This window comes from Anopheles marshallii, chromosome 2 (assembly GCF_943734725.1).
Source record: "Anopheles marshallii chromosome 2, idAnoMarsDA_429_01, whole genome shotgun sequence".
Classification (NCBI taxonomy): Eukaryota; Metazoa; Arthropoda; class Insecta; order Diptera; family Culicidae; genus Anopheles; species Anopheles marshallii.
In genome coordinates, this window is record NC_071326.1 from 49,238,740 (window position 1) to 49,377,849 (window position 139,110).

General features: G+C 42.2%; 22 protein-coding genes across 22 annotated transcripts in view; 12 read left to right on the forward strand and 10 right to left on the reverse strand.

Moving 5' to 3' along the window:
* Positions 1-255: 255 nt before the first annotated feature.
* LOC128709817 (serine protease 7-like) lies at positions 256-2,656 on the reverse strand. Its single transcript, XM_053804836.1, has 5 exons — positions 2,423-2,656; positions 1,707-2,349; positions 1,338-1,540; positions 891-1,231; positions 256-814 (listed from the first exon to the last, which is right to left on the reverse strand). Exons 1-5 carry the CDS (start codon positions 2,654-2,656, stop codon positions 256-258), a joined length of 1,980 nt encoding a protein of 659 aa, XP_053660811.1.
* Positions 2,657-4,064: 1,408 nt separating this feature from the next.
* Positions 4,065-5,801, forward strand: LOC128718082 (uncharacterized). The gene has a single exon (XM_053811756.1). It carries the CDS (start codon positions 4,065-4,067, stop codon positions 5,799-5,801), a length of 1,737 nt encoding a protein of 578 aa, XP_053667731.1.
* A 798-nt stretch (positions 5,802-6,599) lies between these two features.
* Positions 6,600-15,509, reverse strand: LOC128709812 (glycerol-3-phosphate acyltransferase 1, mitochondrial). The gene is made up of 8 exons (XM_053804831.1): positions 15,445-15,509; positions 10,956-11,145; positions 10,370-10,480; positions 8,910-9,257; positions 8,365-8,835; positions 7,959-8,254; positions 6,847-7,874; positions 6,600-6,775 (listed from the first exon to the last, which is right to left on the reverse strand). Exons 1-8 carry the CDS (start codon positions 15,507-15,509, stop codon positions 6,600-6,602), a joined length of 2,685 nt encoding a protein of 894 aa, XP_053660806.1.
* A 4,322-nt stretch (positions 15,510-19,831) lies between these two features.
* Positions 19,832-22,219, reverse strand: LOC128709820 (uncharacterized). The gene is made up of 3 exons (XM_053804839.1): positions 21,973-22,219; positions 20,344-20,806; positions 19,832-20,279 (listed from the first exon to the last, which is right to left on the reverse strand). The coding sequence occupies exons 1-3, from the start codon at positions 22,217-22,219 to the stop codon at positions 19,832-19,834; spliced, it is 1,158 nt and encodes a 385-aa protein (XP_053660814.1).
* Positions 22,220-23,298: 1,079 nt separating this feature from the next.
* Positions 23,299-25,535, forward strand: LOC128709818 (uncharacterized). Its single transcript, XM_053804837.1, has 7 exons — positions 23,299-23,416; positions 23,476-23,559; positions 23,621-23,897; positions 23,980-24,068; positions 24,128-24,225; positions 24,326-24,885; positions 24,956-25,535. The coding sequence occupies exons 1-7, from the start codon at positions 23,299-23,301 to the stop codon at positions 25,533-25,535; spliced, it is 1,806 nt and encodes a 601-aa protein (XP_053660812.1).
* A 1,022-nt stretch (positions 25,536-26,557) lies between these two features.
* LOC128709815 (uncharacterized) lies at positions 26,558-29,982 on the forward strand. Its single transcript, XM_053804833.1, has 10 exons — positions 26,558-26,624; positions 26,732-26,815; positions 27,004-27,304; positions 27,393-27,475; positions 27,548-27,781; positions 27,870-28,107; positions 28,173-28,340; positions 28,416-28,816; positions 28,896-29,227; positions 29,299-29,982. The coding sequence occupies exons 1-10, from the start codon at positions 26,558-26,560 to the stop codon at positions 29,980-29,982; spliced, it is 2,592 nt and encodes an 863-aa protein (XP_053660808.1).
* Positions 29,983-30,124: 142 nt separating this feature from the next.
* Positions 30,125-33,470, reverse strand: LOC128718083 (aminopeptidase N-like). The gene is made up of 6 exons (XM_053811757.1): positions 32,986-33,470; positions 32,650-32,800; positions 32,456-32,584; positions 32,038-32,388; positions 30,474-31,961; positions 30,125-30,391 (listed from the first exon to the last, which is right to left on the reverse strand). The coding sequence occupies exons 1-6, from the start codon at positions 33,468-33,470 to the stop codon at positions 30,125-30,127; spliced, it is 2,871 nt and encodes a 956-aa protein (XP_053667732.1).
* Positions 33,471-34,640: 1,170 nt separating this feature from the next.
* Positions 34,641-37,280, reverse strand: LOC128718085 (aminopeptidase N-like). Its single transcript, XM_053811758.1, has 6 exons — positions 36,862-37,280; positions 36,396-36,542; positions 36,188-36,320; positions 35,727-36,100; positions 34,753-35,608; positions 34,641-34,646 (listed from the first exon to the last, which is right to left on the reverse strand). Exons 1-6 carry the CDS (start codon positions 37,278-37,280, stop codon positions 34,641-34,643), a joined length of 1,935 nt encoding a protein of 644 aa, XP_053667733.1.
* A 2,675-nt stretch (positions 37,281-39,955) lies between these two features.
* Positions 39,956-43,110, forward strand: LOC128718086 (membrane alanyl aminopeptidase-like). Its single transcript, XM_053811759.1, has 6 exons — positions 39,956-40,638; positions 40,715-42,047; positions 42,116-42,306; positions 42,368-42,533; positions 42,604-42,743; positions 42,810-43,110. Exons 1-6 carry the CDS (start codon positions 39,956-39,958, stop codon positions 43,108-43,110), a joined length of 2,814 nt encoding a protein of 937 aa, XP_053667734.1.
* A 1,641-nt stretch (positions 43,111-44,751) lies between these two features.
* On the forward strand, positions 44,752-47,943 carry LOC128709811 (membrane alanyl aminopeptidase-like). Its single transcript, XM_053804830.1, has 6 exons — positions 44,752-45,428; positions 45,508-46,840; positions 46,907-47,097; positions 47,172-47,337; positions 47,420-47,559; positions 47,640-47,943. The coding sequence occupies exons 1-6, from the start codon at positions 44,752-44,754 to the stop codon at positions 47,941-47,943; spliced, it is 2,811 nt and encodes a 936-aa protein (XP_053660805.1).
* A 2,290-nt stretch (positions 47,944-50,233) lies between these two features.
* LOC128709809 (aminopeptidase N-like) lies at positions 50,234-54,287 on the reverse strand. Its single transcript, XM_053804828.1, has 10 exons — positions 53,368-54,287; positions 53,125-53,283; positions 52,677-53,056; positions 52,273-52,612; positions 51,804-52,204; positions 51,284-51,564; positions 51,018-51,217; positions 50,628-50,939; positions 50,463-50,544; positions 50,234-50,377 (listed from the first exon to the last, which is right to left on the reverse strand). Exons 1-10 carry the CDS (start codon positions 54,285-54,287, stop codon positions 50,243-50,245), a joined length of 3,210 nt encoding a protein of 1,069 aa, XP_053660803.1. The 3' UTR covers positions 50,234-50,242.
* A 9,729-nt stretch (positions 54,288-64,016) lies between these two features.
* LOC128709822 (UDP-N-acetylglucosamine transferase subunit ALG13 homolog) lies at positions 64,017-64,532 on the forward strand. Its single transcript, XM_053804841.1, has one exon. The coding sequence runs from the start codon at positions 64,017-64,019 to the stop codon at positions 64,530-64,532; it is 516 nt and encodes a 171-aa protein (XP_053660816.1).
* A 531-nt stretch (positions 64,533-65,063) lies between these two features.
* LOC128709821 (methionine aminopeptidase 1) lies at positions 65,064-66,389 on the forward strand. The gene is made up of 4 exons (XM_053804840.1): positions 65,064-65,229; positions 65,301-65,886; positions 65,954-66,093; positions 66,157-66,389. The coding sequence occupies exons 1-4, from the start codon at positions 65,064-65,066 to the stop codon at positions 66,387-66,389; spliced, it is 1,125 nt and encodes a 374-aa protein (XP_053660815.1).
* Positions 66,390-66,539: 150 nt separating this feature from the next.
* LOC128709823 (zinc finger protein 593 homolog) lies at positions 66,540-67,028 on the reverse strand. Its single transcript, XM_053804842.1, has one exon. The coding sequence runs from the start codon at positions 67,026-67,028 to the stop codon at positions 66,540-66,542; it is 489 nt and encodes a 162-aa protein (XP_053660817.1).
* A 5,204-nt stretch (positions 67,029-72,232) lies between these two features.
* On the forward strand, positions 72,233-90,058 carry LOC128709808 (tolloid-like protein 1). The gene is made up of 11 exons (XM_053804827.1): positions 72,233-72,530; positions 81,201-82,695; positions 83,726-83,977; positions 84,097-84,506; positions 86,048-86,193; positions 86,441-86,642; positions 87,473-87,734; positions 87,855-88,060; positions 88,292-88,938; positions 89,027-89,461; positions 89,634-90,058. The coding sequence occupies exons 1-11, from the start codon at positions 72,233-72,235 to the stop codon at positions 89,961-89,963; spliced, it is 4,683 nt and encodes a 1,560-aa protein (XP_053660802.1). The 3' UTR covers positions 89,964-90,058.
* A 1,657-nt stretch (positions 90,059-91,715) lies between these two features.
* Positions 91,716-98,691, forward strand: LOC128709807 (protein abnormal spindle). The gene is made up of 6 exons (XM_053804826.1): positions 91,716-91,730; positions 91,805-91,975; positions 92,044-93,816; positions 93,901-98,139; positions 98,216-98,335; positions 98,431-98,691. The coding sequence occupies exons 1-6, from the start codon at positions 91,716-91,718 to the stop codon at positions 98,689-98,691; spliced, it is 6,579 nt and encodes a 2,192-aa protein (XP_053660801.1).
* Positions 98,692-100,416: 1,725 nt separating this feature from the next.
* Positions 100,417-106,759, reverse strand: LOC128709816 (alpha-protein kinase 1). Its single transcript, XM_053804834.1, has 7 exons — positions 106,739-106,759; positions 103,055-103,275; positions 102,743-102,917; positions 102,455-102,655; positions 101,968-102,369; positions 100,735-101,796; positions 100,417-100,662 (listed from the first exon to the last, which is right to left on the reverse strand). Exons 1-7 carry the CDS (start codon positions 106,757-106,759, stop codon positions 100,417-100,419), a joined length of 2,328 nt encoding a protein of 775 aa, XP_053660809.1.
* Positions 106,760-112,471: 5,712 nt separating this feature from the next.
* Positions 112,472-113,911, reverse strand: LOC128718087 (protoporphyrinogen oxidase). Its single transcript, XM_053811760.1, has one exon. It carries the CDS (start codon positions 113,909-113,911, stop codon positions 112,472-112,474), a length of 1,440 nt encoding a protein of 479 aa, XP_053667735.1.
* An 839-nt stretch (positions 113,912-114,750) lies between these two features.
* On the forward strand, positions 114,751-117,201 carry LOC128709819 (set1/Ash2 histone methyltransferase complex subunit ASH2). The gene is made up of 5 exons (XM_053804838.1): positions 114,751-114,821; positions 114,906-115,393; positions 116,034-116,423; positions 116,495-117,033; positions 117,097-117,201. Exons 1-5 carry the CDS (start codon positions 114,751-114,753, stop codon positions 117,199-117,201), a joined length of 1,593 nt encoding a protein of 530 aa, XP_053660813.1.
* Positions 117,202-117,326: 125 nt separating this feature from the next.
* Positions 117,327-117,806, reverse strand: LOC128709825 (bolA-like protein DDB_G0274169). Its single transcript, XM_053804843.1, has 2 exons — positions 117,561-117,806; positions 117,327-117,476 (listed from the first exon to the last, which is right to left on the reverse strand). The coding sequence occupies exons 1-2, from the start codon at positions 117,804-117,806 to the stop codon at positions 117,327-117,329; spliced, it is 396 nt and encodes a 131-aa protein (XP_053660818.1).
* A 559-nt stretch (positions 117,807-118,365) lies between these two features.
* LOC128709826 (transcription elongation factor 1 homolog) lies at positions 118,366-118,618 on the forward strand. The gene has a single exon (XM_053804844.1). It carries the CDS (start codon positions 118,366-118,368, stop codon positions 118,612-118,614), a length of 249 nt encoding a protein of 82 aa, XP_053660819.1. The 3' UTR covers positions 118,615-118,618.
* Positions 118,619-124,397: 5,779 nt separating this feature from the next.
* The window catches only part of LOC128709814 (calcium-activated potassium channel slowpoke), a 54,555-nt gene continuing 39,842 nt past the window's right edge, over positions 124,398-139,110 (forward strand). The window contains exons 1-5 of the mRNA XM_053804832.1: positions 124,398-124,478; positions 128,619-128,777; positions 128,906-129,017; positions 129,177-129,328; positions 132,257-132,424. Coding sequence (XP_053660807.1) covers positions 124,413-124,478; positions 128,619-128,777; positions 128,906-129,017; positions 129,177-129,328; positions 132,257-132,424 — 657 coding nt within the window. The 5' untranslated portion in view covers positions 124,398-124,412. The remainder of the gene's footprint in view (positions 124,479-128,618; positions 128,778-128,905; positions 129,018-129,176; positions 129,329-132,256; positions 132,425-139,110) is intronic.

Consider the following 139,110-nt stretch of genomic DNA (forward strand, 5'->3'; position numbering starts at 1 on the left):
ATGGGCTGTACGGCGAATTTCCTGTCGTACAGCGGATAAGGCTCCTGCAGCAGGCGAAGATTTAGTAAGTAAGTAATTACGCATGACACCTCAAAACATAGTGCCTAATTTGAGTACTTACCTTAATTGAGCAATCAAACCAATTAATACTCAACTACTCTCGACTCCATATAACTTTGAGGAATAATTTATGAATAAAAAGATTATAATTGACGAACCTTGGGACGTGAAAACGCAATACGCTACAAACTTAATTTAAGCCTTTATATTGTCCAAAATCCATTGCATAAAGAATGAAACTCTCGAGCTTATCCCCGGAACACCTTGCGTACCACAACGCGGTCCTGCAGAAATCACACCGTACTGCACAAATCGGAAATTATACTCCGGTACTTGCGCCTTCATCGGACCACCCGAATCACCCTCACAGTGTAGGGTGGCATTGCCAAATCCGGCACAAATGGCATAGCTGCTTAGACTGCAGGACACGGGAGGAATACGCGCCTGCAACAGTACTGGACTAACTTCCAGTCGCTCGGTTAACCCCCAGCCGGTAATCCAATACAACGTAGGATCGAACCCCATCAGACCGCTAGTGAACGGAAGGCATACGGGCGAGACGTCACCAGAGCTAAAGTCGATCGTTCTGTTTAACCGCAACAGACCAACGTCATGCCCGGAACGTACTATGCGCGTGAAGTTGGGATGAAAGACAGCATCTTCGACCCCGTACCGTTGGATCGGTGCGGCACAAGTGTCCTCTTCACAGTCTGGGTCGGTGCGCGTATCAAACTCACCGATTCGTACATATCGTCTGAAAGGACACGGCAACAACACAGTGAGAGAGGTACAGCCTTTCGTAGAGGGTTTTAGCTGTGATTACGACTTACATTCGCTCCATCTGGCCATCGATACAGTGTGCCGCTGTGAGAATATAGCGAACGTTGATGATCGTACCGGCACATTCTGCGCTTTCCGTGCCGGTCGTGCTGGACATGTACACGATCATTGCCATCCAGGGATACTGAAACAAACGGGCCTGCTGACCAAAGGCGATCTTATTGTTTGTGCCCGGAAGACCACAGTTGGAACGATCGAAGAGCGGTGTGTTTCGATGGTTGAGCAGACTCGCAGTGGTTGGAGCGACAGTAGTAGGTGCTATAGTGACCGGGGCAGCTGTGGTCGTGGTTTGAACAGCAGTTACATCACAGCAGACATGATATCCAGTAGCCTAAAAATAAAGAATGGAATTTCGTTGCTCGTTTAAGTCTTATACGACACATATTTGAATGGAACGCTTGTTTCCTTAGTGCACAATCACACTCGTTTTTACTTACCCCTTCCGGTGTAGTACAAATTGATCCTCTTAAAAAGCGTGCCTCGTCCGGAGTTGCCGAGGTACCACGTGTAGATATTAGACGCAATAACCTTGCTACTGGCCCACACTGGGCCAGTGGAACACAATACCCGGCCCGATTGACGATCGTTGTGCACGCGGGCAGCTCCTCTCCTGCCCGTATGCCGAACTCAATCTGTGGCGCTGCAAACACAAACAGCGATTTTGATTGTATTGCACACGCGTTCTGCAGCACACATGTTGATAAGCCAAAATGTCACCCAAAGGTCACTGGCGGTGCTTTTTCATTCTGGCATTAACATTTGGGGCTTGCCTCATTTCGTTAGCATGAAGGTGAAAGATTACTTACCCTCCTTGATGCGGGTCTGAGCGCAGCACAAATAGTCCACCTGCTGCAGATTCGTGTAGCACCAATTTCGCCGAACGTACACATCCTTTTCATCAGACTCGATGAAGTCTAAACAGCGTTCCGATTCCGTACACATGCCCTCTAATCCCTCCTTTGTTTCGCATTCTTTGCCTGCTTCCTGGTCGAAGATCAGCAACGATTCGGTGCAGCATAGCTGCGACTGATTGCCCACTGGATTGCAACCAATCGTGAATGCTTCCAGCTCGGAGGCAATCGTATCCGGGTTGTCTACCATGGCACAGCGGGCCGGCGGTACACATTTGCCATCATCTCCGAACGGCGTTACGCAGGATTGCCAGCTGACGCGCTTTGCCAGCTCCCGGGTGCCGGCGGTTATAGAGCTAGGGTAACGTTCCGGGTCACAGCACACAAATAGCTGTCCCGACTTTTCGTAGCAAAAGTTTTCGCGCAACAGTTTGTGCAGGCGACGATCGTAGCGCTTCTGCAGTACCATGCTCCGACCGTAAACCGCTGGACAATCCTCAAGGGCGGCACATTCTTCGGGGCACTGGTGAGCGTCATTCGCGGCCAGCTCAGCGCGTCGCTCGGAGGCTATCTTCCCCGTACAACACACATGCAACGTCTAAAGAGTATAGCAAACTAATAAATACAATACTTCACAAAACCACACAAAATAGCTGCTGAATCGTACTTACACCGTCCTTTCCATAGCTGCAGGCACGCTCGCTCAGGAATGCTTCAAACATTTCGGCTGGAGAAAATTGCAACCGGAGAAGGTGTTGTTTGATTGCCGGACATTTGGACACCGGAACGCACCGTCCTTGCTGCGGTTTTGCCGAACGTGTCTGACATGGCCGATCACCGGCAGTTACCGTCTCACATCCGAGCACCACTACCACTAAAAACACCTTCCAAAGAAGCGCCAACATCTTCTTGTACGTAAATGCTCGCATCAGTCCTAAGTTGTACGCAGCTCGGCAACGACGCTGCGACTAACGCCGGCTAAAGCGCGACACCGTGGACAGCGTACATAACCCATAACCTTCAAGAACGCTGCGGATTATCGCTCAACGGGCATCGCCGAATGATTGCGCACCAAGTCCACCGCTTACAATCTCTCTCACTCGCCCGGGGTGACACACGCTCGAGGAGGAAAGAAGATCGAATTTCAAGATGAACGACATTCCTCTACTCTCTATTCACCTTCCCCCATTGTCTGGTCGAATCGCTACAACCCCGGAACGGAGGAGCTCAACCGGATCGGCTTCCTCTCTGACATTCGACTTTTTTTATTATTCTTTGTGACGTCACCCGGTGCCGAACGAGTTGAAGGGGTTTGGATTTCCCAGACACCCCTAGCGACGGCCATACGCCCCAATACCGATAGCAGTTTCCGATGTTCACGGTCGTATATTTACGATCTCTGGTTGGTATTCTCTCGGAACAAGTTTCACGAGCCAACCAAACCGGAACCCTTTACCGAAGATTGGTCTTAAAACGGAGGAACCTGTCGAGAACAGCAGGTTGAAGATTTCTTTTGGGAGAACAAAGGAACACTACAGGTTCAACACAGGTTCAAGTTGAAGATCTCATGTTAATGTGTATATTACAAACACCACTCTGACTGAGAGGAACGAATTAATGTTTCGAAAAGGTTTAAGAATTAGTTGTCTTATCTATCTAGCGATAAGATTTATCTGCAAGATAAATACCATCAGGTTGTAACCTAAAACATAGATTCAGAATTATTCTAATCTCGTTTACGAAATGATAAATGTGATTGCGGAATGTTATTTACCGGTTGGAAATGATTAATGATTCCGCATGAATATTTTATTTAATTGAACCTTTTTCTGAGAAATGCACGGTACGAATATATATAGTGCAACACGATTAATTACTGACAACGAGTTTTATTTACTCAAATTCCCATTATAAAAGCCTGTACGTTTGTCCTTTCAATCATTTTGAATGTTCATAATGAAGCAAAAGGAATTTGGCCGCCTGTTAGTGTTGTTGTATTTTGGAGTTTTTGGGTCAAACGCATCGCTCGATGCATTACGCCACAGTGACTGTCACGCCAGGTCGGTATTAATGGAAACACAAATTCTAGAGAACTATCTCACAAACCAGCACACCGTCACCGTGATAGAATCGAGTGCTGAAATTCCGATCGTGTCGCCATACTGTCTACGGAATCCGGTACCCTTGAATGCCTTCACACTACATCGGTAAGCAAAGTTCGCTCTTCTCATGCAGTCCCTTCCGAGTGTGTTGTTTTCCTGATAACGAACACTGGTGTGTTTTGTCAGTTTCCAGCTATTTGTCCACCAATCGATGGAAAAGAACACGCAACAGTTGGAGTACCGTACGAACGAATGCTTCGTGGGTTCCGGTCATGTTGAGGAACTGTTAACGGAGCTGATTCCGTACCTGTCGCAGTATAATCCACGCGCAAAAGTGCTACTCATAACACAGGATTTGGATGATCAAGAGCTAGCAGAACTTTTTCATGTCGCCTGGTATAAGTATCGATTGTTGCAGATGATTGTACTGAACCATGGTAACGAGACTATAGAAAGCTGCGTATTCAATCCCTTCCAGAAGGGTCTTTCGTTGGATCTACAAAACTTACCAACGATTAAATCCGATCTATACTGCAGCTTGCTGCGGGATGTGGCAGAACTGGAGGCATACAATCGAAATTTGACTCGTTTCATTGACGATCGCGTAAACCATCTGCACGGATATCCTTTGAACATTGCGATGCACGTGAGCAACGGTTCGACTTCGGCGTACGACTGCATTTTGGGTACGGTTAGTTTCACTGATATCGATCAGGAAATTCTTTCCATTATGCAAAAACTCATGAACTTCAGTATGATTTTACACAAAAACGAGCTCGAGCTATCGATCGGATATATCCATCAGAACGGAACACCTGTCGGCACGCTTGGATTAATTGAGAATAATCTGGTCGATTTAGCAGCTAACTCACGCATCATTCACAATTACAATACGAAAAATTTACTGTACTTGCATTACATCTCCACGGACAAACTAGTCTTCATAACACCGCGCAACTTTTTCAAGTATCGAGACAAAACACAAGTGTTTATTAATCCATTCAGCGTGGCCTACATGCTCACAAACGTGCTACTATCGTTCGGTGTTCCGATGATTATATTTTTACTTGAGTACGCCGCCTATAAACTCGACGTACCCAGAGAAAAAAGCAACTATTCGTTCGGTACCAAAGTGCTGAACCTCGTGGGTATTATCTACAACGTCTCGGTGAAATTGCCCCGTGCAGCCCGCAAGCGCTGGATTATAGTTGGACTACTGGTTTACAACATCGTATCGTATCCGATCTGGCAAGGTGTCACTATCCGCTACCTGCATCCCAGCAACCAGCAAGTGAATAATATCAACAGTTTAGAAGAGTTGATTGAAACGAACCTTGAGCTGAAGGTGTCGCACTACCATGAGCATATCGTGCGTCACGAGGGACCACACTTTCAAAACCCATTGTACAATGCACTTTCGAATCGATTGTCTACTAAAAATACTTCCTCCCTGCGCGATTCCATTGAGCAGATCATAATCCACCGCAATTCTGCACTACTTATCGCCGATGAATACGTGCCGCTCGTTTTGGCAGGAAATTACAAGTGGATACCAGGTAAGCCGGATGCCATATGGCCTATTCAGAAACCGGTCTATGAGTTCTACAAATCGATGGCCGTTCCAAAAACGTCCCCATTTGCTGGTTCGTTCAATGGGATTGTTTTGCACTGCGTCGAGGCCGGTTTGAACGATCGGTTCATGCATCAGCTCGAGACGGTGGTGCAGTTGATGAAAATTAGACGCATCCGGGAGCATCCTTCGGTTCCCGATTATATTGTGTTCAATATGGAACATTTGCAGCCATTGTTTATTTTCTACTTCGCGATGCTATTGCTATCGAGTGGGATTTTCCTGATCGAACTAATAGTTAAGCGAATAGAACGGGCACGTTCATCGCAAATGATACAACCTGTGCAAAAATATGTACCTTTTGAATTTATCCTTTGAATTTATATTACTATAAGAAACCTTTGGCTTTGATGTCTGCGTTCATTTGACTTAAATACACGTGTGTCGAGATAGTCATTCCTGCGTTAAGACCGGTGTGGCTACTAACTACTCCACAAACCCACCCGTGCTTAAACCGAACAATAATATCATATTGTTTTCGGACCTATGGAGACATGATCACGCATAATCGACTATGCACTTCATATAAGAATCATTTTATATATTTCATGCAGTTCATTTCTAATCAGTTTTAGTTCATCATCTACAATAGTGACACATACAAATCGTATAAACTTCTCACATTACCCGCATGTGATTTGTACCGTGTGAACAAAAATTCTCATGATTCAACCTGATATGAATTGTATGTTGTTCATTTTTAATACAAATCCACGAATAATAAGAAACAACTCATCTTCACTGGAAATTATGATGTCCGTACGCAGTTGATTGAGCAATTATGACGTATGTGTTCCTAGGCTAAAAACAAAAACAACAATATTCTTTGTCATAACTATCATATATCGTACAGGCCCGTCGCATCCTATGCCCGCCTGTTACATTTTGGACTGCAATTTTCTTTTGTGCTTTCAGCATAAATTTCGGAGGAGTACAAACAGTCTTTTCAGGTTTCAAAATCAAATCACAAACCTTGCTTATCGTTTTTCCTCCTAGCTTTGTTTGTCATAGTCTTACGCGCATTACATGTATGATGCAACCACTTGTTTCACTAAACGATTGTAGGTTTGGTATCGTCAGGATAATTCTAACGTAACGATCACTTCCCGTCGGTTGCTAAACCGGTACGAAAATGTGCACCTGTTGCACTATGTTCTGCAGCTCCGCCATTGTATCGAAGGGTGCTTGTAGCGAAACCAATCTTACACCGCTGTTGTTTGTAATCTCGATATACGATCGCTTCTCGAACACCTTTAGGCAGTTTCGCACAGTGTCCGTGGATATGCTTTCACCTGCAATGATATGAATAAACATAATTTTAAGAAACATGCCATACCTCCAGCATTGCTCAACTAATACAAACCGTATTTACAGTCTCCTAGCTCAACGCGTGTGCTAATTTCTTTGATGCACAGGCGAATAAATTCCGATTCCACTATAGAATTACCATCAAGCAACAGATGCAATGATGATGCCACTGCCGAGTATGTATTACTAAATGGAGCCAGGACCGATTGCAGTACAAGCCGATCGCAATGCTTTTCTGCAGGGAAGTGTATTCGTGTGTCATCATCGTCTGTTCCCAATTTTCCGCCCGAGATGGAAATATGTTGCTCATCGAAATAATCATCCAGCTCTTCATCATCAACATCCAATCCATCGCATTCCAAATTATGTGCCAGTTTCCGAGCCATCGTTTGTTCCTCAGTGAACTCCACTTCCGGTTGCAACAGAATCTCCCGTAGGCAAAGATCCTGCAGTGTGTTCTCAATAACTGTTTCCAGCTTTTGACACGGTTTGCATAGGATAAACTCGTACATCAGCAGCTCGGCAAATTCCATACACATTTCTAGCAACGCGCGTCTTCCGATCGTCACCTCTTCCACATGATCGTGTCGATCAATGTTCGCTTTACGTTCAGTTTCACGCTTCAGTAAACTTGCACACGTAACCACGATCGATTCTAGCGCAAAGTGAGGTAGAAGGCAGTTCGAATAGTAAGACAGTTCGATCACGTTAGGAATCATAACAACCGGTTTGATAAACAATTGCCCATTGCGAATTTCCTTCGTCACTAGGCCGGGTCCGAGTAAATCTGTCGCGTAGCGTATTACGTCTTCCGAGGAACCCGTGAAACCGAGATCGCGTACCCCGTTCAACACGGCACGTAATTCATCAAGAGCCTCTATCAGCATCGAAACCGGTGCTCCATCTCGAAAACGGTTCAAAAGAAGGAATGCTAAAGCATTTGTTGTCATGACGGATGTGGCACGAGCACTGTCGTATACCACATGCCGTGCAATGTTGTCGATCAGTTGACGTTGGTCCTGCTCTTCCTGCACCACATCCGTACCGAACAGAGAGGAGGAAGATGGTTTGTGCTGCAGTCGTCTGAAGACAAATAAAATTCCAAAATATCAATATTAATAAATCTCAGATGAAATTCTCGATTTCGATTATTCCAATAATACTTACCGCATCTCTGGTGTGTAATTGTGCGCAGTGTCGGATTTACGTAACGATTTTACCAACTCGCTTAGCGAGAACGGCTCATTGAAATCGATCCTCATCAGCCCGTACCGGGCATTTAGTACCTTCATGATAGCAGACGCAGCCGAAGCAAAGCTTTCCGGAATTTTCTTTTGCCCTAGCTGCTCGCGCACAAAATTGCCATCGACCAGCTTTTCGTAATTGATCGATACTGGAACAAGTAATGCGTCCGAGATACTTTTATCATTGAATGCATCAACAATCACTGACAGAATGCCGCTCTACGTACGAAAAGTTAGTAAATAAACAAATATCATTCAATTAGTGAAACAATTCATTGTACTGAAATAATTCCGAACCAAAAACGATCAGCAATCATCATTAAGCTTACCTTTGGCATACAAGGTTTGCCCGTACGGGTCCGACCACCTTCGATGAAGAATTCTACATTATGACCAGCCGTCAAACACTTCTGCAAGTAGGTGTGCAAAATTGCTCGGTACACGTGATCCTTTTTACCAGTTAATGGGTCGATCTTGCGCTTTATGAAGAACGCTCCATCATATCGAAGAATGCTACCGAACACGGGAATGCGAAGGTTGTCCCCACCGGCTACCAGCGGACATTTAATGTCGTTGTTCAGCAGAATGAAACTAACCATAATATAGTCTAGATGACTGCGATGAAGTGGTAAGAAGATGAGCGGCACGTCCGGATGTTTCTCGATGGCGCGTTTTATCATGTCCACCTGCGCTGGATGGGCAACCACACCGGACATAAAGCATGGCAGTATTTTATACAGCACCCACGAGGTAATGCGCAACACTAAGTTTGATATCTTCGACCGCATACCGATCAAGATCTGTTGAAAGTGTAAAATGAAAACAATAAAATTAAAAATACTATTATAATTTAGGTAGTGTCGGTAGTAGTTACCTTTTTCGCTCTCAGTTCATGAATTTGAAGCATCTTGCTGTAAAAGCTATCTTCGTCGAAGCTTTCATCATTTTCCGGAAGACCCAGCTCTGCTCGTTTGTCATTAATGGATTCTTTTGCGGCCATATCCAGGGCCTCCTGCACTCGTTCATCGGGCAAAACGGTATCAGCTAGCTGCGGGTAGGAAAAACGGCGGACACGCGTCGCCTGAGCCAGATGCGGACACCAAACTCCCCAGTCGAAGGCTCCTGGATTGTTGACACGAGCATACTGCTCACCAGCGTGTGTGGTTACGCGCAGAATATCTATCGCATGACGTCGCCGATCGTCCGCAGTAAGCTGAGGACGCTGCAAAGATAATCCGTCATGTCGGTAACAGGATCAAAGAAAACAAAACGATACACAGATTAGAATCAGTTCAAACGGTTGCATAGCATGATCAGCATGATGATAACATCGTTGCGCACCCAAACGTGATCGAGTTGATAGATGCGATGTTGGCATCCGCTACCAACACTTGCGTTGGTTCCAGAACGGTTAGATAACGAGAACCAGCCTCCCGCTGCCCGCATTGTGCATATTTACACCAAGTTGTACACCTCGATTCCAACGAGTTACCAACTTATGACGAAATAACTAAAAACCACACAACATGTACAGCCAAACAGTTTTGCATTATGACAAGCGTTAGGTGATCTACAACTGAATAAGTTTGACAACCTAGGGTTACACTCCCATATTTCAAGAGGGTAAAAATAGAATTTCAACCCGTGACAATCGCGAGCAAAGCGTTGACTGGCAAAGTAAACGTTCCGGAGTTCTCTCAGTTTCTTGGATGATGACTACCTTCATCATCATCGTCATGAGATTGTGAGATGGTGCGAGAGAAACGAGATCATGTAATGCGCGTGTATTATTGCATGCGAGCGAAAACCGTCGCGTGAGCAAATGATATGCAAATCATTTTTACATACAAAAATTGTACGTGACAAGCATCTACTCGATCATTTTGTTTACATATCGCGAGCAGTAACATCAGTAGCAGTAAATGATTAGAGTTAATATTTGCTTTCCCACTTTTATTCATTCATGTTTAATTTTAAGTTACAGTTCTTCTGCATTCAGAGTATTGCAAATTTGGCCAGATATTAGTTATTTCATCACGGGAAGTGCGACTATAGCTAAACCAAATACGATTCTTCCACCACATACCAGTAAGTAGAAGTGGATAATAAAGCATTACGCAATTGATGACAGATAAATACTATTAGAATGAAGCATTAATCAAATCTGCTGAGTTAGTGAAGTCAATAAGTCACACATAGTACATTTACTGTGCAAGGTTATTAAACAAACAGATAAAAAGAAGTTCATTGGTAACAATTGACCGGAAGATCAGTGCGTATGATTGTATGTGGTTCGGAAATGTGAGCTGATGATATTTACGCTAACAAACTTACGCTTTCTGTCGGCGAGCAGTGTGGACATGCCATGCCTGGAATTGGTTTTAATTCCGGTTGTACGTGCGTTATCGGTATTTCCTTTATGTGGAAGAGACTTTGCTGTCGCACCTGCGGCGTCGAACGTTGAGACGAAACATAAATACGTCCATTTTGCAAAATTAATCCAGCATACCGGGATCGAAAATGGTCGTAATACGTTTTGCAGCAGGTTGAGTATCGATGAATTACATGTTTTTTTGTGAGGACGTGTATTGTGCATGATGTAATGTGCATATAGATGGAGAGTGTGTTTTGACAATAATTCCGTAGGTACAACGAAGGATTGGATTTCAGAACAAAAAAATAATATCGTAAATAATAAAAAAAAAGAAACAAAACCAATATATTAGAATAATAAGCATAAATTCCAGCACCATAGATGGTTCACGCGGAAAAGAAACAAATCATAATAAAGTTATTTACAAACCCAAAATTCCATCAGGTACATAAAGCAGCACACTGATAGATCTTATCAGATTAGTTACACTGAGTGTGTCAGTTCAGCAGCTTCGTTGCATGTTTTTTTTTTTGTTCTTTTACATACCTGTCGATCAATGTCTGCATTTAACTCACGCTGTCGTCTTCCAGCCTCGCCGAAACGCTTAAGCATTGAATAGGTCGAAAAACCACCATTTTGTTGGGTTTCCGTTCCCGGTCCGAACATGCTCGGTAACCGGAACGACCCATATGCTTCCTGAACGCGGTTCGATATGATATCAACCATATCGATTGCTCTGTAAAAAAAAATTAAAAATAATGTACATAGTTGCTTCAAATATTGAGTTCAAAACATATTTTATAAAAATTCTACCAAGGGCGTGGCATACAGTTTCTGTTTCCAATAGATAGTAGAATCTGTGTAAATGCGTAAAATATGAAGTCGAAAAATGTCTAAAAGTAAATAGTGTCCCAAACCAATATTTTGGAATATTCCTAGTTGGAATATAAAATTCCATGCTATTTGGAAAAAGATTTCCTAACTTTTACGAGAACAATAGCAATCCAAAGAACGCAATAACCAGTGTATAATTCATACAACCCTATCTGTAATTTGTAGCCACTTACAAACAAATAATCGCTATCATTTCTGACAAATAATAATAGCCTGAAGCGCAAGTAATAAACCGATAAAAAACAATTTACCCACTCCAAACAACAGTTGCACCAAGTACTGATAATCCTCACCACTTGCCATGTGGACTCAATGGGGATGGGAAATAAGTATTCTGTGATCCTTTTATTTATATACTCCTGGCTAATCTGAAACAACATGAACTTTGTACAACAGTCGCCAACCGCTCCAAGTATTGAACAGTCGATCCCACACAATCCGCTTTTGCGCCTCGTTTCTCATCAGCCAATTCCGATAAACATCGGAAAATAAGTCATCTAATCAAAGGTCCAAAGTCGACCAAATCGTTCCATCAAGCTGCTTTAGGCTAATGACCTGTAGCAAATACTTAGTCGCCATGGCGATACAACCAGCAACGTAAACCAAAGATAAATGCAACTCATTACAGTAAATCCTCTACCAAACATGTTTGATTAACAAACAAATTGATAATATTCCCAGGAAGTGTCAAGGTCGAAGGGATAAGATCAGATCAGACCAACACGAAGAAATGGACATTTGACGCAGACAATTCAATAGCAGATAACGAACATGTTTTGTTTTACAATAATAATTACGAGATAAATACCCTTTGCTGTATGGATCAATATTTGTAACAATGAGGGACTGAGCGGATGGAAGCAACAGGCAAATATTCACATTTATAGTTATCGTTCACACAATAAGAATCCGTTGCAGTACATATATCAGACTCACAGGAGGTATATTAGAAAAGGGAGATCTTACTAAAAGTACTCAAACATTTACAAAAATGTTCCTCTGTCTCTTCACCTTACTCTCCTTTACTATACTGCCCACGGAAATGATTCTCTCCCTTGTCTCCAATTGTTTACAGAGTGAATAGGGAAAGAGGCGTGCAGTCGTTAGGGGTTGCAATGCAATCAACTACCAATCAATCGATTTTCCCATACGTATCAAAATTGCTTTACACAAAGCGTTGTTTCGCTGCAATGGTAAGTACCAGTCGGTACCAGTAGTCGATCAACAACAATGTTAAAACCGCACGCTAAACGTCGCTAATAAATAAAACATCCAGTTATGTTCGTATATGCTTAAATTTCCCTAAACACATTTTTCACCGTACATGTAACAGATTGAACGTAACGTTATCAACCAAACTCGCGTCTTTGCGTTCAATTAGCTCACCGGTTCAACCTGGTTTTTCCCTCGGAGCATGAGGTAATTTGACCCTACATGACGGGAAGAAAAAGCCCAACCAATTGTGGGTTGTCTCAGTTGCGTTTTATATTGCCACCGGCGTCTTTGACACTCTGTAACGCAATGGCTTCAGTGTGCAACGACATGTTACAAACGAAAAAGGTTTACAAACAACACAAGCTTTGCAAAAGGACATCGACATATCAGCGAGCAAACGAGCGTACGTGTCAGTAAGATAAGTAAGCTCAACCATAGTACATCTTTCATTGTTTGCATTTATGAACTTGTTACAACACAATCGTACGGGTGTCGATAATTTAGATTTTGCACTAACAACACCCGCTAATACATTTGCGCAGTAGAAGATTTCATTTGTTCTGATTCTGACCACTCACTTCCCAGTTTTGAAATAGTAGTGCATCAAATGTAAATCGTGGCCATTTCAAACTTCATTAATGAAATCAAATTTATAAAAGCATCACACTACTCGAACAACCTACAGCAAAGCGGCTACACAGTTTCATTGTTACGTAATGTGCATAAATAATATTTGGCCACTATAACTACCATGGTGGCCATTTCTTAACGCAACACATTTTTATTAAAGAAACATTGTCAGTAGTAATACAACTTTCAACGGCAGCCATACTAATATTGTGACATATTTCACCACTGTTCAGCACTAAGGGAAATGCAAACTACACTATTGAACAAACAGTATTGAGTATGTATGAAGTATGTGTGAACGAAATTAGAAAAAAAAGATATTGCAAACAATATCAACAAAGAACGCTAAATGCAAAAGTAACAATGCACATAGAAAGTTTCTTCAGGTCGTTTTGACGCAGCTGTGACAACTGGGGTAATACGCACACCATTTGCACACAGTAGCGACACACCATACCGTCAGCGGTAAATCCGTGTTTTTAAGACGTACATTGAAAGTAGAAAAGAATCACATTGAACAAAGCTGAAGGGTTTGCGCGTTCTGATATTCTAAAATTTATTATCTCCTTAAACCGTTTTTAAAAGTCTATAAAGTATACTATACAATCCAACTGACAGTTTATAAGGGCAAATAACATTCAAAACATTGACTGGTCAATTTTGTTGTAATAATATTGTTTAGGACAGATAGAACGCCCAAACGGTAACCAATAAACGAACCAAATAACCAATAAACCGAGATGGTTAGCACCACCTAGGCATGAGAAAAAGCGCTTCGTTATGAAATAGGACAGGATTATTTGTTGGTAACTGGGCAAAATAGCGGATTCAAAAACTGTAAATCACTAATGTCTAAACATCGCTAATGCAACATGTTGTTTCAATGAACCAGTCAGTCAATAGCAAGATTTTGGAGTTTCGTATTTCAGCTCAGCCACTCAGCTGTCAGCTCTTTTGCGAGTCCTGGTAACGTGTAGTGGACAATAGATACCTGGCAACGTTTTTCGGTGTGTTAAATATCAATATCATTTAATGAATTGAATGATCTAGACCAGACGGCACATCCTCGGCAGGCGGCCAGGAAACGTTGATGAGTTTGATTCTACGGTTAGTGTTGGATGTGTTATTGACAAATCGGTTCAATGTCATCCCGCTACTGCCCGTTATTCCAACTTCTTGATTTACAACTGCTGGACGATATGGACGATCATTGCAATATAACAAAAACGAAAAAAAAATCCTATTATTCTATCCTATTAGCGCCTCAATACATCACGCCTAATAAAAATGTCTTTGAAGGTTCCTTGTATACACATACATGCCAACATATGGCATCATTATGCCCTTTACAATTGAAGCACTTCAGTGTTTAAATTTTTGCACTCTTTCACACAAACCACGTTTTCAAATTGAAACCCATTTCGTGACGCGATTAAGTGAATTATTCAAATTCATACACAATGTCTGGTCCCTCCTTCCAGTGCAGAAGAGCTCCGATTAATCACAACCGAACCACCTATCGCAGCTTGAGGATCCAACGTGAGTAATATCAATGAAACGAGCAATCTGAAATTCCATGGCAAAGCTAGAAGCCAAACAGATTGGCCGGAACAGCGACAGCACGCACGTAACAGCAGTCGCTTGACTGAAACCAATGTCACCTCGCAGGGCACCGGAATGCACGTCTATTCATTGGTGTTACCTTCGGGTGTGTCGAAGGAACGCGCACATCGCTTCCAAACACTGCGTTCGACGTTTAAACGTACTCCCATAAAACGAAGATTTGAACTTGACACGTTTCAACTCACTCGTACTTCCGGAATTCGATCACCCACAACCGGCGGTCGACTGGGTATTTCTACAACCAGCTGCGAATCATCCGTTGCCATATGAAAATCTGTTTTACAGGATCTGCAAGGTTTGCAATCGATCAATTAGACTGCCGGGATCGCTATAAAACCAATCGATCGATTGATCACTTTTGGGATAAGCAAACCCATGGAGCGCGAAAACTCGTAGTAAGAAAAAAAGCAAGCGGACAACCGCACATACATACACACCGCTAAGACTCACAAGCGAACGGAAGAGGTACAATGAAAGGTCAATTCACACTATCAGAACAACTGTTGATAACGAAGATCAGTACCGCTGACTCGTTCCGCCGATCTGGAGCGTGATCAATGCACAAAATAACAACAGCAATGCTCCCAATACATTGATTTCGTGATCAATGTTCAACGCATGATCGCACCATCCAATGTCTGGTTACATGTATTCATTCGGGACATATCCTTACCGTTCTTTATTGAAGAAGTATCCAATGATGCAAAGGAATAGCAGCACCTCCAAAATTCCCAGCATTTTGATGTGCTTTTAAGGTTTACCGCATCCAACAAGATGAATAGCACTGTTCTTTCTTCTTATCAACTGATAGTAAGTAAGGACGGTTACGTGCAACGCTTATTGACAGCCCAAGGACCAATGTCCTGTATTACCCTTTCACGCTCTCCGAATAAGCTTTACAGTATGCACTTTTAAGCTTACAAATAATTATAAATCATCACTTTTCATTTATAAAAAAAAAACAACAACACTATAACGTTGCATGTCCTGCGACAGGACAGGGACAGTCTGTGAGGCCTTAGGGAAAACACTATCACTGCCACAGTTTAACGCGAACAGCGTTTCCTTTCACTTTTTAGCCGCTACCATCAGTGCATGACGTTATTGTCGAAATGCTTGCTAATACAATGGCAACGAAGATAGTACAGAATCGTTTTTGGCACCGGTTCAAAACCGAAAACCAAATGAAACAAAAAACCCCGTATACAGAAATAACACAATTCCGAGTCTTTGATACCCCGTGGCTACTGAACGCCTCGCGTGATCAATGCTGGCCCATCAATGGATGTACTTCGTCGAAATGATCAACCTTCGATACACGAACATCCAATCGGCTACACTTAGCACATTCGACAAATTGTATCAATGGTACAAATGGTGGATGCTACTATATTCTTTACACCAAGTGTATGCATCTAACTGGGACAAAGATGCTACCAGCTCCACTTTCACCACGTCCAGCACTGTGAGTTCGTAGCCAAGAACGCTGTTAAGTCGCACGCACTTGCACGAACGTCGACTCTTGCAGTCGGAAACGTAATCACTAATCAAGAAACCAACTATCTCTCCCCGGTCGCGCACGCTGATGCCATTCGTCTGACCATATCCGACGACGATAGAGAAGCTATCGAGTGACTGCCGGCACCGAGCACCGTTCGCGATGATTTTGTTCGTCCACAATCGCATTCGCACGCTCCCAACCCCGTTACCCTCACCTACCGTGAGCCCCTTTCAGAAGGTTTTGATTCTGAGGCTTTCAGACGGAAGATTACACGCCATCGCACGCACACTCGCGAAGTACCCTGCTGCACTGCAGCATTCACAACATTCCCCCATTCTTCCCTCTGGCGCGGATGGCAAAGGTTTGCGAGTCGCGCAATTCATTCGCAGTTGGCCAACAACAACACTCTACACACAATATGCTCGAACGCCGATCGGTGTGCGTTCCGGCGTTGTATTAGCAGCAGGTTGACTGATAACCCCGTGCGCACATTGGATCTGTCGACGGCACTACCCCTGCTGACACAACGATCAGCTTTCGGTAGAACATCGGTAGAAACGGGGGGGGGGAGGAAATAGGGGAAGCAAATTGTTCGGTGTGGGACAATGTACTCTAAGTACACCAAGTACTAATGCCACAGTACATTCAGCATCGCCTAGGAACGTCTTCGTTATCGTCTTTGTTCGCATTTGTCGCACATAAAAAATCCAACAGCACAACTACCCTGATAAGAACATATGAAGAGCGTCGAATACCCTTTCCAAATGGAAGCAGAAATTTCTACTTGAAGTGGTAAGTACTACCAGAATATGTAACAAAAAAAGTGCAAAAAATGATCAACCAAAATCCCTGCACACTACAGCAATTGGATCATATTCATGTAAATCAGTACGTTACGTATTTACATGCATCTGTATCGTATCGCGAAAACAGTCAAGAAATAAACCACTTCGTCACTATTGGACGCTAGTGTCAATATGCATTTTAAAGAAATAAAGAAACCTGGCGAAACCCGGATAGGAAGTGAAGAGTTCAGTCAGAAGAAAATAACATCGTAAACATTACTGTTATGTCTTTGTGTGCACCATACTACAATCTCATCAGCGATGCATGAACTGGCAACCCTTTCATCTTGCGATCGTAACGCTGACCAGCCTCAATAGTCGGTATCGTGTCCTAGAGAACCATTTGAAAGTGCGACAACAAACAAAAAAAACAAACAACTTAACTTAACCATTATAAATGTAATAAACAAAATGAATAACCATGCACATTGGAAAAATACTTATTTAATATTAGAGTTATCAGTTCATTAAAAAAGATCTACAATGTTAAATGGTTGGCTAATGGTTTATGTGGTTCTGCTAAACAATATGGCCTAGCCGTTTATGAGAAGATTTATAAAAAATCTAATGCTGAAATACATAAAAATATAGTGACAAAAATATGCATCTTCTTATTGGAAAAGTCCAAACGATTTCAGCCAATCGTCCATGTACTGGACGTGACAAAAAAAATTGATAAAAAAAAATAATTTGCCAAGCAACAGACGCAATCATGACTGATACACATCCACAAATGATAGATTTAATTCTCTCGAAATCCTCTAAATTCCGCCACACTCAACTGAATCTAGGGTTTTCTTATCACCATCCCAAACGCGCACACTCCCGATGGATGTTCGAAGTCCAGTTTGCCCTTTTGCAATGGCACCAGGAGTTCAATATGTCAGGGCACATGGGGGTTAGCAGGGGTTAGTAGTAACCCATCAACACGTTACAAATCCCAACATCGTCAAAGCTGCTTTATCAAACAATTTGATTAGATAAGAATCGGGAGTTGAGCGACTCAAAAGACACGCGTAGGTGTTTAACGTTCAAATAAAAGCTAACCAAAAATTGAATGGAATCACCTAGATCAAACCATCGACATGCGAAAGCGCTTTGCTTCACCGCACCTACGGATTGACCTCCAGTCCGACCAGATAAGGTTTCCGCAGCCGCATGCGGACTGATACGTGACGTAAATGGGATGCTACTATCTCCATCCTATAGATGGAACGGAGTAAACCGAAGGCTCGATCCAACGAACGCGATCAATTGTATGTTTGCCGGTTGGTCGTACCACGAATGGAGAACGGTTCGACGCGTGCTTGCGCACTGATACGCCATCGCAACGACTTTCTCGGTGGCGTGATGCTAGAACACATGCATAATGTCTGCTTGAGCATGGTTTAGTGTGAATGCGCACCGTTTGGCATTTGCTATGTAAACAGTTACAGCTTCATTTCGAGCCGAAATTGATGACGATGCCGACCCGGTCGGTTTTCACCGGAACGACAACCACCGGTCAGTAGTAAGTTGAACGTCATATAGGTGTGTGGGAAAAGCTAGCTAATGGTACTATTTGAGCATTCACGGACGATCATCCAAATTAGGTACACCTAGAATGAAAACAGGCTAGCGTTTTTGAGCGCAATAAGTAATGCTTAATAATTATGCAACTCACTTGTGTTACTGATTCATCCTCAACGCACATGGTTAATTGCTATATGTGTAAGCAAAATTGAACTATCGAGTGCTCTGGATATGTATCCTGTTTTTATTTATAAATTATTTTTTAATTTTCAAGTGTTTATATACCTCGACTAAACGGAAGTAAATTTTCTCTTTTGTATATTGTTAAACAAGCGAACCGAAAGGCACCGGGGAACAAATCTCAACGCCGTCTTTACCGCTTGATAAGGCTTGTTTACATCTTTCGCTTGGTAAAGTATATCAATACACCGGCGTAGTGAGTTACAGTTTATAATGTGTTTAAACCAAAATCATACTTAGTTCAATAATACATTGCTTTCACGGAAACATTTCGAATTTATAAAACAATAAAAGCTTACCTATCAACAAAGTTTTGCGTAAAACTGAAACACAGCCACTGAACTATGAACACTTGTTTTGTTGATGAAATTGTTGCTTTAGCTGCTGATCCTAAATAAACTGCACTGCTGTAAACCACAGCAAACGACGTGAAATTTCACCGAATATAATTTACTAATGAATTCATTCGAATTTCTTTTAATTTGCCACGTTTTAGGTGCTGATGAGCGGATATGTTTTCACCGAAATAATTAGAAACAATTTTTAACGAAACTGTCAAAATCTTCCGTTTTTGAACGAAGCAAACGTCAAACGCGTATGAGTCTTTTGACGAATGTTGTCAAAAGACTGTGTTCATGGGTGAGTTGAAATGTACCTAGCCCGTTAATATTTGGACTCGCAGCAAGTTTGGGAATAATGGTATTCTTCCAGAAATCAATGAACATTTTCAAAAATAATACCCTTAGCTGTTCGTATTGTTGTAAAGTCATGTAAAATCGCTATTTGAGGGCTTCAAATTAAAGTTCCCAACGTTTATGGAGTTATAAAGCAATATAAAGACAGTTCTTTCAATTCATGGGACCATTATTCACTCCAATGAAATAGATTTCAATATTGCACCAAAAATTTATTCCTTTCTACAACCCAAGAACGATTTTCCCGTTGTACATACAAAGGCATCTTTATAAATCTTTCTCGTATTCTGCTATAACATACCGAATCTTTTTTATAGCCAACTCAACTTCTTCATCGGTAATGTTAGTGTAGATTACAATTCGTGCGAATGTCCAATCGCGAGCACTCACCTTCACTGCTATGCCCTTGCCTTCCGCGTCAACTACGCCCGCCTTAATTTCGCCTGGTGTGACAGTAGTCAAACGATGAGCCAAATCACTCGAATGAATCTGCTTACTGTTGATCTGCACCATTAAAATATTGGAGTGCAGATTAGCCAAATCTACTTTGAAGATTGGACTTGCATGCTGATCAATGGCTTCAGCAATCCTTCTCGTACGAATATGATCATCTTTCAGCTTCGGAACGATTTCATTCAACGCACACAGTCCGGCGGCTGCGAGAAATCCAACCTGCCGCATTCCACCTCCTAAAGCTTTGCGCAAACGATGTGCCCTGAAACGTTATAAAAATGTATTAGCTATAGCATGCTGTTTGCTGCCCAGAATACCATACGCACTCTTTAATAAATTCCTGCGTTCCGAGCAGAATGGATCCAACCGGGCAGGCAAGTCCTTTGCTCAAACAAAAACACACCGAATCCACGTCGCGAACAACGCGCGAAACAGGCAGGTCCAGGTAAGCAGCCGCATTGAACACACGGGCACCATCCATATGCACCTTAACACCTTTCTCACAACATATCGTAGCTAGCTTCTCGAGCCAATCCAATGGGATCACTTTACCGCCGCACATGTTGTGCGTGTTCTCCACCATGACAAGCACCGTGTTTGGTTCGTGGACGTCAAAGCCTCGAAATTTGCGTACCAGCTCGTTCAAACAGAACGTCCCATCCGGGTTGTTTTTAATCGTGTTAAGCAGCACCCCTGCGATCTGAGCGGCTCCACCCTGCTCATAGAGAAATCCATGCGCCATATCCCCCACGATGGCTTCCGTGCCGCGTCGCGAGCAGTGGACCATCACTGTACAAAGGGAGGAAAGAATTAAATTGTATATTTTATGTATGACGGCCTAAACGAAATATAGTGTGTTTGATGGTCATTTTGCTTAAGTCGATCATATAAAAAATGATTAGTAATTTACCATGACTATTTATCATTTACCAAAGAGAAAGCTCTTTGATTTTAACGATTGATCTGCGCTGTGGTGCGGGTTACTTGTACTTTTAGGTCTGATTAACGGCGTTTGTTGTATTCTTAACAAGTTTAATGATTGCTTAGTCAAAATGCTCATAAAGTTTGCAGCATAACTTTTTAAAACAAAACTGTTTGTCTAGTGAGGTTCTCCCATGCTTAATAGTTGGTTGTTTATGATTTAAATTAGCAATGCAAAATAGATCGCAATAATGATTTTCCAGCTAAGAATATATAAAATACAGGAAAGCTGGCGGCACAAAACCTCTTGAGTGTCATAAAAGACAAACAGAGATTTGTTCCAATCGAGTCTCAAAACTCTGAGCGGATTATTGATTCGTGCACGACATCAAATGAATGATATCAAATTAACGTCTAATTGATCACAATGAATAGATTGCTTCTACGCACAGATTATCAACTCTTGGAAACGAAACGAAAAGTGTCTAAACAATCGTATCAGAAAGCTGCTCATTCATCATTGTTGACTAAAGTCTATTTTCTACGGTTCCTTATCTAACGTTATATAAAATAGATGAAGTGCTTTGCCTTTTTATGACCTATTTTTTGCCCGTTATTATTTAACAGGTTTATAGGCACGTTCCATTGACATTTCTTATGTGGATGATAAATTTTTAATTTCTTCTCTTATCGGCATATCGACATACTTAATCATGTCTGCACATATAGCTTACGACAACTAATAACACGTGGCCGAATAATATAGCGGAACCTTACAACAGCGGATTGGTTTTGATACCACCTTTGTATTAACGTAGAGCTGTGCCACACTTCAAGTTTCTGAATAGTTTAATTGTGTTACTTGAATTATTTTTTTTTGTACATTTTGTATCGTATCCCTCTTTAATTTAAATGAACCGTAACTACCACGAATCCTGTAGTCAGTATTGAGATAGTTTTGACCGAACAGTTGTTCTAATTTGTCAACTCCTTATGCCAATTCACTTGTGTACAATTTAAACAATTTAACTCACTTGCCAATAGATTGGCCATCGTGCCGGAGGGCACAAACAGGGCCGCTTCTTTGCCGAACATCGTTGCCGATCTTTCCTCCAGCTCGCGTACGGTCGGATCTTCACCGTACACATCGTCGCCTACCACGGCGGTGAACATTGCTTGGCGCATGCTCGGCGTTGGCACGCTAATCGTATCAGAACGAAAGTCGACCACACGCACATGGTCCGCGGCACCATTATCATTCGTTGCAGACAGAGAGTACATGATGAGAGCGCACTTTACACCGACACGACGTTCACCGCGACTGGCACTTGCTAGACTGTGACCGTGTTGATGGAAACCAAATGCCGGTATTTGCGATATGCGATGAACGTACACAAAAAGCACTACGCGAATGCGAAATTTGTTCGGTAAACTGTGCTGATAAGTTACAACCACCTCTGGCGGGGTGCTGTTTATCTGTGTGTGTTTTCTACATTCGATCGCTGTTTGCTATACTCTTTCAACACAGTTTGAAGTTTTCAGCTGCGAGTAGTAAACAGACCGGTAAACAGACCGGATCAATCGTATGGTGGTGGATCGTTGTTCATAAAATGTATCATGTAGAATGTATTCAAAGGATAAATGGAGAATAATTGAACTGAGTTTATCAACATTATAGTTAACTTTATCATGACTTTTAAACGAATTTTCATCTGATTCAGTATACACCGCAACGCTTTAGATGCTTTCGTTAAAAAAATTACTTCATCTCACAAGCTCTTCTATCTACAGAATTGCACCGTGCTAGACAACGTATTGTTAAATATCTGCTCTCATATCATCAATAAAAACACGACCCTGAGCATAAAGTATTATTCAAGACTTGAATGATGACTGCGACAACACGTAGAAGGGATCACCTTTTTGGGGGAAACCCAATAAGCATATTTGGTTTTTCCAAATCGCACCCGTGAACAAGCATAGAAAGTTTCGATTATTTAAATATCGCTACAATTTTATTGTTCTGTTTCAATAAGGAAGGCCTGGCCATATTGGTGGTACAATAATAAGAATTATATTTACATTATTTATCATTATCATCACACATAATTAAACCAAACGTTCTATACATAAATGCTAATTATCAACACCCATGCGGGAATCTTTGCTTCGTTATAAGTTTTTTTTGTGTTGTTTATTATTCGGTTAGATTCTGCCTCTTCTTGCTCAACGGTTAGTCTTCGACGGTGGGGTTCACACGAAACAGAATCAATTTTTTGTGGAAGGGATGTACCGGGATACACCGGCGAAGCGATAAGTTGTTCTGATGGAAGGCAAGGTGGTCTGGAGCACAAAAATCGATGCTAAGCAGTCTGATCGTGCTACTCGGAGAAGAAACAAGTTTTGAAATGAACAGCATGTATCGGTGGGGTTTCCTTGGTTTGGTTGTAATGCTGATCGTTGGCACATCTGGTAAGTTGATCATACTGTTAAATAAATACAATATTATTTATCATTTTCTTATTATGGCCACACAGCTAATCCCCAGGACTATGATGGACGATCAATGCTGCAAGATTTCCGAAACCATTTTATAACTTACGAGCACATTGAGCTAGACGGTTAGTTGGTTACGCGATACGTAAATCCGTATATATTTTACATTTTGTTTCGTGTTTTTAGAATGTCCCTTGAAATATCTTCGAACGGTGTACACTGACTATTGTCATATAGCACTGATTAAGAAAAATACGTCCATCTGTCTCGGAGTGCTCGTAAACGATTATTACATACTGTCGACCGCCGAATGCGTGCCGGAAGATTGGAAGTCGGTTCATGTGCAATTGCAAAACAATTTCGATCTTCCCATTGCTGATCGTGTAGTGTACCCAAACTACAAGTCGCTCAACGTAAGCAGCAATAAGTCACCGATTCTGTTGCGCATAAACGGGACGATCGAGTAAGTATAGCTGGCGAGATCTGTTGAACCGTGCGATCGCGCAGTGTAATCATTTCGATAAATGAAGTCGGTATGATGCAAGTTTCAGACTACCCTACGAAAATACGGCTGCATGTCTCTGGCCAACGGATAACGTTATCTCCTACTCCAAAGTGCAGGATATAGCATACGGTAAGACGAAATACGGGATTAGCTCAGTTTTAAGCTAACTATATAAATGTTTATTTCAGATTCCTCCTTGAACTACCTCATCCAAAACACGACCGTTTGTTCAGCATCGATGCAGGGAGTTTGTTTGAATAAAACCTTCGCACAGTGGTGTGAAAGGGTAAGTTATGAGCCAACCCATACTTGGTCATTGACTGATCCACTGTAAACGATATCCCGGTAAGCAAAACACAATTTACATTGATGTTTATCCATTTCAGAAACCTGTCGGTAGTATACTGCAAATACGAGATTTGGACAAGTATTCTATGCACCCGATGGTGGTGGGACTATTTTGCGATGATCATCAACAGCTGGTGCCGGTAACGCGGTACGCCGACTGGATTCGCGATGTTATTGCTCGCGACCGAATTTTATTCGCGATCCCGGACGCAGGACTAGGTGAAAAGTGTATCACCAAAGATGATAAGGAAGGTGTCTGTTTGCGCATCGAAGCATGCCCAAGAGTTTTCAAGCAGCTGAAAAGTATGGCACGCCAGTTAACCTCACTGGAACAGTGCGGCTTCGATGGCGACCACGTTTTGCACTGTTGTACAGCAGAAGATATGTCGAAGGGCGAAGACAAACAAGAGAAACTGCAAAGCATTATTCATGAAATCGAACATTGCCATGAGCTGTACGACGTGCACCGAAGGACTACGAAGGAACAGCAGCTCCATTCGCAGCTAGCTCTGATACGCAATGAAGACAACAAGGTGGAGTGCGTCGGTACGCTCATTGCGAAACAGTTCGTTCTGACTGCAGCGCAGTGCGTACTACGGTGAGTTAGAGGTGTAAAAATGATTTCCACAGTTATTTTGCAGTACAGCCACCATTTCTTTTCATTAAAGCATAAAGTCAAAATCAAGCACCGTGAAGCTGGGAGTTAACGCGTTTGATGAAAAGGCATTCCAAATACGCAATGTCGCGTCGACCGTGATTCACCCCATGTTTGATCATCAATCAAACCATTTTAACATCGCCATTTTGACACTGGATGCACCTATTACCATCAGCGAATATAGTGTACCGGCTTGTATGTGGCCGGAAAAAGATCGTATGCCGGTCAAGCTCATATCAACGGGGTATGACACTGCAGCAAATGCCGTTACCGTCAACACGGTGAACCCACTGTACTACATCGACTGCCGGCTTAAATACTATTCCAACTTAACGCTGACGGAGGCGTGCGTATTGCCGAACATGGACGATGTTCACTGCGACGAAGGACCAACGGCTTGTGCCGAATCTGGCACTGGATTGTACGGTACCGTGTACATGAGCTCGGACTGGAGACCTGTTAACTACGTAGTCGCGATCTACAGTATCGGTGCACAGTGCGCTCAAAATAAACCGGCCATATACACGCGTGTCAGCGAGTATTATCCGTGGATAAAGGCCCAACTATACCTGATGGCTCAAGATTTATGAAGACTTCAGTGAAGCTCTCCTGTGAAGCGATGGAATCGATTTGATTATATTTGTTATGTAAACATTTGGAACTCAGAAATATAGTACATAATAAGCAACTTCAATCAAGATTCTAATATTTATTGTTCTGATATTTTATGTGCATATCCCACAATAATTTCTTGACAATATTGATTCTTCTTTGGTATTACCTATAAAAACGTTCATAACATTTTTAAAAATACATCATCAAAATTTATACTCAAACGTTCACTCTTACATGCGTGAGAGGCCCACACATCTCAAATAAATGGTTTGTAAGCAATTGATTAGAAATGTTCTTTATTCAAGTACAACACCTTAGATCCTTCGACGACTTTGTTCAATGACTTTGTTTGCAGCTAAGATTTGACCGCAGATCGGATATGTGTTACCAACTAAACCATGGGAAATACCCTTTAATTGTACGTACAACGTTTATAGCTACCATGAATAGCTGTTAATATTGATACTTCTTTTGGGATATGCTGCAAAATGGTTCTGTTTCTTTCAATATCATCGCGATCAGCTAAGCTTAAGGCCGTCCGTGCCAGTCGAGGCAGAAGTCAGTTCTCGTAACTTGTTTGTTTTGATTTTGCTTCCTCTCTCGCATTACAATCTCCAGCATCACGAATACCAGCAAACAAAGCAGGCCTACACACCATAAAAGATTCAATCACGATGCGTTATGTTTACCGTTTCGCCGATTAATAGCCGCCATTCCCAGAGAACATGCCTGGCGTGACTCTTGCTGTCCCCAAATGAACGAGATGATAGTGTTCGCTTGGTTTGTGTGTGTGAAATACCGGGTGCGATCAGGGCAAAACCCCTAGCACTAGGTATTTCCAAGATCAGCTGCCAAAGCAACACAACCGGCTGCAGTGAAATTTCATAAAAGCTTACGACGGCGTTGGGGCCATAATTAGAACGATTCAGACCGTCGATCGACAACCGTCGTTATAGTTCATTGTTGTTGACTGTTTCTTCAATTCTGGTGCGTTAAAATGGTTGGAATACGTTTGCTGTATACAGTGTTTTGTGTTACAGCAGTGGTGTGTTGTATTCAGACAGGTATGAAATATTTGGCGATAGTTTTTTTTTCGAGAAAACGAGTTTTTATTAACGAATAGTCGTACAAAGTGATGTTCTAATTGATTTTGATTTCGTATTCCAAACAGCTTCTGCAACACTTTTCCCAACACACACTCCGGAACTGGATTCTTTGGTGGAGCTGATGCCAAATGTAGAACGTAGCGTTAAAGGTGAAATACACTCGCCACACAACCGTGGAGGCTAATTAGATTCATTATTGACACTAGAACTGGTTTGCATAGATATGGAAATTCCACACATTGTCTAGAATACGATGCACTTGATTTTACCATTGCATTTACGCATCGTGTGATGATCTGCTTATTAGCTCTTTTCTAATATTTTTTCTTCCTTTCAGATTGTCCCTTCAATATTTACAACCATGGAGGAATAGCATTGGCTAGCTCCATATTTGTTGACCGATACGTTGATAAAACGTTCAGTCATACAGTAAGAGTACTGAAGGAAGGTTTGACTTGTGTTGGGCTGATCGTAGACGAAAATCATGTGCTAACTACGACGGACTGTGCTTTCTCTGAAGATGATAGTCTACCGGAAATCAAACTTGCCAATGAAACACTAGACGCTATCAACGTAGGGGAAATGTTTTCTCATCCCGAGTACAATGTTAGTCTGCTTCGCCTCAGCTCACCCATCTCGTAAGTAATGGTTTAACATGCGTTTCCTTTTTCACATTGGCATAAATAATTAATTAATGTGATGCTCTTGCTTTATACATCTAACCAGGATTACGAAATTAGCACTCCCTGCATGTTTCTGGGATGCTTCATTTGAGGATGGATTTGATAAAATACAATCAATTGTCGTTGGTATGATATGCGGTGAAGGTATGGTTTAATGAAGCGTTTGTAATTGACCTTTTTACATTTTTCAATCACTAGCACCAAACGGCAGTCTTGTACTGGAGGAAACTAAATGTACGTACAAAAATCGCAACGAATGTTTGACGGATCTTCTGAAAACGAGCACCTTACTACAAACTAGAGCCATCGCCAATTATCGCATGTATCCATTCGTATTCACTTTTGGTACCGACGATATGGGTTTAGCATTGCCAGTGATGAAATATATCGTTTGGATGGAAAGTGTCACCGAGCAAAAAATTAAATCGTCTGGTAAGAACATGCGATAGACAATGTATATTACATGTTCTCCGTTTGCTAATGACCTGTTTTATTTACTTACCTTGTACTTATTTTACAGAATGTGTCGCTACGTATAGCGATTATCGAGATTACGAAGATTCAATGGCTTCTAGAAGTGATAATTTCGAACAAGTGCAGTATTCCAAAAGTCGATTAACGAGCACAAGCGTCAACCAGTACAAAGTACGTATCGTTCCAAATACGACGGAAACTGGATCCAAACGCCACTGCTATGGATCACTTATAGCGCCGAAATTTATTCTCACCGCTGCCAACTGCTTGCATCAGTTTGATGTGTAAGTTTATATAGCAGTTCATCACAATACGTTCTATTGCTATCTACTACCCTCTCTTATATTAGTGCTAGCTACAAGGTGGAAATGGGTCAGCGCAATGAGTACTACCCAAAGCAAGACAACACAATTGAGGTGCGTACAGTAGCAAAAAAGGTGCATTATCATCCAGAGTTCGATGCAACAACGCTTGCCAATGACATAGCAGTGCTTGAACTTGTGAACCCCTTTTTTGAGTACGTATGTTATAATAAGCAGTGTTGAACTATTTTAAAAAATAAGCAATGCCAACATAATATTTACTGTTGCAGGTTTAACGTAAACGTCCTACCGGCGTGCATCTGGACGCGGGAGAAGTTCCCGGTAGAACAATTCCAAACAAATGGATACGTGCCGTTCAATGAAGGACATGATGATGAAACTGTGCGAACGAAACAATTCTATGCTACAGCTGATGTTTATGAAGAATGTGTAGATGAAGTGTCCCCAAATCAGTTTTGTGCCGGATTCCCAACCGCGCTGGCACCCAACAGTTGTCACAATAATATTGGTTCTGCCATGTCGCACTCTCTGTACACCTTCAATCGGTACTTCGAGTATATTTTCGCGATCAACAGTAAAGGAGAAAATTGTGGGTTCAATATGCCGACCGTGTACACTAAAATAGCGCTATACGTCAATTGGATCGATAGTATAATTTTTGCACCAAAAGGTAATAGGGTTTAGAATCATATTTTTTGCATGTTGATAATGCACTAAAGTAAATACTGTTTATTACTGTCTGGTTCTAGTCCGCTACGAGGATAACACCAAATACTATGGAGATCGATGCCAGGATGCAAACGGAATCGAGGGTACCTGTGTTAGTCTGCGATACTGTCCGAAACTCGATCAGGAAGCAAAACAAGGGAAAGCAGTAAATCCTTCATCTTCTTGTTCGTTCGGTAAGCATGAGGAAATGGTAGTATGCTGCTCGGACGAGAATGTGTTACGCGATGAAACACATCGTGAGCAACTAGCACAGACAGTAGAGGAGATAGACAATTGCCAGAACCTTTATCATGAGTTCAGAAAAAATAAATCTCCCTACAAAATCGATAACTTTCCTACCTATCCGTTCTTGGTAAGTCATGATTAAAATTAATTACAACGATGCAAAAACAAAGCATAATTTATACAACTTACAATCCACAGGCTCGCATTCATGGCAGCGGCGATCGTTCGTGCAATGGTACATTGATCAGCAAACAATTTGTTTTAACTACCGCTGCTTGCTTTGAACGCATAGCCCAAGATGAAATCTCGGTCGAGTTGGGTAATACCACTCGACAAACACTGGGCGTGCAGCATACATTTACACACCCGGAGTATAATAACGAATCAACGGAGTTCAACTTGTTACTGCTGAAATTAGCAAACGCGGTTACGATTGACAATGACACTATTCCCGCATGCCTGTGGCGCAATCAGACGCATACGCCATTGCGTTTGCAGGAAGTATACGCAAATCCAAACTTTACGCATCAGTACACTTCTCCAATGTTTAACGCGGATTGCTCGAGGAAATATCCCGGTTCTAATGTTACCAATCTGCAGCTCTGCATACAAGAAGATAATATGTTCTATTACCGTTATGCAATGTTGAATGATGACGGAGGAAATGCGCTGGTAAGCCATTTCGCGCAAGGTGTCAATGAATATCAGGTCACATACCTTGTTGGGCTCTATGGTTCAGGGCGCGTGGTACCGAAAAATGTCGATGCACATAGCACCGGAAAACCCGTATCAAAGGAATATTATAGTGTTTACCAGCGGGTCAGTGAGTACTACAATTGGATTAAAAATGTGATCTCTGTGGAAATGCAGAAGAGAAAGTGATTTTACGATTTAGTGATAATAAAAATTGTAAAGCGGTAGATACAATCATTCAAACATTGTACGTATGACAGTTTATTTTTTACATCAATAAAAAAACCTTTGTGCTACAACTAGGGCTGCTCTTTGCGAAAGGACGCAAATTTTAACGCAGCAATGCTGTTGACATCAACAAAATTATGGCACTTCCGAAAGCAGTCAGCATACCGACGGAATGGATCACCCCGGCTCCACCGCCGGGTGGTTTCACGGTAGTTCCCTCATATGCATTCTCAATCAACCAAGCAGATATGGCTTCTGTATGCTTTTCAATCCATTGAATGTTCTGGTCCGCCTGTACTAGAGCAGCATCTGCTGCTGCTTTTGCTGTACTCAACAAAGTGTTGCCGTACTGGTCCACGATGTTTTGAAGCTGCAATGTAGTTAACGACAAATAAATAACATCCCTCTACATACATCTACGGGACTAGGTTGAGATGTGCATGAAAACCTACCAGTTCGTATTGTGATCGAGAATTGATGCGATTACCCAATTCTGTGAAGATCGGGGTTACTGAGGTCAGTAAGTAACTGACGGTGGAAAAATGTTCGTGCATATAGCGCAAAGCAGCCAATCGCGTTGAGGGACTTCCGTTGATTAGCCCGAGATAGATTTGATTCCTTTGCTCAGCAGTTACGGGAAGCCCTGGGTAGTTGTACGTGGTGAGTGCTAGATAGTATTCCAACGTGGTTTCATTTCGTGCGCACCCAATGCTAGCCAGAAGCCGGTTAACCATCTCTAATTGCTGAGGACTCTTGGCGGTTTGTATATATTTTTCGAATAAGTCGCTCTGCGCGTTGAATGTTGCAGCTGGATACTTATGCAATACACAAAAGACTGCCGATTGAACTTCCTCGGGGATAATGAACGCAGTATCGTCGATGGCTTTCGTGATTAGCGTGTTCGCATCATCCACACATTTCTGCACCCCAGAGTAGCACGCTAGATAAACTGTATTTCCACGATGAAGTCTACTAACATGATCCATTGGTCCAGTTAGTAGTACGTTTTCATACATACATCCAGTAATAGAACGCAAATAGTTTTCAAACCTACCATACTGTCCGACTGCAGAGTACATTCTGTCCATGTGCAACAAGGCGTTGTAAGCTGTACTCCAGGGTATGTATTCCGTTTCCCGCTCCAGATATTGTATCAGGGACAATGCCACATCGTACCCGACTTGACCCGCGCGGGCTAGATTTGCTACATCGTCTACAAGTTGTGCTCGATTTATGACGGGAAGAAGTTCCTCAAAACGATCGCTATTCAGTACCTCGATCAATTTGCGCCAGCTCTCGACATCGTAGTTCACCCGATAGTATCCTGTCTGCTGCTTGTTCACTACAAGCCACTCGACACCCGTATCTAGTGCAATGGTCGTGGAAGGGTCTTCCGGAGTCAACCAGAATGTAGGAGCTGTATCTTGGAAATCGTTTGACGACGGTACATTTGAAGCATAATTCAGCGGAATATAGAACAGCTTATTTTCCGGTGGTGAATCTACTTCGTTTGGCATCCAAAAGCGCTTCTGGGAAGCCGTTAACGTACGCTGGGTACGGTCGACCGTAACCGTTACGACAGGATAGCCCGGTGCATTAGCCCAGCTCTCGAAGATGGATTCTACACTAGCCGGAAGATCGACTGTGCGGAACTTTTCGATGCTTGCATAAAGATACTCCGGTTTGGTCGTGAGATAACTCCGTGATCGTAAATAGTCGTTGATAGCCTGCTTGAAGGTTTCAAGCCCAATAACATTTTGCATCATCCGTATAACCGAAGCACTCTTTGCATACACAACGTAGTCAAATAGATCATTTAGAATAACAGGATCTGTTGCGTAGTAGCTCATCATTCGATTGTGTGTGTGGCAGTCTTGAGAAAGGGCCGAATGTACATTATTCACGATAAACTGCTCCCAAAGCTTCCAGCTGGGTTCAAGCTACCAATAGCAAGGTAAAAGTAGTACATTGAAACATGCAAAAAATATTGTGATTATTGTAATAGTGCACCCATACCTGTGATGTAATGTAGTATTCGAAGTACCTAGCAAAGCCTTCACTTAACCACAAGTAGGTCCACCAATCCGGAGTAACCTCGTTGCCAAACCACATATGAGTTAGCTCATGTGTGATCAGGTCAGCAATGTTTTGTTTCGTCCTGGCCGTTGTTACGCCTTCTTCATAAATTAAGTACTGCTCTCGGAACGTTATCAGACCCCAATTCTCCATTGCACCCATCGCGAAATCTGGTATAGCTATAAGATCCACTTTCGGTAACTGATATTGGTGTCCAAAAAATGTTTCCAAGGTTCGTAAAGACTTGGCAAGAAACTCCAACGCGTACTCCGTGTGGGCGAACTTATCTTCCTATGTTGATAAAGTAATCACATTATTTGCTGCGATTTGTACATATTCCCTAAAGCACATTTCTTACCGCAGCAAATACCCTGAAGCGATCCGTTTCTTGCGATATAGTTTTAAAATCGGATATGACAAACGCTAACAAATATGTCGACATTAGAGGCGTCGTGTCGAATGTTGTTTCCGTGTAATCGCCAACGGTCTCACTGGAGGAAAATAATGATCATGCAGTAGTAAATTATTTTTCTCTTATCAACTTCGCTTTGCATACCTCTTAATGGCTGGCATGTTGGATAATGCAGTATACTCTGGACGGTGGCGTATTCGTACATTGAATGTAGCCTTGTACGCGGGTTCATCATAGCAGGGAAATACACTCCGGGCGTATGTGGATTCAAAATGAGTTGTAGCCAGATACCTAATTTCAAATAGATCAGTTAAAGGATATCAAAATAATTACGTATAAACTTTTCCTATTGAAATATTGTTTACAAGATCTTTTGAAAACTGAATCTCTTGTCACAAACTTACTCTGAGCACTGCTCATCAAGTTTTGTTGAAGAATTTTGAACCAATGTATCAATAATAAAAACTGCAACTCACCTCGTTGTATTGCGAATGACGTAACTGCTTCTGTACAGCCCTTTAAGCTCGGTACCAATATTGTTGAGGAAGCTCATTCGAATCTTATAATGTTCTCCTGTTAGCAGGGGCTCCGCAAATCCGAAATAGACTTGCTCAAACTGTTCCATATAGATTACGTTTCCAACTGGCAGATTGGTTCCATCGGGCCGCGTTACCGTAATACTGCTTTCATCTATCACTAATCCGTCACTGTGCAGATAAAAATGATTCTGATCACCTGTGTAGCGAAACTCTATTTCAACGGTTCCGGAATACGAATAGAAATAGTAATTGGTAATGTCCAGGAATAGCTCATATGAGACAGGTTCCGAGACTTTTTGCAGCAGGTAGCGACTGTCGTCATGGGAATCACGAGTTGTTGGAAACTTTTCCAATTCCAATGGAGCTGATGCGAGGATTAATGGTAGCCAAACGGCTGCTACGATCAATGTTGGACGGTACATCTTTATGGGTCCGAACCGAATTAAAGACTGCATGTTTCTACCGGCAAAAATACTTCTCGGTTTATTTGACGTTTTTTTATTGACACAATATAGCTCTCGTATCTTCATAGATTAATCGACTAGCAATCAGGATCACAATGCAATCATCTGATACGCCTCTACCGGTGAAGTATCTCCAGATAGCATGTTATCATCTGGTGGTGATACGCTCATCGATAACACTATTGTTCAGCGAACACAAGTCCGGCCATGTATTCCCATAAAACACTTCCACTCGTTGATTGTTTGTTTGCCACTTGTAACACAAAATAAAAAGCAAAACAGTGCTTTCGAGCATCATGTCATTGTTAATTTTTAAGCGGTAAAGCGTACTCATTGGTGCAATAGAGTGACATCATTCAATACGCCACAATGAAACCGAGATAATCCCCACCGCTGCAAATAAACCAACTGAAGGAGACGCAACTTCTGCGCCATTATCGTCTGGGATTCCACCTTCAAAGTTTTCCTCTATAAGCCATTTGGCAACAGCCGCCGTATGCTTATCTATCCAGTTCAAGTTTTGTTCTGCCTGCACAAGAGCACGATTGGCAGCATCTAACGATGACGGAACCAGCGAAGACTGGTAGGTTTGCATGATTTCCTTCAGCTATTAAAAGAAACAATGTAGTTTGTTATGTATCTTCCCACTAGAGGCTAGATGCGCGAACTTATTGCCTAAAGTACGTACCATATTGTATTCCGCGGGCGTATTTACACTTGTACCAAAAGCATTAAACATTGGTACCAATTGGTGGTCCAGCATTTCCGAGACCACGGTAAACCGGGACCTAATGTACTGGAATGCGGCATTTCGCGTAATGGGACCTCCTTCAATCATGCTTGTTAATATATTGCTTTTCATGTCGTTTGTAACCGGAAGTGCTGGTGTATCTATTTCAATCATTTGCAGGTAGAACTCAGTCATTGCCCGATTACGCGAACATCCTAAACTGTTGATGAACATATCCATCAGGGGCTTATATTCATCCGTTGCTTGCCAGAACTTTAAGAAAAGCTCTATCCCGTAGTCTCCTTCAATGGACAAGTTATGCTTGTGTAATGCACAAAACACAGTAGATAGCATCTCTTTGGGCATGTCTAACGATTCCTCGTGAAGTGCAGCTTTTACTATCGCTGTGGCCATGTTCAAACATGCCGGTACACCAAAATAGCACGCTAAATAAATAGATTTACCCCGGTGTAACCGATCCAGATGGGCTCCTTCAGCAAGGTTAGTTACATTGAAAACGTGCGAGGTTATAGTTCGCCCATAGCTTTCGAATCGCACATATTCCTTGTTACCTGAAAACATTCGATCAAGGTGCAACAATGCATCGTAAGCTGTACTCCAGGGTATGTACTCCGTTTCCCGCTCCAGATATTGTATCAGGGACAATGCCACATCGTACCCGACTTGACCCGCGCGGGCTAGATTTGCTACATCGTCTACAAGTTGTGCTCGATTTATGACGGGAAGAAGTTCCTCAAAACGATCGCTATTCAGTACCTCGATCAGTTTGCGCCAGCTCTCGACATCGTAGTTCACGCGATAGTATCCTGTCTGCTGCTTGTTCACTACAAGCCACTCGACACCCGTCTCTAGTGCAATGGTCGTGGAAGGGTTTTCTGGAGTCAACCAGAATGTAGGAGCTGTATCTTGGAAATCGTTTGACGACGGTACATTTGAAGCATAATTCAGCGGAATATAGAACAGCTTATTTTCCGGTGGTGAATCTACTTCGTTTGGCATCCAAAAGCGCTTCTGGGAAGCCGTTAACGTACGCTGGGTACGATCGACCGTAACCGTTACGACAGGATAGCCCGGTGCATTAGCCCAGCTCTCGAAGATGGATTCTACACTAGCCGGAAGATCGACTGTACGGAACTTTTCGATGCTTGCGTAAAGATACTCCGGTTTGGTCGTGAGATAACTCCGTGATCGTAAATAGTCGTTGATAGCCTGCTTGAAGGTTTCAAGCCCAATAACATTCTGCATCATCCGTATAACCGAAGCACTCTTTGCATACACTACATAGTCGTACAGCTCATTCAGAATTGCCGGATCTGTTGCATAGTAATTCATTGGTCGGGCTGAACTATGGCAATCTTTTGAAAGGGCCGAGTGTACATTGCTCACGATAAACTGATCCCAGAATTTCCATGCAGGCTCCAGCTGGAACATAATAAACCATATTAGACACATTCAAATATTACCACGATTGACTGGGTTCTACCTGTGACGTAATGTAATACTCGAAATAGGTGGCAAAACCCTCATTCAACCAAACGTAGGTCCACCATTCAGGAGTAATTTCGTTGCCGAACCACATGTGCGCCAACTCATGCGTCACCACAGAGGCTATCCTTTGTTTAGATTGGGCCGTTGTTTCTTCCTCATCTTCGTAGATCAAATAATCCTCTCGGAACGTTATCAGACCCCAGTTCTCCATGGCACCCATCGCAAAGTCAGGAATGCCTACGAGATCTATTTTTGGTATTTGGTTCTGTCGACCAAAATGTGTTTCCAGTGCACGTACTGCTCGGACGGCAAAGTCATGCGCATAAATGGTATAATTTACCTTGTTTTCCTGCATGATTTCATTAAGGATGGAACAATTTATGGAATGAATAATTTCACGATTCTATGAGCCTTGTGCTTTGGTTTGTAAGCATACCGGGGCAAAAACTCGGAAAAGCTCCTTGTCCGAAGAAAGTGTTGTCATCTCCGACACGACTAATGCCACCAAGTAGGTAGACATGAGAGGAGTGGTATCAAAAGTGGTTTCACTGTACCCATCAAAGTGCGTGCTGCAATCAAACAGTTAGATTTACCATTTGTACTACTCATCAAACGTTTCGAAGTATCTGGTGGGCCAACTCTACCTGACCGTTACAGGCATATTTGACAAAGCCGTATGATGAGACAGATGTCGAATTTTGATGTTGAATCTTGCCTTATAGGATGGTTCGTCGTAACAGGGAAACACGGTTCGGGCGTAAGTTGCGGCCAAAAAAGTCGTTGCTAGGTATCTGAAGCGATTAAATGAATAGTTGACCACGTTAACAACAACATAGAGTTAATACTCAATAATGCTAAATGTGATGATCGTCGATAGAAATCATGCATAATGCGAAATTTACCAGTTGAGTAAAAAACAATACTTATGACAACATAAACCTTCAAATGCTTCCCAACAATTTCTACACGAAGACTTAAGATGAATTTATTACGCCTTACTTAAAACAGTAGATATAAAGCACGGAGTTTTCCTATGTATGATTTCGTTTACCAGTCGAGTAACTATTATTGATGAATAACTTGTTAAGCCTTTGTGTAATGCTTACTCACTTGATATCATTTCCTACTCCATAACTGCTACGGTAAATACCTTTGAAAAAATCTGTCTTTATCAGACCTTGAAAGTCTAAGTGAATCTTATAGGATGAACCTGTTTCCAACAGGTCATCAAAGGTAAAATGCAGTTGCTCGAATTGGTGTGAAATGACAAACGATTTCAATGGCACTACTGTTCCATCGGTGCGCAAAACACGAACACTCGTTTCATTTATCGTTAAATCCAAACTATTTAACGAAAAACTTGACTCGTTGCCAGTGTACTTAATCGTAATGTCAACCATGCCAGTATAACTAGAGAAACTGTTATCCGTCAGATCAAGATACAAATCGTATGAGAGCGGCTCAGATACGGCAGGCAATCGATAACTGCCGGAACCTGTATCATCATCATCATTTTGCATTGAACCCATGTGCTTATGTTCACTTAATTCACTGACTGTGTGCCCTCCGCAACATAGCTTCACAATAGTAACCAAAAGAAAGACAATTCTAATTTGCGAACCACCCATATTGTAACACTTGATGTGGCGATGTGTTCGAATCCACTGGTTAACCTACAGTGCTTTCCACACATCGATCGTACTATTGCTATTGCAACTGGGCTTTCGTTTATCTGCCATAATTGCTGTGAATTGTGATAGCAACTCACTTATCAACACGGTAGACTACACTACTTCTCCCCATGTAGATTATCACCGGTACGTTCCGAATGCCTCGTGCAATCGCCAGCAAGATGAGATGAAGCAAACGAATGAATTGTTATAGCATCTGATAGCGCGTGCCATTGACCATGATAAATCAGTTGTATATGTTGTTCCAGTGGGTAATAAGACCAAGATAAAACAAACTGTCTTATTTGGTATATTATGATTGGACATATAATGTAATCAAATGAATTTCAACGTGAAATAAAAATATGTGATTTATTTTTCTTGATTAACAGTGATTTAAACAAAATGGCCTACACGTTCTGAATGAATTAAAAAAAAGAAACGAATTAATAAAGTCATTAATCGGTTTGAACACTTACGATATTAATTTCCTACAAAATCACGGCATTTGTCGTATTATCAACATAGTATTGAATTTTTCTACAATTCTTACAAGGCATTTCTTCCTTGCCGATTGCCTTATCCCGGGCATACTCGGTTACTTTACTGATATTGATTTACTGATTTACTTTACTGATATTCTATTTGAAATTTGTAATTGATTTATTTTTCTCTCCTTTACTGTTCATAACAAAAATCTATATATCTACCGTTGTTAGACGATTGTTTTGAACTCATAACATCTCACAAGATTCAGCTATACATCACACAAAGAACCGTAAATGTCATAATCTGGACGGTTAAATATCAGACAGTCAAGCGTGGGGCCACGTGAATGATGCCTCCATGCATCCTGCCAGTAAACGCACCGTCATATTAAATATGAACTGTCGAACGCCGCCTACGGTTACGATATTTACTGCAGCTAATTACCATTTAGTGTTTAACCATACCATGACACTCGCGGCAATAACTTCCCAGTGTCGGAGATGGATGCCTTTGCCTAACGTTTAACCTACTTCATGTGCTGAGATAAGCGCAGCACACTTTCAACGACATTTGAAAAGCTTCGAACAAGTTCCGTGAGTTGCAGCATCTCCAGTTGTGACCGATCATGTGTGCAAGACACACAAGTTGCTGGTGTTTTTTCATCATCGTGTATTGAGCCTTTTATTCATGAATTGGTCCTATTGCACATTTTGTGAGTATAAAAATCGCCCAAGAAAATAAAACATTTTTGCTGGTCACCGCCCTTAATGTTCACGATTTTCATGTAGAAAGGTAAGGATGGTGTTATGTAAGGCGATTTAATTTAGTAGCGATTTATAACGGAAGAAAATAAGATTTTCACCATATTCGTGCCACAATTTTCGGCGTGGTGTTATACAAGAGTGGTCATACACGCGAAAAAAAAACGGTTATTAATGAATCATTTTGTTTCGTCAACCGCTAAATTAAGCAAGTCACTATCTCTTCATTTAAATCAATTTTGTATCGGGGATTTCCAAGTGTGTTTGATTCACAAATCATCAATCAACTGAATACTCAAATGATTGACTTTACAAGGTGCTTGCGTGTGAACGATGCTGAACAAGTGCCTTTTATCACTTACGTAGGAGATTTTGTTAAATCCTTTCTCACCCTTCAACATCATCTACAACTGATGCTACCAAGCGATACAAATAAGCATTCCTAATAGCGTGTGTTCAACTGATAAGACATAGTCATTTACTATCTTGTCTAGGCAGTACCGGCCAGATCAGTTCGGTTTTGTGCTCTTTAAAAAAAAAAGATCATTTATGATGACACTGTTGACCCTTATGCCTTAATACTACAATAATTTGGTCTAGTTTCACACACTGGTGAATCACAATCTGCAACTGTTGACTGATAAGAGATAACGTTCGAAATTCCTTTTTACGCGCATAACTGCTACATAAATGATAAAAACTAACAAACCGATAGCTGCATATATGAAACGATAGCATCAATGGTGTTGTATACATTAAAAAGATAAAAGAATAGGATGTGCATACGTCGCTAGCAGGCCCACTATTCACTCGAACTCGTTACCAATGGTTGTAGCCATTGCACAGCAAGAGAAGTAAGCACTTTAATACATTTATAGCGCTGATAAAGACAAACTGCACTAAAGATCCGTTCTTCACATTCTTGCCATTACTGCGTGTCCTCCTGTAGTCAGTACTTGTGGTACAGAAAGCTCTATAAATATTGACACATTTGCCAAAGAACTTGCCAGTAGAACAACGGTTGGGTTTCAGCGAGTTTCACCAAGTGTGCACAGGTAGTGTGTGTTGGCAAACTAACAGGTAACGTTGTGATTTGTGTACAGTGTAAAAAGACCGCTTGGAAATTTATGTTTTTGTCTTGCTGCTTAAAATATGGCTAAAACAATTGAAACAACTTCACCGTTTTCAGTCATTTATTAGAATTTAAAGCGTAATAATACGGAATTGTATTCAACACAACCCAACTTCCATTTATCGCACTAGATTCGAGAATTTTTGACCAGAATGAACGTGCGTGTGGAAACCGCCGCCTTGGTGGTTAGCCTGGTGAGCTTTCTCAGTCTTAACGTTTCCTGTACACCCCTGCACCCGAAACTGTTCGATGAAGTTGAGGTCGAACCACGCGTCCAACTGGAACAGTACCGGCTAAACGATGACGTGCTGCCTTCTCACTATGACATCGAAATTAAGCCGTATTTTGAAGCTGAAAACGAAAAGAAAGCATTTACATTCGATGGTCACACTGTCATCAGTGTTACCGCGTCGAAGGAAAACGTTGCGCAGATCAGACTGCATAAGGCAAACATGAACATTACGTCCTGGAGCGTGATGCGCAAAAGCAACAGTAGGTTGGTGCGCAGCGAAAACGAAACGTACGACGAGGAAACGCAAATTCTGACGCTACATCTTAACGAAACATTGCTGAAAAATGTCGAGTACCTTATGGTGTTTAACTACGTTGGCGTGATGGAAGAAAATATGCGTGGATTCTACCGAAGTTACTTCTACGAGAATGGAATGAAAGTGTGGCTTGGATCGACACAGTTTGAGCAAACAGAGGCACGTCGGGCGTTTCCGTGCTTTGATGAGCCCAAGTTCAAGGCGACATTTCAGCTGAAGCTAAGCTACAAACCTCTCCAATACGAAATATTCTCCAACACGCGGATCACCAAAAGCGATGTCATTGGGTAAGCAACAATAGCTGCTGGGATAGCTTTTTGGTTCTTTTGATGTTGTATCTTCTATTATGGTGTAATCTTTTAGCAACAATCGCACATTGGCAACGTTTGGCATCACACCGAAAATGTCCACGTATCTGCTTGCGTTCATCGTTGCACCGTACAGTACGAGCGGAGACGGTATTTTACAAATTCTATCACGTCCAGAAGCCTCCAACCAGACAGCGTACGGTATTGACCAGGGTCTGCGGCTGCTGCAAGCATTGGGCGATTGGATACAGTATCCATTCAACAATGTGACGGAGATTCAACGCATGTATATGGCGGCAGTGCCCGACTTTGCCGCAGGAGCAATGGAAAACTGGGGTTTAATCACGTACCGCGAGTCAAGCTTACTATACGTGCCGGAAGACGCTACCAGTCTGCAGCAGCAGCGCATCGCAACGATCATCTCGCACGAGCTGGCTCACCAGTGGTTTGGAAATTTGATCACCTGCGAATGGTGGGATGTAACCTGGTTAAATGAAGGGTTCGCTACATATTTCGAGTATTTCGGTACCGCCCTCGTTGAACCGACTTGGGAGCTAGAGCAACAGTTTGTGGTCGAGAAGCTGCACACTGCCATGCAAACGGACGGTGCCTTGTCGACCCACCCAATGACACATCCGGTCTACACACAGGCCCAGGCAGCCGCTATATTCGATACCATTTCCTACAACAAGGGTGGCGTTGTGTTGCGAATGTTGGAACACCACATGACGAAAGAGGTATTTAAGAACGCTATTGTAGAGTATGTGAAAGAGCGGCAATTTAGCGCGTCGCGTCCGGAGCATCTTTTTGCTGTGCTGGATAAACACAATTACAGTGCGAGTGCTTTCATGAAACCCTGGACAACTCAGCCAGGATTCCCCCTTGTGACCGTTACCGCCAATGCAAATGGATTCACCATCATCCAGCAACGGTTCCTTGCTAATCACACCGATCATGAAGATGAACTGCTCTGGCCGTTACCGATTACGTTTGCTACCAATGGGGATGAATTCGCAAACACTAAACCAACGGTTGTTACTTCAGAGTCGTACAATATTTACATGAAAAATGCTACCGACGTGAAATACTTCATCCTCAACAACCAGCAGGTGGGTTACTATCGCGTACATTACGCGGACGAGTTGTGGGATAAGATCAGTACGGCACTGCGCACCAGAGGCTTCGAGGGCATCCATGTGCTCAACCGTGCACAGATTGTTGACGATTTGTTCAATCTGGCCAAAGCGGACGTCATGGGATATCGCAAAGCGTTAGATATATTGGAGTACCTCAAAGAGGAAACCGAGTACGCGCCATGGTTTGCCGCTGCCAACGGATTGGCCGCACTGTCGCTAAGGATTCATTCGGAGGATGAGAAGTTATTTGCGGTAAGTATTTATTGCACGCTTGGCCAATGGTCGACACGTGTGCATAACGATTATGATTTCAATTACAGCAACACGTCATGGACATTTTTGCCAAAGTCTACGAGTATGTCCAATTTCAAGCACCTCCACACTCGGAGCATCGATTACACACTTACCTGCGACGTTTGGTACTCGACTGGACCTGTCGCTACGGGCATGAAGGCTGCAGTACGAGTGCTTTGAAGGAATTTGAATCATTCCGTGCCAATTCGAGTGCAAAGTAAGTTTAGTAAAAGGAAATTCCATGCAAAACTCCTAGCCTGTGTTTTTCCATCATAAAGAGTTCATCCCGACCTGCGCCAGGTGGTGTACTGTGAAGGTATGCGCAGAGGATCGCACGAGCAGTTTGATTTCCTCTTAAATCTATACCTCACGACAAATGTGGCTACGGAGCAACAGCTCGCGTTGCAGGGCATGAGTTGTGCAACAGAGAAAGCAGTTATTCATGTAAGAGAACTCCCAATCGCCTCACATGGTACGTTCACCGTGTCAATAACGACATGTTTTCATTCGACAGAAATATTTGAACTTCACAAGCTCACCAGACGTTCGTAGACAGGATAAGGGAGCCGCGCTAACACTGCTGCTAAACAATCAGAACGCACTGGAATCGGCTGCATCCTACCTAATAGAAAACAGTGGCCACTGGGCTGAAGCGTAAGTAGAGGGATGCTAATGATCGCTTGCGACGAATGTTACTACATACCCGATTTCCCATTGCAGTCATGGAGGCTACGAAAAGGTTGCGATGGCCCTCGGTGGTATCCTTACACGAGTGAAGGATGTGACTGTGCGGGAAACTATTGCACAATTCGCCGAAGCTAGTAAAGATGTACTGGGAACGGATGCGTACGAACTCATCAGCAAGGGACTGGAGGAATATGACAACAATCAACAGTTTACCATGAATCACCGCGATGAGATACTCGGATTCCTTTCTCTGAAAACTGCCAGCGGTTCGTCACGGACTGTTATCGCCAACGTTGTTGTAGCGCTGTGCTTGGTACTGTTAGCGGTGTGGTAGGGTGTGAAAGAAATAAGTAATGTTCGGCGGTTGCACATCGATAAGCATTTATTACTTCCTTTTCTTCTTCTCCCGTTATCTATGATTAGTAATGTAAAGGCCATTAAAGCATTCGTTCAAAATAATTGTCAATTTACGCTCAGAAAATAAAAAGCCATTTGCTCAGAATACCAGGCGCCTCCTTAGTTAAATTGGTATGCTAAAAACACCATGCGGCTCCTTCAACAGTGTAGCGCAGTACAACGAGTTTAGGTGACCATAGTTGAAATTGCCCTGCTTTATCAAAGTGTTCGTTTACGTACCCTTTCTTCTCATTCACTCTTCAATCTTACTGAATCCAATCAGTAAAGTTGTTAGAAGTCAATCATAGCGAATGCTCAAACTTGACTAAGGCATACTTGTCGGACCAACCAGCGATCGTCGATGTATGTACCTGAGATGTACCATCAAGTGAAAAAAAAACTGATATAGTAGCAAACCCTGCACTGTTTTGAGCTGGATCGCTTACCGCGGGCACAAGACTTTTGCACCTAGCGCATTTCCATTGAACTGAAGAGGTATGTTGGGTAGCTTAACTGTTTTATTGTGGGGAACAGCCGCAAACGCGTTGTTTCGCTCTGACAACAGGTATCGATGCCTCACTATCATATAATGCTGATAAAGCCTGTCATCTTGATTCGATTTTCTACCTTTTATGAGTTTGTTTTTTTTTCTGCCCCCTATTGATGATTCGCACATGTTCGGTACGGTTTCAGTGGGTCCTTTCTTTCTATATAAATTGCAACAGATCTGTGTTCTGTTCAGTTGCTGCGGAGCATTTGAAGCAACCTGTTTCAGGTAACAGACAGGTGGAGAAACATTTAAACGTGTAATGAAACCCCATTTTGTGAGCTTGTAATGTTAAGCATACGGGGGATTAGTGTGCAATTATGCTGTCACAGTAAATGTGTCGTGTATATCAGTATATCTTGCCAGTAGAGTGTGACAGAGCCAGATCATACGAAATTGTGAAAAATAGTAGTGAAATTCTTGCATTACTGTGGGGAGGGTGGTTTTGATTGGATTAAAATCAGTGATACAAGTAGTGTCATATGATCATTGATCATGTGAGATAAAATAATGTTATGATTAGTGCAAGTTTTTATTGACAGTGGCCCCTTGCTGTTTGGATCATTACCTTCAGCCTAATCGGACTAATCTTTTGTTATAGTTTATTGATTTATCGTATTTATCGAAAAAATGCAATAATTAAATTCGTACCATCTTAACTTATTAGACTATTTCAGTGTTTTAAGGTTTCATAACACAAACACAACTAAAACGTAACCACAATCCAGAAACATTTAAACAACCAGATTATAAAAGCTCTTACAAAGATACTTGTGCGAGTACAAGTATAAATAAAGTTTTTTCGTATTTAGTTTAAGAGGACGATTCATTCGGTTGACATACATGGCATGTGATAAGATATTTAAAACGTTCTACTATCGGCCGTATTATCTCCAAAGCATTTTTAACTGAAACCATTCTAACACGTAGTTATCAATCGACTGTCTTTATTGCCCATTCATAGAGATTAATGTATCATCGTAAATTGTAAAACATCGCGCTCTTATCTGTATGATGATGTATCGTTACAGAATGACATTGGCGGAAAAACTAGCACTGGTGGCAATTGTCACCTATGCGTGCGTTGTGACATCAAGGGCTAGTCCACTAGAACCGGAACGGTACTTTTTGGTTGAGGCCGAACCACGTGCCCAGCAGGAAGATTTTCGGCTGAACGATGACGTGTGGCCTTCACACTATGATGTCGAGATTAAACCATACCTGGAACCGGAAGGAAACAAGGCACAGTTCACTTTCGACGGTAGCGCAAAGGTAACGGTGACCACCCAGAAACAGGATGTTATGCAAATCAAGCTGCACAAATCACGGATGGAGATCAGTGCTTGGAGCATTACCCGTAAATCGGATAACGCCGATATCCCGAGACAGCAGGAAATGTACGATGCTGAAACGGAAATTTTGACGCTTCCATTGAGCACGGCCCTTCAGGCCAACGCGGAATATGTGCTATCGTTTACATACGTCGGTAACATGGATGACGATATGCATGGATTCTACCGTAGCTATTATTGGTCCAACGGTGAGAAGGTGTGGATGGGATCAACACAGTTCCAGCAGACCCATGCACGTCGTGCCTTTCCATGCTTCGACGAACCTAAATTTAAGGCCACATTCCAGCTAAAGATCAACCACAAAACGCAGTACAATGCGTACTCCAATACACCGATCACGAGCACTACGACTCCTGAGTATGTTATGAAGAATGTCATTTCATTGTTGAGTGCAATTTAGATTAAATATGTTTCCTTTATGTTTGCTAACCTACAGAGTTGGTCGCAGCTTAACAACGTTCGGCATTACTCCGACTATGTCGTCCTATCTACTAGCCTTCATTGTGGCACCGTATGATGTGAACGAACGCAATGGTATGGGCATTCTAGCTCGACCCCAGGCCAGAAACCAGACAGATTACAGTTTGAACGTAGGAATCGATCTACTGAAAGCTCTTGGAGACTGGATTGACTATCCTTACAGCAATGTTCCCGCAATGACACGCATGTACATGGCTGCCGTGCCAGATTTTTCGGCCGGTGCCATGGAAAACTGGGGACTGCTTACGTATCGCGAAACGAATATTCTTTATCGTTCGGATGATTCGACCAGCATGCAGCAGCAGCGTATTGCAGCCGTTATTTCACATGAGATATCCCACCAGTGGTTCGGCGATCTTGTCACTTGCGAATGGTGGGACGTAACTTGGCTGAACGAGGGTTTCGCTCGCTACTTCCAATTCTATGGTACGGCACTCGTCGAGACGGCTTGGGATCTGGATCATCAGTTCGTGGTAGAACAACTTCAGGGTGTGATGCAGATGGACAGCTTGACGTCCACCCATCCCATGACACATCCCGTGTACACACAGTCTCAGGTTAGCGGCATCTTTGATAACATTTCCTACAACAAGGGAGCGGTCACGCTGCGTATGATGGAGCACTACCTCGGTACGGAAAAGTTCCAGACCGCGCTGAGAGCGTACATCAAAGATCGGGCATTTAAAACCACACGTCCATCAGACCTATTCAACGTTCTGAATCGCTACGATCCCAATGCCCGCGCTTTCATGGAACCATGGACGGTGCAGTCCGGTTATCCACTGGTCACCGTCACCAGTCATGAGAGTGGTTTTACCCTCACGCAGAAACGCTTCCTCGTCAACGAACCGAATCACTCAGATCAGACAACCTGGCCATTGCCAATTACCTATGCTACTGACGCGAATGGATTTTCCAACACGACACCCGCTATTCACACCGGAAGGACGATGGAAATTCAAATGTCGGGTGCCTCCGACGTTAAATACTTCATTCTCAACAACCAGCAGCTCGGGTATTATCGCGTAAACTATGATGCCATCCTGTGGGGTAAGATTAGTAAGGCGCTTCACAGCGAAGGATTCGGCGGAATTCATGTGCTCAACCGTGCGCAGATTGTTGACGATCTCTTCAATCTGGCACGTGGAGATGTTGTACCCTACGGAACAGCGTTGGAGATTTTGGAGTACCTAAAGGAAGAAACCGAATATGCACCATGGTTGGCAGCAGTCAATGGTCTCACCACACTGTCTCGCAGAATTCACGCTGAAGACGAAAAATTATTCGCGGTAAGGAATTTGTGTACGCGCGTTTATATGCAAATATGATGTGGTAAATTTCCTGTTCCTCTCTAGGCACACATCTTGGACATCTTTTCCAAGGCATACGACACCGTCAAATTCCAAGCACCGGGTGTATCCGAACGTCGGGTGTTTACGTACATGCGTCAGAATGTACTTCAATGGGCTTGCAATTATGGTCATGACGAGTGCAGCAAAGCTGCGGTAGCCGAATTCGATAGATACCACAAGAACCCGAACATCAAGTATGATATCAGATTCTCAGATAAATCTAACAAGCCACGCTTACAATGTCCATTTCATTCATTTTTTCCGACAGAGTTCACCCTGACTTGCGCCAGGTTGTATATTGTGAGGGAATTCGTAAAGGTTCTATGGAGCACTTTGAATTTTTGTGGAACCAGTATTTGACCACAAACATGGCAACGGAGCAAATTCTTATTCTGCAAGGATTGGGCTGCGCTTCAACGAGTGAACTGATTAATGTAAGTATATGTGTACTATAAACGGATGTGCATAGTATAAACTTATTCCCATAATTGGTTTGCGCATTCAACACACTTGCAGATTATGATGGATGCCATCACATCACCACACGTTCGGTCGCAAGATAAAAGCAACGCTTTTACCTACGTCATCAATAACCCATATACGCTACCGCATGTTTCGCGCTACCTTCAACAAAATCACGCCATTTGGGCTACAGCGTAAGTACAACCTTCAAAGAGCAGACATGATTTCAGGTATTTAATTGTCATTACACTTTTCGCTTCTCTATCTCAAACAGCCACGGCAGTTACATGAATGTTGCTTCTGCATTTAACAACGTTCTCGCCCGATTGAAGAGCGACAGTGAGCGCGATATTATCAGCAGCTTCATTGAGACGAACAAGAACACACTAGGCCAGGCTGCCTATGATTCGATCAAGAATGGATTGGGGGATTATGAAAGCAATAAGCAGTTTACCATGAGAAACCGTGGAGAAATCAGTGAGTTCCTGGACAAGAAAATCAATGGGGGTGCAGCCACCATTTTTGCCAATTTGACGATGATTGTTGGATTGGTCATGCTAGTACTAGCACGTTGGTGATTTGTTAATTTTGCTTGATGTCAGGTGGAAGCGGTTCGGTCATATGATCGATGATCACAAATATATTTGAATGTTTGAATGTTATTTTGTTTTTGAATTTTGTTTGTATTAAACTGGAAGTATTACTTACTTACTTACTTACTTACTTACTTACTTACTTACTTACTTACTTACTTACTTACTTACTTACTTACTTACTTACTTACTTACTTACTTACTTACTTACTTACTTACTTACTTACTTACTTACTTACTTACTTACTTACTTACTTACTTACTTACTTACTTACTTACTTACTTACTTACTTACTTACTTACTTACTTACTTACTTACTTACTTACTTACTTACTTACTTACTTACTTACTTACTTACTTACTGCTGTCTTCTGTCATCGCACAGAGAACCTAAAAAATATCCATTTTTTCTATGTATTGCTATGTGATCAACCCTTTTGTAAACTCTCTCCCTCCCTTTTGGTACTTTTATTCTGTTGCATCATTCGATTTGGAAATCGTTCAGACTTCATAGATATTCGTAGAACAACACATGATTTCGCTAAGCATGTTATTTCTTTTTGTACATTCTACGTTTTTTTTTGGCTTGCACCCCTTACATCAACAACTGGCTTCCTGTATTGACAATTTCATAAATACAGTTTCTGTTTATTTTCCTGTCCTACAACATTTTCCTTCTGAAGCAATCAGCAAGCAAATGTAGCAGTGTAGGCCAAACATTATTCATGGAAGCATTTTGTTTTACGAAATTATTTTATAGCAGCAATCAAATTGAGTAGTAAACTGCAATGAAGTTGCATATTATTATTGTGAAACTATTTATTTTCCATCAAGAATGCTCATAAAAACCTTTCACCCCGTCATTTCCATTTCTGCTTGCGTTATAATCGTCCATTCCTAATAAAATTTAATATTTAATCTTTTTTTCGTTAAAACGGCCGGATATTCAGTCCATATAACGGGGGATCGTTCCGGATGGGATTTTCTCCCGGTCCTGTCGTGTGGGACCAGCGTCGCTACAAAATATATCTCCAATACGTGCATTTGACTAATACAATTGTTTAGTTCATATTAGGTTTTTCGTCTTTGTTTTTCTTACAAATTAGTCTTATGCGATAATTTAAGTGTTGTGAAATTCTCAGATCGTTACCGATTTTTTGGTGTTCACACGATACTCGATAGTACCGGTCTAGTATTGCATCCGGACCAGTCCCCCGTTCGCAGGATTGATCATCCACCTACGGCTAAATAAAGTCAAATAAAACAAAATGGCCTAGACCTCTTGAGGTTGTTGTGCCGCTAAGAAAGGAAGAAGATTTCGGAAAAAACACAAAATGTGTTTCATTTCAGCATTTTTTTTTCCTTCTCCACGACATCACATCAACGACAACATCAGTTCAAATGTTTGTCAAATTCCAGCACGACGAACAAAATAAATAGATGCAGCCTTTTTTAAATTATAAACTAAACTTTTTTTCAGTATGAAAACCATCTATCGCAGTTATATATGATTTCAAAACAATCTGAAGTCCAAATTAAAAGATATGAGCTTTACAATATGAGAAATACAAACTCCCATACAAAATTAATGGGTTACACGAGCGGTTGTCAATTTGTATGCAATAGTATCTGCATCTTTCAGAAGATCCAAGGTAATAATTGAAACCAACGGTTGCTTGGGCCACTCTTGGACGTGAGCGTTGCCCAGATGTGTTTGATATGTGATGCCTTGGCGGTGTTGTTCAACGTATCCATCGAAATGATCATGTGACTTTCCACCTGTAACTTTTATCGAAACTTACAAACCTCGTACCGGGCGCTTTTCATCCACTGCTTTTTTCCAGGTTTCTAGTTCACTTTTACCATTGCCATTACACATATCCTTGGGGGTAGTAAGTAGCGTTGAAATACATTAAATTACAATAGCACGATAATTAAAAAAAATGATGATCAAAAAATTAACAAATTATATCAATGCTGTACCACTATTTGCTGATTTGATGTAAGACGTTTTTTAATATCATTTTGACTTACATGTAATGCCAATGTTACATGCAAGTATTCCTTCCACCCAAGCAATCACTGGAATTATTTCTTTTTACTAATCCACTAACCGTGCAACAGTTCCAAGAAAACAGTTATAGACGATATCGTTTCATTTTATTTTATCTTAAGTACGATTATTAAAACTGCTTGCCACTAATTGAGTTACTAGCTTTCTCACTAGCGCGTTTGCTGACGCTGTTCAATCGAGTTTGGTAATGGGACCAAAGGGATGGTATTTTAAAATTCATTCAACCAATTAACAATCGGCTGCGCGTTGCGGTTTAACCAAGCGATGTTCGACTCCGTCCATTCGATTGCTTGCTGTATTGTACGACCGCTGTCTTTTAAATGAATTTCGGCAAACTCCTTCAGCTGCAGAAGTGAACAAGGGTGAGGATACAAAGCGAATGTCGTTAATTAAGCGATGAAAAATAATAGAGCAATATTATGTGCTTACTTCCAACAGCTCCGACTCGGTATTGAACCGCTTGGTACAATATTTTAGAATTATGTTCAAATTCGACATCGAAGCACCGAAGCTGTAATAAGAAATCATAATTAAAAGAGCTAGATAACGAATCTAGTCCAGTGGGCTTCCTTCGGACCGAATGCCAATACTTACTAGCTCTTCATTTTCGCCCAGTTGTTACGCATGTAATCAAACGCAATGGGCTGACCGATGACGTTATCTGCCACGGATATAAACACTCGGAATGCGTCTTGCTTGCGGATACCATACTCGTCCGACATTGCGTTTTCTAGGTAGCGCGTTAAAATCCACGGGACGCGGGAACATCCCATCGCAGACAAGAGAATTTCCTTCTCGCTGGCAACCGTGGCCTTCTGGAATCGATCCCACGCAAAGTCCCATTCCTTTTCATCACCGTACTTGATGGCTGTACAGTACACGGTGCTCTTCAGATTGGGCGAAATTCTATCGGTAAACGGAAGGTGGTAGACACTGTGGTTAATAACAAGTACACTTTGTACTCTGCGAAGGGTTAATACGCACGGGTTGTTTATATCGGGATTAGGTTGCTGCATCCATTCGTAGTACTTGCGAAAGCAGTGGTTTACGCAATCATTGTGTCCTAGATGACAAACCGCTTTAAGCACACTGATGCGCTTGTACACGGTCAACAGCGGGCTGTCTCGATGATCGTCGAACCCAACCTCCCGGAAGATGTTTTCCAATAGATCCATGGAGTATTTCTGAATGAAGCAAAAAAAAAGTTCCATATTTCATTGTCTTCCTCCATGATCAGCTCATATACATACCTTAAAAAGTCCATAATGACGGGTGCGTATGAGCATTGAGTCGATGTAGTTGAGCGCGGCAATAGCCGCCTTCCATGGCACATAATCCGTCTCGTGCACAAGGTACCGCGTCACATTGAGGGCTACGACATAATCTAGATAGCCAGCACGGGCTAAATTAAGCGCATCGTCTATCAACTGAGCCCGGTTTGAAGCGGCAATCGTTTTGAACTTGCTCCTATCCTGCAGATGCTTAACGATCAACTGCCAATTGCGTTCATCATAGTTCACCCGATAGTAACCTGCGCAATGATGCATATTGTTTAATTCGTCTCCACATTATTCAAATCATTATTATTTTATTTTAATATTACGGCAAATGACATAAATATAAAATAGAAAAGACGCGCAACAAACCACGTAACGAGGAAAAAGACAAGAGGTAATGAAGTTCTGGCAAACAACACCGGATTGTGGTTTTGAGAGGAGCATTTTGGCCGTGTGTAGCATGTAATGTTTGCTGATGCCGGACTATCCTTACCAGTTTGTTGCACATTAACGATCATCCAATCGTGACTGGGTATGTCATGATTATTGATCACCAAAGCCTCCTCCGCCTTCATCCAGATGGCTGGTTTCGTCTGGCGGAAGTTACTGTCCCCGAGTGTAGTGTAAGTGATTGGTATCCACCACAGATACCGTTCACTCTGGTGGGCAGAATCGAAACCATTGGATCCATTTCCGAACGCGAATCGTTCTTGTCGAAATTCTATACTATCCGATTCGTAGTTTCGATGTACAAACACCACTGGGAATCCGGTCTGTAACGTCCACGTATCCATGATCTCCTTCACCGATGTATGATCATCGAAAATTCCACCACGCCGTGCTTCATTGGTAAGATATTCCCAAAGGTCATCTTGGCTGGCGCTCTGATATTTTCTACAATTGAGCAGAAAGTGTAACATTTTCGTAATCCTTAGACTAAGCGCACGCCTCGCGATACTTACTTGTCGTTTAAATAGTTAGTGAGCCCCCGTTTGAACACCTCCGTTGTGAGAAAATGGTCCATCATGCGAATAATTGTGGCGCCTTTGCCGTACGATATTTTGTCAAATATTTCGTGGATCTCTTCTGGGTTGTGCACTTCCACCGAAATCTGATGCGATGAAGAGAGGGCATCGAGCGAAAATACGTTGTGCAGTTCATTTACCACAAACTGTTCCATAGACTTCCAGGCCGGTTCCACTGCGTCCACCCCGAGATATTCCATGTAGCTGGCGAATCCCTCGTTTAACCACAAATCTGTCCACCAGGAAGGTGTGACCAAATTGCCGAACCACTGATGTGCTAAGATGGGCGCAAGAAAGCTTTGTTTTATTTCCCAAACCCGGCATCGTTCTATTACTCTTACCTAGCTCGTGGGCAACTACAGTAATGACGTGTTGCTTGTTGCTGATGGCTGAAACATTTTCCTCATACAACATGGCCGTCTCGCGATACGTGATCAAACCCCAGTTTTCCATCGCACCCGCACTAAAGTCCGGTAGCGCGATCATGTCCACCTTCGGCAGTGGGTAATCGATGTGGAAAAAGTCCTCCAGGAATTTTAGCAGCTTCGGTCCCACGCTCAGCGCGTAACGGGCCGAACTGATCGCATCCGCCCGAGCCCAGACGGCAAAGTTGCCCGCGGTGAGGTTCTGATAGTCGCATACGACAAACGCCACTAAATACGTGGACATCGGAACGGACTGCTGGTAAACGTCCCAAACGTAGCCTTGCAGTTCTGGCTCACTGAAAATGTGTTGATCGTTCGTTACACGAAAAGTGGACAAGTACGCAATGTCGCAAGTATAATTTACCCAGCTTCATACGAACGCAACCGTGGCATGTTGGAGAGCGATATCATGTCCTTGGTTCGTGCGATACTGATATTAAATCGTGCCTTTAACGCTGGTTCATCGAAGCACGGAAAAGCTCGTCGTGCATCCGTAGGTTGAAACTGTGTCGTAGCGATCCATCTGCAAAATGCATGATCAGATATGGAGTATGCAACAGTTTACAAACATACTGCCTGGCGTATACAATCAAATTCACTAACATACCTTGTTTCATTGTTTGCGGTGTAAGAACTTCGATAGAAACCTTGCAGGTAATCGTTGAGGATACCTTCGTACTTTATCCGGACCATGTACTGATCACCCCGTCGTAGCGGTGTCTTCAATACAAGCACGTAAAACTGCTTGCTGGTAACGGTTATGTTGTGGTCGATTTCAACAATTTCCGGCCATACAATCCCCGGAGGAGTAGGATCGTTACCTAGTTCGGACTCATCCCCTTCTTGTGTGCCCTTTTCAGCTCCATTTCGTCCAACACGTTCCACGCTGGCACTGTGAACTGTTAACGCGGCCACATGCAGTGTCACGTTGTTACAATCCTCAAGCACGTTGACTAGAATTTCCACCGCTCCGAAGAAGGTAAAATTGTCCTCCACCAGCCACGGTACCAGCCGAATGTCGTAAGCAACAGGTTCGATCGATCGTGGCAACCGTAAATCCTCCCTAACCGATGATGCAACAGTCTCCGTGCGTGGCGTTACATCGGCACCTGTTGCACCATTGTCCTGGTTGGTCGACTTGGATCGGTTGGCGTCATTTTCTCCGGCTGTAACGGTCTCGGATTCTTGACTGGATGTCGCCTCGGTGACCGTTTTTTGCGTCGAAGTTAATTTGGTATCAGCTGGAACGGCTTGTTCTGCCACGGACGCGTGCTGTTGGTGATGAGGTGCTGTCGAATGTTGATGCTCGCAGATTGTTGTATGTTGCAGGGAAGACGCATGATGTTCCTCGCACGATGCAAAGTGATAGATAAGCAGTCCGGAACCAAGCAGTAGACAGCAGAAAATGGCTACCGTTGCCAGCAGGGTCATGCGCGTAATTAGGTAGCCCCGGTTACCCTCCACCGTGGTACCGTCCACTTCCATCCCCAGGGATTCTCTAATTTGCATTTTGCTATTGTTGTTCATGGTGTTCCCTGCGGTTGTCGAATCGTCGTTTCGTTGATGAATCGTAACTTCGTCGCTTTACGATCGACTCTAGGAGTACTTGGAGACTCTTGGTCAAAATGGATCGTTTGTTTCACTCCCTGTGTCAGACGACTCAGCCTTTCGCCGACTATCTGCCAAAGAACAATTGTAAAGCAGGCGCGCAACAATGAACGGGATGAGCGGTCTTTATTAATCTGGATTGTATCAATTTGAATCGATTAAAATTAACAGCGGAAATATGGAACCGTTTCGTTATGCTGAACCCCAGAGCAGCTGCTATGTTATTTTGTGAACTGGTACGCTGCTGCCAAGAACAGATATTAGTGATAAACGGATATGTTAATGATACAGTTCACTGGGTTTTTTTGTTATATATTGCCTTTCAAAATTTATCTTCTCATCTCTACCTCCACGTGACGGGGTTTGCTTAAAATTGATCTCTTATTCAAACAATATATAATTTCTAAGCGGTAATTAAACAAAATTTCAAACAAAAAACTAACCGATGAGGCGTGCAAAAAGGAATTAAAGGAATATGTAATATGCTTATCTTCCTTCTTCTGTTTAAACTCGGCTGAAGTTACAACATTTTAATACTTGTCATTAATCTTCCTTACAATAATTCATTCTTAGATACCTTCAGTTTATAAGCAAATCAAATAAAGCATACGATATGTTCCAAAGATATCCCTGAACAGATTATAAAAGGACTCTGAAAGCAGGAAATTGCATCGTTCCAAGTACGCTTCGTTGCGATCTTTCCATTTTATGTTCGTGTTTTCCCCCTTTTCATGTTCAGCCTCGATATTTCACCACAATATGACCGCATATTCCAACCCATGCCGAGCATACGGTTCAGCATGCGCATGAAAAGATACATAATCCGATCAGTTTGTTCCACCACCGAATCGGTAATTTCTGTGTCACATAACTTTTTTTGTACAATTTTTGTACTTTCAAGCAAACTTTTCCCCCGATAGGGTACAAGCCGTTTATTAAATTGTGTTCCATGTCACATCTTGCAACCAGAGGACAGACCTGACCTCATGTTGACTTCGGGGGAAGATATAGATTCGCAACAAATCACCCCATGCGATTAACACTTGCTTCCCATATGGCAACCGTTAGCAGATTTCGCTTCATTCTCGTTTTCGTTAAGGTGTCTACCTATTTTGCCATATAGTTTTTTTAGTGTTAAAAAATGCAACACAGATTCTTCCCATAGTTTAAACAAGGGGTCTCCTAACTTTCGAGCCCGCGAGCCGCATTAGTTGACACTAAGATAGCGTCGGGGCCACTTACACATTACAGGGGTTTACATTAGATCAGATATGGCGAATCCAACTTACCGAGTCGCACTATTTGTCTGTGACATTTTATTTGACATAAACACAAAGATAGATATTAAAAAACAACATAATTTACTGAACCGCAAAAGCCGGATATGGAATTGCGTGCACAACTTAGTGAATGCCAAATCAGTCAGCCTTTTTACGTACAAGCGGATTCAAGCGTTGAACTACAAAGTGACGTTGGAAATGAATGACAAGTAGTCATCATAATTGAACATAATTCTTAATGGATATTTTGCATATCGTTTGTTTAAATTTTCTTATATTAATTTTGTATCTCATATCTCAACTCTTTAATCCAACAGGTACGTAAACAGCCCCGGCCGGATTCACTGGCATTTACTAAATTGTGCCCGTGACTCCATATCCAGCTTTTGCGATTCAGTAAAATGTTTTGTGTCGTAATATTCTATCTGTCACAAGCCTAAAGTTAGGTAATTCGCTATACACGACATTTGTAAACCCTGTATCTGGCGGGTAATTTACAGAGATATTGCGTTCGAGATCATTTTTTTGCACAATTTCTAGTATTAAATGTTACTAACTATTACAATAGTTAATATTTGAACAGTTTAAAAATATTGCAACCTTCCAAAATTAGACAATTTCATTAAAATGGTAACATTAGCAAAAGCGTCGCGGGCCACACTGAAGACTCTCGTAGTCCCGCAGGCCGTAGTCTTGAGACCCCTGGTTTAAACTAAAGAAAGGAAGCCAAAAATCGAATCTTAAATAGCATCCACCTGTTATTAAAAACCTTCGGTAACTAAAGCACACTCTACAAACCAAATTCATCTACTTTAAATGCAGCTAGCTCATCATATGGAGCATGAAATCATTATTGTTTTTCACACCAGGGCTGATAATTTGCACAAGCCTCGGTTCATCGATCATGTCCGCGATAGACGTCGGTCGGGGTTCACATTCATCTCCAAAAAATATAGCACACATATTTTTAATCACACATCTGCCTTTGAACTGTTACTGACGGAACGATCATCGCAACCCAGAGCCATCATCATTTGGCCACGAACGGAGTTGAACCGTGAAGGTTTGATAACGTACTCCGTTGTCACGTCTTGAACGGAAGAAAACGAGCATCATATCATGACAGAATCCAGTGCATGAGGACATTCGTTCCCCCAACGACATGAATGGAAGGGATTCAGGGATGTGTTTTCTTTTTTTTTCTTCCTGTGCATCGAAAGTGCTGCCGCACACTTTACCCCAAACCCCCGGTACAGTATACGGGCGATGCAATGCAGCACTCTATCATCTGCCACGGTGGGGATACGAACGAAATCCTACACCGGATCTATACCGATTTGGCCACCCGCACATCCAAAACTCGGGAACGGGATTTTGCACCATCGCTTGCAACTGTTCCATAGATTGGTCGCTGTGTGCAAACCTTCCGAGTGAGGTTCGATTACTGACGCAGGGTCACTTGCCTGCCATCGTAAAATATTTCCCAGATTAAATTACCAGCCTGCGTTCCGCTCTTCGGCTGTCATCCGGTTGCGGAAGGCTTTGGCAGAGATTGAGAAAGCTGATTGTGTGGCAAACGGTACCATCCCGCCCTAGGAAGCACTTTAGAAGATGTAGCAGTTACTTATGAAAGAATCAACACACATCCAAGCTGCTGACGATGTGGTGAAAATGACGAAGACCAATAATGGTAATTTAGAAAAGATTCATTTGAAACAACGCTCTTTGTTATATGCTGGTTGGTTTGCTGGGAGGGCTACCGACCAAAAAAGTTCGTATAGATATCGTATCGTACACGAGTTCGGGGAAGATAGCTCCCGTACTGAAGCAATTGAGCATATTGGGAACGAAACAATTAGCCAGCATAATTACTGGGCCAGCATAGCCTATTCCTTTGAGACTTTTAATGCAAAAGAATGAAACAGATGCACCATCCGTTCCAACTCAACAGGAAGCTACAATTTTAAACTCACCCCCACAAAACCTCACCGGATGTGGTGGTATTTCGTGAAATTTGTCTCTGTTCATACCTTTGAACAGATGCAAGCTTATCCTACGTCACGTTTTGTTCCATTTTCCTGTGCATAGTAGTTTGGCTTCCTGACTGTTAGCTCTTATGTTTAAAGCATTTAATTTTTAAACGCGCCACTCGCCATCGTTTGTTCACTGTCCTTTAAATAGGTTGACAAATCTGCCTGCCGGATGGTTCTACTCTCATTTTCTTTAATATTCAGTCACGATTTTGTATGTCCCCGAGCTCCAGTCGTACGGTGGACGGTAAACGGTGTGATAGTCAAGATTTTATGCTTGATTCGAAAGTCATTTCCCGCGCGACCTACAGCAGTAGGTTTCGGCAACGCAATTGTTATGCCAGGCTCGTCCCAAAAACTCACTCTCGCTCCAACGGGATGTATTACCATTACAAAACCGGGCGAAGCGGGCTTACCATGCCGGTTGAGGTTGATTCCCGTCAGGAGTTGACGTGCGCTATGTGTGCCCAGTACGGTTAACTCTGTCCCTTAAAGGGTCCCAATTGATGATGATGACGACGGACGTTACGGATATACATAACGCGTGGAAAGGAGGAGCAAACTCATAACTTCGTCGGCAACTGTCGCCATTAGCAATTGGTCCGAAAAGGGAAACAACACAATAGCTAAACAGATACCGTGGCGCTTCCTACAAGGCGTCTTACGGATGTATCGTGTTGGGGTTCTTCTGTTTCTCACTCTTTATCACTTTGTATACCTCCAGTTTAAATCTCTGCCCTATCCATACTGTCAGCTTGGTAGGTCGATGGCAAAGTCATTGACCGCAGAACGACCATGCATCAGAAATTTTGCCGTCTCCAAGCCTAAGACATGAAGGCGTTAGAACGGCGTATGGGCTGAACATTGTCACACGCATTCGACAATTAATCCAATCCCATCTCAATCTGATTCGTTAGCTCTCCCGCATACCAATGAACTTGTTTGGACCACTGGCCCAAGAACGTACATTGGGCATGTAACATGAGTTTCAATCGATGGGATTGGGGGTTGATTGAAACGTGTTATTGGCTCTATTAAAAGATCCAAAGATGTTCTTATTTTAAGATGATAATGTTTTGTAATCGAACCTTAAACCTTTTGTAACCTTTTTGTGTGAATACACCTTAAAAGAACACTCTGTGTTTGGTATTAGATTTCTGAAAATTGATAACTACATCTCATCTAACCGTACGCATGAATGCAATAATTGTATGCATATAGACCCTAAGTTGAGTTGCAAAATCTAAATTACGCTCTGTGATGATCAGCTAGACAGGAGCTAGATTGAAAATGGTTGCTGACCTACAAAAAATGATTCGATTGCCAGTGGGGAATTGTTCCTCAAATTTATTATATTACACAATATGCATACCGCAAGCTTTGTCCCTTAAATATCAACACATCTAATTAGTAATAATGTACTTAAATGCCTACTTTGGAAAGCTGTCGTCCTTCTAACTACTTTATATTGTCCTTTTTATTTATATGTCCTTTATATTGAACAGTTGCTTAAAAATATATACGGCCCGGCCGTTCTTCAGATAAATAAAATAAAAGTTGCTTAAAAATGAACTACTTCCCTGACTCCTGGAACTAAAAAAAATTACTTATAGCTAACTCAAAGAAAAACCTTGAAAACCTTACTAATTACAGACCGATTAGTACCTTAAGCTGCTTGGAAAAAACTTCGAGAAAATTATAACCAAACATCTTCATACCGCCATTCCAATTCGGTTTCCAAACCAATCTCGCCACTACCCATCAATAAAATCGACTTATAAACGCTATAAAAAAACAACGTCACATAAAAAAATATATTATTACCATTTTAAAATTGCCAAAATTAAACTTACGTTACAAAACTCTCGTGTACAAAGCATTAATACGGCCAATACTCTTGCATGTTTCACCTATCTGGGGTGACAGTGCAGTATCGCATATACAAATGATACAAGTGTTCCAAAACAACTTCCTAAAATGAATAATGAATCCTCCCCCATGTTTAGCACAACAATTATCCATAAGAAGGCACAAATCGATATGGTATTAGAACACATTCAAGTAACCCAAACGAAATATAAATATGAACGGTGTAAAGAGCATCCTACGAAACCTTTTATAAAAATTAAAAAATAACGACTTTCGTTAAATGCCTAGTATAAGATTAGTGGTTTAAAGTAGATTAGTTATCATTTCCTTTTCTATGGTATATAATTTTTTCCTTCTTTCGATAATCTATTTAATCGATAAATTAATAAAAATTAAAAAAAAACTTATCTTTGTTAATGGGTTTTTTAAAATAATTTTTCCACAATACAATTTCAATTCAAATTTAAAACTACATTCAAAATGCCCCAAGCTAGCAAAATTCTAAATTAACGAGCTAAGGAAATATCCGGCACCGATTCAAAACCAATTCTGTTACTAACAATACCCACATTATATCTAATAAATACAAATTAATGAATTAATGAATTAATAAATATATATCAACTCATATCGATATCGTGTCAATATCACATGCAACAAAGCACGAGTCACAGTAAAAGAATGCTACTATTACGCAGATAACTTTCTCCACGATTAACAACATATGGAACAAACGACTAATGTGAAAGTCTTAGAAAGAAAAGCAATTATCTTATCCAATCAAGGCGTCTGCTAGAAGAAGAATACCGTACCATCGATTCACCATCGGAAACACATTATCCTAGCGATTATTGGATTAATCCCGAACACCCTCAGCATCATCACACACTACTCAGTGTTATCAGATGTCAGACGATACCTAAAAGTGTCATCTTGAAAGTTCCACTTCCATACTTCTACCACCACTTATCCAGCTAGTTAGTGTTTGTGTGACGATTTTCATAGCGCGCAATCCAATAAAATATTCATCGTATTTGAAACTTTCAGCTGTACGTATACAGAAAACAAAACTAATACGGTGCCATCGCTCGTAACCCGTGTGTTTGTGTATGTAGGTTGTTACCGGCGACCTTGCCACGCCAAGAGTGCCGCTCCATAATGCAGTTTCACACTTTGAACGCTGGAAAAGAACATCCATTCGGGAAGGATTCCGTCTCTTGCTTGCGATTCATCACGTATCCCCTTGACGATGGCGGTGACGCTGATCGTTTGTGCAACCATGCCATATGGCGTGTGGGCCAAAGTAACGTACAAACATAATTGATTTAGCAAATCAGGTTCGTGAAGAGTGAATTGCAACTAGCTTTGCGTGAGCATCGACCCCTTGCCATTGCCCATTCCAATACAGATAAACCTAGGATGCATGGGATCCGTCTCGCATACGCCTAGAGGTACGGTTCAATAATCTTGGGCCGCTAGAGGATGGGATTGAACGGTCGAAGGCGCAAACCAGACAAACGGTAGATGACGCTAGCTGAACCTAACTTGATGTTTTCTCCCACTTTGTTATTTGCTCTCCTGCCCAAGTTCCACAACATAACTGCTGCTGGCCCCTTATTACCAGCACATCGCAGTAGAATCGGGGAGAAATTTAAGATCGCAGATTGGCACTTGAATTGATTCAAGGTCAGCAGCGAGCGAAACCGCTTTTGTCTTATGGGATTTATTCGTTAGCATACACTGGCGTGTACTCCGTCATACGATCGTATACAGAGCTGCGGGCATAATTCGACTCACCGGTCCAAAGAGGGTTAGCAGTGGACCGACCGCCGTTCTTTACGTTGCTTTCGTTGCAAACACCTACTGGCACAAGCAAACGGACCCAATCCGTTTACTCACACTTCATCTGTAAACAAGTGGATGGAAGGGATCACGAATTTACGCACCACGAGAGGGAAATCGGCACCATTTAATTAGCCGGGTATTGATTGTTTGTTACAAATTTGACCACACTGTCACACGATGCACAATGCGCATTTTCGTGCAATATAAAGCCCCAAATGCAACCCGGAAAACGATGCGCAATTGATCGATGGACTGTTACGAGCCGTTTATCGAATTTATTACACCGTTTGATAGGGCCTATCACCATCTGCGTTCGTTCAACCGTGGATTTGGGCTGCGGCAGTCGGTGCCAAGGTGAGGTGTGTAACGTGCTATATCTGGCATGAAGTCGCTAATTGACGAACAAGTCACCATCGATCTATCCATCATCCAATCCATCATGGATTACATTTTTCTCCGTTGCCCTGTTGGTATACAACCAGGCCCGTACAAACGATGGCTAAGGGAATGATCCACTTAAAATTAATAAGCTGATGCCTAGGATGAAACTGTCGTTTCTGCCCTCAACACCGGCAGTTGTTCATTTTATTTTATTTTTCTGTTAGCTAAACCTTATCAAACGAAATGCACAATGTAAATACTTACCTTTAGCGTAGTAAATTAAATCTTGGCAATTGTTTTAACTAGGCGTTTTTTTTCAAACAAGCATACACTTGAATAATAGATGATATTGGAGGCATTAACGATGGGATGAACATTCCCACAAATCGCACATTTTAACTCTGCTCGGTGCACACCTCGAAGCCCGGTTTTTACAAGTTAACAGTTTGTCTACGCTATGCAGCAAGTCGAACACGTTCTCACTGGGGCCATAACAAATTATTTCAACATGTCACGATGAAACTGCCGAGGATTAACGCGAAACACAAAAAACGTCTGATACGGTGCCATTAGTTTTCTTCAAACCGCGGTACCGTGATGCTGTTAAGGTGGATGTTTTACTTTTTTTTTTTGCTTTGTGTTGTGCGTTTGCACGTGCTATTTTCGGCCTCAAATTGATTCACTTTATTTTGTACAACTCTTTGATTGGTTTCGGCGCGGTGCTAAGTTTAAACAAACAAAACAATGCGCGCCTCTCCACTATGCTTAAAGTTCAATAGGTGTTCTAACGACCGCGATTACCAACCGTGGTAATGTTTTACGCACACCACGTTTTGTCCGCTGCTGTTGTTTATGCGAGCGAGCCCTACGCTCCGTTGGCAGGAGCAGCTCGTACGAACTGATCGGTATGAATGCCAGCACGCAACTAATTCTGTTCTCACTTCGCCCTCTGTACCAGAGATTCACAACACAAGCAATCGACACGATGGGCGAGAAGTTCCTTCAATTTGAAATATGTGCATCATAAATTATTAATGCCATTAAACAAATTCTTGGTAGTAACAACACGTTTGTTATGAAGAAATAGAATATATTGTGGCGGTCTTGTATATTGCATTGTTTAATTGTAAAATGATACTTTGATGAAGATAAAACATACATACAAGTATAAAACATCGTACAAATGCCCGGAATGCGTTGCTGAACTACCAAATTCAAGGTGTTTGCTCTATAGTGAATTATCTAAATAATATTTACACAATTGCTGTCGATCATCTACTATTAGTAAACCAAGCAGAATCTGTATGTTCGTTCTCCAACAAGCAAGATAATCGAATCTAGAGGTTCTTCAGTTTACAGTTCCGTAAAACAGTACTTGCTATCCAACTACGAATGGAAAGAAAAGAACTAATGACAATTAAATAATGCTACAATCGTTCAGTCATTTGGGTACTAATAAAATAGAGTTAGTTCTTCGACTTAACAAGAGGCATGACATATTATTTTTACAATTACAATTACAAATTGTGATTGGACGGCCAACCACGTTGTTCCACCCTGTTTGAATTGTCTTGTGGACTCGTTGCGGATTTACTGGTAAACGATAACGGAAATTTTACAAATTTTACCTTTTTAAGTTCTTCTGGTTGTTGTTTGATTGCCAAATGGTATACTTTGTGCAATGTGTTCTTTTATTTTAAGAACTGAAACACGTAAAAGAAATCGCGCCTGAAATTTAGATCACATTTCCGTTACCACCGCACAAAAGATAACAGGCATATAAATACTAGAACATATGAATCAACTCGAATGCAGTAAATTAAATTTGAATCGTCAACTGGAGTATAATGAAGTTCTTCATGATGTGGAGGTTTTTGTTTTATTGCTTGATGTTTTTAAATTTTTCCGAAAATTTAAATTTTTTGATTTTGGATCAATTATTTTTCCCCACTGTGCATTGCCGATTGGACAAATTTAAACACTCGTGGTGAGTTACTATGAAAATCTTAAAAAAAAACTTGTTATTTTCTACATTCAATTATCGCACTTCCTAAAGACGTAATTGCAATCAATTTACATTTTAGGTATTTCTTTAACGATGTCCGTACGGCGACCTTAGTGCTCTGTCAAACCACGCAAACACCATTTGTTTACGTTCTTTACGCAATTGATAAGGATTTTGTTCTGTAAACTCGGATACGTCGTAATCGATCGAGTAAAATAATCAATTTTCTGAAGCAAATATGATGAAAAAGCTCTACAAGAACGTGTTTGTCACAGTGGGCACGACCGAGTTCCAGGATTTAGTGCGAGTCGTATCATCTGTCGCCGTTTTGCAGCAGTTATCGGTTTTGGGTTGCGAAACGCTCACAATACAGTTTGGAAAAGGAGAAGAGCTCAACGTGGAACACATTCAAAAGCTAACTAGCATCCGATTGTCTGCGTACGGACTCAAGAGCAGTATCGGTGAAGATGTAAGCCGAGCAGATCTGGTGATCAGTCATGCCGGTGCCGGAAGTTGTATAGAAGTGTTGGAGGCGGGAAAACCGTTGATTGTCGTCGTGAACGAAACGCTGATGAACAACCATCAAACTGAGCTGGCCGAACGTCTAAGTAAGGATAAGAATCTCTTCTACTGTTCACCGGATACGTTGCTGCAGACGTTGGCGGCGTCCGACCTTAAACAGCTAGAGAAACTCGCCCCCGGTGCGTTAGATAGTTTCGTGAATCATTTGGATACATTCATGGGATTCAGATAGTTTATACCATCGCATTGTACTGTTAATTGCATAGAAATCATGGGTCTAAATATAATTCAGATTGCGCGTATTGTGATTGATTATTTGAAATGATATTAATACACTTTTGGAAACCTGTTAACCGTTTCTCTACCTCTTTGTATATAAAGTACTAAGTATTATCGAAATAAGAAGAAAGAAAACTTATCAATTGAAATCTCGGTAGATAAAAAAACACCTACGCGCGAATCATGCGGGTCTGCTGGCGCTAGGGAGTTCGGAACGACCAAAATGCGCGTTCGCGTTTGACGTTTACCTTGTCAAACCGACTAAAAAAGGAAAAGAAAGGGAACAGAGGAAAATAAAGGCAAATCAAGCGAATTCTTGTTCTTTTAAGGTCTAGTCGGTTATTTTTCCTTCAGTACAAGTTAGGTAATTGTGGTGCTGTGTTTTGCTTGCGTTTAACGTCAGTTCCCAGTGCCGGTTTTTTAGTTTTGCCATACCCGCTCCTGATATCGTTGCAACAGTTTACCGTGCCTAAAAGATAGCAAAATGAGTGAATTGGCGAAGCATCTCTGTGGAACGGACGACTGCAAGAAGTCCGCTACACTGCAGTGCCCGGTGTGCCTGAAGATGGGCATCCAAGGATCTTACTTTTGCAGCCAAGATTGTTTCAAAGGCTCATGGAAGGAGCACAAAATCATTCATCTCCTTGCTAGTAAGTGTTTTGGTCCATAGCCCTCGGGAAGGATGTTACTTACTCTCACCCATTTCATTTTTTGTTCGCAGAGGGAAAGGAATCGAATGCATACAATCCGTGGCCTTACTATACGTTCACCGGTAAGTTGAGACCGTTCGAACAATCACCGCGTCGGCCAGTACCGGCGTCCATCCCAAGGCCGGACTATGCCGATCACAAAGAAGGTCGATCCAAGTCGGAAGAGGCACTGCGGGGGAATAACACGATTAAGATATTGGATGATGAAGAAATAGAGGGTATGCGCGTTGCCTGCAGACTCGGACGCGAGGTTTTGGACGAAGCTGCACGCGTTTGTGGAGTGGGTGTAACGACGGACGAAATCGATCGAGCCGTACATGAGGCATGCATCGAGCGAGAATGCTACCCAAGTCCGATGAACTACTACAACTTCCCGAAGTCTTGCTGTACTTCGGTCAATGAGGTGATTTGCCACGGCATCCCAGATCTGCGTCCGCTGGAAGATGGCGATCTTTGCAATGTGGATGTAACGGTGTACCATCGTGGTTTTCACGGCGATTTGAACGAAACGTTTTTTGTCGGTAATGTAAAGGAGCAGCACAAGAAATTGGTACAAGTTACCTATGAAGCGTTGATGAAGGCGATTGCTATCGTGAAGTATGTTTGAAAACAATTCACATTTCGGAATTTATAACAGTAACGTGTTATATATGACTTTTTTCAGACCTGGAGAACGATATCGTGAAATCGGAAATGTAATACAGAAGCATGTGCATGCCCATGGATACAGTGTTGTCAAGAGTTACTGTGGTCATGGTATTCACAGATTGTTCCATACTGCCCCGAATGTACCTCATTATGCCAGTAAGCTTAGCGGATCATCTGTTCAGCTGTTATGAAGTACTTAAACAAGCTGCTGTATTTCAGAAAATTCTGCGGTCGGTGTCATGAAAGCTGGCCATTGTTTCACGATTGAGCCCATGATTTCGGAGGGTACGTGGCGAGATGTATCCTGGCCAGACGACTGGACTGCGGTTACTGCCGATGGCATGTTTTCCGCTCAGTTCGAGCAAACACTGCTCGTCACAGAGACAGGTTGCGATATTCTAACGAAGCGAAGGAATGAGACCGGTAATCCGCATTTCATGGATCACATGTAAAAACAAAAACGCATGCGGATGGACGGGATTATCGCGATTTCCTTAAACATAAAAACTAACGACCTCACGTGTTTTGGGGTCAATAGTGCACACCCCATGTTACTTTCGAAATAAATTGCAACGTTTCTCCATTTACTTAGGCCAGTATATTCAAAGTTTTTCCAGCACCTCCTTGTAGTTGGTTATCTTTTTGGCCTTCGATAACTCTTGCTTTGCCGGTTTCTCATCTTCCATCACCGTGTCGACCTTGATTCGTTTTCCCGCTTCCACATCCGCCAGACAGGGCTGTGTTTCCATCTTGCGCTTCTGGGGTTGTACGAAGCTACCTTGTCCCGCGGCCCGTAACGAATCCTCTATGGTGTATGGTTCAATTTCCAAAGCCTTCAAACGACGTTTGTGCACTTTCGTACGAAAGTGTGCTTGGAGTGCCTGATCGTTGATGTAGTACGTAGCACAGTGTATGCAGTAAAACTGTCCGAATCCCGGCTTGTCCAGGTCGATCTCTTGTTGCAACAGCTTTTCCGGCTCAGTCTTCAAATCTGTATCTATTTCATCCAAATCCTTTCGCCGGTTCCTCAGACGCCACCGCCGCCGTAGATGTGTGTCTCCACTGTGCATTTTCTTTCTTGCGTACGGCATTTCGAAGCTCGTTATGTGCTGTAGCGTAGTTTCGTAATTTCACACCTTATTTGCTTATCCTGCTTTTCGCGAAAACGAAAACAAATCACCGATTTTATTTTGATTTTGCCTCGTGGTGTTTATGACACTGACAGTCAAACGTCAATCGCGCACGATACGTGTGCCCATGCAGCACAACAGGCTTTTTCGTTCCTCGATTGAAACGATCGTTTATCCATCCTGATGACGCGCTGAAAAACAAAAATGGTTAATCCATTTTCTGCACAACCTGGCCAATACGACGCAGAAATTCAATCCACTGAGGTATGTAAAATCAATCATAAATTTCCCCGAAAAATTAAAGTTGAATTATTTGTAATCCATACTCTAACTCTTAATCTATCCTATCCTTTCCTAGACCGAATTCACACACACGGACTTAACGCAATCCTTTCCTCATTTCAAAAAAGTTATGCCAATGTGTTTTGAAGACAGTCGTGTGTCAGCTTGGTCACCTGTTGCAGGTCCAAAACCGTACAAAAAGACAAACATCGGTTGTAATTGTTTGAAATTACTTTGGATCTTTTACTTCTTTTTTATATTCTTTTTCAGTATCACTCATCTCTTACCATTTCCATGTTAAATGTGAAATAATAGTATGGAAATGCTAGTAAAACAAATAATTGTTCATATCTTGAGCAAGATGTTGCTAACAGCGTGAAGGACACTGTTTTTTTCCCAGCATCCATTCGTTCGGATGGCTTCGGGTGCGTCTCGTTTTTCCCACGGAGCAGTTCCGAAGCGCGCACGAAGCGAAAGGTTGTCCGGTTTTGGTCCGGATTATCGTCCGGACAGCAGGATTGTCCGGCCCATCGAGGGGGTGTTAAAGCAACGAAGAAGAGGCCGTGCGGATATCTGGCTCTCAATGTCTCGCGACAGTGGTGATGGAAGCGGTATCGCCAAACGGCTGCGGTTTTTTCTTCTTCTGAGTAGGTTGGGAGATGTTTGTCCTCCTATGGTCACATCCCATAATCAGAGGTTTGACTCCCTAGAAAGAGAAGACAGATGTGTCCATTTCTCTGACAGTTTGTTTTTGTTTATTGTTGTTTAAAGTGCCCGGTTTGTTTCTTAATCCGTTGTGTGAGGATCCAAATTCCTGTTTGTGAACGGCTGCGTTTCCAGCCCAGTAAAAGTGCTTATAAAATGATACAAAAACATAGTTTAATCAATTTTAAAATTGTGGTTTTGTGCTACAAAATTTTGCACGATTTGACACCAAGTGACACCAACACAAAATGTTGGCAATGATGGATATCAGATTAAGCAAGTTTTTAAATTAAATATACAATATAATAATTGTAATATTATTATGCATTTCACTCGTAAAAAAATATCTAACGTTTGCGACAGCCAATTTGGATTGGATTATGCAATGCACTGGAAATTGTTATCAATGAATAACAAAAAAATGTTCGAGCTTTGACAAGCAGTAGGACAGCTCAAACTGAACCACTGGAACTACACCAATTTTAAACCGATATCCTAGGTTAATCTAGAATAATCCTAGAACAATTCACACGCGTGTTCATTTCAGCGGGAAAAACAGTTTCAGAAGAGCGAGAAGGTACAAGAAACGATACAATGTGCGAAAGGGATAGGTATAATAAGTTAGCAAGAGCCGCTCAGAATGTGTAGTTAGCCGGCGTGAAACGCAGTGAAGCTGGTAGTTGCGGGGTAAAAATTGTTCCTTGGGAACCCGGTGGCTGTTTCGAATCTTTCGCCGTCGTCGTCCTAGCCATTCGCAGCAGAACGAACCACGTCCTCGTACCGCGTACACCGTCGCACCGTCCAACAAAGCGACAAAGAGTGTTTTCCTTGATTTTCGTTTAATTATTGGCCTGTTTTTCCCCATTTTCTTCCACTTCTTTTCTGCGAGGGGTAATTACAAACAACACCATGAGCTAATTGTGTGAAACGTGTGTGCATCGTGCAATAAAATACGAAACAACATACAATATATAACTGATAGCCAACAGCCAGATTTCGCCAACAACAGTCTCCCGTCCCGACGGACAGCTTCTACAGACTTTCCTGTCTGTCTGTCTGGCTGTCTGATGCTGGGGATGCTACATTCTTATCAGTGCGCATATCATCAGTGGCCGTCGTGCGTAAGGGAACGCGAACGCTCGCTGTGGCGCTGTGTATGGCGCGTAAGTGAAGAAGAACTAGTGCAAGAACAACACGGATGAGGTCGGCGCGGAACGCGAAGCAGCAAACGGTAGTGAGAAAGTGCGAGGAGGAATGTGTTGGCCGTGGTACGTGAGTCGAATGGCGCCGGGAAGAGGATTCCGTCAGCGGGGCAGCAATGTTTGTCTTTTCATGAAGGCTTTTTCTTGCGCTGCTACTGCTGCCGTTGTTAGTGTTATTGCTGTGCTGTTAATTGGTTCTTCGCTGAATGCGAACTGCGCGGGATGCACCCACGGACCACTACCGTTTATCCATCTATCATTCGGATGATGGTACTCTCATTAAGACACCGGTTGTATATTAGCGCTGTTCGATTGATGTTGTTGGCTTTTTTCGGCGGTACGCGTGTCAACACAATTGTTTCACTGCCACAACGATCCGTTACGCGGGGATATCCTTTTTTTTTTGTTAAGCGTTACCCACATAGCGTCGTTGAACGTGCTGTGAAACGCGAAATGACAGGAAAATTTGATTACCTTAATGATAAACGCAGCACACAAACAATCACGCAAACGCTGTTTTCCCTCCCATACGAATGGTCGGTCACCTGCATCTCTTGATCACCCTGCTGCACACACAAACGCCACTCATCAATCAAAGCAAGTGCTTCGCGGGCGTGTTTGTGTGAATGTGTGCGGATTCACGTCCTCCTCCATTTTCACATCCCTGCCTGCTTTATTGTTGTTGATGATGGGCTCGTGAAACAATTCTCCTCCCCTTTTCCCAGGGATGTGCGCGCCCTCCCCTTCCGCAAGAGCCAACGCAAAGGTCGTTTTGGACGGACACAGCCAAGCGATTGCGTTTTGTTTATACATTACACGGGCCGCAGTGCTGGTGTGTTTGTCGATACGGGTTGCTCTCCCGTATTTGATGGACAGCAAAGGACGGTTGTTGATGCATGCGAGAGTGACGGGTGCGAAAGTCGATTTCGGAGTGAACCAATAAAGAACATTATCAGAACAGGCTCGCTGTGAGGGAAATTTGAATCGCAGAAAAGGAGGCCAGCGCTGGTTACAGCAACGACAGTAAATGGCATTCGCATCACCGACCAACACGTGTGGAAAATCGCCGAAAGATACGAAACACAAATTGTCGCGACAAATCGTTCGAATGTTGTGAAGAAGCGTACACAAATCCCAAATCCTTCATCTTTCCTTCAAACACCCGTTTTGCCACCATCAATTCTTCGGTTTCATCAACGTTTCACCCCAACCCAGCTGAAGTTTCGACGAACACCGAGTTCACCGTTGATGCCTGTCTATCTATCGGCGCATCGCTACCTCGAAGGATTCCATGCTCATCAAAATGTTTACACGCTTTCCGAGAACCTGTTATATTGCTGATGGATTCTGTTCGCCTACCTACGAGACAGTGGAAGCAAGTTTGTTGTTCAACAAAATACAAAGTCATTACACACACACGCACACAGGCGCGCGGGCTCACGACCGTCCCTTCGGAAGGATCCGTCCGCAGAAACAGAGCATCTTGCCAGAAGGGTTTTTGGGGCCAAAAACGTTTGATTGGACGATTGCGCGAAACACTCGTGGGTTTAACCCAAACCGTCTGGGTACCGTCGTGTTTTTTTCCCTTTCTTTATGTTACCAACGACCTATTCAAACCAGCAGCAGGCAACCAAAACAACCCGAAAGGGATCTCTGACCCTTAAACGTCGTGGTTTCCGGTGGTGTGTCTTTGGGGAGGGAAAGGAATGCTGCTGCGAATAATCGCCTTCCCTTTGGACGGGTCCTTTGCTACGGAAGAGCAGTTTTTATTGATGGCAATGGGTATGTGAATGTTTCAGGAGACATGCTGCACACCCGATCCGTCCCCCGTAACCCTTTAACGCACTCCGCCTCCACCCGCCCCAACCATCCTGCGGCAAAGGAACGGTTCCGTTCCCTGTTCTAAGAAATGAGCGTGTGTTGTTCTGTGTGGGAATCTTGATGAAACGACCGATGGGTCTGCCAAATTACGATTTTGAAACACTGACAGAGGTATTAGTCTGTGTCACATGTGGTTCATGCAACATAACACGTGAACAACGATTCCGTAATGAAATATTTCGCCGAATGGTCGACGGTGGAGTTCTAGGCATGGGTGGAATTTCACAGCGCCTCTCTAATTTCGTAGCCATTTTTATTCCGAAATTAGACATGTTAGCTGAGCCTGCCGTTCGTTCCCGTGTCTGGCAGTAGTTTGTGTGTTGAATGAATGTATCGCCTTATCAATAGTGTCGACGTTCGAATGATCTTGCAGCCTATAACTTACGGAGAATATGTTGGTTGATTGGTGTGATATTGTAGCAGAACATATTACACTACGCTAAATTACGCAAGTGAGTTCGCCGCGAGTGAGTTTGGGGAAGTTATCGAAAAAAGAATCAAACGTTTTCTCTCGCACAGCAGCTGTTTGGTTTCATTTTTTTTACGGTACGGATGGTTTTGCAGGGTTAAACAATAATGTTGGATATGCTGATTCTGCTCAAGGATAAGGAAAAATCAATATGTAATGCTGTATAGTGCGTTTTCAGCGGACGGGCTAGTGGATAATCCAAGAAGTAAAGTGCTAAAAGGGAGAAGGTGTATTCGGTAGAAAACGAGTGGTCCCACAGTGACAAGTTCGATTCGATGAGTGCTTTAGTGTGGCCGCGTCCGGAAAACGAGATTGCGCACGTACGCAATCGCTAGCAGGTACTTTCCGGCCCTTCTGCTACATCAATATCTACCAGCGAATGATAATGTAACTTCGCCACACGTGGGTTTTTTTTTGTCGAACATTGAAACATCGCGCGACAGCTCAACAGAGCTGAACCCCTCAGTCAGTGTGAAGCCAGGATAGGAAAACCAGTGAGAAGTGAGAAGAAAAATAAAAGAAAGAGTGAGAAGTGGTGAAACAACTGAAAAAAACCCAAATCATCAGCCAGTGGCAACTCGCGTTGTTACCGGTGAAGGATTCGCATGGGAGTAGCTGAGCAAACGATGATGATTCATCCGTCGGCGTACCGGCAGCACCGACGCCGAGGGCTCCATTCGCAGCAACCGGTGTCGGATTTAGTGCGGAACCATAAACCGTACCGACGGACGGTAGGATTTCCGCGATGGATACCGATCGTCATGGTGATCGTTTTCATTAATCAGCTTACCGAAGGCCTGTTGCTGAACGAGACGTTGATAACGCAGAAGCATCAACACCACCGGTACACGATTGATGAGCTGGTCGATGCGCGCTTTCCGAAGAGCATCTCTGGTGACATCGACATGGATCCTTGCAAATCGAGTAAGTAAATCTTCACGGTAGCCTAGCTACCAGTCGAATGTACATCATATAGCGCCTTGTTGCGCAAATTACCGTACGGCGCATGTTGAAGCAATTTTGCTTCTACACCATACCACAAAAACACAAAAACACCACAAAAAATACTTAAATAATCCGTAAAGGACACCTTTCATCCGTCAGATGAAGAGTTTAACTCATTTTGTGTAAGGGGTGATATAAGTTGCAGTCGAAGGAGTTGTACGAAAACATAACTGTTGAATGTTCAAACACGTTTTTCCCCCAAAACTACGCACAGGGGAGCGCCGATTATCCGGGTGAAATTTAACAAGGTGTCTGATTATCCGTGCGGCTCGGAAATGACAGTTCCAACGGGAATTTGACGTATTTCATGCAACATCGTTGACAGGAGAAATGAAAGACGAAATTTTATCAGACAAAAACAGCTCAAATTCTAAAACAAACTACCACAGTTTCTTGGGCTACAATAACACACGCAGGAAAAATAAATTATACAGCAAATCCGCGCCATACGCCATACTCGCTATACGCGATATTTTCGAAAAATGACAGCTCAAAGATAATCAAAGGAATTCTGCAAAAGACAGTTCTAAAAACTTGTATACGCAATGAAAAAATAGAACGAATGTAATGTTTACAAGTTATTTTCGTAAAAAATATAATAAAGTAGCGAATTTTTCTTAGTTCCACGCAATTTTATTGCGAAATTTTCTGTGACCCCTTATACATGTTTATATTCCAACTCTTCAACTTGGAAGATAATAATCAATAGGAGTTTTGAATTTTTCGCCAAAACAGCCGATGAAGCTAGAACAAATTTGATATTTTCCCCTTAAGATTTGATAAATTTATCATCATTGTGCGTAGGATTTTTTTTTTAATTTTGTTGACAAATTTAAAATTGACAACGTTTAGAAAAATATAGCTATGCAAAAATGAACAAAAAGCACTACAGAACCGAATCACATAAATCGGCTACGTATGATAATAGAAAAAGGTGTGTAGAATAAAAAAAACCTCGTTCGAATCGGACGAACCTTTATTATGTCGGCTAATTTTGAGAACATGGTTTCGAGATAATCGCGTTTAAAATGTTGCGAGTGCACTCAGAAGATTGCTTCCCTTTTTTATCACTAGCTGGGGAAAAAAACAAATTCATATTTTTTTTATATACTACTCCTTTAAGAAAATAATGTTAATATTTTGCTTTGCAATGAAGTAGGAAAGAATGCTTTGTGTGTATAATTTGTTGCAGGTTTATCATAAATGGTTTTTTGTATGTACTGTTATGTATTTACACCAGAACATCTTTACTCCCTAGTACCTTAATCTAACGCAACATTTTTCCACAGCTAATGATAATAATCGTAATCTTGTTTAAGTTGTCTGACTAATAACGAAGGCGATAAATATTTAGCACGTGCGAACGAGTTATTTGAATTGCTAATCATTTAACATTTTTTAACTCCCAGTTGATGATATGGTAAACGTGGCATCCAAGCACTTTAAAAGGTTGCATAATCATTCTTTGCGGCTACTGGTGAGCAGCATGTTTTAATTATCCTGTGTTTTTCAAAAATAAAACGTGGGAACATTTTATGGTGCTTTGAATTATGCTATGCCCAACAGCTAAATTTGCAGACTGTTTATTATTGGTTTTAGCGAGCTCAGTCTAGAGCGTTCGAAAGGTTGTTTTATGTTTTAGCCATACCTATACAATGTGTAATTATTTCCGATGGCCCATGGTTTTCAAATTGTGTGCCTCTCGAAGCGTTAGTTTATACAAAAGAAGTTGTTTCCCCCTTTTCTTAGGTTCATGGCCTTTGGGAAGTTCTAGAAACAAATTCATAATGAAAATATATATTATATAATGAAATATAAAATATGAAAATATGGTGAGTCTAATCCGCTGTACGACAGTAAGTTCACCGTACAGCTCATGGAGTTCGTCGTTGTAGCGATCCTTCTGAGCATCTTCCTCTCGAACGGGTTTTCGCCTGTTTTTGACAAAGTCCATGTTCGAGAGGCATAAGTGAGTACTGAAATTATTTAAATTCTATATAGTACCAACTTTGTTCGTCGTGGCAGGAGTTTTAAGTAGAGAAGTTTCCTCAGACTGAGAAATCCTTGAGCTATCTGTAATCCGTTGGATACATGAGGCAGGTGACGTGACTGACCCTACGCTCAAGCCCCCAAGCACCTCTGAAGAGCCTTGCGACAGCTTAATTTAGCGTCTGGTTATCCCACACGAGGTTCAGGTAGCCCAGACTATCCACTCCTATCCTGTTTTTCCATGCGCCACCATCTGCCCACGGAGTTGGGACTAGCCCATGTACCCAAGGTTGGATATGCGGTGACGCTTGTTATCATTCTGCAGCGTCTGGAGGATGTGACAGAATAGGAGTTGAACAGGAGAGCCTGTGGAACCTTCAAGAGGCTACCCAATTGCAGAGCGAATTTTCCGGAATATTAGCGAAAATTCAAAATTAGCATTGGTTATATTCATACATCAACCTCTTGACCATCTTCAAAATGATATCGTTAAAAAGAAGCACTTGAAGCCATGCGTGTGTGGCTGGAAAATCAAAGAACCGCTATAACGACAAGTTTAATTGATTGTACTACTGCCCTAGTATTGCGGGTGGAATGAGAAGATTGCCGTGAGCTGATGTCCTATCAAGTGAATGACACCAAACAACCCAGTCTGCAAAGTTTGTTGGTGTGCCAGTGAGGACGGCATGATAAAACTATCAGAGGACTAACGACGCTGGGTCGAGAGGAGTAGAATGTACTACCGTAGCACGCCCGATGGTCTACGAGAAGTACCGAGTTTTAGCTTGCATTTCAACATCAAACTCAACTTCAAATCTCTTCAAATAGAAGCTCCAATGTAAAGCGTTTTCCTTTTTTGGGTGCTGCCTAATAAACATTTTCGAAGAACCGCTATGGTAAATCTGTTTACCACAAAAAATTAAAGCAATATTAATTAGGCATTCTACCGGGGAACCGTTATTAATGTTAGTTGGAACTTTATCCTCACTCCAGTCACAAGCTTCTCGGGGACTCCTTCCCTGTACAGGACAACCTAAGCCTTATGTATCGAAAATAAAATTGGATATATTTCCTGATATTGGAGGTCAGTTATCCAAGCAAGTTAATTTCATAACATCGTGCAACTGTGGGTTTTGCACAGTTTTAAGCGGTTTGTTAAGTTTGTTGTTATACTTATTGTTTTAATTTTATCGAAAGGCTGTGAGCATATTTCCTGCTATCATAACCACATTGAAACATACAATTGGTGCAAGATATTATTGCATCAACATGATATGCCATGTTGAGCTGAATTTAATTTTAAACGTTCGTTTTTAATCGAACCGAACAAGAAACAATGCAATTAAGCTTTTTTTGCTGCTCGTGTGGTGCTGTGTGGACAGCAACAGTGGGACACTCACGTTCTGTGGGGCGGTGCATCGTGGTTTTGCTGTACTACTACGGTACGGTACGCTGCCCGTTGATGATTCAATTCAAATGCCCAGAGATGCTGTCCTGCATCCGTAACTGTGTTGGTGCTGCTCCAGCAACGTGTATGTTTTTTTTTGGCGTTGTATCCATGTGTAGCGCTGGGTTCCCTGAGAATTGAAATGGAATGGAAAGGCGGCAACCGCTATGCAATATGCGTTCTTGTGGGGTGAGCGGAACAATTTAAATGGGATCGCGTGGGCCGCAGCTCTGCTACGGTTATAATTTAATTAATTCTAATTTATCATCGTTCCACCTCCGAAGGACTGACTTTTCCGTACACACTGCATGGTTGTTGGTGGTGCCTTTGGAACACTGTAGCTTTTTGACTATTTTTTTTTTTGTGTGCATTTTTAATTCATTTCTTGTAAAGAGGTTGTTGAGGATACGGTTGAAATTAGTTACTTGTGTTGTTATTGAACTTCATGAAAGGATCTTTTGTTAGTTCATGTGCAATAACTGCACCATTTCTGGGATTAAGATTTCGCAATATCATTTTCTTTTTTGCCCATTAAGCTATGATTATTTCAAGTTCATAGTACCAGTTGTTTGGTACATGAATCTGTTGAATTGTCAAAAAAATAATTTTCTTTTGTAAGAGAAAGTGTTTTAAATAATTTATTGTCACGCAGATAATATTTGGATCGGCATTTACCATTCCAAATGTTTGTTTGCCACAATCAAAATGCTACGTCCAGATGTTCTAAACACTCATCCATTATGCTTTGGAGCACCATTTATTGTTGGCAGTGTAAGCCTTTCTCATTTGACCTACTTTAATGTTCTGCTTATGTTGCGGGGGAATAAAATCTGTCACATCTATCATGCGTACGCGTATGGTACTGTATAATTTTGGTTCTAAATGATTTGTTTCCCGAATCGGTATCTCGCTTCCAGAGACTCAATTACATGCGAAATTTTACACTTACACTCCCAAAAGCACCAGTGTAGCTTAATTTTATGGCATATTGTTTGCGCGGAAGCAGTACATGATGGAAAAGGTGGATGGATGAGGGTTTCATTTCCCAGCTGAGACTTCTCCACAACAAGAAATGAAAAACACCACCAAATCACACGTGGGAAAACATATGTACCGTGCATGTGTACATGAGCAGACTGGAAGCTAAATATGTTTTGCAGTATTCGGGCGCGAGGTCTGCATGAGATGCAGGGAAGAGACGAACAAGAAAGAATCAAATGCAATTAAATGCACATATGCGCTTTTGTTTGCATCGCTTCTGCCAGCTTTCTCCTGTTGCACTTGATGCTAAACTACTTCAGCAACACAGGGTCTCGTACCATCCGCCTTCAGGCAAAGCGTTCCGAATCAAACACACGTTATTGTGAATGGTTGACCATCCATGCGTCCATCCGTATAGGTTGCACTAACTGTAGCACAAAGAAATGCCGGTTGGTTTTTGCTTTCGGTTGATTTCATTCTACGGTGCGCTTTGTCCTACGAACAACAACGAAAATGGACGACTCTCTTACACCCAATAACGAAATTACTGGTTGGCCCGACATCATGCGGTTGATTCAAATTTATTCGTAATTTATGTTCTAACCCAATAGAACCACTAACTAACCGGCCAGGAAAGAGCAGGGTCACAGTGCCCTCGAAGACGATAGGATGGGTTCCGGTTTCGAGCTGTTCGAAACGGATAGTTTCCGGTTGAAGTCAATCGGTTCCATTGAATGAAACGTAGGTGGTAGAACGATGTCGAGCACCCAAATCTTGATGTATGTTGAAAATTGAATTAATCCCCCAAAATTATCTCATTCCAACGAAGGATTCCATTTCAACAGTAGAACGTTTGCCGTTGGTACTCATACCACCCTATTGTTTGTACGCTTTGTTACGGCATAAGGTATGTTAAGCAACGCACGAACTCAGGAAAGAACCGTAAATCGATGCCTATTTCACTGAGTGTGACAAATCAGTAAGTAAGTTGCTGTATTGTGTATCAAGATATTACTCAAGAAACAATGTGTTGGGTCGAAGCATTATGGCAACTATTCATCAGTTTAATAAGTATTTAAGCTTGCAGCGATCCTAAAGTGTCGTGACTTAACATAACGCGTATTATGTAATATATTGAAGGTCATGGGATCGCATCTTTTTGCAACAATGGATTTATTATAATACGTGGTATATCAAAATATCTGGTGTATCATATCTGAGAGTTTAGTATATTATAAACAGTTCCGAAAATGAATAATACACTATCGAACTGAAATCATGATTTTTTTGTTTTTGATAAGTACAATGTTTATCTTGTATTTTAACTTCAGTTTGCTCAATTTTTCCTAGAGTAAGGCCGTTCTTCACACGAACGGACCGGTCCAAAATCGCATCCGGACTAATACCCCGTACGACAGGACTGACTATTTAGCTACGGGTAAATAAAGTCACAGAAAGCCACAATTGGTTACCTCTTGAGGTTGTTGTGCCGATAAAGAAGAAGAAGCATAATTTCTCTTGGGCGGCCTTGTGGTGTATTAGTAGCGGCACCGGTCTTCACACGAACGAACCGGACCAAAATCCCATCCGGACCAATGCCCGTACGCAGGTCTGACTATCCCCCTACTGCTAAATAATGTCAAAGTACAAAATAACACAATTTTGTGAATCCTTCGCCAGTACAGTGGATACACCTTCTTTGGTACAAACAGGACATTATTACTATTTCACTATTCTTAGCACCATTAGAATCATAAGAACAAGTTCTGATTTTTTATCGTCAAGGTTTATTAGTAATTTATAACACCGTTTTTCATTCCTCGGATTAGCTGATTCAGTCATGATCTTTTGCGTTCTTGTAGGTTTTTGTTATCATCGGGCCTAGATTTGTTCCCTGTCAAGGGGAATCTGCGAAACAAAAGCTTTGAATACTTCCGTAAAACATATCAACAGTGCACAAAAAAATCAACAAGTTAGAGAGAAATATTAAAGCGAGAGACCAAGAGTCGACAAAGCCCAGCTCATCCGTTGTGTGAGGGCCGAGAAATTTGGCGGGCCTTATAAAACCACAAGATCATTTCATATATATTTCTTGTGAATTAATATCCTAATTTCATGAAGATATAACAGCGATCCAGATACAGTATGGATAACTTATAAGTATGGTTTAAATAATGTTTTATTTTACCTACTTTTATTTGTGTTTTAAGGAATAAACTTCATGATAGTTTGCAACACGAAAAGGATATTGCTATTGATATCAGTTATATACTGAATCGATTTGTCTAATAACTCATACCCCCCGCATCTTCGGGACTTTGTATTTGGCCTGTTCGCGAAAAATTGGTTGATGCTGGTTAATACAATTAAATCGTTAAGTCGGCTACAGTATCATTACAGTAAGTCGGCCTTAGATATCATTAAGTAGGAATAAGTTTTAATTGGTGATGATTTTTGAAGAATTTTTTATCAAAAACTTGTTTAAACACATAAAATCGTCAATAACTAAAACATAGAAAAAATCGAAACATTAAAGAACATCAGACTAACTATCCTTTTGTAGATCCTCATTTGCATATATAATGAAATGTTAATTGAAAAAATAGATAATTAATTAATAATAAAACTGAAATGATTTATTTTATTTTCAAGTATTACTGATATTAGATTGCATATATTATGGGAGATGGTTAGGGGCGCCATTGGGTATCACCGCTTGACGGCCCCTAAATTTGAATATAAGAATAAATTTTAGGCAATGCCATGTTTAAGCAATACCGATTGAACACAGTGAGAGCTTGGGATCTTTTGATGTATGTTGAGTTCGATTTTCTCGGATACTCGAAACTAGTACCATTCTGCACTCGTCCCAAAATGTTAACCAGCTTTTTATGTATTGGACTACGATGGAGCTTTCGAAGATATTTTACAGCATAACTTTAAATAAGTGTATGCTTTGAACGAAGTCTTTTCATTACAATATGCCTGTAAATAAGACAAAAATAAAGGGAAGTACAAAAAATAGTACATAAAAGGTGTCAAACAATGATAGCTTCACGAAGGTTTTAAAGTAGATAGCGGGCTAAAATGATTAATCTCTCGAAACATGATGATTTAGTGAACAGTAGATCCTCATTTACGATTTGCTGTGTGTATAAATGGTTTAGAGACATACACACACTGTTAATTTTTTTCATATATTGTACCGACAGGAACTGCATATCCATATGTTTGCATTATCCGGTTGACCCAATTATTAAAATGATTCCCTCATGACATGCGAATTATTTCGGAATAGAGTAATAAAGGTAAATATCAATATCTTTACCACCAAACCACCGGCCTAATGGGTTGTAATATGGATAAATTAGGAAACTGTAAAATATACATGAATTGAGCAAGCTGGACAATACCAACAATGTGAAAGGCTGCTGCATACAGCTACGGAAAACTGTGTACAGCGGAAGCTGAGCAAGTCAAGCGATGATTATAATTAAGGTTATCCGGCAACAGTACTACTTAAAATGAACGGTGCATGAGAATTAGAGAATCAGAACAAACATGTACAACTCCAGCAGCACGGATTATGCGTAATGGCTTTGGATTTGAAAAGTTTGCTGGACTTGTAAGCTTACTTGGCATTACAACAAACCAAGAACACGACACCTTTTGCTGTCTAACATTAAAATTAAAAAAGGATCTTCGTCCAAGCGTAGCATATGCATACGGAAATTGGTTAAGCTTAATATAAGTTAAACTGGTCTACAATTAACTCTAATTACCTTTTTCCTTAATGCACAACATTCTTCAATGTTTCGAGATAGCTGGAAATGTCATAGAAATTTAAACCATTTGGTTCCAGTTTGGTAGCTCAGTCAGAATGTTGTTTTATTTCGTATTTTAGAAAACACCATGCATCATATGGCCCCGATGTCCTATAGTACATGTCCGTGTAAACCCATATGTAAAGGTGATAAATGGGTTCTGGCTGTGGTCATGGACATGGTCAAAATGGTTATGGACTATCTGTTAAGCACAGGTGCTTCCAGGCAGCTGGCGCTCGACCAGTGAACCGATGAAAACTGGGTCGTCGGGTGTTTCTAATCACACATAAACGTACTCTGTCTCACCCACTCACTTTCATTTCGCTTCCGTCGTTGTTGCATTCGCAGGTGGATTTATGGGCGACATCGCTATGCCGAACGTAAATTATGAAACCGAATGGCAGCGTCAACGAATGAACAAGAGCCTCGAGCAGGACATCGTGAAGCTGAAGCAGGAGGTGTATCTCGAAGGGTTACAGGTCGAGGAGGAAGGCATGACGGACATGATACGGAAAAAAACGAAACAGCGCGCCTCAACGCCACTGTCCGGTATGACGTCCGCCACGGGCGGTCAGTACGCGCATTCACCATCCAGCACGTCATATGAGAGCGAAAATTCCATCACGGACAGTTCCGGTGAACCTCCGGTGCGAGCTACTATTATCGACAATCGGGACAACATTATTGTGCGCCGCGAGCCCGACACGGTTGGGGAAAAGGTGGCCGAGCCTAAAACTGCCACGCCTAACAAAAAAAATGCAACTGGTGCCATTCGGAACATTGACCATAATCGGATCCAGTCCAACACGAAGGACATCGTTATCGATTCGATCAGCGATAATATTATCAGCAACAATCACGCCAGTAGGAAAGTAGTCACATTTGCCTTACTGACGAAGACACCAACGACCACCACAACAACATCGACGACGACAATAGCTTCCGTAACTGGCGGACACTCTACCGGCATGGCATCGACAGTCCCGCAAAGGGCAGAAGGAAGCAACGAAACTACGGCTACAGGTACGCCCGCAGTGGAACCAATGAGACGACAGCATCTATCGAATGAGCAGAGCGGTCAACTAACGAGCGGTTCCAGAGAACAAGATGCTGGCCATGTCCGCACCCGCCGTCGTCACCATCGTAGACGTCGACAGCAGCAACATTCGTCGTCCCAACATCCCAAACTACACGATGCGGTTGATGGCATATCGGACAACTCTGCTCCAACAGCGAAAACCACATCCGAACAGCCCTCGTCGAATGGAACGGTCAACAAAAACTCGTACCACTCACGGTTGGAACGTTTGCGCGTCGAGCTGGGCACGGTAACGTATTCGGTTCGGGATCGCAATCTTCGATCGAGTCACCACCATGAGCAGCACCATCAGGACAAGCAGGACGAACCGGGCGTGCGAAGAGTGCAAACGCGTACACCGAAGAAGAAGCGACGTCGCGTTGGAGGTGTCAGCAAACGGAAGCATCATCAGGATGTCATCGCTAACGACCACGGAAAGCACGACAACGATGACGGTAATAACAACGAACAGCGGGAGAACATGCCCGTTGATATGGCCAACTTCAGTGCCGGTAAGCTGCAGGGTGAAAGGAACGGATGGCACAATGGATACCACGAGCAGTCCTATCATCCTCGCGCTCAACATCGCCATCATTCTGAGCACCACCTTTACGAACGACCGGCCCAGGCACAATCTTCCCGGACGGTGCAGGACGAAAGCGACAATGCCATGAATTTGCATTTCCGACCGGACCATAAAGCACAGACTCCGGGTGCTCAAGATTCACCCCGAGCGTTCTTACCTGTTGAGGATGAAGCTGAAAGGTACGTACGCCTCTCCTTTTCTCCTGCAATCATGCAGCACATCGCGCATTATATTGCTACAAGTAGACGTGGCTGCCCTGGTCCTGTCAAGTGTTTGCTGCAAGTGGCCACTTCGGACGGGCGATTGCGCCCGTGTCAGGTGGACGTACCGCGTTGACGAAACTTTGTAAACGGTGCTTTGTACTACGATGGCTGGGATGCTTCGTTTTGTACTATTTGACCGAATGGTGCATACAACGGGAGGAGTCGGTGCAGCAGTTTAATCCTACCGATCCTTCCTCGTGCCGTGCTCGGTGCGCACGGCTGCTGCCAAGGGTGTTGAAATGGAGAGCATTTTCATGATTCCGTAACGAATTGCGAAGAATGACGGCGTACCGTGAACACGGTGTACAATGTCATCGACGGTTTTCTGCTCACAACACAGATGAAGGACGTGCATACAAATGTAGGATCATTGCTGGGGGATATTTCAATTTATCATTCGTATTCTTTTTTTTTTGTCTCCGTTTTTTGTACTCGCGCAAAATACCTTTCCGAAATGCGGATGGATATTCCCCGCAATAAAACATACAATTATGCTACATAGTACATACAAAGTTCGCCAAATGTACTACATGACAAATGTAAAAGGGCGATTTGGAAATGTTGTTTGAATTTCCACATAATTCCGCTGGAAGTTCCACAGTTTTGCAAAACATTAAACTGTGAATTATCAATTTGTTTATAATCTTTACTTTGCTACAATTTTGCAACTCCATTTATTTGGTACGCCAATCATACTGCGGTACTGCGCACCTCCACCTTCATTGCTCCGACACTACACAATGCCAATCATCACAGTTAATAAAACAACTGCAATCAACAGCAAAGCGATGCGCGGTCACGGGTTTCTCCTTCTGTGTTTTAAACGCTGAATCAATCGAAATGAAGTAGTAGCACATGAACCGAACCTCGTCACTGCATACGGGTTTGTACATAGCGATGATAAACAGCGGTATTTGAGTGTTTGATTTTATTACCACATTCACAGCCATATTTACTATGCATCAGACGATCGGGACCATCAGCATCATCGTGTGGCACGGGCGGCAACGGCAAAGAAGGAACGCATCTGGGACTTTGGCGTCATACCTTACGAGATTGATGGGAACTTTAGCGGCATGCACAAGGCCCTGTTTCGGCAGGCGATGCGCCACTGGGAGAACTATACGTGCATCAAATTCGTCGAGCGCAATCCGATTGACCATCCGAACTATATCGTTTTTACCGAGCGTGCCTGCGGGTAAGATGTAGGGAAACAGTCGGGCGCCTCACTTCCCCTGGCCTTACGGCCGTGGTAACACGAATGACCGCTACTAATGATTTTCCTTTTCATTGCTACCGTCCGCCCTTTCCAATCAGCTGCTGTTCGTTTGTCGGCAAGCGGGGAAATGGGCCGCAAGCGATTTCAATCGGTAAGAACTGCGACAAGTTTGGCATTGTGGTGCACGAGCTGGGTCACGTGGTTGGTTTCTGGCACGAGCATACCCGTCCGGATCGGGAAAACCATGTCGTGATCGAGAAGAACAACATCGTGGTTGGGCAGGAGTACAACTTCAACAAGCTCACCGAAGATGAGGTTAACTCGCTTGGTTTACCGTACGACTACGATTCGATAATGCACTACGCGCGTAACACATTCTCCAAGGGTACCTATCTGGATACGATCTTCCCCATCGAAATACCGGGCCGGAAGAGGCCAGAAATCGGCCAACGGTTGCGGCTCAGCGAGGGAGACATCGCGCAAGCGAACCTACTATACAAGTGTGCCAGTAAGTATACACGGATGCTTTTGATTAGTCAAAGTTTTGTTAGCATTTTATTGCATGCAGATTAACAAGGAAAATGTTTTCATACTTAGCACCTCGTTGATACGTGTCTTTTCTAGGATTCAGGGATAACTTATAGCGCCTGCGTCCTTCACTAGGATTTTAGGAGTCCCTCAAGGAAGTGTGCTTAGTCACTTTCTTGTCTTGTTTGTATATGATTTTTCCTGTGTCTTTCCCACCTCTGGACAGCTGCTCTACGCAGACTTTCAGATTTACTATCCAACAGCAGGTCGTGATGACTGTTCGTGTCTCCAATCCTACTTAGACTCCTTCTGTCATTGGTGTTCTGTCATTTTCCTAGATTTATGTCCTAGTAAATGTTCTACTATTTCCTTCTCTCGTGTCCGTAATCCTATTCACTGTATTTACTACCTCAACTCTGTCCAGCCGAACAACTCTGTCCATGTCGTGTTAGTGAAATCCGTGATTTGGGAGTGACCCTCGATTGTAAATTAACTTTCAATGTCCATTTCGAAACCATCGTAAAGAAAGCTTTTAAAGTTTTGGGCGTTATCCATAGGCTCACAACTGACATCAGAGACATCTGTTTGAGAGCGCTCTTTTGCTGTTTAGTCCGTACTCCTCTAGAATACGCATGTTTTGTTTGGACTAAGGTTGGACTAAGAAACTTAAGCAAGTAAAGCGATATTTTACGAAAATGATTTTTCGACGCATCCTGGGTTTCAATTTTGACTCAATGCCCCCATACGATGTGCGATGCCAAATGCTTAGTCTAGAATCTTTGGAGAGTAGACGGGATTTCATTAGTGGCCTCCTCCTGGGTGTCACTGATATGCCTTTACTCCTTTCTCGGGTCCCTATTTAAGTTCCCTTCCACGCCCTACGATCCCGATCTTTTCTCTCTGATCTTGCGAGGTGCACCAGGAATGATTCGTTTCTTGTTTGTCTAAGACTCCTCAACAGCCTGTATCACTTTTTCGATTTCAACCTTTCTTTGACCGTTTTCCGTTCCTGCTCTTGTCCTACTTTAGCTTAGGTTAGGCTCCACATAGTATTTAAGTTACTTTTTGTTAAACCCTTGGGATGAACAATATTAAGAAAGGAAATCAAAATATAATATAATAATATAATAATGTTTAATTAGTTTTACATAGAACTGAAATTCTAAGTGCTCCAATTTTCCTCCATTTACTGGATTTTTGTTTGAATTAACTATGTGTTTGTGGTGTTAATGTTATCTACATTTCATTCCTTCTTAACATTAACTGTACAAACTTCAAAGCCTGTTTCTGCACCCGTTTGCAATATTCTACGATACACACTCCATTTCACTAACTTCATCAAACTCAACCATGCAGCAACATATCCATGTTCTGACGGACAAGAAACAAATTAGAAAACCCTTTCGACAGTCCCTCGCCTTCTGGTGTGATTTTTCATTCATGGCTGCACGTAGGGAACCCCTTACGCTTGAACGACTGCATCATTGCTCCACTTATGCGCTTATCCGTTCTTCGTTTCAGAGTGCGGACGCACGTTCCAGGAAAACTCGGCCAGTTTCACTTCCCCGACGTACTACTCCGCCACACCACCGACCGAACCGGAACGTTGCGAATGGCGCATCACGGCTACACACGGAGAAAGGATAGTGCTGAACATAACCGACCTGGTACGTCTAGCAGGGAAGCAACACATTTGCCGGTTCTGTTCCGAATCCAAACCCAAAACATTCTCACACGCAAAAAAAATCCTTTCATACATCATCAATCGTCACTCAGTGTGGTGTTCGGTATTTCCATCCTGTCATATGATTACACCAGATGGTCCAATCCAAGGAAACGGAAAAATGATTTCTTGTCGCCTTTGCCTCCGATTAACTTGATTTCACTTCGCTCGTCTCTTCCAACATTTGGCAGGATATTTACAAATCAAACAGCTGCAGGTCAGACTACCTAGAGATTCGGGACGGTTACTGGCACAAGTCGCCGATACTGGGTAAATTTTGTGGTTCCGGCAAGGTGAATGAGCTCATCCGCTCCACCGGCAGTCGTATGCTGCTCACGTACACAACCACCTTCCGGCAGGCATCGATGCGGGGCTTTGCGGCCAACTACGAAGGTGCGTAGCATGTAATATAACCAACTGTCCATATTAATGCCACAGCACCAGCGAGGAAGGGAGAGTGTGAAATTGTAATGAAGGGACTTTTTAATGTAACAAGCGGTTGAATCGTTGGGGCGAGCCCGTGGCATGATGGTAGCGGCACCGGTCTTCACACGAACGAACCGGACCAAAATCCCATCCGTATCAATCTTCCACGCAGGGCTGACTATCCAGCTACGGGTAATTAAAGCCACAGAAAGCCAGAAATAGCAGGCCTCTAGAACTCTTGCGGTTGTTGTGCCGATAAAGAAAGTAGAAGAAAAGGTTGAATCGTGAAAAGGTTGAACAAAAACCTCTTGAAATGTATGATGCAACGGTTAGTCGCACCGGTCTTCACACAACAAGACCGAGACAATATCCCATGTGAACCGTTCCCCCGTAGAAGGTACAGACTATCCGGCTACGTATTAAAATTATAAGTCGGTACGGTCCATCTAACAAAGAAAAACACAACATTGAGACAAATATTGGAGGGTTGAGAATGTTGGAAAAACTGTGGAACGATGAACCGAAATTTTGTAAAAAAAGAACAGTACTACATTCAAATGTTCGTAAATTTGATGCAATATTTGGATAATGTTTTTGTTCTCAATATTAGCATATCGACAAAATTATCAGTATACAAGGTTTCGTAACTATTTTGTTATCGAGAAATTCCACGAACCGTCACGCCGTTCACGTGGCGTGTTTATCTTTTAATGTCCACCGTCTTGTCGTTATGCCATTCACGAAAAGTAAGCTCACAGTTCTTCGTTTACTCTCGATTTCCATGGCCTCGTTTCCAGCAATCTGTGGCGGCGATATGAATCTCGAATCGGGCGGACGTCTCGAATCACCAAACTATCCCGTCGACTACTTACCGAACAAGGAATGCATCTGGCGCATAACCGTCCCGAAGGACTATCAGGTTGCTTTAAAGTTTCAATCGTTTGAAGTGGAAAACCATGATAACTGCGTTTACGATTACGTCGAGGTACGGGACGGCGGTACGGCAGACTCGCGGCTTATTGGTGTTTTTTGCGGCTACAAAATACCACCTGATATGAAGTAAGTACCGTTCGCTCCTACACAAATGCTCATTTTATGGGTGCTTGGTGGTTGCTGTCCTTGGATGTGGGATTTCACTTTTTTAGCTTTTCTCTTCTTTTTTGTCATTTCCCCTTCTAGATCAACGTCCAACAAGCTGTTCGTAAAGTTCGTATCAGATGGGTCGGTGCAGAAGGCAGGATTTTCGGCTACCTTCATGAAGGAAGTGGACGAGTGCGAGCACATGGATCATGGTTGTGAGCACGAGTGCATCAACACCCTCGGGGGTTACGAGTGTGCCTGCTACATCGGTTACGAGCTGCACAGCGATAAGAAATCGTGCGAGAGTAAGTTCTTCTTCCTTCCAGATTGGCCCTGTTCTCGAGATTGTTCTTTAGCCGTGGTGCGAGGTTTAAACCCATTTCAAACCTGGATCGCCATAGCTATTGAAAGCAGATGGGAGAAATTGCTGCCCGTTGTCTGTTGATGCTAGGATATCAGGAACAAAGGGATTTGATTTGTGGTGTTGATCCGATTAGAAGTCGCTCTAAAAACAGTCTTGCTATTGTGTTTTGCAGATGCCTGCGGAGGTCAGCTGGACACCCCGAACGGTACTATCCTGTCACCGTCTTTTCCGAAAGAGTACCCCATCATGAAGGAGTGCGTGTGGGAGATAGTGGCACTGCCACAGCACAAAATCACCCTGAACTTTACACACTTCGACCTGGAGGGTAATACGTTTTATCAAGCGTCCGAATGCGAATACGACTACGTGGCCGTGCTGTCTAAAAGCCCGGACGGAACGCTTCACAAGCACGGTTCGTTCTGTGGGTACAACGTACCGGCACCGATTACGTCCGAGTGGAATATCCTACGGGTGGTGTTTAAGTCTGATAAGACGATTCAGAAGACGGGTTTCGCTGCTGTTTACTTTACCGACATTGATGAGTGTGCAGTCAACAATGGAGGATGCCAGCAGGAGTGCAAAAACACCGTTGGGTCGTACGTTTGCTCCTGCCGCAACGGATACACGCTGCACGACAATGGGCACGATTGCAAAGAGAGTGGCTGCAAGCATGAGATTTTTACACCGCATGGCCAAATCCTTAGTCCCAATTATCCCGACTACTACCCACCGAAGAAGGATTGCATCTGGCACTTTACCACAACGCCCGGCCACAGGATACGGTTGGTTTTCAACGTGTTTGATATTGAACCGCATCAGGTGAGCACTTTTCGGATTATTTGCTTCCAAAAAGAGTATCACAATTTTACGGGTATATTCACCACATTCTCAACACTTCTTTCCACAGGAATGCGCTTACGATCACATCGTCATCTATGATGGAAACTCACCGGACAGCCACACTTTGGGGCGATTCTGTGGTGCAAAAATACCACATCCCATTTCGTCTTCGTCAAACCAAATGTACATGGTGTTCAACACGGACACTAGCGTGCAGCGGAAAGGTTTCTTCGCGAGCCATTCGACCGCTTGCGGTGGGCGTCTCAAGGCGACCGAAGTCAAGAACCACTTCTACTCGCACATCAAGTTTGGCTCGGGCATGTATGACAATGGGGCCGACTGCGAATGGACGATTGTGGCCGATTCGGGCCAGAACGTACAACTAAAGTTTCTAAGCTTCGAGCTGGAGGAAGAAAAGATGTGCTCGTACGATTACGTCGAGGTGTACGGCGGATTGGATGACGAAAGTGGCCCTCTGCACGGAAAGTACTGTGGCAATGCGGTATGTGATTTGTTTTTTCTACTAATCGTGTGGTGCGCTCTATCGTTATATTTTGCTTTTGTTTGGCTTTTTTCAATTTTCGTTTCCGGTGTACCTATGTTTGCCGTGTTCTTTTGCTGTGTTTTTGTCTCTCTTTTCTCTCGCCTTGGACTGGATTGTAATTGCGGTACAGAATCCGCCGGAAATTATCTCGATGCACGAGGCGCTAATGGTGCGGTTCCGTTCGGACGATACGGTTGGATTCAAGGGCTTCTCGGCTGCATACGTCGCGATCAAGTCAAACGATGACGTGCTGACCACTGACGAAGAAGGTTCTGATAGTTCCGATATCATCCCGTTTCCCGGTTCACTAAAAACAGTGTTCATCAAACAGGGCGAAGATATGGACGAGGAGGAGGAGGACGACGATATCGATTATGAGATCTACCCAAACCGACCAACCAACACTAAGATGCACATCGCGGTGCACAACGATATACGCTCATCTCAGGCGATCGACTGAAACATAATCAAATACTTTGCCACGTAAGGTGTTGATGCATACGCCATCGGTACCACCGGCCACACAACCCTGCGCGAGCTGCCACTGCATGGACAATATATTATCAACCTATCATTTCTCCAGCTCTGGCGGTCCATCTGGTTGTTCCAGATGATTTTCAGAGCAGGAGACGAATGTATCCGTCTAATATGCTCAACGTTCTTCAGAAATATGCGAACGGACCGAAAGCTAGTGTAAGAGTAACTTCAATACTTGAACTCTTCCCAGAAACGTGTATCGCTGGATAAGCACAGTACTCTTTTCTTTATATTTAATCCCATTCCTCAGGACTCTATGTTCGGTAATGGTCATTGAATGGAAGGAACGATCGATAGACAGTTTAATGCAGATAGGGAGATCCCAAGTGTAGATAGGATTCACCACACGTCGGTTAGGAGGAAGAAGTCTTGCAAGGAAATCTTCGTGCAAAGTAACGATCGTTGATCGTTGCGTGTAATCTACAGTGAACCAAAATTGTAGTGAGTAATTTTAACAGCCATAAATGAGCCAACGGAATATATATATATATACATATATATAGTTATATTTACATTACAACCTAAGCTGGTAAGTCTTATTAAAGAAAATCTTTAGAAATTAATGTTAGGAAAATTACTACTAAATATAGCGAAGTCTCTGTTTTACTACATCTTAAAGTTTTTGTTCAGTCGGCTCTAGCCTTCTTCTCGGTAGTCGTAATAGAGATAGCGAACCGTAGGCTAGACGAACTGTTTCTTAATCGAGTTGACTTTTAGGAGCGTTACATATTGTTCTATAAAGTTTCATTCCTCTCATATCAGCATCGTTTGGGGAAAACGGTCGTTTTCCCTTTGATCACACTCTAAATCTTCCCAGGACCGGGACGTGCCACAGTCACGGTCCCCAGTAGTTTGTAGATACAGAAACAGGCGTACGAACTGGACGGTAGCTAGTATGTAATGCGAATTGCAGTAACGTGAAAGCGCCATGGCGACCATGCCATTTTGTGTATGTTTTTAAATGGAAGGAACAATAAATCAGTCATTTTCACGTCAATAATTAGATTGTGTTTGCTTTTGATTGCAGGTGCTGGTTTACCCAATTACATTATTGTACCGAGCAGAGCAATAGATGGTTATGATTCAAGTCTTTGAAGATGCGTTCACCGTATCCGTGAAAAGCCACAGCTACGTTGACTTGAATAATCCGCAGTTCTACTGTGGTATTCAGTTTGTTGTTCGGTTTGTTTTAAAAATTATCAATTACCCCGACCCGATCGGAAAGGTTGAACCTTCGCAAGTTATTAACGTGTGTTTCATTGATATCAAGAAATTACAAGTTCTTAAAATAAAGCATTATGTTTGTCCCGCATGTTGGAATATATTAATTTGAACAGCACCACAGCGTCATTCCCGTTGTATGTTCGAATTCTGTTAACCATGTTCGAACGTTTAAAATTGCACGTTCGAACACACCCGTCTGACAGCTGTCATTTTTCAAGCAATCAACGGTTGCAACGCGCTTGGAACGAGTTGTGCTGGTATGGTGAAACTAGATGAAATTGTGAATGGTTTTTCTTGATTGTTGCGAAACTAAAATATTTGGTAAATCGTTCTTCTAGATTGTAGCTGGATGTTCGTAAATAGTTTAACTCAGTGCATAATCGAATCGTTTGTTTTCTAAACAGTATTGACATCGTTTTTTTGGCTTTGCTTGGTGAAGCCATGAAGAAAAATGAGCGCGTTTGAGGTGATTTTCTATCGAGAGATGTTGCTTTATTGGTGTGGTTTGCGTTCGCTTTTTAACGCTTTACGTGTTCGCAGGTAACTTGCACGCCACCAAGAGCGAAAAGAGCACAAGAATCACGGGAACCGACAGTGGTTCTTCTAGGGCCGTTCACACCGAAGGCTACCGTTGTGTTTGAAGGCGTACCTCTGGGAAAGAGCGCCCGCCGCTTGCTCATTGTGCGGAATACAAATAAAACTTTAGTACAGGTAATTGGATGTTCGTAAAGACGCACTCGTTTCGAAATCATTGTACAAAAGTAAATATTGTGCCATAGGTAAAACTATCCAGAGTTCCCGATCCTGAGTGTGGGATCAGTTTCGAGTGGACAGCGGCAGATGTAGAGGCAGGCGCCGAGAAGACGTTAGAAGTTGTATGGAATCCGCAACATTTAATTGTGGGCAAGGAAGTGATCGTACTCACCGATAGCGTTGGCAACAAGAAAGACGTGCAATTTGTACTAAAAACAGTCGAGTTAAAATCGGTGGGACGAAAACCGGTCTCTAAATCATTTGTCGTCCCGAAGAAGTTAAAACTAAAATCACCATCTCCGCCGAAGGTGAAGCTGAAGCGCAACGTGCTATCAAAGAAGACGAAAACATCTCCAGGGAAACAAGGTTGGTCTGTGCCTACGTTTATGATAAACAGTGGAATGGGTGCTATCACATCGAAAGTAACAACGACGATGCAAGGGTCGAGCAACGCGGAACATAGTTTGGAACATAATGACCTACAGGACCAATACTGTACAAGTCCGACGATATCTGCTGGCAGGAATAATGTTGACAAGGAAAATGTAAACCCGGCCACTCCCCTGATTGGTGCTAGTGGATTTGATATTAAAAATCCGGTGACACCGATTTCTGTGTTCGACAGCTATCTTACTCACATGGAAAATCAACCGACACCAGAATGTTATATAAAGGGGATAGGACGCAGAGGGATGGTTGATTTTTCCGTGCGGAAGACTCTGGAAATATCTCCCAAAATTCCGACAGTTAAACTAGCGACCGATTATGTGGCTCCGGATAGGATATTAACTCAAACAACCGTTTTAAAGCAACGGACGCTTAGTCAAGAGCTGAAAGCAACACCACAGGATCGTAATGGAAAGTTTGATCCTAGCTGCTTTTCTACAGTTACTAAAGCAACTACAGTAGACAAAACATATCTAAAGCCATTTATCGGGAGTCCCGCGACGGAGGAAAATGATGATGCACAACAGCAAGCGAACGATAATCTTCAGCGACATTTAACATTTTCACCAGAACCCGAATCATTGAACGTCAACGGTCAAGAGCCGGCAGTAAACCGCAAGCCTAATGAAACATTAGAATCACACAAAATTATTGAGCTTGACTCTCATCGTGAGGAACTGTTGCCCATCGAAGAACATATGAGTGTCATCAACAAGACTCATACGGTGGCCTATGATTCCAATCCACATCTTGCGAGCATTGCGGAGGAAAATATGCCTGAACTTGGTGTAACATTCGATCGCCGCCTGGAGCGTCGTAACGGATCAGTATCAGATGTTGCTGAGCTATTGTCTTCACTACACAACCAGAAAACTTTTATTGTATCCGCGGATGAAAGTGTGCGGTGCGCATCAGTTGAAAACATTGTCAAGAATGTAACCATCACAATTACGGATAATGTTAGCCGTTGTTCGCTTCCAAATCTGCATGAAAAGAGCAGCATTAGCAGCAAGAGCAATCTGGAGGAAGACGACGTGGACAAGATCTTTCAAGAGCATGAAATCCGAGCTCAATCTAGTCGGTTTAATTTGCACGAAGTTGGCCGGTTCAGCGATGAGATGGTTCTAGCTAATACTGGCAAACGTGGCATTGCATCGGTTGGCGACGGAAAGGAAGAAAGGACAATCATGTTTGAAAATGAAATTTCTCCCCCAAAACGTCGGTGTCGCCCTACTACGGGTTCAGGCACAATTTTCACCGAACAACAGCCTACCAAAACGGAACCTTCCGTTAGTCACACATTTCGGAAACCTATCGGATATAAGACAACGCACACTCGTAGTGTAACGCTGGTAAGTTATTGTACATTCAATTGTGGAATATGTGCAGAATGAATACTAGTTCCCCATCAAATAAACATCAATTTATCGTTGCAGACCTCTTCAAGAAATCTCAGTCTTAAGCGACCCGCAGTATCTGCCGCTTTGCCTTCAAAAAGTGCTGAGAAACGTGTGTTTTTGTACGATTCGGATCGACATTTGAAAACGCTCATCAATCCGGACCCGTTTGCGGCGACAACTACGTGCAACCCTTTCCTTACCGTGACAATGTATCTAGATGAACAGGCGTTTGAACAGTACGAGCGACAGATGAAAAAGTGGCTTAACGCCCTAGTCACGATACCGGCCGATTTGGACACGGAACCCAACAAACCGCTCGACGTGGGTAAGCTCTTTGATGAGGTAAAATCCAAAGATCTTGCCCTTGCCCCCACCAAGGAGCTGATCTCGTCAAAATATTACAAAAATCGGTTGAACAGCTTACGCAGTGCAGGAATTGCTCTGTACACTAGTGAGGAGATAGCGGTTCCACTCCGTAAGGTGGCTGCACAGATCGAGAAACAACTACTGTCGCTACGTAGCGAACGAAAGCTTCATCTGGATCTGGTACTGCAACGCTCGATTCTAGAATTACTGCTTTGCTTCAATCCGTTATGGCTGCGGCTCGGGTTGGAGGTTGTTTTTGGTGAACAGATCGAGCTTCAATCCAACAGAGACATAGTAGGATTGAGCACGTTTATCATACATCGATTATTTCGGGACCGTTATCTGGAAGCGCGTAACTCCAAGGCATTCAGTCTTTCCAGTGCTTACGCCGACCATATGAAGAAATTTACGCTGCGAATGGTCTTATTTTTATTGTTTTTCCTCGACACGGCAAAACGGCGCAAACTGATCAAACACAATCCTTGCCTTTTTGTGCGCAATGCACCGTACAAGGAGACACGAGAGATTCTGGTACGATTTTCATCTGCATTGGTAGCCGGAATCGGTGACATTACGAAGCACCTGAAGCGCGTGGGTTATACGCTGTCGCATAAGCAATCTTTTCTGGACGAATATAACTATGCGTTCGAGAATCTAGCCTTAGATCTGCGTGACGGTGTGCGACTGACTCGTGTGATGGAGATCATTTTGCTGCGGGAAGATTTATCTGCAAGCCTGCGCGTCCCTCCAATATCGCGGCTACAAAAGATACACAACATTAATTTAGCGCTGGGAGCGCTCGAGCAGGCCGAATATAAAATTGCCGGTAATATAACTGCTAAGGACATCTGTGACGGACACCGCGAACAGACGATGTCACTACTGTGGCAGATCGTGTACAAGTTTCGTGCGCCAAAATTCAATGCAGCCGCGACCGTCCTGCAGCGTTGGTGGCGCATTAACTGGCTGAAGGTGGTTATCTCACGCCGCATCGAAGAAAAGCGACGCTTTAGAAGAGAAGTGGCCGCACGCACCATTCAAACCGCGGTTCGCGGTTACTGTGTTCGCGTTTGGTATGAGGCCTATCGCCAGAAGAAACTGCGTGCTATCATAATAATCCAGCAGTTCACCAGACGATATCTAGCACAAAAACTGGCCGCCAAACGGTTTGCGGCAATCGTACGCATACAGCAATGGTGGCGATCGATGAGAGAAATGCGATCAGCTCGCGAACGTTATTTGTTGTGCAAAAAATCCGCTATCGTTGTACAAACGTCGTTTCGACGGTACGCACTGGGAAGGAAGCTTCTGGCGGCGTCCACCGTTATCGGTACGATTCGTGCCGAAGCAAAGCACCGTCACCTGCAGGCAACAATAATTCAGCGATGCATAAAATCGTACGTAATCCACCGTCGACTGCATGCGATCGTTAACGGTATGATAGTTTTCATTCGAAAGAAATGGTTACAACATCGATCTGCTGCAAAAATCCAATCTTTCCAACGAATGCGAATCGTTCGAAAAAAGTATCAACTAACCCGTTCGGCTACTATTTTTATTCAGCGTCGTTGGCGCGAATGTTTGGAAACACGACGACTGCGGAACCGATTCTTATTGATGCGTGCTAGCGCCATTAAACTCCAGAATTATTACCGTGGGTGGACGCAAATGCAAATGGATTTGCAAGCATATACACACACGCGGGACCTGATTGTGCATGTGCAGCATCGTTGGCGTGCTACCATAGCAATGCGAAAGGAACGGTTGGCCTACACCAATCTTCGTCAAGCTGCGATTAACGTACAACGAAATTTCCGAGCACGGAAAGCGATGAAATTCGAAGTAGCCCGTTACCAAATGTTACGCAGGATAACCCTTACATTGCAACGACGCTATCGGGCCAACACGGAAATGATGGTACACCGTCAACAGTATATCGCTTTACGAGTTGCAACTGTTTGCATTCAGAGAAGATTCCGAGCTCGATTAAGTATTTGTGCGGCTCGCACAAACTATGCAAAAATCCGTTTAGCCATCATGACCATACAGCGGCGTTATAGGGCCACGGTCCTAATGCGACAGCAAAGGGATCATTTCAATGCTCTCCGACGAAACAGTATCAATGTGCAGATGCGATATCGTGCCATCCTTGCAGGTAGAGCTACGAAGCATAGATATGAAACATGGCGCAGAGCGACCATTTTTATTCAGCGCAAGTGGCGTGCTACATTGCAGATGCGGCAAGATTGTGCTCAATACTGCGTGCAACGCAGTGCGGCGATCACTCTTCAACGGTCGTGGCGAGCTATTCTGTTGAAACGGAAGATACGGTATGATTATTTGCGATATCGTGACGCGGCCACAATCCTGCAACGGCGTTATCGTGCTATAGTACAGGGACGATCGGTTCGTCAAGAGCTGGAGCATCGACGTCGTGCGGCTATTATTATTCAACAACGATTACGTGCATCACTGCAAATGAAACGACAACGACATCAATACCTTCATCTTCGTCAAGCAGCACTCATACTGCAACATCGGTTCCAAGCGAATCGTGCCGGTTTGATGCAGCGCAAACAATATACGGCCCTTAAACGGAGTGCCATAGCGATTTCCAACTGGTGGGCCGCTATTTTAGCAATGAGACAGCAGCGGTCCATCTTTATACAGCTTAAGTTTGCTACCACTGTAATACAGCAACGATATCGAGCACAAAAATCAATGCAAGAAACAGTTCAGCGCTACCGGCACATCCGTTCAGCGGTCGTACTCATACAGCGAACATATCGTGCCCAACGAGCAATGGAAAAATGCCGCGGCCGGTTCTTGAATCTGAAAAGTGCCTCGATAGTGGTGCAAGAGTTCTATCGTGGGTACAAAAAGATGCAACATGCTCGAACAGCCTTTCTGCGGTTACGGGAAACAGTCATATCGATTCAGCGACGGTTCAGAGGAAAGTTGTTAATGCGTCAAGCTGTTGCAGATTATGAACGGATGCAGAAGGCAGCAGTAACAGTCCAGCGTTGGTTCCGCGGTCATCGCGCAATGGTAATGGAACGAAAGCGATTCAATGCTCTCAAGCGTGCTGCTACGATACTGCAGAATCATTACCGTGCCCGTCGGGAGATGGTTCGCAATGTGCAGGAGTACAATCGAGTTTGCCATTCGATTAGAATTCTTCAAACTCGCTGGCGAGCTACACTCAGCATGCATCGAGAACGTGAAATATACCGACGAACAATAGTTGCCGCCAAGATTATTCAGATTCGCTATCGCGCTTACAGGAAACGATTGGTTGATGAGTTGAATTATCGCATTTATCGCAGTGCCGTAATCGTTGTTCAAAGGCGATACCGTGAAAAACTGGAAACTCGTTATGAGCGGCAACGATTCGAACAAATTCGACGCACGGTGTACGGTTTGCAGACTCATGCACGTGGTTTGCTTGCCCGACGAGCCTTCCGGGCGATGCTAACTCCTGAGTATTTGGAGCAGAAACGATGGGAAAAGGCTGCACTACGAGTCCAGAGGTGGTGGCGTGGTGCCTACCATCGGAAGCGCTATCAGACGGCGAAAATGCGCACAATTGCTCAACAGATGGTAGTGAGTCGCCGGGAGGCGCAACGAGATCCTTCCAATCGGCTTAGTAACGTAAGTCGGCTTTGCATGCGCTTCTTGAAAACACGTTTTAGCTCGTCCGAAGCAATTGGCATCCTGCAGCGATTAGAGCGCATGTCACGACTGGTACCGCATCTGCTGGTGGAGGATGCCGTGTTTTTAGCGGTGTTCTGTTATAACACAATGGCCCAGGCCATACGCTCCGAGGTGGATAAAATATTGATAGAAATATGTGCCCGCATCATATTAAATTTGGCACGCTTCGAAGGTACCAAGGAACAAGCATTTCAAGTAAGTTATGGACGAAAATATGCTATATGTTGTTCAGTAAAAACGTGCAAATCATTTATCTTCTTTTTTCGTGCAGGAAAACGGCCTCGTCACGGTGTCACAAATGTTGCTTCGCTGGTGTGATAAAGATTGTGCAATATTTAGCACTCTTTGCACTCTGCTATGGGTTTTAGCTCACGATGATAAGAAGAAAAATGTAAGTTTGGAAATCCATCTCCTTATTTATTTGCTAGTTTTCTTACTGAATTTGTTAAGTAACAAGGGTAAACTATTTTTGTCACGTTTCTGCAGGCTATTCGTCGTTATATGATTTCGAAAGACGCCATATTTATGTTGCGTGAAACAAAAAAGTTAGTACAACGCAAGGAAAAGATGCGCAAGAATGTTCAGCGTCCGGTGGGTTGTTTGGTCGCACCGAATCCGCAGCTAATGCGCACCGTACCTTCACTGGAGCCTGACTTTGGCGTCAACCGCACCAAACCATATATATTCTACTCATCCGTATTTGGGTTTGAGCGGGTTCTTCAGATGTTAGAAGTGGATCTTACATAATCATACATAATCTTACTTTTTTCCGTATTATTTCAAAACACAGCGAGGTGAGTGTTTTATTAATATTATTTTAGGACGGGAGTGAATTGTTCTTTAGTTTTACTGTACGTTTGTTTAAAGCACTGGCACCCTCATAATATACTGGTTTATATCAAGAATTTATTTACAGTATTGAGCAATTGATTAGTTTTGGTTAACTGTTTCTAATTGAAAATACCATCGATGACATTGTTGAAGGCATTTAATAATAGATTACGAGTAGTGTTGTGCTTAATGAATCTTTTGCGAAGAGTCATTCATATGAATCTTTAACGAGGAGTCATTCAAATTAGGAATCGACTCTGTAAAGATTCATGAATCCTTAAGAATCATGAATTCTCGAGATTCATGAATCCTCAAAGATCCCTACGGAAACCTAATTTTGAACTTTTTTTTTTATTATTTTCTCGTCCAGAAATAACAAATTTTATACAGATGAAGTTGTTATTAGCACTGCACTATTATTAGCAGCCTTCTATAATCTAGATTGCTTAAACTAATCGAGCTGAATTTTATTCTAGTGACCGTAACTTTGCGATGCCCTAAAAACTGGCCTTAGTCTTACATTCCTATTACGAGTCTGGAAGTTCATACTTTCAAGAATGTACGGGGCGTTAATAAATCCGCATATAAGCTAATTTACAAAAACTAACTGCGCCGTCATTCATCAATGTTGAAGGGATTCCGACAGAATAAAGAACAGAAAATTGGTACGGTATGTGGGTAGAGTAGTGCCACGAGATCAAGGCAGCAGATAAAAGAGCGCATGTGTCAATTTTCTTTGCACTTAAACAAAGATTTTTTTAATAATATTTATTCTTTAAACTATTGAAATATTTTTAGTATCCAAAAACGTATTAACACGTTGAAATTACTCTAGGGGCAACGCAAAGGTCACTGGAATAAAATTAAATAGTTAGTTAGTGTTAATGCTAGCAGTACTAATAATAACTTCATCTGAATAAAATTTCTTATTTCGGACGAAAAAATAATAAAAAAGTTCAAAATTATGTTTTCGGCGGGAATCATGAATCTCTGAGGATTCTTAAATCTCTGAGGATTCATGAATCTCGATGATTTATGAATCTGAATTACCCAACACTAGTGTCAATCCATTATTCATACCGACATTCCGATTTCCTGCCGAATGGCGAGCTCTATCCCTTGTACGATATTGAGTTCATCGTACGAATTGTACAGGTCGTCAGATTCCTCCATTGTCCTTCCAGCCATACGGGATCAAAAATATTTCTGTATTACTTCCCCTCGCACGCGGCTAACTGGGTTACGTTAACTTTGACCAAGGGTTATTACGCTGTCACCGTCATTGTTGAACGTATTTAATAATAGACACGCAGTTAATAAGGCACACATTATTTGCACATTGTATAATATTTATCGTGCCAATTTCTTATAGAATATTTTAACTTACCAATTTTAAATCTTGCTTGGGCCGTTCTTGCAAAGTCTCGTTTCATGATAAGTTTTCTTTATTTAGAAAATTTTAGATGAAATAAATAAAGTGTTGCTACACGCTACATGCTAAAGGTGTACAGTTTTGCGATGTACTCCGTACCTAATCAACATTCTTCCCATGATCTGATCAACAACCAGCTGTACAGTGCAATCACGGGTACGAATCAGGCTTAAACATAAACTGGCTTACTGCGCATGGTGCTAGACCTTTTAATCAAGTCGATGGTTGCTAAGATTCTTGTTGTAGTACATATCCCTATCCTCATCGATATCTTCCACGGTCTGTTCATCATAGTAAGCGTTGGTGGTAGTGTTATCGTCGGATGAGGAGGGTGTAATAGGTTCATCATTTCGAGCATGGGAATTTGTTGCCGTACTGTCCTCCATACCGTGATCCATACCCTCTACATCGGCGTACTCAAAATCGATCTCATCCATCCGTTTTTGTGCGTTTATCTATTGCAAGAAAAGATTGTACAAGGGTCATTCAAAATCGCTAGTCCTGGGGACCAAGGGGGCCATACTCACATTGTTGGAGTATTCGTGCTCTCCATCTGGTACGTATATCCGTAGAGGGCTCTGGGTCGCCTGTGGCTCGATCGTACTTCCTATGGCAGCGTGATGTTGATGGTACTGCTTTACAGATCCTGCAGCTGGCGTCTGTTTGTCTTGCAAACCTAGAATGTTGGAGACGGCAAGCTGATGCTCCTGATACGCCTGCAAGTAGTCAGATTGGCTGTCCTGCTGGTACTGCTGGGGTAATGGGTGCTGCTGTACTTGATGCTGCTCCTGTTGATGTTGCAACTGTTGCTGATACTGATGTTGTTGTTGTTGTTGCTGTTGGTACTGCTGTTGCTGTTGCTGTTGATGGTAGAGCTCTTGATGAGCCTGCGCCAGTATGCGGTCATTTTCCTTCTGCCGCTCCGATAGTTCATAGAATGTGTGATGACCCGATGGCTGTACAGCCGTCGGTTGATCTACCTGATAATGGTAATAGTCGCTCGGAGATAAATTGTTGTGCAGGTTAATCATACCGTAGTTGAGCAGGTTAGCAATCTCCCCGTCGGTCATCTGTCGCTGCGAGTTACCCTTTTCGTGCTGATGTTGTTGGATCAGCTGTTGCTGGAGTTGTTGCTCGAGCTGGGTGAGCTGGGGAAGCTGCTGCTGGTGAATGGCCGGTTGCTCGTGTCCTACGAGCTGCGCGTAGGTTGGCATATCCGACGAGTGCTGGTTGTGGATATCGTTCAGCTGAATTTGATTCACTACGGATTGGAGCTCGTGCAGCTGATCCTGCGTAGCAGAAAGGATCTGACCCGTACTGGCTGCCGGCTCGTTGTGCTTATACGTGTTGTATGAGTTGAAAAGTACGGTCGTAGGTACCGAAGAAGGGGCTTGCGTTTGTGTTTGGACATGCAGTGGATGATGATGCTGTGGTTGTGGCTGCTGCTGCTGTATTTGTTGATGGTGCTGCTGGTGTTGCATCGTGCCGAGGAAATTGGTGTCCGGTTTGAAGAGGTTCACGGACGCCTGCTGTTGGTGGGTGTTGAAGAGGTTGTTGGATTGGGTCACAAGATAGGTGGGATTATAGAGCTGGAATTAAAACCCCGAGGACGGGAAGCGTGGGAAATGGGGGAACACACAGCATTAGAATGTAGCGCATAGTATTAGAGTGACGGAGGGCGATGATCATGATGATGGGAAATATGCTGCAGATGAAGCAGTTGATCAGTGATATCAAGGAATCGACGATTGAGCACTAACCGAAACGGGCATTTCCTGCAACATGGCCGTTTGTTGCAGGATGTGCTGCTGCAGCTGTGGCTGGGTAGCGAGCGGAATCGCATAGCTGGCCTGCGGGACTGCGTTAACGTACTGGATCACGGCTGAAGCACTGGTTTGCGGCTGCAACGGATAGTGAGCCACCGGCGACTGTACAAGTACGCTGGCTGGGGCAAACTTTCCATTGCTCGGTATGCTGAGTGGATCGGATGTCGGTACGAGCGTTTTGCTCGGCAACGATGGATCCGGATCCGGTGCGAAGTAAGTCTTCTTGCCGGAGTACAAATCGCCGATCGTTACGTCGTTCGAGTGTTCCTCAGTCACCTGATACTGGTGCGGGTTCCCGATTGTTTGATGGTTGTAGACTCCTGCAGCTGGTGCGGGCTGAAACGGGATGTGAGGTCACGTAGGAAAACAATGAATCTGTTTTAAAAATGATTAATTTAACTAAATTTTGCCATACACCTACCGTTGGGCTAAAGTTCAAAAAGGCTGGCTTCGCTGTGAACGTGGGCTTGGTTGTTTTTACCTCGATCTCTAGCTTATTGCTGTCCTCGTAGGACGTAACACGTATCTGGTTGGGAGCTTTCGGAGGTTTCGTGAGTCCCAGGTTTGGGGCAGGGATCGTATGGATCGCTCCATCCTTGTGAGAAGTAAGCTTCGTGGTGATCTACAAAAGAAAGCACTCGGACCAATGCCATCAGTTAAAGTTGTCCTTCTGTCTTGGTCTCTTTCGTGCGCGAATCGCTTGACGTACCGGTTTGAGCTTCTCGAATACTATCTCACCCGTGCTCGGTCCTGGTGGGGAACTGTGGAATTTGTGATGTTTGATGCTCGCGGCGGCAAATGCTAGTTGTGGCGGGGGACGTTTCAGTAGCGGTTGCTTCATAAGCGAAGGGTGGCTTAGAATGGATTTGATGGGTCTTTTCAAACTGCAATGGTGGCGTACGGATAGTACAGTAAAAAGGCAGAACAGAAAGCAGAGATGAATAGAAAGTTCCACGCACGTTAGTATCGTGCCAGCGAAGGCGCATTGCACGCACCGGAGAGCCGCAAGTAACAACCGTACCTCATAATCATTGATGGAGCTGGTCGAATCGCTACTGGTGCTAAACGCGTGCCGGAACGGAACTGCGTCATGTACGGTTTCAATCCGACACTATGCTTGGGCACAAAACTTGGATACATGAGAGGCGACTTGGTGTATGATGAAGGAAGCAGTGGCTTAAACGGCGGTGCATGATCGCCAACGGTTAGTGTCGCATACAGCGAAAGCAGAAGGAAAAGTACCTACAATACACAGAGGATGTTGCAAAGGGTAAAAGTTAAACGGATCAATTACTTTAGATAACACCTTTCGACAGATAAACAGTAGGGATGATAATATCCACATAATCGTCAGAAAAACGTTGATTTTCGAAATAAACCATTAGATCTTTGTACGCAGATGCTGTGGTTCAGTTCGACACCGATCAAACGGGAGCGTAGTACTTTCGGTGTACTGCAATTACAATTACGGTTCTGATTCTACTGATGTACTATACTAAGAACTTTCAGTAAAAAATGCTTAAAAGTCGTTCTTCTCTTGGGGCTGTTCCGTTCGTTGGTCAGATCTAGAGTATTGTTCGGTAATTTAATGTAATGTTATTTATTTATTGTTTGCCTCAACGGGCTATACAAAAAGATTTAAAATAAAATTATAAAGAATCTTACAAACTACATGAATCCAACTAAGACACTTCACAGACCAACACGCAAAAAGGAGCAAACGAAAGGGTGAGTTAGACGAAGCAAGACGGAAACGAAAGGAAGATATAGAAAAGGAGTAGTCAAAGAGGTCTGAAAAGACATCGAAATGACGAAGACAAGGAAGGAAGGGATCGTTTCTGGACTGGGAAGGAAAATAGAGAGCAAGGAAGGCGCATCAATCACACCGAGAAGCAGACTAGCAATGAAAATTTGCCTGAGCTTGGTGACACCTGATCTCGAGGGACAGAAGCTCTAAAACAAGTGGAGCAGGCTGGTATTTCAGCCAAAGGAATCGCCTGAACGTGGTACGTGTAAAAAGTTTTTGCACCCTCTCCACTCGCGCAAACGAAGTAGCGCCAGTAGGGCTCCAAGTAATACTGGCGAATTAGAACAAAATAATCTGGTCCCCTAGGGCTCAAGGTCATATCATATGGGTCCACTACTGTTCCTGTTATACGTTAATGATGTGTCGTACGTACTACCAAAGTACGTACTCCTGTTTCTTGATGTATGCTGACGATGTGAAACTGTTCATGCCTGGCGATCGTAACGGTGGAAATTCATCAATCCTACAATTGGCTTTAATCGTCTTTAGTTAGTGGGTGGTGTCTGTTTTTGTTTTGTTTGTTCTGTTTGTTGTATGTTTGTTGTTTATCTTTTACAAAAATGTTTTGTTTTATCTTTTACACGTATGCGTGCTCTTATTTACGTAGACTAATTAATAAACGGATAATTACTAGTACGGTAAGATCAAATATGGGACCTAGGCATCATGCTATACACTAAACTTAATTTTTTGCGGCAACATAATGACATATTGAGACGACGCTAGGATTGATTTTTAAGGTAGCGAGAGACTTTGACGATCCTACTTGTAGAAAGTCTTATATCGGCGCTAGTCAGGCCCATCGTGGAATTAGGGTCGATCATTACATGATCACATTCCGAGCTATGGAAACAAAAGATCGAAAGATCGATAAAAAAAAAGAGATTCCCAATATGCTATTCGACGCCTGCCGTAACAACTTACCTCCCTACCATGCTCGAAATTTGCTACCAGGATTAGAAACTCTAGAAAACAAGCGTAGAAATGCTCAACCATTATTTGATGCAGGTGTACTATGTGGCACCATTGATGCCCCCGATATATTAGAAAAAATCACTCTAAACGCTACAAAAACTGCAACACGAAACTGATAGATTATCTGTAGAGACTTAAAAACACGCAAAACGACCCCATATTATCGATGGCCAGGGAATTCAACAGATTGTCTGAGCATTTCGGTTATAATATGAGAATAACGGCATTCAGGGAACATTTGCGATCTGTTTTACAGCAAATGAATATGTTTGTAATATGTGATTTTAAAATTTGTTATGTTATGTCTGGCATTCATAGCGCTATGTCCTGTTTAAATTATGTCTAGTTTAGCCGTATTCTGTTGGACTACGTATTTAATAAATATCGAATATCGAACGTATCAGGTATCAGGAGCGAGCGCATAGGTCTCCTAGGTTCCCTGTTCGCAGATTCCTTGGTGAATCCTCATTCACTCTGCCTGATTATGAGGCTAGGTGTCAGCTGTTTGGACTTGAAGCCCTTGAGGCTCGCCACCACCATTCCCAAGTCCTATTTATTGCTTTCCTCTTGTCCGATTGCTTTGATGCTCCGTCATTGCTGTGCTCGATTCCTTTTTATGTTCCCAACCGGACACTTCGTATTCGTCCTTCTTTACCCATCCCTGTACGCCATACCCAAGTTGGTCGCAACGATCCACTGCGGCGTGCATAATACTCGTTTAATTTCTCGGCCGATTTGTTTAATTTTCTCCTTTGCCCTCCTGTATTCCGCTCCTTATTGCGATCCTCTCATTATACCCCATCCCTTTCAAAAACGTCTTTGTCTAGTTCTGTTCAAAATAGTTCAGAAGAATATAGTAGTAAGAAAGAAGGTTGGTTGTTGAGCCATTAGGCAGACATTAATTCATAATTATAATAATTATAGCAATAATAATAATCAGCTATCGGTAATATTCAATAATAATAATAAGCTCATTTTGGAGAATGAAACAACTATAGAAAGCAGAAATAATGTGGTCCTATATGGTTTGCACCTGATGCTTGTATCCAAAAATCCATAACTAAACCTATTACAACCTAAAGCGTATGAAATTTCATTTTAGTACATTTAGTGCCAGTTACACGACATGCATTGATCATTGTGGAGTCTTGTAGTACGCAAAGTTAGGGTAAATTCTAACACGCGAATTGGTGAGCGTCAATAATTGAAATTTTTAAAGAATTCTATATTGTTAAATGAGAATTCAAAAAAAAAATCATGACAAAAAAAAACCACTGTAAGAATAAATTTGTGCCCAAGATTAGAAGAAAGTAACGGAAAAATCAAAAACAATCCAGCTTGTTATACAGATTTATAAAAAAATGCATAAAAAGTAATGCTGCTCCTTTACAAACAATCAGTTACTTAAGGGATAAAACTGAATATTTTCTCTTCAAACATTACTTCATGCCTCTCATTGCAAAGAAAGTACGTGTACAGACCGAGCAAAGCCGTAAATTCCACAGCATCTCATTAATGTCATGTGGATCATTTTCATAGCTGGCTGGTTTCAGGCTAATACCAAACATGCACGGGTAATTATTAGTTTGACCGACCGACTGTAACGAAGAGCAATTTCAAGCTGTGGTACCTTTCATACATCGAATCATCGGCGGTTCATATTGGCTCCTACAAATGTATAATGCTTTCTTATCAAACAAATAAAGTTTAAACATAAAAAAACACTCCTGTACAAAACAGTCCAAAATGTATCCCGCCTTTGGTTTCAAACTGGTTTATCTACCAAATGAATGGCTGCCATTGCTAGCCAACAGATTCTGATTTCTCGTTCGTGTTAAATTCCAATCACTTTATGAGGGCGTTTAGCCAGTTTTGCGAAAGCTCAAAAACAAAAACGCGCCATTACTTTGCCGCTGCACTCACTTGTTCCATTTGAATGGCCATTTTCTCCCGATCCCGCCACACCGATGCTTTAGCACCGGATCTGGGTACAGCAGATTCGTTAAGTAGCGTTTCGATGGCAGATACAACACACCGAACCGACCGCGCGATTAGACGCAAAGTGATGGTTTAACAATTTTCACTCGCCCTTGAGCGGGAAGAAAGTAATGACGATGTCTTCACGACTGCACGTGCACGAAAATGTCACCACCGAAAGCACTTATCACCGAATAGGCGAATACACGCCACTTGTAACTATTTGCCGACGTTGCTTTAAGCGTTATATTGTTCACACGCAAACACCTATTCGCCTATCGCCGATGGTTTTGTTTCACTGTCTAAACGATCCTTGGCATGCTGAGATACTGCTGCTTCGGCCAGTGCACATCCGGTTTGCAAAGTAAAGACACGGACAATCACGGCACCTCGACCACGTTTCGCGACGTTCCGAGAGTAACTGCGCGAAACCCATTTCGATCAACCTGTTCGGAGTGTGGCTACAAGTGAAAACTACACACCGAAACGGACGACCGCGCCCCACCGTACCAACAGCTGCAGCATGGTCTCGTGGCAGAGCCGTGCATGGTGCTAGTTGCTGGACTTGTGTTGCGGTGTGACTGCATGGTGCTCCGTGTGCGAAACGCATGTCCGAAGGACTTTTGAACGATCGACTATTAGGAAACGATCGACAGGGATGTCGGTGACTACGGGGTACAGGAGTTCTTCAATGAGTTGCAAATTGAAATTTCAACGAACGACTGGGACATCCCTGGGCTGAAAAAGCTCATGCTGCTGGTGTAAATTTCGTACCCCGATTCTGGTGCATTCACGCTACCGCGCAGACGACCCTGACATTGGTCGGCGTGATCCGTTAGTCGGCCGGATCAGTTAGGCTCGCTGGCTGGGTTCGCGATTGGGTAAACAGTCTTGAACCTGATGGTACAAATTGTACTCCCGCTAAACCTGTTCCGTGCGGCAAAACACACCGCTACTTAAAGCGGTACGGCATCCCACTGTCGCCGGGACAGGATGATTGTGAGACGTTGGTTTTTTTTATAATGCCCGAGACTCTCGATCCATTCTAACTGTACTGCACGGTCCCGTACCAAGTGCAGTGCGTTCTGTTTTATGTATAAAAGAACTGCAATTATGTTGTGAGACGGAATTTGAAGCAGTGTAAATACAGGCAGTCCCCGAGATACGCTATTATTGACTTCCTTCTCTGCACTTGATCTATTCAACAAACCAGGCTACTTTTTGATAGAATACACAGAAATAAGCTTAAAACAAATATTTTATATGACAAAGGAACCTTCCAGAATCCGTGTAAGAGGAACTGCGAATCTCGAGCACTGCCTGTATATCGAATAGGAAACTTTAAGCCTCTGTAAATAAATTAAAAAAAATGCATATTGAATTGCTTTATTTGAATTAATAGAAATTTGTGACATGTTTACAAAGGTTTTGTTCGATTTCTTCACGCACATTACGTTCAGACGAATTGGTGCACCAAATAGAAAACTGGAAAATTAACTCTAAACGGCCAACGCCCTGTGCTGTCTGCGTGCCCTGTTCTGGCCGAAATTAGAACCAACCGCGTCCGTACCGTCTTGTTACCGAACAATTTTCCGTTAATTGACTCACCCTCCATGATCGTGCACCTTCCTGTTTGGCGCGTGGGAATGAAGCGACTAGTTAATAGGGAACAGTGCCATGGCGCTGTGGGCTTGGACGCTGTCCCCGGGCCGACAGGAATGTGATGTGGCCGGGGAATGTGGTTAATCAAATCGAACAACGGCAAGAGAAGCGAACTCGAACGGGCAATTTTCTTTTCGCGAGCCCTTTTAGTGGCGATTTCGCCGCGTGTAGGGTTCGATGCTGAGCATTTCTACACGCTCTCTTGCCCGTTTTCCTCCACTCGGCACCTCCCCCGCGGGCAGTTCCGTGTTGTTTCTCAGCGGTAATCTATTTATTTTATTTCTATTATGCTGCTCTTGCTGTGTTACTATTAATCAATGACTTTCGATTTCTTCAACTAGCAGCAGGTCGATCGGCCGGGATCGGAAGGGACCAAATCGGTGTGCCAAGCACTGAGGATTGGACACAATAAATTCCTCACACACACACACAGCTGCCTTCCCTGAAATCCCTTCCAACCAAGGAAGGAATTGGATTGTTGTAGGCAGAGCAGTGGCGTTTTCCATGCGAGGGTCGCCACCCTCAAGCTTTGTCAAGATCCGCCCTTGGTGGTTGAAAGCGGATCGTCATTGCGATTAGTTCGCGATCAGATCAAACCTCGAGCGATCATCGAGCGATATGCAAACTCGCCGCTTTCCGCACGTAGGGGTGACTAGGTTTGAGTGCCAATGGCGGGCTGGTACGGACCTGAGAAAAGCACCGTGATGCGGCCAGCGTTGCCGTGTGCGCGAGACAAGATCCCGCCGACGTACAGCGGGCGGAGGAGGATTTACTTTCTTTTGCTGCACTTTCAGACGGATCTGCTGCGGTGTGCTGCATGTGTGCAATCGAGTGCGCGCCAATTGTGCAGCGCTTCGGACTATGTGGACTTGTTTCCGAACGAGTTCGCATGCGAGCTGGCACGGGTAGGGGTGGAAAGAGCGATGGCGCGGTATATAGGGCCACAAAAGCGTAGCATAAAACAAACAACATGCCGCGACCGTAGTGGCTACTTACTGGCTGGTACATTGGACAGCATTAGCTGGACGGCCGGAGCAGTCAAAAACCGCTCCAAGAGCAGTTTGCAGTGGTTTGGCCGATGATACACAATGGAGGGAGAAAGCATGCACGAGATGTGGTGGGTATTGACAATGGCTGAAGTTTAAATGAATAGGGTCGGCCAAGTAGCAGATGACGGGCAGATCAGATCGACGATAATTACAATGGATTTGATATTTTTAATTTATCATTCTTTCTCTGCAGTAAAATGATAACGGTGTATAAAGGAGAGATAACAGATGCTTTAAAATGTGCAATAGCATACACAAAATCCGATTACAGAGAATTGATACAAAAAATAGTGATTTAGAATAGATTCTATAGAGAAAGGCATCAACATTCCTGCTAGTGCCATATGTTGCATTATCAGCAGAAGATTGTCGGATAAATTAAATCGAAGCAACAAGACGCGTTTTTATTCATTCTTCCTGATTTCGACACCTTATCAGTATTCAGCATTTATTATTGGATTACATCAGTTTGTAGATTTCGTGATGTAAACAAACTAATGTTGGGTGATTCAGAAACAGATTCATGAATCTTAATCTCTATTTGAAGGATCGAAAGTTCGATGAAGCATATTAGATTCATGAATCATCCAATATTTATGTCCCCCATGTATGAACCATCCTCGACCCTCTCCCCCCTTCCCTCTCCTTCCTTGTCTTCAGTTGCTAAATTTACTACCATTCTGTTTTAAGCCTCCAAGGAGCTAGATCTGTCACTGCTCTGAGAATTCATGAATCTTTTGAGAGTCAATTCCTGATTTGAATTGACTTCTTACTAAAGCTTCATATGAAAGTTTCATATCGTTATTGTACATGCTACCGCATAAACCTTCCATATGCCTACAATGCTTTTTGTCGCGCTTTTCTTTCGAATGCACCAAAGAAGTTTTCGTCAGCTATGGTGTAAGTCCATGTCTCAAATGCGTGTCTGAGTATTATGATTTTTTTTACAGACCCGCCATGGATCGTGACAACAGCTGATCTAGGTGGAGAAATCCTCTCAGAGCTAGTAAACCGATTGAACCGATTGGAAACCGTTCTCGCTAGTATCTTGATATCATCAGCGTCGTTGTCGCTCTTGGTCCAGAATGACCTGGAAGGTACCAGTAATTGTCCGTAATATTATGATAAACCACGTGTTTATTTGTTTTAATTGTGACTGTTTTTTCCCAATCCCGAAAAGTTCCCCTTGTACTGCTCTTATGTACTTTTGCATTACTTTCGTTTTAATGAGATGAAGTGTAGTTCATTCATGATCCCTCGAATTGCTATCCTCCACTGTCCACAGTTATGGAAGAATGATAACGTTCGTACTTAAAAACAATCTCAATGAAATCCAAGTCCAAAGTAAAGATAATTGTTGCTGTTGGTAGTAATATCACGGAAGCGTGACGGCGTAAACGAAATAATCTGTCTTGTCCGCCCCTCCCACCCATCCATAGGGGCATGTAAATCTATTTTCACTTTCAATACCAGTGTTTACTTGCAGCGTTTTATATTTTTTTTTACGAAATACAACCACATACACACTTTTGCCTTTTCTTGTTACATTCAACCCTTGTCCCGCACCCTTGGTTCGTCCAGTCCTCTCGCGGCACATTACCAAATACGCATTGTTTCTCCGGTGTATCGAACAGTTTGCGGGACTGGATTGTACATAAGAAGCAATAGCTGTACTTGTGATCACTTGCGTCTGATCATCTGCGCCATCTTCGATGATGTTTTGCGGTGCATTCAAAACGGTAAGTGAAGTGCTGTTTGGATGCTACTTGAAGCTAATGGTGAGCAACCGAATCAAACAGCAAATCGATTAGTTCCAGCCGAGGGGTGCTATCGATCGAAACGATAAGCAACGTGTATAAAACCAAAAAAGATTGTACTCTTGCTTTCTATGTCTCAGACGCTTAAATGCATCTGAGCGTTACGGGATGTGGATGGTTGAAATGCGAAAAAAAGATGATCGAAATGACGACGAACATTAAAAAATGAAAACCAATAAATCGACATTGCTCGACGTCACTGTTCGTGCATCTTTTACCGGTAGAATCAACGCGTGGCGCACACGTTCACGTTCAAGTACGATTGTGCGATGCATGCCAAACTCGCCTAGTGGCAGTGATTTTTAACCAAACAGCAAACAACATGTGGCCACACTTCGGTTTCCGTTAGCGGGCCTAGTTAAGCCGTTAGGCCGTCCGGACCACAGCACAGCTGATGATGGGCATGACATGAATTTGTGATTCACATTTACTCACGTACCGGACATTTCACTTACTTTTTCTTTCAAACCACCGGCTTCGGATACCGGCGAAGCTATCCGTGTCAAGCGTTTCGAACCGATCGACTGCCAATGCGCTTCATATACCAACCGATTGCGCTATGATCGTTCGTCACGTCGTTTATCATAAACGCTAGCGAGCGGAGGTTTTCTTTCCATGCCCAAATTGTCCGCAAACCGTATGGAGCAAAACAGTGTTCGCTTTCTACCTACACAGCCCAAGCGTGCATATGGTGACGGTCATGGACCAGTTCTGTAGTAGCTGCCGTATGTCATGCCGGTTACAAATGTTGGTCACCTCCCCCGATCCGATGCGCAAATGAAAAGAAAATGTGTGATGTCGTTTATCACTTTCCTCGTGGGGCCATGTTTGGCCCGGTGCCGTATTCTGGTGCATACGGTTCCTGCTTAGGCTCTGTCTGTAGTCTAATTCAATGTGGGCCGTCATCAAAACAAGGAATGATCTATCAGTTAACCAACCGTCTTTAATAATTTTGACCAACGTAACTTAACCTTTAATTCCCTGTTACTAACTCGGTAACGAAATCGTTCGTTTTCTTTCGTCATAATCATTCCTTTGGATGATTTATGTGTTAAACATATTTATTTTTGTCAAGTTTAACGATTCTATAAACAGCGTGCACCCGAAACCATATGCCGTCGTATTACACAAATTATAGACGTACCGTTCTGTCAGTGTTGTATTTTCTCCACATTAGTCCGAGCCGATAGTATAACGTCATTCACCCCGACTCCATCGTATGAGGCACCACATAGCACGATCGGCAGTCGATGCTGTTCGATATAATCCCGTATCGCCTTCACCCGATCCTGATGACCGACGGTGTACTGAGGGATGCATTTGCGAAGCAAGTTTACCTTGTAGCTGTCCGGGGGTTGGTCAATGTGAAGTATCTTACTGACGTGTTTTAGGGCAACCTCGAGCAAATGCTCGTTCGAAGGGTTCTTGCCAAACCACTTCTCAAACCAAGCGCCACCCATCATCACTGTGAGGACCGTGTTGTCATCCATGTCGAAACAACAGCTATCGAAAATTACACCCAGGATGGGTAAATTCTCTATCGGAGGAACCAAAAATCCAAATCCATCCTGCTGCAATAAATCAGCCTTGCGGTACTGTAGATTAACTACACACACGTCTACGAACGGGATGCTGCTTAACGTGGAGGCCAGCTGAGAATGTTGCTTCTGCACGTGTTTTGCTAACTTATAGCTTGGAATACTGCTAACGAGATGTCGCAGCTGTTGCTCTTTACCATCGACCCGCAACATAACGCGGTCACGCTCAAAGGTTAACTCTTCGAATTTCGTACCCGTTACAATGGGTACACCTTTCGCGCGCAGATCTTCGGCCAACGTTTCCGGCAGAGTCTGCAGACCACCACGTATCGAGTAAATGCTCCAGTTTTCTGCCTTTGCACGCTGCGCCAAGCTTGACGCCGATGTAGGATTGGTGGTAACATTTTCACGTTGTTTTTGCTTGTTTCGGTTCTGTAGAGCCTCTTTCAGCAAACCTAGCAAAACACCACCATGTCGTTGTTCTCGCTCGAAAAGATCTTTCATTAGAAACTTGACGCTTATCTCTTTCGCATTACCGGCACAAATACCACACAGCATAGAACTGACCGCATAATCGGCAATTTCCTTGCCAAACCTTCGTTCTACGAAAGAGTACATGGATTCGTCGTTCAGCACCGTTTTGGAACGTCCCGCTGTAAGATCACGAAAGGCTGCAAAATACAGTGGCTTCGTGAATGGTGGTACCGTTTTCAACAGTCCGCCTAGTGAGTTGGGAAGCAGGTTGAGTTTTCCTTTGGCGTAAATCATGCGATTGCGAGCGGCAGTATGATTGGAGCTGATGGAATATACCTCATCGGCTAACCCGAGCTCCTCTATCAGCTGGAGGGTGTTGCTTGCTGCAGGCCCTTTGGGTCGAATTGTTCGTGGACCAGCCTCGAACACAAAACCATTATCCAAAAATCGATCTGACCGAATCCATCCACCGATACGATCCGTTGCTTCATATATCGTAAGAGGTAGAGTCGGTGTTTTCCTGAGCAGGTAGTGACCGGCCGCTAGTCCACTAATACCGGCACCGAGTATGGCAGTCATGTTGCTGTGTTAAAATGACTGTGGGAGCTGATTCTATTGTGTCTACGTCAGCATCGTTTTTGGTAGAGAGTACTATTATCTACAGCCAATTTCGATAATGCTAAGCGGTATGTTGAACAAAAACTGTAGAAGTGCACAGATGATAATGTTTGTTTACAAAAATTAATCAGCTGTCATATTCAAAAGTAGCTCCCAAATAGCAAAATATGTTGGAGCTTTAAATAGCAACGACTGCGGGAGAGTAATCAAAAGAAGCGAGTCAAATGGTTATGTTTAGTAATTAATACACTCTAACGCGTTTACGTGGGTTATGTTCTACAGGGTTATGTAGTTAAATGCATTGTCGTGTAATTTGCTAACAGCGCATAATCGAACAAATAGGAATGGTGCTTTTGAAGTGGTGTGATACAGGGGGCGAATTCTCACACGACACGGGTCAAATCGAACACTGCCAGATCTTTTACTCACATAAAGGTGATAAACAACACATAAAGGTGATAAATAAAATTGCACTTTGTACATATAAACATCTTGAAATAACTGCACATACATCATTCCCCTCTCGTACACTTATTTTCCGCCAGATGACGCCCGTATCGTTTGAAAAACTGTAGCTGTCATTGAGATTCGGTTTTGTAATTTGGGTGGTTGCATTAGGACGCGTGAAACAAACACCAAGCCGTATTTAATGGTGTATAGTTTAGAGTGTTTTAAATGTTCTATTTCATGAATGAAATACACAAACAAGTGCTGTACATGTGCTAAGAAACGAATCTATACTGATACAGGTACTTTAATTCGCATCGCTCCCAGCGTTGTTTTGGGCCAGTGGCTAAATAATGGACACAAATGAAATGAAAAGCGAACTGAAAAGGTCTCCCACAGGAGAAGAGAAATATAATTGTTACTGGTAAGTTTGGATTGCTTTTACAGCAGTGTAGTAAATTGGAAATGTGTTTTACTAACCAAGTCCTTTATGTTCCTTGGTTTTCAGCGGAAAGGAAAGAAATCTCAACATAGTGGAATTGCTGTGTGCTACTTGTAGTAGATGGTTTCACGAATCGTGCATCGGATTTCAACTGGGTCGGCTAGTTCCATTTATGATGAACTATGTGTTCGTATGCAAAAATTGCTCCATGACGGGATTGGAAAGTTTCCGCAAGGTGCAAGCTTCCATACCGCAAATGTGCATTACGGCACTAGCGAATTTGCAACAGACGGCCAGCAAGGAAGGAAAAGTGCGGCTTATGTTCAGCAAGGATAAGGACATTATTCCGTACATGGACCATTACTGGGAAGCAATGACTACCATGGCTCGAAGGTCGACCCAGTCCTGGTACGCTACCGTGCAAAGATCTCTCATTAAGGACATCAACACATTGTTTTCGTATGAGGAAAGCAACGAGCAAGGGCAAATGTATGGCTTAGCTAATACGGATCTTACACAGATTAAACCGACATACGACGAAGCTACCACACTTGGTAAGTGAATGATCTGTTTGAACAGTGAACGAAAAGTTGGTCACCAATAACCGGCCGGCATGGTTGGTTTTTGAGTTGTATTTTAAATGTGTTTTTTCTTCTATCGAATGAAAACTTTCAATGACCATAATAACCTTTTCTTCAGAGAAAAAAAAAACAAATTGAATAGTGTGTATAGAGTATAACTTTGTTAAACTTGTTGTTTGGTTAACTCGGTTCATCAGTCCTCAGCTATGCTACAATGAAAACTTAACTCCACAACACTGCTGAGGAGGAAATGAAGCAGTACTCGAGCCGTTAGATAGAGCGAGATGCTACAACAACAGACTAATGTCAGATGTGCCTTTTAGCTTGCAGTGTAAAAACCACGTTGAAGATAAGAGTATTTAAGGAAGGTGCACAATTTTAACACTAAACTCGCAACATGTAACGATACAGCGATTTCTATAGTGTTGTTTTCATTTACTATCGTGCCTCAATTGAAAAGTGTTGCTTAACTTCGCCTTGAAACATTTAGAATATTCATACGATCACCTCTCTTAACGTGCCTAGGCATGGAAGAAAGTATGCTAATTGGTATTGTTCATGGAAGGTGATCGCTTCCCAAAGTTTTATATGCGTTTGTTTGTTGTGTCTTTAGCTACTCAAAACTTCTCCAAGAGCCGACAGCAAAAACGAAAGTTACCCAACAATGAACAGAGCGGAGCGCTGGGAAAGAAAAGCAGGCTCGGTGCGGATGTTGGTGCACTGGTGAAACTACCGGCCCACGGATACCCGCTGGAACATCCATTCAACAAGGATGGGTATCGGTACATATTGGCCGAACCGGACCCACATGCACCATTCCGGCAAGAGTTTGACGAAAGTGCGGACTGGGCTGGTAAACCGATTCCTGGATGGCTGTATCGCGTTCTGTCACCGAACGCGGTGTTAATTGCGTTGCATGATCGTGCACCCCAACTAAAGGTTTCCGAGGATCGTCTGTCGATAACGGGCGAGAAGGGCTACTGTATGGCTCGGGCTTCACATTGTACGTAGTATATTTCATTACGTTCAGTTGGGCCAATATTAATTAGTCACTTTCGCACTCTACACTTACAGATGTGACAAAAGGATGCTGGTACTGGGAAGCTACTGTGGAGGAAATGCCCGATAGTTCTGCGTGTCGTTTGGGCTGGGGCCAAGAGTATGCCAATCTGCAGGCACCGCTCGGTTATGATAAATTTGGTTACTCGTGGCGCTCGCGCAAGGGTACCAAGTTTCACGAATCACACGGCAAACACTTCAGCGCCGGGTACACCGAGGGTGACACATTGGGCTTTCTTATAACATTACCTACCGAGAACCAGGCCAATCAAGCATCGAACACGTTCAAAGATCGACCGCTTGTGAAGTTCAAAAGCCATCTCTACTACGAAGACAAGGATCGTGTAAATGAAACGTTAAAATCGTTGAAAATTCAACCGGGCAGTAGGATTCACTTTTTCAAGAACGGTGTTTGCCAAGGGGAAGCATTTGCTGACATTTACAAAGGTGCATATTACCCAGCAATATCCTTGCACAAGAACGTCACTGTTAACGTCAATTTCGGACCCAACTTTAAACATCCAGAGGTGCTGAAGGAATTCAACGCACAAGCGGTAACGGTTTGGATTAAATGTAACATTCGAAGGTGATTTGTTTTAACAGTAACTCAATTTCAGATGCACGAGCGCGTGGAAGAAATGGTATGTGAACAAACGATGGCGGACATGATGTATTTTACGGAAAACGATGGAAAGCTTCGACTCGATACGTATAGCGTCTAGGGATGTTTGAACTAACAAAAAATAGAGATTCAAATGCTACAAACAACGAGTTTGTAACATTGCATACGAATGCTCTGTGTGGTATCAATGCGAGATTTATCTACAAATACGTCCGAACGCTTGATTTATTTCCCAAATCCTCCTTTACAATTAGGGCTAGGTTCAAGTTTGTATGCTTCATCCCATTGAAGAGGCGTTTTGGCCACTATCGATAGCGCATGAACAAACTCTCCAGCAAGCTGATTCTTCACTATCTCATTCACCAAGCGATGACGCTACAAAGAAATATACAGGAAGGTTGAACAGAATAATAGCTGACCATGCATGCCATCGATGCTATCTTCTTCTAATAGCTTTACCTTGATCAGTGGAAGACCCTCAAAATGTTGGGAAACCACTAGAACTTTAAAGTGTGTTTCGGAACCCTTGGGAACGTTATGCATGTAGGATTCATTGACGACGTCCAAATGTACAGGCGACAGTTCTTTCGTCAGTCCCGTACGGATGGCACTCTCAATAGGGGTTTGGTTTGTTGCCATTGTTATCACTTGAAATTGTGGTTTGCACATCAAACCGCACCATCCCCTGCGAAGTCCGGATAGCATGGAGAAGTGCTGTGTATGTTTTGTTATTGTTTAGGATTCGTATTACGCAAAGTGGTTCGATTTGGAAAAGCCTTGAGCAACCTTTGAAGCCCCTCGTTTAAATGTCAAATTTGACTGTTGCCAACCAGAAATAAAGCTACACGAGAACCAGAATATTAACTGAAACAATGAGAAATTAATGGAACTAATTGTTGCTTCTGAGTGCTTTGTGTGAAATGTTTTCTCGAAAAATGCTGGTATTGATTGCTTATTTTGTTAAAATTCAGCATAATCAACGGTTTGAAATTGACCAACCTGATCGAATGAGTGAAGTACCCGATCTATGCGCATAAGCAGGTTCGGCGTCAGCATTTGACAATCAAAAAAGCAAACAACAAATGCAATAACAATCTGGCGTTCTCCCGGGCTAATCGCAAGTGTAAACAAAGTTTGCCGGACTTTCGAGAGAAAAAGGTAAGCGCAAAATGAAGAAAATCATTACTCACAATCTCCGTCCAGCCTGCCACAAGTCATTTTATATGTCGAACGTGTGTTTTGCTTTCTCGCAGATCGACGAATAATGGGGCGTAGAAAATCGAAAAGGAAGCCGCCACCGAAGCGCAAGAACATTGAACCATTGGATCAACAATTTAACTGCCCATTCTGCAACCACGAAAAATCCTGTGAGGTAAAAATGGATAAGCCTAAAAATTCGGCTAAAATATTATGTCGCGTCTGTTTGGAGGAGTATCAAACGGCGATAAACTTCCTATCGGAACCGGTAGATGTGTACAACGATTGGGTGGACGCTTGCGAGACGGCAAACTAAGTACGCAAATCTAAATGATAAATTTGCAGAAATTTGCTCTTTGGTATGTAATAAGGAAGCTACTGTCTAATGTGTAACAAGAATAAATCAATTTGCTAAGGTATATAACATTAGGCTGGGTGGCTTTGTCGACGGGGTGGCACATGCGGTTCGATGTACAGCAATCGAGTAGCATGTACGCTGGCTATACGGATGACAGTTGCAGAAAGAAGTTTATTTTCCTCATAGTTAAAGTGTTGGAAAAGTAAATTTTGTTATTTTTCGATATGAACACTTCATGATCTAGAATTTAATGCACCACCGTGCAAAACAGCTACCTCGATTGATTAATGTTGCTACTGTGAGAACACTTCGTCAGAAATATACTTAATCAACCAAAGATCGAGTAAAGAATCAGCTACCGGATTACGTCGGCATGAGTATTAAATAGGAAAGTTTGTTTTATCGAAAATTACTCTTAACTACCCATAAAATAGTTATAATTACACTGTGTTCTCTTTAACAATGTTTATTTGAACAAATCTCCTCAACGCTTACAGCGCCATCTTCTGGGTTATCCACAGAACGTTGAGCAACAAAACGGAAAAATAAAAACCTTATCTTCCCTTTTTTGAAGCCCTTTATGCGCCTCGCTCTGGGTCCTTTTTAGTAAACTTAAAGAAACAGTAGTAGAATACCGGACCGCCCTCGTACGAATGAGTTGCTTTAGTAGCCATTATAATATTCACTTCATGTTCATGCGATGTACAAAATGCACCGTCAATGAAAAACTTATCCATATCAGTCAGGCTTTGGTGCCTGATTGGATCTCAGTCAATGGATAACGCTTGAGAAACGTTATGCCTTTCTTGTGTGTTGTTATGATCTCAGTCCTGATAGCGAATAAAAGGAAGAACTTATACTGAGCTTGTTTATTTTAAAGTTCAATGCTCTAGCAAAAAAAAAAATCTTTATTTCTTCGTTCGTTACTTTATAATGGCATCTGGCCCTATTTCCTGCATGACGTAAATTATTGCAAAAACATATTAATTGTTCTATTTTACACTATGCTAAAGTTATATTATAAAAGATTGCCCACAAATGCGCAACGTACGGTTTAACGTAAACGGAATAGATGGAAAGATATTTTGAATTTAGTTCACGGTGCTACGGGATCCCAGCCAACCCTGAGCTGGCGCAGCCGTAGTGTATCCGTAGTGCGGACGCATTCTCATTTTCACACGCTTTTTTGCCAAAAACCCATGCCGCGCCAAGCGCTCCGTTCGATCGAGCGAGGGATCCATACGTGCGAGAGAACAAATTTTCCATCAGAACTGTGCTAGATCTCGCCCGTGAAGGTAACGATTCGCTCGGCTAACCGCCTGCCATTCGGGGTGGTGTACTGCAGAAAAAATGGAGCAGCAATAGAAGGGCTGTGTGCTGTTGAACTGGTGTGTCTCTGTGTGTACGTGGATGTGCAGGAATTTTCAATCTATGCTTTTCCCGATTTGTATCCAGTTTTCTCATCGTTTCGCAGTGAAAAGTTGTGACGTACCACGAGGCCGATGTTTTGTGATAATTTTTGCCAGCAGGCAATCGGATTTTTAGCTTGAAAAATGCAAATTTGTGTGCTATCGATTCGATCGAACATTTGACCCCTCCTCTTTCTCGTGGCACCATTTATTACTGCTAGCTGGAAGGAAAATTTCCCATGTTGTAGAGTTTTTGCCATCAACGCGGGAGCGCTATGTGGCATTCCGTTCGCATATTTGTGACAGTGATGTAAAGAAGAAATCAATTATTTAATCTAGCAATTAAAAAAACTCTGCACCTACATACATGTGTGTCTATGTCTGTGTGTGTGTATGTGCGTGTGCGTGTATGTGCTTTGTCTAACTAGGATGTTCCATGATAAGCTTTTTGCACACTAGCGATTCAACAAATTTCAATGTGTGACTAGTGCGAAAAAAATGTTACGGGTCACCCTAGGAAAAAAATCGAGCCACAGACCATGTTTTTTTCATCTTCCGAAAAAAAAGGATCAACTTCGCCTCACAACCCATTCTTCCTTTTGCTCCTGAGTGAAAAGAATGAGCGAGAGGGATTGCGAGTAAGCGGTGCAGCGCCATGAAGTATTCGGAAGGGCGACTCAGCGCAGGGAAAACAAGGCGGAGAGAGGGGTAGGGGGAGGAGGGGGGGGGAGGTGGGCAGATGAGAAACGATCTATAAAAAGGTCGGGAGCGTGAGATACAAAGAGCGAGCAAAGCGAGAGAAAACGTGCTCGCGATGTGATGAAAGAATCGTGAGAACAGGGAGCAAATATTTATGAAACAAGCATGAAATATTGAGCATCGACCGGGATCAACATCACCCAACAGCGAGAGTCATGTTTGTTTTCCGTTCTTTTTCCATTTTCCCATCAGCTAGATAAGTGAGAGCCGCGGATACGGGAGAAATTATGTTGGTGGTTAGCGATATGTGAGCATCGATGCATTGCGTTCTCCACTGCGAAAGCACCACAGGTCGAGTTTGGTGGAGGCGCCAGGTCGTAGAAGTCGACGTGAATGTGCCGACTGTGAAGATATCGAGCGGGGTTTTTTTTTTGAAGAGTCATCTAAATAATGATACCCAGAGAGTCCGACAATAGGAAAAAAACGTGTCTAACGTGGGAGTGTGCGGTAAAGTCGTGCTCATTTCATAAGTTCTTCCGTGCTTAGGGATTCCTGCTCCGGATCTGTTTTGTGCGTGTTGTTTTTGGATGTGGCTGTGATGTGCTGTGTTTCTTGCCGCTCCATCAAAGGCAGCTGTATGAAAGAGAACCCAGCAGTGTGAATACGATAAGGATGGTGGACATTTTTTAAATCATCTTGGCCTGCTTGGCTACTGACGTATCAACTGCCTTCAAAGTTATTGCCCAGAAAAACGGTAAATAAAAGAAGTGGACGAAAAGGCGATTCAGATGACGTATCTGTAAGAAGCTTGTGGCTTGTGTAAAATTGCTGGAACTATAGATTCAATCCATTAGTGCTAGCGCAAGCCGTCTGTAATATGACGGAAGGTCGTTAACGAAAGCTCACCGCACGATACGAATTGTTGTTACATTGCCACGTATGCAGTTTTGTTCAATATTTGATTCGAATATAAGACTTATAACGTTAAAGCTGAAGTGAGTAGAAGGACAAACCTTGTAATGGTTCCGATGAGTCACTACGCTCTTGGGACTTAAGCAACACTCTTCAGAAATGGTATAGTGCTGATTCTTCACAATGGATCAAATGGATAGCAATGAACAAAAGGCAGTGAGAGCGTCGAAAGTTTGTTTCAAAGAGCATAGGCTTCAAGAGAGAAAATGTGAAAAAAAGGACCATCTGACAGCTTGCGAAATGGTTCTAAATCTATTGTGTAAGCAGTGCCAGTCCAAAGCAGCTGGCTTGAAAGACAACAATAGACACGAATTAACGTTGGTTCGTTTAGGTCACTTGATATGCGTGATTGTAAAAAAGATCATGCGTCAACAAGTTTTCGAAAACCTTGCCTGTAAAAAGCCAGTATTTTATGCTCCCATGTTACATATTGCTGATGTAATTGGATGTAATAAGAGCATGAGAGAGCGAGCTTGAGAATATACAGGCGCGATGCGTGACAAAGTAAAACCGGACCTAGCGGAAGGACACAAAAGGAACGCTCGAATCGCGCGGTTCGCACGGTAAAGGTGCATGGAATGATGGTGTGCCTGGTGAGCAGAGGAGGTGATTTTTTTGGTTTTGTTTTAATTAAGTGCTCAGCGGGAGGGGAGCAAATAGTCTGTTCCGCATGCTTCGGGTAAATCATCTCACGAGAATTGCGCCAGCCGCCCAGCGTGATGCCCGTTGATGGGCAACCCGTAATTGCAATGAAACTCGTCAGACTTTCTTTCTTCCGTCCTAAATTACAGCCCGGGACACTACGGCAAAGTGTACGCAGCTCTCCCCACATAAAAGATGGCGCGGAGTGAAATTTTTAACAGTTCTCACTAACTGATTCACACTCTTTCTCTCCTTGCCGCTCTCTATCGCGCATATCTGCTTCCTGTGTGCTTTCGGTCGTACTCACCATACGAAGGCTGCGTTCTGCTGCTCATAATTTTGCTGATTGCTCTCTCCTCTTTTACTATGTGCACCGCGTTGCTTGAACCCCATTATTTGTCGCTATCTGGTGTAGCGGAAGTGCTCCTTACTTTTAATTTTTCTGTGCCATCCTGTCGTAACGCTGGGCTCGGAGAGTTTCCGTTTTTTGGTTTTATTATATAACCTGTATTTCAGGTGTTTGAGTGTTTTGTTTTATGAGTAGCGCACGAAATAACTGACATTGCTGCTGCCTACGGTGGTTCCGTGCTTGAATGTGCCTGTGTGTGGAAGGAAATGAACATCGATCGCAGTAGGCCTTGTTGATTATGTTGCAACTGTGGTGTTAATTTTATAGTGGTTGTGTAGCTTCACAGCGATTGTAGGAAAGTTTGGTAGAAACATAAAACATTGCACGCTATAATAACCAAACTGTATGTTGATAAAAGAATATTCTTTCTTCGGTAGATATGAAACACAAACGCCAGTGCTAGTGAGAGTGGAACAGTGAAAAACATAATTCATTGAAGGCGGGCGGCAGTGGGTGTTGAGTGGTAACACATTTCGAGGACGTAGTTCTTCATCAAAGATTGTTCGGAAAAAAGGGAGTAAATACACGATAATTGCATCCCGTGACGAAAAACGAACCGTGAACGAACATTCGAGGGCTTGAAAAGCACCATCTCATTTTTCCTTGGCATCGTCGCAGTAGCCGTGTGTGCGTGTACCGAAGAAAAATAAATGTGAAAAATGAGTGAGATTTTGTAAGATTCCAACGCAGTGTGCAATGTGGCCCATGCCTACAATCTTCCGCCCTACAGTACACTATATCCATTTCATCTTCTCTTAGCTCTCACCCAATCGCCTGAGTAAGTGTGTGCAACTATCCTGCGCTATCTCTAGTAGGCGACCCGCTTGTGGTGCTACATTCCGTTCATTCGCTCGCTCACGTCGTGACCTAATTCTAATAGAAAAAAAAGGCAAAGACCGGAAGCAGTGTAGGAAAAAAAGTCTCGGTGTTGTGGCCACATGCTCGTGCAGAGCACGCTCGTGTGTTGGTGTGAAAGCGTCGGCCGGAAGTAGCAGGAGAAGGAAAGTGTGGAAAAAGTAAGAAAGGAAGTGTGTACTCATTCGCAAAATTTGATTCCCAGTTTCAACCGTCTCCTGCTGAGAAGTATTACTTGTTTCGGAGCATTTAACTTCATCGTGAGCTACCGTCAGTGTTTGCGCTCGTTTGTGGTGGTGTAGTGCGGCGTGTAGCGCAGGTCGTTAACTGACAACCGTTCAACTGGCGTCACTTGATTGTTTTCACTCCGATCGTTCGTCCGATCGCCTCGTCAGCTCCGTGAGGCACGACGTCATGTCCAATGACTACAGCTAGAAAGTTGACAACTAGTGTGCAGCGGTGTGCGTTCTCGATCCCCCATCAGGCTTACCAGCGGGATCGAGGGGATGTCGGGCTGTGACGAGGAGCAATCAGTACTGACCACGGAGCTACCACCGACCGATCTTGATGATTGTCTCCGAGTACGAAAATGGTGGTGCTTTCTCCTGTCCAGCATTTTCACTTTCCTGGCCGGCCTGCTGGCCGTGCTACTATGGCGCGCCTTCGCCTTCCTGTGCTGTCGGAAGGAGCCCGAGCTGGCTCCGAACGATCCGAAGCAGAAGGAACAGAAAGCGTCCCGTCAAGGCAAGCAGGACTTCGAGGGGACGTTTATGACCGAAGCAAAGGATTGGGCCGGAGAGCTGATCTCGGGACAGACGACTACGGGACGAATCTTGGTAAGCAGATTTCCTTTTTATATGCAACAATATACGAACAAAAAGCTTTTAAGGAGCTATGTAACAAACTATTTTAATTTTATTATGGCGGCTTTTTACTGTATTATCAGCCGGCATATGGGCTGAACAGGGCTGAACAATTTTCTCAGGGCATTTTCTCCTTGTCTGTTGTTTTATCTCGGGTATGAAAGAAATTATTAGCAGAAATTAGAAGGGATTATTAACCACTCTTGGCTTATTAGGGGCTTGAGTTTACTAAACTTGAATAAACTGAACTAGTTGCCAAATTTCATCGAAACTAGCTGTGCTTAAGATTTATGATATCTAGATCAGCAAATGCAAATATACTACAAGCAAATTTATGGTTGGCACACTTATTGATATTTATCAAAAGGTTGTTAAAATATGTTGATTGTTGATCATGACATTTCAAGTAACAATCGTTTTCATAGTGTCAAATAATAATCGTTTACAAACGTACAAAAGTATTCAAAGTATTGATACCAGATATACCCTGTTGTCTCGTCTTGTAATGTTTGTGCGGCCAAGGTACATGGCTTTAAGCCAAGGAGTATGAGCAGTTAAACCTTCAACCATAAGTTTTACTATTCTCTAGAAAACTACGATAACTACAATGGAAATCAAATTGCAGATTCCAATATTGCTTTAGTTTTTTTTACAGGTATTTTTTAAACTTTGTTTTGGTAACCGGAAGAAAATTCATCAAACTGCAAAGACTTCAAAACAAGGCGAGCTATTTTAGATTCTTGTTGGTAAACTTCTTCGGCTAATATGATAGAAGTTTTATAGTGGATGTGCGTAAGACAAAGGACAACGTACCAAACAACGATTTTTATAAACAAGTTAGTGAAAGGACGTTTTCACTCATACCTGACACAGAGGGCGGTTAGAGGAAGGAACATACATAACTATCCTAAACGGCGAGTAAACTCTCCAAGAGGACCAAACTATAAGCCAGCAGGAGCCAGAAACTCTTTGATTCACAAAGGAATCCAGTGGTGTAACAGTTTGCCGTAAGAAGTGGTCGATGTGAGTAAGGGTAGCGCACTTCTCCAGAGGTCCCTTGTAGTACACATGGGGGTCCCCTCTAGCATGGGGGCATGGTTTAAGCGACGCTTTTCGGGCCCTTTTCTGCCATATTTCATACAGTTTTCCCTACTAAACAGCAGTTTTCGGGGTCCTCCACACGGCGAAACCCTAGGCGCCCACCGTTAGATCCATTACTGACGGGACCTCTTGTGAGCTCGGGGCCCCTCGCGGCCGCTCAGTCCGCTTACCGTTAAACCCGCCACTGGAAATGCCTTGAGGAATTTGTACTATACGCAGTCAATATATGGCTGAAAACATGGCTAACAGTCGTTATAATTTTAATAAAAAATAATACAACATAATACAACAATGAACTTTTTTCTGGAGATGTTTTTAGTTAGTGTCTTTAGAAAAAGAACGCATCGAAGTAGGGTGGGGAATCCCAGAGATATTCGGATATAGTGAGTGAAGAAGAACCATGTCTAACCTTTATGTCAAATATTTGGTCAAACATCTATTCGTTTTTTAGTTGAAATATTTTAATATCAATATGTAATTCAATCCAATGTAGGGGTTAGCGGTGAGACCTCATCATCATTAGTGCGATAGCGGCACGTTGTATATCTCTTAATGTTATCCATTTAATATAAAACTTGACCAATGGATATTAATACGAGCACCCCTGAGTTGCTGTTCGGGTTCCCGGTACCTGCTAGATTTAATATGGTGACGCAAAGTATATCTTAATTTAGACTATGGCACTGTCGTGCATGAATAAGTTCTAGAACATTGATTTGATCATTTCTAGCATACCCGTGTGTACAAATTTTAAATCATAAATCATAATTGAAGAGTGAATGCAATTCTATCCAAACACTCGATAGAATTGGATTGGCGAATGTACCGTGTATCTTTAGCAAAGGAACGCGCAACGATGTAGAGGAGGAAAGCCAGAGAAATCTAATTAAGCATGAGATTGATTTATTGAACATCTAATTGCGGCCTTCGAGCGAAAGGAAGGTAGTTGGCAGAAGCGGAGGAAAATGTTGTTTTATCGAGCCAGTGCCAGGTGAACCGGTCAATATTCCTGTGTTCAAGCGGGCCTTCCTGCAGAACAGTTCATTGACAGGGCATGCTGCAAGCGAACAGTGCTTTACATAACCTTATCCTGGCCTTGCAGTAATTTGAACGCTTTGCATAAACTTACACGAAACATTTTTAACATATGAGTCGCGACCTTTGAAAGGCGCGGGGTGTACGACATTATTCGAAGCGCCGTCTAGTGTTTTAATTTCAGAAGCTATTTTTAAACTGAGGTTTAATGTTTGTCGCGACAGCTACCGACATTCGCTGTAACGGAGATAAAGTATTAAACTTAAGCTTATTTATGCAAGCAATAGAAAGGAGAAAGTATAGTGCTGGAAAACTATCGCCACTATGTGGTAAATCTTTCAGTGTACCATGCGTTGAACGATTATTGTTTGAATGTGATTTGCATTTTGTACTGAATGTCTGTTCCGTGCTAACCTAATATCCCAAAACATTTACACGAACGAGTACCCGTTCCACTCTTGCGTTCGCAGAAGTGGTGGTTGTGTATTCTAACAATTTTGCGTTATAACGCTTAGCAATAAGCTAAGAAAACAATACAAATACGTTTGAAAGCATAGCCCGTCAGCAGGAAAAGAAGTGGGCGAGCGCATGTTCCATTTAGGTCACGATTTGACGCTCTTCTTTCTTCGCCCGGGTTTGTACTGTACCTGCCAACTTTATACGGCTAGCAACATCTAAAGCCTCCTCCGTAAATGCTGTCTATTTTTAAGCCCTACGGTACACCGTTGCTTTTGCTTTGTACTCGATAATTTACCATTTTTTGCTCTGTCGGGTTGTAAAGGTTGTTATTTTCCGTTTAGGTCCCACTTTACCGAGGCACATTGAAAAAAAAAAACATTGATCCTGGGCATATTTTGCCCAGGGATCCCGCTCAGACGCTTCGTATGCAAATGGCAACTGGCGCACCTACATTGGCGGGTCCAACGAGGTCGTTCCCAATTAGACGTTACCGTTTAGGTTCGTTTTTCTTTGTAGTGTTTGTCGGTCGAGGCATTAAATTGTGTTTAAATGGAGCTTGTGCAGTTTTCGTTCACAACATTCCTAAAAGCAGTAGATGGCGTGATAGGGGAAGCAAAGGATTTCAATTCGCATATGTTGATGTGGTGACTAGTGGCGTTATGTGCACTTACCATTTCGGAAATGTCCGTCAAGCGCGATTAGGCAACAGGTGTCGTCAGCTGTGTGCAAATCGGCTATACGACGGAAATAAATTTGTGAAACCCGTGTTTGCATTTATTAGCAATGCTCCCCTTTGATGGTAATGTATGATAGTGATGCATTGTGTTTAGCAAAATGCTGCACAATTCGTAAAATCCGGATCATGTTTAATCTCTCCGATGCCTATCTGTGTAGAACATTTAGTTGTTTTCATATCCTTTTAATGGTGAACAAAAGAGTAACCTTTTCTATTGTGACCATTACAAAAATGGAAGCAACTTTAGGTTAATGATGTCTGGTTTAGATATCATCACTCGTAAAGTTTTGTTTTGAAAGTAATTAATGCGTATGTATTCGTCCATACGGTCCATAGAACGTTTGTTCTACCTTTGTTCCTCGCGAGATTTTCGTGCTTCAGCTCGTAATATGTGTGCATAATTTAATCCGCATTGTTGACACGCATTGCGCTCCCAGTGGAATTAAAGAAGGGTCTCAAGGGCGAATGGCAGGTATATTAATATTTGGATGATAGGACGACATGGAAAGTTAGTCATTGTTGCTTTCGTGCTTTCAATCGATTTAAATCGAGACACCTGGCGTTTCTCATCAAATGGAGACGCATGGTTTTTCACACAAAATGGAGACGCATGGTGCTTGAGCCTATTGTGTTTCATTTGTATGCGTATTCTATGATGAGCAACTGTTACAAATCAGTTTGCTTACGACGATAGCTACTCGCTGCTAGTTCTCTTATTATTAATGCATTTATCCAGTCTGCCAAGCATAGCATTATCAGAAACGTTTACTTTCTATTTCCAGGTTGTTCTCGTATTTATTCTCAGTATCGCCTCTCTCATCATTTATTTCATCGATGCGTCTAACGAGGAAGTGGAACGGTGTCAGAAATGGAGCAACAACATTACGCAGCAAATTGACCTAGCATTCAACATATTTTTTATGGTTTACTTTTTTATACGGGTAAGAAAACCAGCAGTACTGTGTATTTTACCAGTTTTTAAATTTTGCACGAGCGTGTGGCTCACTGGTTGATGATTTTAATTTATTCATTTATATTGTGTGTGTGTCTGTGTGTTTTCCTTTTACAGTTCATAGCGGCATCAGACAAACTTTGGTTCATGCTGGAGATGTACAGTTTTGTAGATTACTTCACGATACCCCCGTCCTTTGTATCCATATACCTTGACCGTACATGGATTGGTAAGTGTTGCACGATCCGGTAGAAACATACATTGAAGCTACTAATCGATCTTATTTGAATATGTACTTTTACTTTACCATAATGCGCTTTCCCTTCCACGGCTTTTGTTTGCTTGTTTTATTCCCTTGGGTTTTTGGCTTTTTTTATTCTCGTTTTAGGGTTACGTTTCCTACGAGCGCTGCGTCTTATGACTGTTCCAGACATATTACAATATTTAAATATACTTAAAACATCTAGTTCAATACGTTTGGCACAATTAGTATCAATTTTTATATCAGTGTGGTTGACAGCTGCTGGAATTATTCATCTGGTGAGTATATACATTGGTGTGGTTATATGTGCATATTGTAAAAATGTAACAAAAAAGCGGTCACACAGAGCGCTAGCGCAAAAAAACGATTGAGTTTGCATAGGTTTGGTGGGGCACCGATTCTGGCCCAGTCGCGTGAAAGGTTTGTAAAACGCAGCAAAAAAGCAGTTACTTTCGTTTACATTACGATACGTGTACGTAAATTTGAAAATTTATTTATTCGAGTACGAAAACTGTGCGTTCCGATAATTGACCACCTCTAATCATTTGATCGGTACTGAAACAGCATAGTTAATCGAGAAATAGTACAAAATAATCGAGCACCGGTGTAAAGCGTCAAGCGAAACATGAAACGTAGCATTTACAAGTACATGTTCCAAAAGCTGGGAAGCCTGCACAAAAGAAACAGCATAGTAGCAATTATTATGCTGGAAAATTATGCCAAACGCCTTGAAAGCTGTCTTTAAGCATATGCCAGCCAGTGTTGGTTGGTAAATATTCGTAATTTCCTCCGATCTATCTCAACAATTCTGTGGTTGAGTAAGTATGATTGCGATTGGACAAATGATTATGCTAAAACATATGATATAGACAATGTCGCCCGTTGTCAAAAGTTGTGCAACTCAGTTGTTTACCCATCAGATTACACAATGACTCTTCCATATGTTCGCACAGTCAAACTGTGGGCACGCATTCACTGTAACACATATACACACACACACACACAATATTTGAACATATGACAACTTGAATTGGTACAAATTTTGGCAACGTGTGCGATGAAGGTGCTGCATACATATAAACTACTTGTATGGCAGCGCTTTAGCATAATTGTGTTCCGTTTTACGCGAATGTATCCTACATTCGGTGGTGAGTATCGTTCCACTTTTAAGTCCATTCTACTATACTTGAATATCAGTAGTTGAATTTTGAAGCGAATGATTTGCAAACGTTTTTTCATTATTCGGTCTCTTATCGATTCGAAAGCGAAAACACCTATGCAATTAAAAAAAACGCAGCTCTTTTTTCCATTCAGCTTTTTAGAACATACGGTTTTGTTTCTTATTTGGTGTATGGCAAACATGAATGCTAAAGTCAAAAGTGCAAACAAAATCTATACAAAAAAAAAAAACGCAATACGCAAAACATCCTGTTACATATTTATTGATACCTCGCTTGTTTTTTTTGTTCCATTGCGCTTCTCAAATGAGAATGAGACAGCTTTCCCTTATGCTTTTATACGATAATGAAAAGCAAAACAAACAAATAAACGCATATTCACACCACGTACCGTTTACGTTTCAACTATGGAAGTAAATCTGCATCGTATTTATCATTTTTCCGTTGCATTTTTTGCGATTGTAGCTTAGGAAGCTGATTCGAAGGAAAATTTTATACAAAAAAAGCAAATACTATCGTTTTGTAGCGTTTGATTCTTATAAGTATTTAGTTTTTTGGAAAAAATATTCTTATGCACAAACCTCGTCGTCATGCGCCCGTTTCGAATGTTGCTGTTTTGTTTACCCTTTTTTAGTTTTTGTTTTTGAACATTTGAAAACATGAAATTTAAAAACTCTGCGCAGTGCTATTTCATTTGGAAGAACCGTTTAATCACGTAGTTTTTGTTTTTGAACATTTGAAAACATGAAATTTAAAAACTCTGCACAGTGCTATTTCATTTGGAAGAACCGTTTAATCACGTATACATAAATACTATATGTGATTAGCCATGATATGCAATATGCAATAATTCGGTATTAGATTTGGATACTACATACTCACACAACATTCAGTGTGATGCAATTTGGTTTTTATTATTTGAAGATTTACGTTTGTAATGCATTTTGGAAGAAGTAATATTGGGTAGGTTTCATTGTTGCGTCAAAGAACAAGACAACCATAATCAATAGAGCAAGCCGAAATAGGCATTTGTTTCCACAAAACTAACATTTTCAGCGGCTCAACATTATATTGTGCACATCCTTATAAACGTGATATACCGGTCATAAATGACTGTAGGCGAAATGCCTAAAATGCATTGATTTGGTTTTCTTTCGCGCATGTCGTACGGTATCATAAAACTAAACCAGCATATTTTTGGGCAATCTTTTGTTTTTCAAAACGAGCTCTTTTTTATCCCACTCCTAAATAGTGTCGCGTTTCGTGCTCTTCAAAGTAGTATTATACAATGCAATATTACAATACCATGGTTATTATTGTCGTATTCGAATATCTTAGTTTGTTCTACTATCTATCACAATTGCATTTTGCACCCATTTCAAAGCCATTCAAATAGATTGAGTATGTTTGATCTTGACTACGTACTTGTTTATATGCCTCTTATTGTTTTGATTATGAGCAACGGTGTGTTACCATCACTTTCGTTTGAAATTTTGACCCTTTTGAGTGATGTGAAGAAAATGAAATCCTTCCGGCAGCAACACCTTGAAATGTGCTTGCAATGTTTCACGCAGTTCGAAGATTGCATTGCATATTTGCATACTAATTGCTGCAAAGTGGTGCGGTGTGTATGAGCCATGGTCAGCGAAACATTACGGCCTTATGCGGCGCAGAAGTCTTTCTATTGATAGTACAATTCGCAATCGTGTTGCAGCAATTGGTTCGCCGGTGTTTGGTATCTGTTCTGCCCCTCGAACTTGCGCAAATCCATTTGCATCAAAAGAGGTTACAAACGGTTGCATTTTTTTTGTTTACCACTTCCATTCGTTTGGTTTTATTCCTTATCCAATTGCATTTTTTTCCAACAACTCGTAACAATCCTTCGTACATCTTATTCCAAACTACTTTAACCCGTACCATTTGTATCGATCAGCGCAACTAATACCGTGTTTTCTATTGTTTTTTTCTTTCTCTTTTTCTCTTTGTTCCCTTTCTCGTAACTTTGTTCTTATTTTCTCCTCTCTGCAGCTGGAAAACTCTGGCGATCCGCTAGAGTTCAATAATCCGCAACAGCTCTCATATTGGACATGTGTATATTTTCTCATTGTCACCATGTCAACAGTAGGTTATGGCGACGTTTACTGTGAAACGGTTCTCGGACGAACTTTTTTAGTATTCTTTTTACTTGTTGGCTTGGTAAGTGATCTTTTCATTTTCTATGCGGCTATCTGTCCATATTTCTGTTTCTTTTACTCTTTATCTCTCTTCGCATATTTTTTATCTCTGTTCGACACATTCAGCGTTAACTGTACTTTAATTGCAATCTGCAGTGAACGATTCACTTCACGTTCGATAAAGTTCGATTCACTTGGCAGTACACCGAGCGTGTCGTTAGTGTGTTACACGCTTTGTAATAAAACGTTAAAAAGTACACACACACACAAGTCACAGCCACGTGGCATCGGTAAACCATTTTCAACCGATAATAGCTACGGAAACATGTCGACCGCCGATTACCCATATCAGTACAAAGCAGTTGAAATTACATAATAAAAACGATTCGCATAAAAGAAAAATGCAATGTACAGTGGCTGATCACGATAAAAAGATCATCCTAAAGCAATAGATCAGATTTGCAAGTAGATCTTGCAGTTCACCGGAACTCGTCTTGTGCAAAGTTCTACGTACGATAATTAAATGATTTCAGTATTCTTATTTTATTTAGTACGTTGCGATTTTTTTTTGTTAATTTTGGTATCGCCTTGTGCATTAGATGATTACGGGAGCTCGATGTTGAACACAGTGAAGTAAAAACCGACATGATAGTAAACGTATTTATTTGCTCACCGGAACCTATTGGGCGGAACGTAAAAAAAACATAACCTGGACGTGAAAAAACGCACATGCGCGGGTTTTCGGCGGGGTTGGGTAGTTTTTACTAGGTATTTGGCATTGATGTTACGCTTTATGGATGGACAGGCAACAACGTTTTCTAGTATGGTTCTTCTTTCTACTATCTACTAAACAAACACACTAAATGGAATGTTTTCGAACACAGCTTTACATACGAAGAGAGGGTCTTAACAGTAGAATATGTTTCTCAAGACCCTAGTAAGGACCCCGCAAAAGATGCAAGCATGACGTTATACGTTCCTAATCTCTGAGACGTGTTGTCGGCTTCAAATAGATATTCAGTTGCTTGTGGCGTCCGATAATATCCTATATACAATGCTGTAAGGGTATTTGTACACAAAACAAAAACTCTACGACCGTCTGCGTTATGCTACCGAGTGTAAGACGAAAGTGCTGATATTGGTTATACATGATCGCTTATTCTCCAGAATTCTCCTCGCCAATGACAGTTATGACCATTCAATGCCAGCTTACTTTTCATGCAGGCTTTGCATCCATGTAATGATATATCGCTTGCTGCCGAGCAGATAGTTTTATTTTTTGGCGCGCTTTTCCAACACTGTAGGCGAGCATTTGAACAGATTCAGTATGATTTTTCCAATTGTACAACGAATGCTCAGCCGGTGTTCGCTTGGAAGTAGTATTGTTATGATTGTGTTGCAATTTTATTTTGTGAAGTATGTTTTTTGACATTCGAAAGTGCATTTGTGTTTTGTTTTATTTCATGATAATATGTCAGAGGAGTTATTTTTCTTTTATATGCTTGATTTTCACGGTCTGGATATATTAGGCACCTAAATTTTCATCAGAAACATTTTTTTTTATACTTATGTGGTATTCTTAAGTTGATCGAAAGGCGTGACCAGCAGTGTTGTTTTTGGTTATACCAGGTAACGAAACCAATGACAAGGAAACTTAAAACACAATCATTTGACCATATTATTAATTCACCTTGCATGCTATAGAGCGCACTATCGCTTGAAATTCTACCATTACTCACTAGGTGACGACTTTGAATATACAAGATCGAAACACGTGATGTCGTGATCGCGGGCGTGATAGAGTTGACTCAATACAAGATTATGTTTGCATGTGAGGCGTTAATGCTGGCTGCCGCATAACATATGTAGAGATCATCAATTTAATAGCTCTAAATATTATTTGATTTATTTTCAATTCATCTTTCCTGATTGAAATAGAAGAAAAAAAAACAATATTTCCTTTGCGTTTGTTCTGTTCCGGGTTCCTAATTGCTAACAATTAGCTTACTCAATGTCGGCAAAACTTAGATCATGTCTATTGTATACATACTATTGTACGTATTGTTTTAATGTTCTATAGCAGATTATGTACAGCGATAAGTTGAGCTACAAAAGAAACCAGGAAAAGTGTGGTTGATTTGTAGTGTTATTTTAGGAAAAGCGGAATATAGTGGAAGGCTCGTTCAATTGCCGTTGAAGGGACATAGCTTGCGCAATTTGTATGGCGTTTTTAAAATTTTTATGTTCATTACCTATTTTCTACTGCCTATTGCATATGGTGGACTGATTCGCAGTGCATTCGTTAGTGCCTAGCTTACGTTCGGTGTGATAAGCATAAGCGTGTCCAAACAGTTGAATCATAACACCTTTACTCATGCTACTGTTTAGTTTCATTTAACTCATTTTCAAATCCTACAGACAATCATTGAAGTTCAATTGACTCTTTTAGGCAATGTTTGCCAGCAGTATTCCTGAAATTATTGAACTTGTTGGTAGCGGTTCGAAGTACGGCGGCGAACTAAAGCGCGAACAAGGAAAAAGGTAGTTGAAGCGAATGCCTGTATAGCAATTTTTTTTGATTACGTTAATTGTGCTATGACTTTATTCAATGTTATGTTGTCCCACTATCGGTCCTGATTGAGTTACTCGCTCTGTTTCGCCCATCTCTCACTCCCTATCCGCTGCGTTCCATACAGTCATTTGCGAAGAACTCCTTACTCTGATTTACGCATTCTGTTTTGCTGTTCCTACTCGTTTCTATGAGTTTTCAATTAATATGTTTCCATACTTTTTTTTATATTGCGTTGTTTCTCATCTCCGTCGTGAAGTTGTCCTTTGCTGAAACTCTGTTCGGAATGAAGAGTACGGTTATGTGTGCCATGTCATTGTTCCGGTAACACTGCCCCTTAATGTTGCAAACCAGCAGAACACTGCGGTGTTTGCTGGTGTTTATGTTGCCTTAAGCCTTTGCTACCTTTGACTTACGAAATACTTCTCCATCTTGTCAGTATCTATTTATACTTCACCTTAACTTCAAACTAACTTTCCTAATCTGTTGTGCCTGTTGTAAAGCATCGTTTCTTTGTAACTGCTGGTCGGTTGATTTTGGCGTACACTTTGCTGTACGGTTCAAACAAGCTGTATGCTAAAATAATACTAATCCTAAAACTTGACTGTGAGTGAACTGTACGTTAGTGTGAAAAATGTTTGCAAATGCCAAAATGTGTCGCATCTCGTGCATAGTATAATCACAATCCAGAATGATGTTTGTGTATGGTATGGTTGACGGTTGGAAGAAGATAGAAACACGGTGCGTAACGCAGATAAGGTTTCCTGGTTTCATGCATTATTAACTACCGATAGTACAAGTGCATTTATACACATATCCTGCTCAACAATAGCATATCGTACCTGTTCAGTAATAAGCACTATAAAATGATTTACTTAAAGCAAGTCACGCAACGATTAATAGCAAAATAAGTAACCCATCGCCGGCTATACATGGGTTGTAATTTTGTTCTCTACCCCCTATGAACGATGTTATCTATTAATACCTAAAATATTCTTTTAAATCGGTTATATATTTTGCAAGCGAATATTGTTCGAGCACCCTGAAATAGTCGATTTGTTGCAGCATTATCTTTCACTATAAAAATAACATAAAAAAGCTATTTAACTGATAATTTTATACGTATCTATAGTTCTGAAACCACAAGAAGTACTCCAACCAACTTCACTCGAGAATCCACCGAAACGCTTGTGTATGGGTGTAGTCAAAGATTGACTTATTAATTGATACCCAAGAAGTAGAATTCAACTTAACACCTATTGTAAAGACACATTATTGAAAAAAAGTGTCTGGGCATCGATGCGATAGTGTCTTCTAATCGATTATTTCAAATGCTGCATTTTTTGGTTCAATACATTATAGTACGATAGAAATGCGAAAAATAGCCATATTAACACATACAAGAGAAATGTTTACAATTCTTAGAAAAAGCTTCAGTAGTATGATTCTAGATAATACGTTTGATTTGTTTTGGATTCACGTTTACTTTTCTTTATGCCATTACCCAAATTTTGACTATTGTTCATCGCGTAGATAACTTAAACCAATCTATTGATGTTATAATTGTTACACTTTTTAGTCTTTAATCATGTTGCATCGATTGACACTATTCTGTTAATTCGTTTATTCGTTTAGTATTGCATCCAGTTTCACGCTCAAATTTGTTACTTTACGTTTTTTTTTTCTTGTAACATACTGTTAGACGACCAGTAGTCGTCGGCGACTCTTGCTATTCACTGACATTTTGTTTTGAATGTTCCTTTTTGATACAATTTTTAGAGCTTGCAAGGCAAAACATGAACATGTCATTGTCTCGTCTATACGAACGCGCTGATTTAAGCGATATGAAACGATAGAACCTTATGTTTTGAGTGTCTATTGCGAATGACATTCCTAGCCGTGATAATAGTGATATTTTGGAATTATAATATTAAACGTATTTTTCTTTAATTGTTTGAAACAATCACTTTCGAACGAGCGAATTTGATTCTTTTTGTTTTACTTCCTAGTCGGTCAGGTAAACACAATTAGTAGATTAGTGTCTTATCGTGCAACGAGTGGACAACGTGACAAAAGGATGGCAAAGACTGGTTAAAGACAATCAATTGTAAACTTGTTTAAAACCAAAGTAAAACAATCAAAAGTTGATGCTTTCGAATGAGGTGAATCATCGATAATCCAAGTGCGTGAAGAGAGATTCGCAACGTTCTGTTGCAGCACATACTGGTTGACTTATGTACGGTCTGCACAAATGATTGAAAAACTACGTCGGTTAAAGCTTGAAGTATGACACTGTGTCGAAACTATAAAGTAATCATAGAAATATCTTAATAATAAAACGGGGTTCCAGTCGATCTGACTTTAAGCGTTTGTAGCACTATGGCACGCTGCAAAACGCAACTACTATAAGCAAACGGATGGTACTAAGTAGTGCTATGAGCGCTGCAAATAATCTGATTACGTTCTGATTAATATGTTCCTGTGTGCGTGATACTATTCCTTATACTCCTGTATAGGCGGTGTTCGCTAGTTGGATTCCGGAGATCACAGAGTTAGCAGCACAGCGGAATAAGTACGGCGGCAAATACACTAAGGATGTTAGAAGAAGGTACACGACCGTACCGAGTTAACCTATGTTTACTCTGTTTAAAGTTTTCCTTGTTGGTTACCATTTTTTCTTTTGGTTTTTATTAGTTTTTTTATGGTTTGTTCCGTTTTTACACGATTGATATAGTGTTTGATTATGATTTGGTTTTCCGATTCTAATTTCAACTTTGATTTGATTAAACATAAATGACTTTCCAGTATGGGTTATAATTAGTTTGTTTCTTTTTTCTATTCTGAATATATGATAATATCTTCCTGTACTCGAAAGTTACCTAATGGTTAGATAAAGCAAATCTACCTTCGCGTTCTCTTTTATAAATAAATTTAAAACACTCACAATCACACTCCTTTTTTGCTCCTTTATCATAGTTTTTCAGTTTCTCTAGTTGAACATACGTTAACATTGTTCATTACACATTCGAAATATGTGTTGCTTGCCGTGGTATGCTTATGATATTGATTTATGATTGAGTATCACGGCTGTTCGCGGTGCTGTAATGATACGGCGATGAGTAATTTCAGACGGAAAAATAAAATTGAAAAATTCATGTTTTCTTTTTCTGACTCCATCCTTCATAGCAAGCAACACAAGTTTCTTTCCCAATCCTTCATCTCTATTGAATAAAAGAATTTTGGAAAAGTATGGTCAAACCTACATAATGGAGTCTGTTTAACCACTTCATGTTTTTTCAGTAATAGTAATGATTAAAAAGGATACTTAGGACTAAGTATGAGCAATGTTTATATACAACAGTAATGTTATCTTTATCTTTAATATATACGGCCCGGCCATTCTTCAGATAAATACAACAAAAAATAATGTTATTTTTAATGCGTTACTACAACATGTTTTTTTTTATGAAAAGGCAATAACGGCAATTGCTACAATATTGATTTAATCATGACAGAATCTCCATTATTTAGGTAGATTGTGCTAGAAAGGCATACTCTTACATCATTTTAACATAATAACCTACGACAATTGATCCTATCCTTCTAAGGCAAACTCAGCTGTGTTTTCATTACCTTAAAATTAACGTTCAAAACCCTCATGGAAAATTAAAGAAAAAGAAAAATAACTGAAGATAGGTCAACGGTAACTTTCAAACAAATGTGATGAAATGAAGAGTGAACAAATACGACTCTTTGAAATAGCAATGAAGAAAACCAATAACAATCCAGGGCTATTCATGATTTCATTTCTTCAATTATCTCGTGACTAAATTTGATCAACCGTACAACAAAAGGCATTGGTTTCTTGGTGGCATGTATTTCGGCTCATTTCTCGATTTCTTCATTTGATGCTACTTGTCAATCTCCGCTCTCACTCACAAACCATATTTGCACATTTGCATTCGTTTTATTTTGCTAGCCAAAGCCATAGCAGATATGGCACCCGTGTAATGATGCATTTGCGTGAACGAACGAATGAAAATTCCTTGGCGCCGTCGTCCCAAAATTCCTTTACTTCTTATGCGGTTGTGTCTAGGATACGATCAATTGTTGCAACAGCATTGGAATAATATGATGCG

Coding starts and splice junctions, on each gene's coding strand:
- LOC128718083 (XM_053811757.1), bottom strand. CDS start 33,470: ATGTACCGTCCAACATTGATCGTAGCAGCCGTTTGGCTACCATTAATC. Junction 32,801..32,985: donor GTCATTCGCAATACAACGAG/GTGAGTTGCAGT, acceptor ATTTGAAATTAG/GTATCTGGCTACAACTCATT. Junction 32,389..32,455: donor GCTTCAGGGTATTTGCTGCG/GTAAGAAATGTG, acceptor TTATCAACATAG/GAAGATAAGTTCGCCCACAC.
- LOC128709819 (XM_053804838.1), top strand. CDS start 114,751: ATGGACACAAATGAAATGAAAAGCGAACTGAAAAGGTCTCCCACAGGA. Junction 114,822..114,905: donor GAGAAATATAATTGTTACTG/GTAAGTTTGGAT, acceptor CTTGGTTTTCAG/CGGAAAGGAAAGAAATCTCA. Junction 116,424..116,494: donor TATGGCTCGGGCTTCACATT/GTACGTAGTATA, acceptor CTACACTTACAG/ATGTGACAAAAGGATGCTGG.
- LOC128709808 (XM_053804827.1), top strand. CDS start 72,233: ATGATGATTCATCCGTCGGCGTACCGGCAGCACCGACGCCGAGGGCTC. Junction 88,939..89,026: donor TTGATATTGAACCGCATCAG/GTGAGCACTTTT, acceptor TTCTTTCCACAG/GAATGCGCTTACGATCACAT. Junction 89,462..89,633: donor GAAAGTACTGTGGCAATGCG/GTATGTGATTTG, acceptor ATTGCGGTACAG/AATCCGCCGGAAATTATCTC.
- LOC128709817 (XM_053804836.1), bottom strand. CDS start 2,656: ATGTTGGCGCTTCTTTGGAAGGTGTTTTTAGTGGTAGTGGTGCTCGGA. Junction 2,350..2,422: donor GCAGCTATGGAAAGGACGGT/GTAAGTACGATT, acceptor TATACTCTTTAG/ACGTTGCATGTGTGTTGTAC. Junction 1,541..1,706: donor TCAGACCCGCATCAAGGAGG/GTAAGTAATCTT, acceptor TTGTGTTTGCAG/CGCCACAGATTGAGTTCGGC.
- LOC128718087 (XM_053811760.1), bottom strand. CDS start 113,911: ATGACTGCCATACTCGGTGCCGGTATTAGTGGACTAGCGGCCGGTCAC.
- LOC128709811 (XM_053804830.1), top strand. CDS start 44,752: ATGACATTGGCGGAAAAACTAGCACTGGTGGCAATTGTCACCTATGCG. Junction 47,098..47,171: donor CACAAGAACCCGAACATCAA/GTATGATATCAG, acceptor TTTTTCCGACAG/AGTTCACCCTGACTTGCGCC. Junction 47,338..47,419: donor CAACGAGTGAACTGATTAAT/GTAAGTATATGT, acceptor ACACACTTGCAG/ATTATGATGGATGCCATCAC.
- LOC128709815 (XM_053804833.1), top strand. CDS start 26,558: ATGGTTGGAATACGTTTGCTGTATACAGTGTTTTGTGTTACAGCAGTG. Junction 27,305..27,392: donor CGCCTCAGCTCACCCATCTC/GTAAGTAATGGT, acceptor ACATCTAACCAG/GATTACGAAATTAGCACTCC. Junction 28,108..28,172: donor TGCTTGCATCAGTTTGATGT/GTAAGTTTATAT, acceptor CTCTTATATTAG/TGCTAGCTACAAGGTGGAAA.
- LOC128709818 (XM_053804837.1), top strand. CDS start 23,299: ATGCTAAGCAGTCTGATCGTGCTACTCGGAGAAGAAACAAGTTTTGAA. Junction 23,898..23,979: donor CGCATAAACGGGACGATCGA/GTAAGTATAGCT, acceptor GTATGATGCAAG/TTTCAGACTACCCTACGAAA. Junction 24,069..24,127: donor AGTGCAGGATATAGCATACG/GTAAGACGAAAT, acceptor TGTTTATTTCAG/ATTCCTCCTTGAACTACCTC.
- LOC128709821 (XM_053804840.1), top strand. CDS start 65,064: ATGAGTGAATTGGCGAAGCATCTCTGTGGAACGGACGACTGCAAGAAG. Junction 65,887..65,953: donor AAGGCGATTGCTATCGTGAA/GTATGTTTGAAA, acceptor GACTTTTTTCAG/ACCTGGAGAACGATATCGTG. Junction 66,094..66,156: donor GAATGTACCTCATTATGCCA/GTAAGCTTAGCG, acceptor GCTGTATTTCAG/AAAATTCTGCGGTCGGTGTC.
- LOC128709823 (XM_053804842.1), bottom strand. CDS start 67,028: ATGCCGTACGCAAGAAAGAAAATGCACAGTGGAGACACACATCTACGG.
- LOC128709822 (XM_053804841.1), top strand. CDS start 64,017: ATGATGAAAAAGCTCTACAAGAACGTGTTTGTCACAGTGGGCACGACC.
- LOC128709812 (XM_053804831.1), bottom strand. CDS start 15,509: ATGCTGGGAATTTTGGAGGTGCTGCTATTCCTTTGCATCATTGGATAC. Junction 8,255..8,364: donor GCAAACCTTGTATGCCAAAG/GTAAGCTTAATG, acceptor TTTCGTACGTAG/AGCGGCATTCTGTCAGTGAT. Junction 7,875..7,958: donor AATTACACACCAGAGATGCG/GTAAGTATTATT, acceptor ATTTGTCTTCAG/ACGACTGCAGCACAAACCAT.
- LOC128709816 (XM_053804834.1), bottom strand. CDS start 106,759: ATGGCCATTCAAATGGAACAA. Junction 102,918..103,054: donor GCTCCATCAATGATTATGAG/GTACGGTTGTTA, acceptor CCACCATTGCAG/TTTGAAAAGACCCATCAAAT. Junction 100,663..100,734: donor AGCACGAATACTCCAACAAT/GTGAGTATGGCC, acceptor TTCTTGCAATAG/ATAAACGCACAAAAACGGAT.
- LOC128718086 (XM_053811759.1), top strand. CDS start 39,956: ATGAACGTGCGTGTGGAAACCGCCGCCTTGGTGGTTAGCCTGGTGAGC. Junction 42,534..42,603: donor CAGAGAAAGCAGTTATTCAT/GTAAGAGAACTC, acceptor TTCATTCGACAG/AAATATTTGAACTTCACAAG. Junction 42,744..42,809: donor AGTGGCCACTGGGCTGAAGC/GTAAGTAGAGGG, acceptor TTCCCATTGCAG/TCATGGAGGCTACGAAAAGG.
- LOC128709809 (XM_053804828.1), bottom strand. CDS start 54,287: ATGAACAACAATAGCAAAATGCAAATTAGAGAATCCCTGGGGATGGAA. Junction 52,205..52,272: donor ACTAACTATTTAAACGACAA/GTAAGTATCGCG, acceptor GCTCAATTGTAG/AAAATATCAGAGCGCCAGCC. Junction 51,218..51,283: donor GTCATTATGGACTTTTTAAG/GTATGTATATGA, acceptor TGCTTCATTCAG/AAATACTCCATGGATCTATT.
- LOC128709807 (XM_053804826.1), top strand. Junction 91,976..92,043: donor CAAATAAAACTTTAGTACAG/GTAATTGGATGT, acceptor ATTGTGCCATAG/GTAAAACTATCCAGAGTTCC. Junction 93,817..93,900: donor ACACTCGTAGTGTAACGCTG/GTAAGTTATTGT, acceptor TTATCGTTGCAG/ACCTCTTCAAGAAATCTCAG.
- LOC128709820 (XM_053804839.1), bottom strand. CDS start 22,219: ATGTACTCTCTGTCTGCAACGAATGATAATGGTGCCGCGGACCATGTG. Junction 20,807..21,972: donor GATGGCCAATCTATTGGCAA/GTGAGTTAAATT, acceptor CCCTTTGTACAG/TGATGGTCCACTGCTCGCGA. Junction 20,280..20,343: donor ACGCAGGAATTTATTAAAGA/GTGCGTATGGTA, acceptor ATAACGTTTCAG/GGCACATCGTTTGCGCAAAG.
- LOC128718085 (XM_053811758.1), bottom strand. CDS start 37,280: ATGGGTTCAATGCAAAATGATGATGATGATACAGGTTCCGGCAGTTAT. Junction 36,543..36,861: donor GGAGTAGGAAATGATATCAA/GTGAGTAAGCAT, acceptor TAATCGCTTCAG/ATACCTAGCAACGACTTTTT. Junction 36,321..36,395: donor AATATGCCTGTAACGGTCAG/GTAGAGTTGGCC, acceptor GTTTGATTGCAG/CACGCACTTTGATGGGTACA.
- LOC128709825 (XM_053804843.1), bottom strand. CDS start 117,806: ATGCTATCCGGACTTCGCAGGGGATGGTGCGGTTTGATGTGCAAACCA. Junction 117,477..117,560: donor AGGGTCTTCCACTGATCAAG/GTAAAGCTATTA, acceptor ATTTCTTTGTAG/CGTCATCGCTTGGTGAATGA.
- LOC128718082 (XM_053811756.1), top strand. CDS start 4,065: ATGGAAAAGAACACGCAACAGTTGGAGTACCGTACGAACGAATGCTTC.
- LOC128709826 (XM_053804844.1), top strand. CDS start 118,366: ATGGGGCGTAGAAAATCGAAAAGGAAGCCGCCACCGAAGCGCAAGAAC.